Source organism: Patagioenas fasciata, chromosome Z (genome assembly GCF_037038585.1).
Source record: "Patagioenas fasciata isolate bPatFas1 chromosome Z, bPatFas1.hap1, whole genome shotgun sequence".
NCBI classification, from domain to species: domain Eukaryota; kingdom Metazoa; phylum Chordata; class Aves; order Columbiformes; family Columbidae; genus Patagioenas; species Patagioenas fasciata.
This window is the reverse complement of record NC_092560.1, coordinates 71,330,153-71,474,331: the sequence shown is the minus strand read 5'-3', so window position 1 is coordinate 71,474,331 and position 144,179 is coordinate 71,330,153. Positions and strand designations below refer to the sequence as shown.

The window sequence follows — 144,179 nt, the reverse complement described above, 5'->3', positions numbered from 1 at the left end:
ATCGTCCAGGCGACAACATGACCCTCCATTATCACAGAAACAAATTCTATAAACAACAACGAGGCATTTCAGAACCCCTGTCTTTTACGATCTCAAATATAAATCTGTCTTCGCAGTGAATCATTGCTTTCAAAGCTTTGATATACTTTAACAGTGCGCATGAAAGAGGAACCGTAACTCTTCACAAATGCATTATATTTTAAACTTACCATTTTCCATAAAGCCTACTGCTTTCCCCCAAGAAGAATACCATAAAATAATAGCTTGGTACATTTATGAAGGCCAAGACTGCCATAAACACTGTAGTACTTCTTAACCTGCCCTTCTAATTGTGTCACATTGTATTGCTTTTTGTCTGGTCAAAAAAGAACGCTGCTCGGTGACTGACAACACAGCAAGTATCAGAATTACATCAAAATGTGTATCTAGTGTTTCCTACCCTTGACTTAGAGAGTCATGCCTCACTGCAGCCCCTGCAGAATTCATTGTGCCTCAGCACAGGCCAGCGCTGGGCTGCTGCGTGCTTCTCGTGCACTGACAAACGTTTCACCAGCAGGGGCACACTCTGCTCCCCCACCTGCCTGGTTCCCCACAGATGTTTCTTTAACCTGCTCTGAGGTAGCTCAGGCCATGTCTTCAGCAGTGTGCCTGGGCAACCTACTCCAATGCTCAACTGATTCGTAAAATTAAATACTTTTAAGTTTAGCCTCTTCTGTTTCATCCTTATTCCGTCATATGCACTTTGCTCTGTAGCTGGAAAAAAGCTACAAAAAGCATATGGGGCTTTACTTTTGGCAAAGACTCAAAAACCAATTAGGAGCTGTTGCCTTGGTTCTGGGCTGAATTTCACACCCCAGTGTGAAGAGATGCTCACAACCTTTCCCAGTTCAAACTGTAAGCACGAAAAATGGGCTCAGTCCCCAGCACAGAAGTGACTGCCACCTCCTGTAGAGAACGACGATGACTGCGGTGGGCTCGTGTGCAGATGCTTGCAGCCTCAAGCCAAGCTGCAGCACCATGTAGAGGCAAGGCTGGCTCTTCCATCTGAGTGAGCATGCTTTCCAGAACATTTATCAGATTAACGTGGCCACCAACTCTCTTTCCCCCTCAGTGAATCTCTGCGTATTGCATCCCACAGCTGAGGGCTACACGGATGACCAAGCCTGGAAAAGTAACTGCAGCCTAGAGAACACAGAAGACATCCATGCCAAAAGCACAGCTAAACAACTACACAAAGTCTAAATATACTGGTTTTGTAAGTGGCATATGAAATATCCCCATTAGATTAGAATTTAACAGGAAAAAAGAAAAGCATGCTTCGAATATTAAATTGCAAACATCCATTTTGTTGCTCTAATTGCTTTCAATTTTCTTCCCTCTGGAGTTCAAATATTTGGAACAACAAGAACATACATTTGCTTTCATCAAAGTCCTGTTTCAATAATGCTTACAGGAAGCATCAATTACAGGCATTTGGATTTAATAATATTTTGATGAAACAATTATCTAACTGCTACAGACTGTTTCACCAGCCATTTAAAGTGGGTCAGAGTGCAACACCAGCTCACAGTAATAAAGCTGCCAGCATCTTCTAAAGTCACTTCATTAAAGGGTTAATATTGTTTCACAAGTGGAAAACGACAGACTTGTCTTACAAAAACATCACACTCTCAAAGACATAGTTTGGTTTTTTTTTGATACACTCCTTGGGATCATTTCCACAAATTAGTTACACAGGAGGGAAGCAAGCATTTAAAACAAACAAACAAACAAACACAAACACCAACCAACCAAACTCCAAAGGTTTTAATGGGTTTGAATATTCACCTTTTTGCAGCACCATAATTATTCTCTTGAGTACAGCTGAGTCGGAGACCGCACTCCAATATCTCCTGCACCTTGGGAATGCTACAGTCTACTGTAATGGTGAAATGTTTCTAGGTTTCAAATTTGAACTGTACTCGGACAGTAAAAGGCCTAACAGGGATGCAATGTGGTTTAGAAACAGGATGAAACGCATCCTCAATTAGCTCAAGTTTCTGGAATCGATATACACAAAATTCAGAGGCATGTTATAAAACTCTTAAAAAAATGTTTGCATGACCTTTGTAGGGCTGGGACCAATTCGACTGTGTGTGTGTGTGTGTTCACGTACAGAAAACCACAGCATCTGCCAAATACAATTACTGTATGTTACTGTTAACAGCCTTACACTCGGACCAGGTATCTACTGTGCTAGGTACTATGCAAACAAAAAGCAAACAGATTCTCAGCCAAATATTCTTCTAGTTAATTCTAACAATTAATTACAAAAGAGTTGCTTGGGAATGAAGAAAGGGGACTGGTGCCAAAATTGCTGTCTCCAAGTCAACAAGAATGTGATACATATGCATGTACATGATACCTCAACACTATGCGCTTCCGTTAATCCGCAAAGGAGAGTTTGAAGTGGAAGGGAAACAGGTACACTGCAATCTTTAATTGTTTCTGATCCATACAGTGCTGGAATGAACTCTGTTGTACTAGCTGAGAATTTGTTTTTACAGCTAACCTAGACAAACTAACCAAATGTTATGGTAGACATTTTTATTTGAAAGGGAATCAGAGAAAGGAGATTGTTGGTCATTTTGACAAGCATTAATTTCTTCTTCCTTCTCTTTCTCCATGAAACACAAAACAGGATATAATTAAGCAAGGCAATATGTTCGGGGACAGATGAATAGACAGAAGGAAGCTGAAACTACAGAAAGCAGAAGATTCAGAGTGAATTAAATAAAGGAAGCCTCTAGCAATTGCTGTGTGTTTAATGGAAAGACCAGGAGGTTATCTTGCAGACGTCTGCTGCTGAAACTCATTTTTTTGAGAACTAATAAAAACCTGAGAAGCACGAGATTCTTATAATGTGTTCAGAGAAGACAAGAAGCATCATCCATGATAGTATTAGGGGAGCTCCCTGTTGGTACATTTTAATGTTAATGGCTAAAGAATCAATATGGCCATCCTCCTAGTCATTGTGCTGAGAACATCTGTCCCCACAGGGAACAAAAAGAGGAATATCTGTAAGACAAGGAGTTCCTGAAATGTCAAGATCACTCTGTCTCTAACAGCATACGGCGCAATGGTACTAGAATTCCCCTTACTTTGGAAAATTGTTCAAATGATGCAGTCCAGAAACTTGGTTGTCCTCACTATTGCTTTGTACTTGCAAAATGATGATTATTATTATTATAACTTGGAAGAGACACAGTGAGTGTATAGCTTCTGCACAAGGCAACCAGAACATTTTTTACCAAGCAAGTGCACACTCACTCTTGCTCACAAACTGGCCAGCACATTGGTCTAAGCATACACTTGTAGTTTTCTAACTTCCTGAACAAGGCCTTATTGCTCATTATCTACAGCAGTGCTGAAGGACTCATGCTGTATTAAAGAAACCAAACAACGGAAAAGTTTATCAGATACTGAGACTGCTTTACGGAGTGCTCTACTTACACAGCAAACCTGACTTCTGTTGGTGCCTTATCACACTGCAGAAAAGCTGAGTTACTTCCCTTCTTCGTTTATTTTAAATGGTCTTCGAAATTTGTTTGGTGCCATCAAGTGGTGATATACGCTAGTGCTGCTTTCACATGCCTTGTATTCTCAAGGGAAAAAATACAGCAACCCTGAGAGCAAACAGAAGCACCAAGGTGCTGTGCTTGGCACAGGGGCGTTCACTGCTTTGGGGACAGTCACAAATGAAGAAGGTGGTGAAGGAAAATGTGCTGGATTACAGAAGAGCAAGCACTGCAGAAGTAATACACTATCACGAGGAGCTCTGCTGTACAGAGGGAAAGCTAGCTGAGCAGACCTGTTCTAATTCTTTGCTTAGACAATCAGAAGCTCCCACTTTGCATTCTGTGGCTTTCTTAAGGGTGGATACAACACGTGTCACTGCCAGAGGCTATCCTTCTGCAATACAGAATTATTTGTTTTTCCCCATCTGTGAAACACAAAGAAGAGCCCCCTTCCTTCCTCCAACGTTGTCTGAACTAATGAGAAAGTATTTTGTAATGATCTACATATCCAGTACACAGAACCTTATGATCTCCTGGGCTCCAGATTTCCTCAAGACTTCCTAAATTTCACCTGCAATTTGTTTTGCTAATGTTGCATTACAATACATAAAAAGATGTTCTTAAATAAAACCTCTTGTACTCTAATGTTCTTTGCTGTTCTTATGTTTTACGGATACTTATACTGTCTTCTGCCATATTGCAACAAAGTGGAGAAATTAACAACACAAAGACATTGAGTAATCTCCATTCTTTCATTATTTCTAATACAGATCATGTAGATGTGTTAGTCTGCTTTCCTCAGAGCTAAAACCAAAAAGGTTTCATATGCTGCTAGTCCTCTTGCAGGATGTAGTCCAGGAAAGGAATGAACCTACCTGGTAGTAATCACTGTAATAAATTCCTGACACTTATACTTCAGATCTTTTTCACTTATTTTAGAACTATAAAGTAATAGAGGTTTGCATGTTCGTTTGCTTTAATCAGGAGGGGAGAGTGCCACATTTCTTCTCATCCACTTAAAATTCTAAAAATCTGAAGCAAAATGTAAGGAGAATTAAAATGAGTAAATATCATGAGAAATGTCTCTGCGAGCCAGGAAGAAGCTCTCACAAAGGAATGAATCCAAAGCCACTGCACGTTTTACACAAGTCATACATGGCTGTGAAGCTCCTTGGCAATGCCATGTTTTTTTTTCTTTCCTGGCACATATTTAAGCTGCAGTGCATAATGATCAAATGGATTCCAGGCTGGCTTAGCTTAGGAACTGGAAAGCTAAGGAAACGTCACCCAAGTCTCCCTTTGTTTGTCATTTCAAGCCACAGGACTTGGGAAAAATCCTCTGCATTTTAAATGGACCCAGAGGCATTGCTCATGTGTCAGCATGAAAGGCAACAGGCGTGAAAAAAAAAATCTCTTGTTCGAAATTTCCTTTTAAACATGAATAAGACTTTATTTTCGCATCTCTTCTTTGCCTGCATCTTAGCCTACACCCTTCTTTGTAGGCATCCTTTTAAAAATTTCATTTATAAACATACCAGTCCCATAGGAAATACCTCATGCATTCACTACCTATAACCAAGCAAAAACACAGGGAACACATTCCTTTTTTGTTGAAATCAAAAACTCAACTAGGATACATAATATAAGAAATCAGTTATCAAAAGCAGTAACAGTACAGGTTTAAAAAATCAGACAAGTCAACTACAACAGAGGATATTCTAATGCAGAGTCACAATTGTGCTCTTATACAAGAAGATAAGCAGTTTACAGACTCCCTGAAGAAAGCCCACATTCAGACTTTCTTCTGTTTTAGTTTTTATTGACTCTGCCTGATCTCTGTTTTTAAACTAATTCAGCTCTTGATTGTTTTGGCCATAAAATGAATTCTTCTAAATGAAGCTCATTCCACCTCAACATGAACGCGTATTTCTTGCACAGTGTATTTTGTTCAGGGGTTGCACAGCACCCTAACACCATGGATGAACGGCAGCCTCAGAAACAGACCTGAACGATCAGGTTACACCAGTGTCGTTTAACCCCAGCCAGCAACTAAGCTCCCTGCAGCCACTCGCTCGCTCCCCCCGCACTGGGATGGGGCAGAGAATCAGAAGAGTAAAAGTGAGAAACTCATGGGTTGAGATTAAGACAGTTTAACAGGTAAAGCAAAAGCTGCATATGCAAGCAAAGCAAAACAAGGAATTAATTCACTGCTTCCCACAGGCAATGAATGTTCAGCCATCTCCAGGACAGCAGAGCTCTATCATGTATCATGCTGACTTGTGAAGAAAACCATCATAAAGTCCTTTCCTTCTTCTTCCCCCAGGTTTATAGACTGAACATGACATTACACGGTATGGAATAACCCTTTGGCCAGTCTGGGTCAGCTCTCCTGGCTGTGCCTCCTCCAGCTTCTTATGCTCCTGCAGCCTTCTGGCTGAAAAGTCTCTGACTTGGCATAAACATTGCTCAGCAACAAGCAAAGATCAGTTTATCGTCAAAAGTTCTTCTCATAGGAAAAACAAACCACAGCACTGTACCAGCTACTAGGAAGAAAAATAACTATCCTAAACAAAACCAGGAGAACCAGCTAACCTTGAACCGCTCTGGAATCAGAAAGGAGAAATCCTTCAGACAACTCGATCAGCTTCAGTATCCCACAGGTTTCCCTTGAATTCCTTGAACCTTTATACTAATTAGTTCATAACCAGACTGAAAGAATAAAGCTCAGGCTCAAACAAGATACTACTTCTCAAGACTTCCTCTGCCTCTAGGAAAAATCTTCCAGCTATTAAACATGTTTGCAAAAAGCTCCTCTAGCCACAGAGTTTCAAAACACACCAGAACTATGTACTCCCTGGCAGGACACCACTGAAGTTCACTTCTCAAAACAACATGAGTCAGGTTTTCTTCTGTATCAGCTTAATTGAAGGTGCCTGTATGCCTTAACCTGACATAATAGGACATCAGTCACAGGTTTTGTCCAGGGAGAAACTAAAGGTCTTAACATTTAAAATACCAGTATCAACATGGTTCCTTGTTCTAAGCATAATATTTTAAAAGGCCAGTTTAACGTGAAGGTTGCCAGCTAGCTCACTAAAGCTAAAACTGGCCATCAGGGGATCCCCCAGTGTGACTGGTAAAGAACACTGTCATGCTATAAATATTGCTACTGAGAAAAGGTGGTGGTACCTGGTTTAGGTTCATGAAGAAAACAAAACTGGGTCATTTTATCGACATTCAGAAGCTTTATTTCAAATGCAAACTATGAAACAAGCAACCCTTTTTTTCAGCTTTACTTCTTTATGGTCAAGACAGAATGATCAGCATGGAAGATTAATTTCACTTCTTGTTGCTAGAAATACCTCTCCAACGAAAGACAACAAATAAACAGACACTTTAATATAGTACTGCTCTTTCTTCTGCTCCCAGGCGATAGTGTCTTGTTACCCATCAGCCTCCACCTTTCCCACTCCTTTTGGAAAAGACAGGGAGGAAAATCAGGTTTTCTTCTCATACACACGAAGAATCCATACTATACTGACCACAAAGAAAAGATAACAAGAAAAAGAAAAAGCCTTGTCATAATAACAACCATAATAAAAAGCCCAACTTTTCCCTAAACTATTGACTATAAATGACACAGCTCCTAGAATTTCCCTCACTTAAAAATACTTCTGGGCTTTTACAGTTGAAATGCCTGGTTTTGAATATAAATGCCATTAATAATCTAGTGACTGAATAGCGAGTTCCATAGGCTGAGGAAAACATGGAGAATGATGGGGTGAGCTGTTACTATAGTGATTGTGATAAGATACTCCCTAGTGCCTTTCCTTGTCCCCATGTAACCACAACGAAGTCTAATTTTAAAACAACTCTCACATTAATCATATATTTTCCTGGTATCCTGGCATACAAAAACATACAGAGAGAAGTTAAGAACTGTACAACACACTACATTTCTTGCTTCAGAGAGATTTTTGAATCTCAGCAATTTCCAAGTGTGTCAGGCTAAAATTTGCTCTATTAAAGCTCAGTGAAGGATCAATTCTGCTGGAATCTTTACTCTCATCTCTGAAAGCCAATTAACACAAAAGTGTTAATACAGCATATAGCATGCAGCATATGTAAGTAAAGTATTGTTTGGATTATCACCATTTTACTAGCCAGGCTATGCCTATCATTATTTCAACTAATTCTCCAGCTGCCTGAAAGCTGGTACACAAGTTATCAATGAGAATTATTTTGCAAAACAAAATGTTTGTGAAAACTCATTGGTAATTCACAATTACTAAAATCACCTTTGTACCTGGTTCACTTTGCAGAGTGAGAGAGATTCTCTGCTTAAGACTGCCAGAAAGTCAGTTTCTACCAGAAATCTAGTTCCTGATAGCTGCACAATGGAAGTAAGTTTAAAACCTTCTGGGTGCCAATCAGTACTTATGTCATGGGCTTTCTTAAACCAGGGTTATCTGTAATATTTTAGGATTTTAGGGAATAAATTGCTTCTAAGCTAGTTAGGTGTCTCATTTTTTTAAGATAAATAAATAAATAAATAACTTCAGCTGCTTCAAAAAAACTCCACGTCTTAGACATCATAAATGCCAAAATCAAAATTAAACTTTTGTTATTCTGTCTTTACTTCAATTTTTGCATTCACTTGTAGTGATGCCACAGCGAAGCCTGGGTTCCAGTCACCATTAACCAAGCTGGACAGAGCCAGACATAGCACCAAGGGCTTTTCAAGCTGACAAGACAGCGACTTCAAGGTTTATAATAGTTCATTCAGTGCCAGAGGGAAATGAATCAGAGCTAAGACCAACATTCACGCGTTTCTGCCTTCTAGTGCTAAGCTTAAACTATGACAGTACACCCCTTTCATATTATATTAACCAGGAACACTATGGGTATGCATAAAAACTGCTGTCAACGAAAGACAACAATGACTTCTTATTTTACGAAGAGGAAAAAAACATAGCCTGTAACTAGATATTGCTATTACAGTATTTGCAAACAGCAGCTTTTTAATGGTACCCAATATACAGCCTAAATTTAAGATGAGACAAAATCAACATAATTTTGTCAGAGACCTACTTCACTGACAGCTGGAGTCCACATTGTAATGATGTTGCATCTTCCACTTACTCTGCTCAAATTTCTTACGCTTCACAAAATATCTCCCAGAAATACATCACACACTAGCTCCAAACTACCGTAATATTGTACACATTGACACAAGCCTTGACACTTTTCAGTTTTATCACAGTTGAACTTGCACAGATTACAAGTGATGTATTCCTCTGGTTTGAATATCAAAGGCCGCAATACATATGCATATAGGACAAACCATTTACTCTGCAAAGTTATTCAGTTTCACACCACATGCAACCTAAGCAAAAATAAAGTGCTGGCAAGAGACTGCTGCAGGCATACAAATACTGAATGGATCTTAGTAGCCAACTTAAGCAAGAGAAGAGCCAAACCTTACATTTGCTGCCAAACACTTCAAAAACTGGATATGCGCAGTTCAGTTTTCACCTTTTCAAATTTGCTGCCACAGTCTCACAGTTCAAGTTAACCTAATTTTGACCTACCATCTGTGCCCTTTTCATTCTTAACTGCTAGAGATCGATTGTCCAATTTCCTTGCGTATTTTTGTCCTTCTGTATCACATGAGCAAAGGAGAGGCACAGCTACATGACAAGCTGTCAAGGATATAGAGGGGACAAAACACCTGATGCTCACCTGTAGTTTCAGCCACAGCTGCTGTCAAAAAAGTAAACCACAGGTGCATAGCCAGGTCTTGCTACCAGGCAGTCCACCATGAATCCATCTACATTTCATGTCATGTCTCAAGGAGCTTATTCATTTTTTTTTGTTGTTGTCCTTCCAACCAAGTTTTTTCCTGAGAAAAATATTTTAGCAATGAAAACCAATAATCCTCAAGTCCTCCATGATACACTTGTATAAAAACTGTTCCCTAATCACAGTAAGCTACTCAAACACAATACTTCAGAGGCAAACTCCTAGTCAGTGTACCTCTTCTTAGATAGAAGCCCCATCCCAGCCTAGCAGCCAATGATATTCCCTTACCTATTTCTTAAAATCCTAGTGCGTCCTGTGTCCCTGAAGGAGAATGTCCTCAGGCTTTTCAGCTGCTTCCCTGTCTCCCCTTTGCTACATCAGTTTGAAAGCCAGAGGGGCTCTGTTAAGTGTGGCATTCTTCATTTCAGGGATAACGCTGTGGAACCTCTCAGCAGTCGTTTCCATCTTCACCACCCTGACAGATTTTGTGGGATATTGGGCCACACATCCTTATCCAACTTCTTTCAAGCCCAGTGGGAAAGAAGTGTCCTTTATTCCACTGCATATGATGTCAAGCACAAGGACCAGTAAGCAAATTAAATATAAACATCGCAAAACTGACTCAAACATTTTGTCAGGCATTTTGAAATTTGTGGGCTCATACCAGCTTTTGTTTTATTCTTATTATTTTCAGAAAAATACTGTACCACCAGATCTGTTATTTAGAGAGACAGTAGGTACCTCACTTTAAGTACCGCATATCCTGTAGGACAAATGTTCCTTTGTGGAGGTAGGTATAAACTGCACAATAAAATGAGGTTGTGCTACTCAAAACAGGCAGAGTACTTAAAAATGCAAAGGGATATTTTGTAGTTCCTTCCCTTTTGCGACAGGAACACAGCCAAGACTGCTAGTTATAAACATAAGCCACTACTGGCTCTGGTTCTGCTGATGAGCATCAGTGCATGCTGCATTCCCAGGGTGTCCTGCCGTGTTCACCTTGTTGCAGTGGCCTACTCAGATCTTCTATCTGGGCTCCACACTGACACCTACAAGCATCCAGCTCTCTAAGGCAGTCGCAGTATAGAAGGCTTATACACAGGAGAAGACGGCAGGGGGAAACACTACAACTATGTGCAATTATGTACCTGATGTGTTTCTGCCGGACTTCTTCAATTTTATTTTATTCCTCCAAAGGATCACGACTTTGAAAACAACACAACAGTGTCTTACATAAGATGAAATCGCTGCTTGATGATTTAACCTGGCAAAGGGAAATTCTGCGCAAAGGGGTGATCACTGCAGGACTCCAGTGAAAAACAGAAAAAGAAACCCCTTTGCAGAGAAAGCGGGGTGTACCGCTCCTGCTGCAAATGCTCCTCTGCCACACTCTTACAGTAGCTACTACACCTTGTCCATCCGCAGCTCCAAGCACCAGCAGCAGGTCTGGTTTGCCAGAGCTTTGGTACAGGCAGCGTAAGCAAGCGAGGGGGCATGTTGTCCATTTACTCCCCGCTGCCTCCTGCCCCGCGCCCTCTATTTTGCTTGTGGCTGGATTCAGCCCTGCCTTGCTCACTCCCTAATGGAACTACGTGGAAAAGTGGCTGATTAGACTGAAGAATGGAGTATTTTTCTGCTTTGTTAAATGAAAGCAGTAGAGAAAGAGGAGAGATCAGAATTAAATAAACGACAATTTAAAGAGGATGATCATACGTTGACTTTAGAGATTAAAGCCAGCTTTACATCCACAACAATTCTTCGAAATAGATATTACTCATAAAGGTGCAAATCTGCTTGCAAAGCCAGTTTATCAAAATCCATGTGCTTTCAGCTTCCCAAGCTCCATGTGGAGGGGGAAAAAAAAAAAAATAAAAATCCCTGTTTATTTTTCAGCAAGAAGGAATGTTTACTGTGTCTACATTTACAGCTGAGAAAACAGGAGCTTCTGCCAGCTGCTCCCTTGTATATCCCTTTCCAATTTTAACAGCAAACCCAAGAAAGCACTCTTTGTTAGCTGTTTCAATGCTGCCTGAACTAGACCCTGGGTCAAATCCTCACCTGGTCCCAAAAGACAACACATGGTTCCCCCAGCTATGGGGGACTTGGTTCAATCTGCTGAGAACCTGGCACACCACACATGCTCATGGATCATTCATTAGACTGAAGCTGTGAGGCAAGGACAACTCCAGCACCTTTCAAGGATGTGCGGCCCAATATCCCACAAGATCTGTCAGGGTGGTGAAGATGGAAATGACTGCTGAGAGTTGCCACAGCGTTATCCCTGAAATGATGAATGCCACACTTAACAGAGCCCCTCTGGCTTTCAAACTGATGTAGCAAAGGGGAGACAGGGAAGCAGCTGAAAAGCCTGAGGACATTCTCCTTCAGGGACACAGGACGCACTAGGATTTTAAGAAATAGGTAAGGGAATATCATCGGCTGCTTGGCTGGGATGGGGCTTCTATCTAAGCTTCCCCTGCCCCATCCTGTGCTATGCCCCATGTCACCACCTTACAAAAACAAAAACAAACAAAAAAACAAACCAAAAAAAAGAAAAAAAAAAGAAAAAAGAGAAGATATTATTCTGTCTAGAAACCAAAGATTTACCAAGTAAAGGACAGAAACAGAGGTAACAGGGAATCTGCCAGGAGGAACAGTCACAGGTAGCTGAGCAGAGTGAATGGAGTGCTTGGTACAGAGAAGTGCTGAAAATGCAACTGGCCTCATTCCAGAAGACAGTATAAATTTGCTATCTGGAGCATGCAGCTTTAAAAATAGATCACTATTAGAAGTAGCATTAAAACAACCAAAAAAACCCCACCCATAAAAGTAGGGAGAGAGTAATAACCTCAGAATTCATCTCGTGAGAATGTTAACCTATGACCTTTGCTCATTAGTACTTATATTCAATTATAGCAAAGCATTGTTTTGTGGGTCTGTTTGCAATACAAGCTTCTTCTCCCCTTAGGGAGTAGAACACTTTTCACAGGCACGAATATATATGCAGAAATAAGCAGCCATACCAGTTAAGTAAGTGTACCTGCTTATTTTATTTTTTTTCTGTACTCTAATTAGTTTTTGGACATTTCTGAAGAAGATGGAAGTGTTTAGAAGAAACGAATCACTGGAATCAAGCAATGTAAGCTGGCTTTTCAAATCTCTTTATAAACGGGGTTAAAAAGAAATCTATAGCCTGATGGATATAATCAGATAATTTTCTAAATATCTCAATAACTGATTGTTGACTAAACCTTTTCAGTCCTACAAAAGCATAAACATCAATTTCTGTAAATAAAAGCAGCCAGCTATTTGAAAATTAACATTCCTAATCATTTACAAGCTAAAGAAAGATGTATGCTAAAGTAAGGCTCTCTCCTCCCTGTCAGTTATTATGATTTTGTTACAACCATTTTGTCTGTAATAGGGTATAACAGAAGGAAAGAAGATCAGATCTATACTGTGATGCATTATTTCATTCCTTATAATGGGCACCTTAATGTTTTTTTCCTTTTCCATAGGCTTTCACATTCTGGAACCTGCATCACATCTGCTACCTGTTACTACATACTGTGCAGCAACTTGCATCAAAACCACAGATATTCTCAGGGCACAACAGAACAGATACTTTACTGGCTCATATTACTAAGCTGAAAGCATTCAGTGTTATCACCAAAGCCCAGAACAACGATACGGTGTAGGCCCTTTTTACATGCTTGATCAGACTGTGTTCTTCTCACATGCCCCGCGGAACACAGCAAGCTTTTACACAACGATTTCTTTAAAATTAACATCATGTGGATTTCTCATTGTATACTATAAAATCAATGGAAATGATCACTGAAAATGCACTTAAGCCTTGTATTTCATGTGCTGGTTGAAATATCACTGGAAAAAATATTCTAGTGCCCTTCTCCTTCTCTTCATCATTCTACACTATAAAACCAGTACACGACTTGCCATCAGTTCAAGCATACTGACCATCTTCTTGACAAAGGTGGTGCAGAACAGGAATCCTCATGCAGGGGAGAATGTCAAAGACATGCTTTGGTTCCAGCTCTTTTAAGCATTACTTTTAGTTATAAATAAGACAGTTTAAACAGAAAAACATGAGTAAATCCAGGTGACTGAAGCAGCTTTACAACATATGCCTTCAACCCAAGACATATTTTCAACATAACAGCTGTGGCAGACTATGTATGCCCTGTATCACAACACTAAAGATCCAACACTACTTTCTGCATGTCTTTCTAGCTCCTAACTTCAATTTTTCCAGAATAAAACGGACAAAGTCAAAACCACATCCAAGCTCTAAATACTCATCCTTTTATTAAAAATCCATCTTCAATAAAATACTTGTCCCCACCTTATCAGAAGCTCACCCACAGCTGCACAGTCCCTCTAAGACATGAACACCCTGATTCACCCAGTAGACAATTATCACTAACAACAAAAAATCAAAACCATAACTGACCTCATGAATTGCCTTTACTCTCTCCATTACTACTGATTCCAGTAAAATACTCACAAATACTGACATTCCTAAGTAATTTTCTTCTAGATCTGGAAGCCTTTTGACTTTGTACTTATTCCTCTGTCTTCTGATCTTTAAACTGTTCAGCATTCTGAGCACACACAGTAGCACAAACCCCTACATTTCCCAAAGTATAGGACAAACGCTCTGCCATTTTTAGCCTATTTTGTTATTCTAGACATGATGTGTGAAGACAAGTTAAAATGGCCTAACATTTCCCTTTGAATGGTTATCCCCACTTTTGCTTACACCACAATCCAGTGCTACTCAGCAGTGTGACTTACTAAGTTAAAGTCAACAAAAAATCAACAGAATATTTTTAAAACAAAGTGCTTGCAAAAAAAAAAAAAAACCCACACAAACAAAAAAACACACAAAAAACCCCAAACAAACAAAAAAACCAAACCAAACAAAAAAAAAACACCACACCCACCCAAACCTGAATTCAATAATTTGCATTAAATATCTTTTTTTCCCTCAAACCCCATGTATTTTATAGCTAATTTTACCAGCAGGTTATAACATACTAGAGAAAGTTACTAGCTAAGCAACTGAAATCAGAATTTTTAACGACTGTTGCCCCTTGTATAACTGCAATCATAACACATTGTTTATTCTCCTATGTTACGTCTAGTTCAGCTCAATAATGAGTAATTGTGACTGAAAACAGCAGGAATGCATGCTTACCTCTTCTACATGAAAGAGGAATAAAAACCGGCACCTACAGATACTAAAATCTGGACATCCTGACAATCTGTTAATTCCACCAAATTAACTGTGATTCTGTGATTCCTGTAGCTGTTAAGTTTTAAATGCAAAGCATGTTCTGATAAACGCTTTCCATATTGTGTCTAATATAATTAATGTTTACATATTCATTAAAATATGTTTATTTGCAGAAAAGCAATACTTTCATTCAGTGTTCTTTCTCAAGAGAGTTGTCCACATCAATGAAGAATAGCACTCTGGTAAACAGTTATCTCTTTTTTTTTAAAGCTAATCAAATATAGAAATTAAGCCTATAAAGAAATACCTGTTAACCTTCTAAGTACCTATACAAAATCGTCTCCCTGCTCAGTAAAAAAAATGGTTCCAAATTAAGAACAAACATTCCAAAGAAAATTAAAATAGTTTAAAGGCTTCCTAGAAAACAGTAAGGCTTTCTACAGAAAGATAATAAAATCATAAACATAAAACGTGGTTAAAGTATTTTATTTGAAATAAGGTTTCTTGCTTGCTGATTTAAGCTGTGATCAAATTAAACAATTCAAATAATTCTAACAAACCTATCTGTAATAAGACAGTTCTGATCTACCACATGTTGAGATTATTCCTTAACAATGTATCGTAGAATCATTCATCACTAATTTTTCTGCTGTATTTGTTTTTATTCAAGAAGGAATAAATACTTGCATCATTAAAAAATGGTTTAGGTTGATGGATATGGTAACCACAAAGTTAGCAGTTCCCGAAGAATGGATCATGACACCTCTGGTTATGGTTGTAAGTCTAATAAAAATTCAAGTTTTTATCCTAGAAGTTGCCATCTTCAACAGTACTTAAAGGGAAAAGATCACTGTACTGCTTAACACTGCTAAGGAAAACTGCAATAGAAGGAACCCAACAGAAACAACTTCATATGCTTTTTTCTTCTGTTTACATAGGTTTGGAGCCATTGTGTCACTCTGGCTACCATTAGTGCCCACAGCTGTAATGGCACCTGAAATTCCTTTCCAACGAAGTTGGATGGGGCTAATTCTCAAGCCTGTCTTTACAATTATTAGTCATCAAAGCTAGCAAACAAATAAATCCTGCATGTGTTTGTATTTTAAATTCTGAAGCTTATAAAAGGCTTTACTGTGTCCTGGTCATTTGTACTTGTATTTGTATGAATGGTTCACTCTTTACACTTTTGACTGCAATTTAACCTCTGTCTAGACTTTCAGTATTCTAAAACAAAATGTAAGATCTGCCTCCACACAGGCCTTTGGCTGGTGCAGGAATTTATGAAACAACCTTTAGAATGCAACTGGATATAACAAAATCGACCTTTAAGGTGAATATGAGTCAAAGTCTGAGACAAAACTGCCATTTCTCCCTCAATGTATAAGAAGTATTACATTCAAGACTCGGTTCTAAACACTTACTGTTCACATTGTACTTGAGTCCATTTCCAACACTATCTACTAGATATTTTAGAATCCTTCGAGCTGTTGGCAAGATGCTGCTTGAAAGATACGAAAATTCTGCTAACACTCTTTTCTTGCAGGTATAGTAATGAAAGCCTTTCTCCCAATGCTAAATGAAAAATGTATCTACATGGGGTGTGGACTGACTCAGTTCTTTCCATTTCTGAATGTGACCTGCTTTATCTTTCCATCTGCTCCAGAAATACTGTGGGGGTGCCCCCTAAAGTTGATACAGGATTCTGCTTGTAGAAGAATTTTTCTTTTTCCCTTGTTTTCAATAGAAAAATCTAAACACTTAACTCTTTAGTGTTGTCAACATGAAACGAGGAAAGATTATTGTTAAAGGAAAGTCTTCCAACTTTTTCTGCTTTTCTAAGCAGTGCCTAGAAAATTCTCGTCCAGTTTCTGCCAAGCTTAAAGGAAAGCGTATACAAACGGACAGACGGACTATGAAAAGCAGGTAACTAAAAAGACCTGTGGTACAGGAAGAGATGTTTCTGAATGCTTTTCAGTGTTAGATCTTTATTGATGGCTCTCGTCAGTTTTACAGCACAGTTACACTGACTGAGCATGCCTACTTGAATGAGAGGTGGTTACAGGATTAGGGGCTTGCTGCAGTTTGCCTCTGAGTTCTGAAATGTAGATGGTAGTTATCTTCTCCAAAGATTCCTACAGTTCAGAGACTGACAAACCATGGACAATGACACCAGAGAAGCTGTGAAAGATGACTGGGAGAGTAAGCGTATGAGCCCCTCTGTGCAGAAATGAGTGAATGCTGGAGCCAGAAGACTGGTGTGATCTCCAAGACCAGAATGCTTATATCTGACAGCACCAGCCTGGACAGTGACCAACAGCATCACACACTGCCCACCATAAAGCAACGGCATTAAACACAGGTATTTCTGTCATTCACCTGCAAATTGCTGGAACATTCTAATGTGGTAAAACTGTCTGGTGTTTCCCTTCCTTATGTCTCCCAGCCTGCCAAAGAGCAGCCCAGATCTTTTGCAAATGAAGTTATTTTGGATTTCTCAGCTGAGGCAGGTGTCCAAACTGGTAAAACATACCATTGTGGCTATAAAGTTTATTTTTCTCTCACATGCTTCCATTCCTTCTCAGTATCATTTCAAAACATAACTGCTGCATAACTTGAATAACAGGCAGACATTTCTGACTCATTTATTTTTGTACCTCTTTTCACTTTTTTTTTAACCCACATATTTCTCTAGAGGGAGCAAAAGACAAGACCTGATGAATTGTCTAAGTGTATGTCAGCTACAGCCTTAGGACAATGGAAACATCTCTAAGCAAGAATAAAATATGCTGAAAGACTGTGTCTACATCTCTTCTCCTTTTTCTATTTGTCCTGGAGCAGGCTAATGGCATTCATTACAGCCAGTAGATTTATATACAGAAACAGAGTATCATACTAGTGGGAATGAATGCCATGCAAAGTTTATTTCAGGAGTAAAAAAAATTGTTTTGGTCCATTGTGATAATTTATCATGAGCAATATTTTAGAGGCACTGATGTTTCCAAAGGCTAAACTGCTTGATCGACATGAAAGTATCAAAAACTGCAACTTCTACACCCACAGAACAGACACACAGATATAGACATGCAGATATAGATAGCATGGGTGAAACTCATTTTGCATGTGATGTCAGACTAATTACTGATACGCTGGAATTACAAGGAATAAGCACAATTTCATATATATAGGGCTGCTACAGTCTCAAAATGACTTAATGGCTGAAATCAGGCCTCAAAACTATAACTTGTTACCATGAAAGATATGACAGCATATCTAAAAATAATTTTTTATAGTTTGCTCTTGTCCCATTTTGTGATTATAATCAAGTATTGACTCCAGATAATAAATTCTGAAATCTGCAGAAATAACTCCACTTCTAAGAAGCAATTATCAATGAAGGAAAGGCAATGAAAAAATCTAGGAAGATTGTGCAAGAATTTGGAGAGCACATGCACACACAAACATTTACTTTTTACAGACAATGTGTATAGTTTTTTCTACACAATGTGTCATGGGTTTCACGTAATTAAAAATCCTCCTCAGGAATTTCAACATAAAACTTCCACAATAGCTTTCGAACACGTTTTTGTTGGCATAAAACCTACATACAGAATCAGCAGAATTACCTCACCACAAAACATCTCTCTATTATGCTAATGTTTCTATCCCATGAAAACCACCCTGACGTGAGAAATAGTGACATCTCAGCGAGACAGGATAAAGTAAGGCGAACTGCAGGCCTTTGATCTGGCTGAAAGTGCTCTGCATTCTGATGAGAAATTCTGCTGGCATCCTAGGAGATGAAAGGAGTTTTTTAAAGTCTGACAGTTAACAGAGTGGGGGAGGTATTCAGAAGGAAACAAAAAGAGGAGCTCCGAAAGCAGATGACGTCATGCCTCAAAATGGCCTTTACCATCTTACTGACACGTTCCACAATGTAGCATAGCAGCTTCCACACAGCTATTCTTGAGAGCTCAAGATCCTCTGTGGAGACAGTATGGCTGGAAATACACTGCTTTAAAGGGATAGAAAGATGAAACAAACCTAAATATAATACATATATTGTATTTTGGGACCCTAAGTGCATTATGGCAATGTTCCAGAATATTACCTTATGAAACTACGTTCTGCTTGACATGTTACACGTCTCCAGTCTACAAAGTTTACAATTACAAGTTCTGGTACTCTCATCTTAAGAAAAACCCCACACAGCGAGCATGAGAATGCCATTCACTTCCCTCTGATTCTTCCCACAGGCACAGTTTGCCCTTTTGTACCAGGAACCTTCCAACCTTTTAAGGGCCTTGAAACTGACTGCCCTTCACCACAGGTTGCCAGAGGCACTCAACAATGGGGAGAGATATCAAAATCTCCTCCTTATACTATACAAGCAGTTAAGGGGAAAAACACAGGGCTCTGAGAACATTCTGTTTATTTATGTTAAGGTAAATGCACATATAGCCAACTTACCAGGCCATGTACATGCCAGTTGTTCACAATGGATTTGCATGCCTTAGAAGAAAAAAAGCTTTTCACTGATACTGCCTTTTCTTTCTTAGAAGCTTAGTCTCCTTACATAAAGTACAAAAATTGTGCTTTGAACTGTTTCTCATTAAGTCAGAAAAAAAGATTTCTTGTCAAAGCTTCTCATTTCTTAACTCTCCCTCTCTACCGCCTCCTTTATGTCTCATGGTGTGGCCATCTTTGCAGGACTTTTTCTATGTTGAACATCCTCCCAGCTGCAAAGAGATATCTTTGTAAAATGTCCTTCATTTGAGCTCCAGCCTAAGTGCAAAACATAATGAACAATAAAAGGGGCTTTGTGGATACCAACCTCATCTCCTGTTTCCTGAAATTAGCACACTTATTTTCATTTGAAAGTGAAGCTGATGTTATAATTGGGATTTTTACATTTTCACATGAATTACAGACCTCACAGCACTGTTTCACTACCTGCATACTAATGCATTTTGAGAGTAGTTTCATGGATCATTCTCGAAAACTCATGCTAACATCACCAAAAGACAAAGCATTTTACAACACCAAAACAAAGCAGCATTACAAGGAAACACACACATGAAAAATTCCAACCAAAGCGTGCCTGACAAGCAATGTGACACAGCAGTACCCCTCTATTCTCCCCACACAGACTACTAAAGGCTGTATTAATTCCAAATGATACTTGATATATGTATAACTACACTCTCACCAGCTCAACAGCCCCAGGAGAATTATTTCTTAGAGAAACAGGAAATAACTGTTATTACTTTTGAACAGCAAATCTCTCATTTAGAATGTGTTTTTAAGGATAAAAATCTTGTATTTTAAACTGATATACTAACCAGGCATAGCTGGAGGGTGGTGAGGATAGTTATATGTTAGATATTCCCATTCTATTCTCTCCTTCTTGCTATGGAACATTTTCTGTGTTGCTAATTTTTTGTCACTCTCTCTGAACCTCTTGTTTTCAAGAAGAAAGAACCTATAAGATACATTACATATGAATATCTCACTCTGAGTATCTGGATTTTATCTGTACAATTTTGAGACTTAGTAATTAAACTACCACACTTTCCTCCTGGTGTCAGGGCATTCAAAGGCTTCTTGGCACCCCTCACCCTATGGGGCTTGACTCCATCAGACAGAACTTAAGTCTGTGGCACAACGTACATTACAATCTTCAAGACTGCTAGCAAAAGGTACTAATAGCACATCTGTAAAACAAAAACAAAGGCTTGTCTTACACTCGCTTTATTTTCTCCTGTTTTCATCGCACCTGATGCAAGATGGAAAACTTACTCCAGATCACAGATTCCAACAGGACCAACAAAATATTGACCAGAAGGAACCAAAGCTCTACTAACCTCCTCTCTGTGACAGAGCCTTCTTGCTCCTTCTGTTTTTTTATTACAGGATATTGCTAGTATTAGCCAGCTAGGTTTCTCTTCTTTCCGTCTTTAAGCTCAGAAGTTCAGACACTGCCCCAGTACTACCAGACAATCAGAGATCTGAAGTCTAACGCAGTCATACACTTAGAACTATGCATATACTTAAAGCAGCCACCCAATAAACTTCTTCATCAAACTAACAATCATTACTATTTACAAATAACAACCTGACATCATTTGTAAAGATAGTCTCTCATGCACTTTGACAGGATGAGTTATCTTCTCCATCAGGAAACCTAGCTCTCAAACTACATGTGTAATCACCTGTAAGAGCACTGATTTATTTTAGTGATCAGCAAGAATTACTACTCTCTTAGTGTTGATATTGAGATGTATTGACCTGGAGCAAGCAAGCATTCAACATGATGCCAGCAGAAGATATACCAAATACATTTCACTCAACACAAAAATAGTTGCAGAAAACCCTAACAACCCATGTATAAGGTGAACTACTCAGCTTATCTGGAGAGCATGAAGTACTAATGGAATAAAAACCAAAACTATACTTTGTTTAGCCTTGCTGACTTGATCATTACCATAGCATTCCTATTCTTATTTGTGTTCATTTTAAGGAATCAAGATTCCTTGAATCTCACACTTACACATGCAAATATGCATATAGCCAATTTAGTTAAATTATGACTTAGAGAGAAAAAAAGTGTCTAGAAGGAAAAAGTGTAAACAAACACAATTCCTTATTACTTCAGCATCTCTACTGTAAATCATAGCTGGAGGTTTTATTAGTTGTTCAGTGGCCCAGACTAACATGCTTGACAGGGGTCCATGACAGAGGTCTAGAAGGAGGTTAGACATCACAAAGGAGAAGTTACCAAGAGGGCCCTTAGCTGTGAGTTGTAAGACAAGTAGATGAACTTATTTTGCAGAAGAGAAATCAAAGCCAGTAAGCTGGAAAACATTAGAGTCTTAAAAGGGCAAGATTTCATAGTATTTACTTATATGTCTCAAAGTTCATGCTGGGGGGAAAAGATGCTTACTTGTAAAGGTAATATTCGGCTTGATCCACTTCCTCTCGTGAAGAAATGTTGTCAACAAACTGATTGAAAAATAAGAAATAAAAGCTTCAGAGGAAGCACTCACAACACATACTAGAAGAAAATGCCACTTCGATAAACAAAATGCATTTGTTTGGCATATTTAGGTATCTGAGGGTACAGGAGGTCTTAAAGTCTTTGCCTGCTCTTGCTCAGGCTTCTTCTAGAGTGCTAAAAGTAAAATATTTTTAAACTGAGACAACTCCCCTTTAGCCTCTAAGACACATTATGCACCTTGAAAAAAATGGAGACTATCTCAGCATTATGTCCATATAGCTCAGCATGCTGCTCCTCTCTAATTTTTTGCTCTTAATTGCATCTTTTGAGAATACATCCTGTTCCTTACTTTTTTTCCCCCCAATTTTGATTGAATCTTGACACACCTTGCTTCTCTTTCTAAAAGGTATCCTTTTTCCTAACATTTTCCTGTTGTGCCTATTCATACTATAACTTCTGAAGGACAGTGGCAACAACATTTCATATTTCCTGTAGGTTTTCCTAACACAAGCATAGATGCTGGAACACTCCAGAGTCTTCCCAAAATAATACCTTTAGCTTAGAATATATAAACAAGCACATTCCCTAGGTCAGAACTTCTCTTTATCCCAAGCATAGGCTAAAAATAATAGCTTCAGCTGACTGATACTTGCTCTCCAGTTTATTAACTCTCCTTGCATACTGTATGCACGTAGGTCTCATCTTTTGCATGTGGCAATAGCACGTCTCTGTGCTTTATTTACATTCTAGAAAATAAGAATCTGATGTGAGCTCCAGGTATTGGAAAGCGGGGCTGCCTGCCAATCTGAAAATGCCACTTCTCCTGGGAAGAGGTCAGCTCAAAGCAGGAACATGAAGGGAAAAAACAAAGCTGATTAAATAATAAAAGACACAGGAACACTCATTTCCCCCATGGACACTCCCTCAGAAGCAATGATCAAGTATGCTCAATCTGTATAAATGCTTGATCTTGTACCTGTACAAAATATTCTGTCATTCCTAACTGGTGGTGTTACTGACGTACCAGGGTGGTGACTCAGCTTCTAGATAATTTTGAAGGTTGAAATTAGTCAGGTTTTTTTTGTTGTTGTTTCTTTTAAACAAGTGACATATTTATTCTCCTTATTCAGTACAAACACTCCCTTACGCAGGGAACTTAAAAGCACATCTCACATGTCTGCCTTCACTCCCCCTCCTCACATTAACCCTTTCAGAGGATAAAACTGGTTGCTAATTCCAGTAAAAGTAATTGTTTCACTTATCCCATGCCAGCATTTGTCCTGCCTCAGTCTGCTGAGGCAAGGGAATAAACAACAGCGGCAAAATTTATCCACCGCCGCCTCACTCTGCAGGGATGCTGGGAGCGCAGGGAGGTGCAGGCCGGCAGGCAGGTGCTGATTCACTGCCTTCCCTCAGCGTGGGTTCTGATAAACTGCCCGAGGGGAGGTTAAAAATCGCACTAAGATGGAAACCACATGAAGGCAGAGAACTTATATTGGAGAAATACAGACCTCAGTAATGGAATATGGACTGATTTTACTGAGGAAAGAAAAATTTACTTCTGTTTTGGAGACCCTACTGTTCAAGTGTTAACTAATAAGTACAAAGTAACAATAAAACAGCTTTACACAGCAATTTAACAGTATAGCAAGAGATTTACGATCCCAGAAGTCCCAGCAGAGGTGGTATCATTTTTCTCCTCTCAGCTCACTTAATTTCATAAACATTCCACTGTAATTTCCAACACTTTACGACAGGGATTTATTTCCTTACCCGGGCTATTGTCAAAGAGCTGACGGGCAGCTTTCTTTCATAGGTTCTGTCCATTAAGTGGGCTAGGTCAGCTGAGGAAACAGGAAAAGAATACGTTTAATCAACTGGCATTACAAGAAAATCTGCAGAGCCATCATATAACCTAGAACAGAACCTCTGTCCATGAAATCAAATTCTAGTTCCTTGTCAACATCTCATTTTGAAGTTGTATGAAAACAATACTTTTAATTATTATTAAATACTTTAACAGAAAACAATACATGGAAAGGTTCTCAACATTATGACTTTAACTTATCAGAAGAAAAGGTGGAAGAAGCAAACGACCCTATGACATGCTGGATGAAATTAGTGTAAATAAATAAAATTCATACCTGCTTTCAAGCTTAGCATTTGCTGGACAGTGCTTTTGGCATGGGTTTGTCCTTTATTTTATGGTAAAACAATGAGACACGGAAACATTCAGTCACAAACAGCAATCCAAAGAAATCCTGTTAAACAAACTGGGCACTATGCCAGTACCTTATTAACTTTATACAACTGCTGGAGCAAAATGCTATAACAACAGTAACTTGACTGTAAAGGAACTTCAAGCTTCTGACTGTTGAACAGGTAGCCAACCATTGCATCTAATTAATTTAATTGGAAGTTAAATGAATTTAATTTGGAGTTTCAGTTTTGTACTGTTCCTGGAAAATAATGACTCAGAAGAGTAAGCTGGTTACTGTACGCTTACTGTAGGCTGTTTTGATTCTTAGCTGACACATGAACTGGTGATATTTAGATACTTCAATCATGCCCTTTCTTTCTTTCTACTCTCTCACATATTCCAAGACCAGGAATCCAACATTTGCACTATTAGCACCTTGCTTCATCCTTTGCACCCCAAGACTCCAACTGTTACTAAACCAGTCTATCCTTTGACACCTCTCATCCTTCAAGAGCTGATGGGTTGGCTCATTTTACAATTCACTTTCCAGAAGGCTCATCCAACCTCCACACCTGGCAATAAAATGTGAGGTGAGAACAACTTGCAGCACCACATCAGAACTGGATAAGCCTGCCACTCTGTCAAAGACGTAAGGGGCAGGGAGCAGCTCTGCACCAGAAACACACTATGTCTCTGAGCGATGCAGTCCATGTATGTTCTGTCCAAAAAATAAGTGATATCACTCATCATTTTAAAAACACACAGGTACTGCCAGTGAACAGTGCAGGGTGTACAGTTCTAACAGTACGAATGGCACTCAGTGCTACTCTGACCTTACAGGCACTCTCTCCAATTACAACACATGTGCAAAGAATTTTGCTACAGTAAAATGACAGACCCTTGATTTGGAATAAAATGGTTGACTCTCAGTCTGGACAACACTGCAGTCTGCCACACACCAGTATTTTGTGTTTACATAACACTTTCCTTCCTGAGGCACTTCAGGGCATTCTTCAAAACACCAGAAGAGCATCTCTGACATATATTTATCTCTGGCTGAGGGAAGGCAAGCATTTTGTGACCATGAAAGCAAAGAAAAATCTGGGGGAATGTTACTGAGGCAAGTACCAGCTCCTGCAAAATACAGCACAGGATGTTGAGCTGATGTGGGCCACCAAGGCCATGCTATACCAGATAACCACTAAAACAGTGGACCAACTTTTAAAATGGTAAATTTATGTAGGAATATCCTTGCAAGAAGTGTCTGTGTTTGACTTCATATTACCCATCTCTCTAGGACTCACAAAGACCATGATGGAGCACATCGGTAAAGACTCTGAGGGTCTTACCAGTACTGCTCCAAGTTAGAGAGAACGGATGCTACGCCCAAGTCACCTCGTCAGGAGCTAAGAATTAACTTGCCTAAACAAACTAAGCCAAGTCTCATCCAACATAAATCATCTGCATTTCAAGATAGCTGGAAAAAATGTATTCACATCTGCTCTGTTTGATGATGTAGCAACGTGGACATGAGAGAGACAACTGCATCAGTTTAGAGTTCAATTATCTATTCTAAAGCTATTTTTGTTATGTATCACCTTCTGAAAAGGTGATGCCTAAGACCATTTTGGGCAACACTAAACCCCTGAGCTTGGTGTTTCTTTTGTCCAGGTGCTCATTTCAGGAAACAGTACTCAAGTAGAATATAAACCAAATTAATGCAATGCCATGAGTACAAGATCCCAAGACTGTCAGCCATTTATACACAGGTCTCCACTGGAAGAGTTCACACACTGAATTTTACTGATTGACCTTTTATGCTGTCTACAAAGATGGAAGCTCTGCATCAGAACTTCAGCACGGAAAGCAACATAAAGCACTTATCTATCAGCCCCAGGGTAAGACTCACAATAAAATGAAAACTGATTAAACCTTAAATAATAGGAGACAAATCAAGTTCATGGAAAATTAAGCTTTGTTTCCCAATACATTGCCATTTCTGCTGTAGTTCCCAGATGTGAATAATTTTCAATGAGTAATTCTTTCCTGGCTTGTTTTCTCTTACTAGCAGCTAAACTCAGACTTTTTTTTCCTCATAGTCAGGATTTGAAATAATTCAGCTACCTTTTCTAAACTGTGTTTGCTCCATAAGTTGCTATTCAACAATCAAGACTAAAGCTTCTTCTTAGATATAAACATCTGGACAGAAGTACTAGAATGCTGAGAATGTGAACGTTGGAGTCTCCTAGCACTGTTGGAAGTAAAACCTGAGTACGAACATTGCTGTATAAACAAAATAAACGTTTTAATCGCCAAAGCAGAATTCTATGTATAACAGACAGATCCTGTAAGTGCTTTTACATTACTTATCTGATAGCCATTACCAAAGAGAACACCAGTTCTGAGTTGAGTCTGAGATGAGGTCACTTAACTGAAGGACATGACTTCACACTTGTCTCTAGAATACTGGTATCTGAGATTCCATCTTCACTTTTACTTTCATTTGTTCATAGAAACTTGGTGTCTTGCTGCCTGCAATAGGGTGATTCAGGACAATGACTGCGAAAATACTGGCCCTCACCTTCCAAGTTGGTGGTTGTAACATCAAATGCCAGTTTGGTGGCCTATGAAATCAAGAGTTTCAGTCTGATTTGCAGTGTGGACCTATCCACAGCATGTAGCCATACCAACAAGTGGTACATTTGACCACCAGGTAAAGTCACTACCCTCTTATTCTTAGAAGTGGTCCATCCAGGACAGGGTTGAAATCCAGTGATGGGGCAGCAACAGGAAGGTGGATACAACTGTGACACAAAGTTTACCTGTCCTAGAAGTGATGGGCAGAGCTAACCCTTCAACTCACAGGCTAACATTTCGCTTTCTACATAAAGAAAGTCTTGATTTACTTTAAAGACCCAATTAAAATAAAAAGGAAAGCTGAGGCAAGTACTTTGCCTTAGAAATGTATATGTTTCACATTTCTCAGTATACCGACATCCCTAGCAGCTTCTAGAAAGAACTACAGCTTTGTACCTAAGAAGGCTTTGAATAGAAATTATTCAAATGTGTAAATGCAGCACTGCCACCTGGTGTTGCAGATGAGCCATTTTGGGTACCGTGAGTTTTTCTAAAAACAAACCTATTCCCTATCTCATTTGGATTCTGCCATCCCCTGGGATTCTGGTAATTGTCATTCTTCTTGTCAAGATGTTTACTGTCACTTAATTTTAACTTTGTTAGTGACAAACCAATGTCAACATTGGAAAATCTAAGTCCAGACATGCCTCCCGTTTCCTTGATATCTCATTTTTAATAAGTGGAATCCAAGTTATTTCTAGACAGGTTACCCTCCAGCAAACACTTTGTAAATTCCAAATTAATGAATTTTCATTTCTTACTTTTTTGGACAAATATGCTCTGTACACAAAATACAGTGTTGCTCTTGCCCACACCTTTGTCATCACCGAAGTTTGCTAAATTCATTCACGTTTGGCATGCTAATCCGAGACTATACAGAGGAGAATAAAGCATGTCGTACACAGACACCATAAACAAGATGGGATGGCACCATGACATTGCAGCAGAGAAACAGAACTGATTTCAGTTCTTTTTTCTCGCAACATCGGTTTGCAGAGTAAGAGTTCCGAAACAGTGTTTTAGATACACCAAAAAAAAAGCATCTCCTCAACACAAGAATTTAACTCTAGCTACAATTACCACAAGTTACTACATAGACCATTGTATGTGCAACTACACAAATGACAGCCACAGAGCAGGAGTCTGCAGGGCTGTCTCTTCCTTGAAAATGCTAAAACTGCTGACAGAGTGTTAGCTTGTTTTCTCTTTTCTGTGAACACAAAAAGAAAATGCAAAGTAGTTCCTTGAAAAGCATAAGACAGACATCTGCTCTGGATCAAGACCTTCGGCAGAGCAGCAGCAAGAGCTGTGTCTGCCAAAGTGTGACAAGAGGTCTTGCCACGTCTGGGGAAAGACAAGCATGGACTGCAGCAGCACTTGCACAACATTTTCTTCTGCACTGGATTTCTACTGCCTATGATGTTTGTCAGAGTAAGAACCCCTTTTTCTCTGGAGGTGACTGGTTTAAATGCATCCCAGAGCAGTAGTTTGTGGCTCCTGCCCAAAAAACACTGCATGAGCAACCCTATTCACAGTGAAGGGTCCCAATGTGTTAACAGTCTCTGCCGGATTCAAGCCACAGCCATAAGCACCCACCGGTTGTCTCCAGACTGTGTACAGTAAAACAAGCTGGCAGTACCAACCTAGCTGTTTATAAATAAGTAACAGAAATAAATTAGTGCATGAAAAAACATTACTACAATCATTTTGTCTGTCATCCTGTCTGACAAAAGCCCTTTAATTTCACGTGCTAACCATTCTTTCAGCCTCATAATCTGCGCTACAGTTAACAAATACAGTTCAGGGGCCCAGGAACAAAAAAAGGAAGATAAAGATTATGCAAGAAGTGGCCTGCAAAACAGTTTCACTCATGGTCCAAAATAATGTGTATGTATCTTTAGCACGGAAAAAGCGTTTTGCATTATGCTTTTCTTTTAACATAGTTGCCAAAAATATAATGGCACGTCATTTCAAGTGTAATCTAGCCAAAGTACTTAGCTATGAAATTTGTATGAGAGATCTCAGTACCATATGCAGATAGAGGTTTATGTACAACTTCTCCAAAATAAAATGTTTAGTTTCATTTTTTCCAAAAGACAAATCTAACATTTCAACAAGCAATTTAATTTTCTTTCAAGAAATGTAACTTATCCTCCTGCAAAACACAGAGGAAAATGTTCTTGCAAAAAAATTTTTTTACAACAGGAGTGCCCTCTAATACTTCTACAATAGGTCTTCTTTTGTACTGCATTACAATTAAAGCAACATCAATGAACAGGACACTTGAAGACAGTCTTAACTGTCAGACACAAAACTATGACATTCATAAAAGCTTTGGATTTTGTGAAAAAAATATCAGCTTGTAGAAATCAAATATTAATCAAATAAGTAAATTCTGGCTTGTTTCTGCATTAGACCTTTGTGTATTTATGACAGATTTCTAACATGTTGGCCAGATTTTGACACAGAACCTCAGAAGTATTTTACTCCACACATTTTCTTATTTTGAAGAATTTATAGATGATGAGTCAGTCTACAATGAGTTAGGACTGCAATTAAGTAGACAAGGTGGAGTAAAAGAAACTTTTCTCACCCAGGCTATGCTCGTCTTTTTGTCTTTTCTCCCATTTTGAGCTGTCCACATAGGCTGCAGAAAGAAGAGATCTTCTACCTAAGGAAGAAAGAAATCACTACATAAGCCAGGTTGTTTAAACATTTCTAAAGAAGTCTACTAATACTCCATTAGATATCACCTTTTTCTGTCACATTTACTGAGTGGGATGCACTGAACTGCCTTTACAACACAGCTATCAGCAGCAGCTACTGTAACAGTTCAGATTCCTTGTAGGTGGATGAATTGTAACCTTCTCATTTTTAAAACAGAAAAGTTTTCCCCTAGAAGTTTTTTTTCAGGATGAAACAAATCTTCCTCAAGCCAAACTCTGTGTTTAGGAAAAGCATAAATTTGTAATGGTTGAAAAAAACTCAAACAGCAATAAAGGACAGCTTTTTTGTGCACAGAGACCTTTTTTCATTCAATGCTAGCAATTATTTAAATGTAGACATAAAAGAATCAAGATAAAAGATGAATACACACAAAAAAAGGCCTTTTTGTTCTTGTTGGATGGTTGTGTTTCCAACCTATAAAGATCTGTCTTACTGGAAATAAAAGGTAGATGGTCATCAGTAAATACTCCATGTTTGATCATCTCTTCTTTGTTGCCTGTCCAGTGAACTGCAGAGTTCACTCAAATGGTTTTGAAAGTCTTTTTAAATACTCTTTATACCAGCTTTGAAATCTGCTCAAGACACTATTCTAGCTTTTGAAACAAAATGGAAAATGCGTTGTTTGGAAGAGCAAACCATGTTTGTGCATCATTGACAGATGATGAGGCCTTGAGGATGCATGAGGAACATCTGGATAAAATTTATTGAAGGAAAACACATGCAGAAGGTTGCAGAAATTAATGTTAAGAAACATCAAATATTTTTAAAAATAAACTTTACTATGCTACACAGAATCTTAGCAACTACCTTAAAGCCCTTATCTGAAAATCTACCTGCTACCACAAAAATGTTGTTATTCTTGGACATGAAATAATTTCTCTGCTTATCATCCTTTTGACATACAAGTATACAAATATATCCAGCTCTGAACACCTTTGCAAATTTTTGCCAAAAAGACCTGATACACCAAATTCCACAGTCAGAATGCAAGAATATGTACAACACTTCACCAAACAGCAAAGTCAGAAAGAGAGGTATTTTTGTTTTGTTGGTGGGATTGTTCCAAAGCCATCTTTCATCATGTTGATAAAAGGTGCGCACAAAAGATCTGGGGCTTTTTATAGGATAAACTTCCGTATGCTGTTTTGCAGCTAAAGTTGCCACTAAGAAGTGTGAGGCTCTAAAGAACTATTTTCTAAAGCAGCAGCAACTGTCTGCACAAAGGTGCTTTGCTCAGGTGAGCTGTAAGCCAGGTTTGAGCTCTTCACTGTGATTCCCTGTGAGCAGCTCCAGTGCCAGAAGGACAGAGACACGGGCACCTGGAAGCGGCACGGAGACATTTCTACTCGGGGAAGCTGAAAAGGCACAATAAAGTGGCCCATCATCACCACGTTTTCAGTAAACATTAGCGAGTTCTGCTCTTCTCGAAGATCAGGATTTTTGGAAAAGGGGCTTTTCAAAAACATCAGCCTTGAATGCACCGCTGTCACCTGCGCTGCCCGGCTTTGCCAGCGCTGCCGTGGGTCTGGCGGCCGCCATGCAACCCCATGTGACTTCCCGCGACCCCGAAACGCAGCTAGCAAGCTATGAAATTAGTAAGCTGGAATATCTATTTTAAAAAAATAAAATTAAGACTATTCTCCCGCACGGCACGGTATAGACAGCCCGTTCTCAGAGCCGCCTCGCATTTTATGAGTATCTACCAAAGCGAAGGGAAAGCCCCCGCGCCGCACCCCGGCCATGCGCACGCTCCCCGCGCCGCCGCCACGGCCCGGCCCCCGCCCCCCCGCCGCAGCGAGCCCCGCTGTCGCCTGCCAAGGGACCACCGACCTGCCGCAGCGCTGAGGGCCCTCCCGCTCCAGAGCACGCCTCGCCGGAGCACGGGGGCGGCCATGGCACCGAGGCAGAAAGCGAGGGCCGGCGCGGGGGGAGAGGCCGGGCCTGCGAGCGCCCCGCCCCCGGCAGGCCCGGGCGCAAGATGGCGGCGGTGCTCGTTGGCGGCTCCCAGCGGGTGGTGCGGGAGGCGGTGCGGCGCTCGGCTGTTCGCCCGCCCGCCCCGGGCTGCTGGGGCTGCGCGCCTGCAGGTACCGCGGGCTGTGAGGCGGGGGGGATGCCAGGCCGGGGCTCTGGGCTGCCCGCCGGCTGGGGAACCCTCCGGAGATCTACAATTCCCGGCGGCCGCTGCCGGTCTTATGCCTGACGGGAGTTGTGGTTCGGAGTGCGCCGAGGGAGCTTGGGACCGGGCCCGCGTGTGCTGCGGCGGGCAGGCCGGGCTGGCGCGGGAGAGCTGTCCCGGGGAAGGGCTGGCAGCAGCATTACGCCATTTATCCCGTGCTTGCCGGCGGCTGGATATGAGCCACTAGAAAACAAACATACTTCATAAATGCATATTTATTCTGGCAGAGTGACAACGTCATCCAGGCCGTGGGGGGTTTGTCCGTTTAGGGCTCCGTCAAACACCTCAGAGATGTGAAGATCCCCCCTACATGGTGCTCTGCCCGCTGCTCTTCTGTGGCCTGTCTGAGGGGGCTGGGGTGAAGCAGGCGGGTTGTTGAAGTTCTCTGGGATGGCCTGCACTAATTGTATGCGCTAGTAATCATATCAGTTTCCCTCCTTAGTCCTCTAAGGCTCTCGTATTTGGTTTTGCACTGGTTTGCTTCTATAGCACTGTGAGATCATGTAGGAAACAATTATTTTGCAAATATAATAGACTCAGGCAGGATCTCTCAGCAAAGCAATTTTTTTTTAATAACGATATTGCAACACCGGGTGTTCTACCTAAAGGTGGGCACACATAATAGGGAAAAAAGCCCCTGCTTATATCCCCCCAAATCTCAACCACAATTTAGCTCCCCTGTTCACCATTGGTTGGGTACTTCAGGGTTTACAGACTACCCTATCACCTGCCTCAGTTTACTTACAATACCTTCCCCCTGAATTAACTTGTAAATACAGGTATCAGTATGTATACAGATATCAGTATATATTCTGGGAAGAGATTGTGTTTTACATTAAGGATTCATAGTCTGATGTCTCTCGGTCCTTCTCCCCTGCTGGGGCCAGGTCCTCAGTTACGTAAAAACAGCAGTTCTTTGTTAAGCATTCCTTACAGTTCAACTTTAAGGAGGTGGTAGAATTGAGCTAATTGAGTTCAAGGAGGCTAAAATTCTGCTTCCCCAAGCTCTCTGCTGACACTGCCTGTGACCACGGGATGTCCCTGCAGTGTGGGGAGCCAGCATGATTCCCACATCAGCTCCAGAGAGACCCAGGACTGGGTTGGTCTTTCAGTGTTAGACCAGCCGAGAAGGTCTGTGGGAAGTAAATGGCTGGGAAATCCAGGCAAATGTCATGCTGAGTGACACGTTTGTTTACCTGTTGGAACCGTTTCCATTAAATTTAATAATCAAAAGTGCTGTTTAATGGATTTTTTTCTTCGGATTTTATGAAGTGTGTGATTACCGTGCTTCACTTGTATAGGAAACAAGTGGCTGGTTACATTTTGCTATGGAAATGCAAACTAATGTAAACTAATACAGGGACTCTCTGTTACAAAATCATGGATTGCAAATAAAAATCTACTGGAGACCTGGTTTTGTGACAGCAAAAACTTCACGAATAGCACCTCCATGATGCTTTTGTTAAAGAAGGTTACAACACAGTACAGCTGACATCAGCACACAAAGTTAATTTTGAGATTCTAAACTCAATGACTGTCATAACTCTGATGTCTGTTCTGTACCAGAACTTTGCCAGGTCTCCTGAGTGTTACTACAATGCAAATAATAAACTTTATGTTTTTTTCCTTTTGTCTTCCTACTGCATTTGGAGCTTCCAGAACAATGTATTCTACAGTAGTGGGGACAGCACGTGTGAAGAAAGGAAGCTGTGCCACGGTGAATTGTGGTGAACAAAAAGATGACAAGACAAATCCTTATAAAAGCATGAAAGCGGGGAAAGATTTTATTCTTGTGCAGAATCCTCTTGTACCTTGGCTATGTGAAGAGGAATGGTGCCTCTATTTTTTTATTTGGACATCAAATAAATATATACTTTTTCATCCTTGTACACATTAACACTGGAAGACTGTGACAAGAGTGCTTGAGTTTTGTTGTTAGTGACATGAGCAACTGCAATTATTGCAGTCTTTTTTTAGTGTCATGCTGCTGGTTGTCTGGCATCACACAGTAATTAACAGCAGTAGTTCATAAATGTGAAGTTCAGTAGTATTAAAACAGACAGTGTGATGTAAGACTCAACCTTCCTCTTCCTTTTTCTGGTAGGGAAGCGGTATCTGCTAACAGAAGATGATATAAAGTTGCAAGAATTTCAGCAGATGAAAGTCACAATTATAAAAGAAGTCCACGGCAATAAAGGTATTAGTATTTATTTCATAATCACCATTCTCAATTTTAGCATGAGTCCTAGGAAACAACATGGTCAAGTCATTATAATATGACACAAAATTGACCCCATTTAGAGGAACAACTTAAGTCTTCCTCTTGCAAATGTTTTGCAGCTAAAATTATCAGAAGATCTGAGACTTTGTAGAATGAAACAATATTAATTATGCTGTGTTAGAAAATGTGGAGAAGCTTTCAAGTATTCAAGGTGTTTACGTAAGACCTGGGATATTTGTGTCCTTCCTTTTCCAGCTTTGTCAGATAGTCTAATATGAGATACTCTTCTGGTCTACTGATCTTCCTTCAAATATGACAGCAGCAGAGAGAGTTAATACAAGGTCTGATAGCTGTTTAACTGTCCAGAGAAGGACTATGCCAATAATTCTCTTTTAACCTTCTCTGCAAATTGAGTTATCTTATTCTTTTAGCTTTTTCTCCTTTTACCTAATGTAAGTTCAGAGTTATGCATGCAGTTCCAGATGATGTATGTATACTTAGAATATGAAAAACGAGTTTAGCTTTTCCAAACTAATGGAGGAGCATTTTTTTTTCCAATGGGGATTTTGTCATGCTGTTTAAAATGTATGCAAATTCCTTTATTTAAGTAACATAAGTATTAGGTAAAACTCAGTTTCCTGCATGTTTTTGATCATATACAGGTGTTCCACTGATAGGAATTTACAATTGTTCCGAAGGATGTAGTTAATTTAAATTTTTTTTGTTTGGCAAGGAAGAGACAAGTAATCCAATTTAGTTTTATATAAACCAGTTTTCTGGGACAGAGAGGGAGGTAAAGTCAATGTGACAGTTTTTCTATATTAAATAAAAGTAAAATTTAAATCAGGCAAGTCATAATGTTATTATATTTTGCTGTAATTATGATGTACTCATATTGGGGATCATTCATCCTGTATGTGAGATACATTGACTTTTTTGCCAGGGGTCAGTCACTCTTGCTAAAACAGGTGTGTAGAAGCCAGACATTTGGCTTTACATGTCACAGCTGACCTTGTTTTATAGAAAATAGTAGCCTCTGAGATCTGATCAAAACAATGTGCTAAGCACCTATTTCTGTGTATGTGTGCATCATTTCTGTACTCAATGTTTACTGTAATACTTGAAAGATAAAAAGAATTAATTAAGGCTAGTAATAAACTTGTTTTAGAAATGGAAAAAGCAGTAATAACTATTGTTATACAGACTATATAATAGCTATTATTTATTATAGTTACAGTGCAACTATTAGCTATAATAGTTACACTATTAACTACAACAGTTAAACAATTGCCTTCAGTAGTTATAATAAGTTATTATGTGTTCTTTACAAATAAAATGGGTTTTAAATTTCTGTGCACCTTTGAGCACATCACAAACCTATGTATGTGTGCTTATATGTACATATGAGCATTCTTCTGACTTCACAGAATTCAGCCTTGCATGTTAGTCCTTAGTAAGGACTTGTATTTGCATGTAGCAACAGATATGCATCCAAAATGCCTTTTTCTTGATGAAAAAAACAATTTTTCTGCTTCATTGAATCTCTGTGTTTCTAGGCACCAAGTGTGCAACACAGGTAACGGAATTGTGTACAGACTGCTGCTGTAATGTGTTTTGTTTTCAGATCCGTATTTTAAAAGTATTAAGGAAAAATTAAAGAAAAATGGAATTATTCTCAGAAATGAATTAAAAAAATTACTGCATTTATGTCAGACTTCATCAGATGTGGAACTAGCCAGAAGAGTTATTTACAGGTATTTTTAACAATCCAGGTAACACTATTTTCTGTATTTACTTTTTTTGCTTCTATTAGATCGTGCCAGGTTATGCCTGTAGTTGAGAGCTTGCTCTAATTCAGTGGCTGTATGCATAGTTAATCCCTTAAACTAAGGCTGTATTTTAATTTACCTTGGTTCTTCCAACCCTTTAGAGACTCTCAGATCAAGCTGTGGGAGCAAAGTGGTGTTGTACTGCATGCAGAATGAATGGTGAGCCACATAGACACATAATCTCTCAGCTGAGGGGTAGTGGTGTGTTCAGTGACTTCTTCCAGGCAAGACCTGCCTGGTTGTAAGCCAGTCTGGACCAGCAGTGGCAGGTCAGGAGGTTTCATGAATGAAAGCCTTCCCAGCAATTACAGTGTGGAAGCTATAAAGAAGCAAGTGAAACATTTTGGTATTTTTTTTCTATTTATTTTTCAGCATAGGAAAGGAAAAATTGAGGTATCTTAGCAGGTATCGCTGCTAAAGCAGACTGCTGCAACTTGTGCTATTGTTCTGTGAATAGAAGGTAAAGTAGCTGGGAATTTTCGTGGCAGAGACCCATTCTATTACTAATCCTATGCAGTTTACTTTATTGGAAATAGAAAACATTAAATATTGCTAGTTAATTTATTAGTTCAATCAAAACAGTATTTTTTCCTTAAAATTAATCTCCTGTTATCTAAATGTCTTTGACTGGTGCAGATAGGAAGTGTGCCTCTGCCATTGCACATATACATCTTGTTGCCTATTTAAAGCTGTTTTCCCTTGACAAATTCCATGCTTTGTGTGATTAACTTTTCTTAATCTTTTCGATAGGTACCATGAACAGAATGGAATCACAACCTTACAAAATTTTAAATTTGGACCCCTCTTTATGAGGCTATGTTATGACCTGGACCTTGAAAGACCTGCAGTAGAACTTATCAAAGATAAGGTGATACCTCTATATATTTTGAAAATTGTTATTTTTATTAGTTCAATAGGAATAATTGGTATATTATGCATGAGCCGTGTGTGAACTCATAGACATGAAGTATATGTGTTGCAGTAGCAAGAATGTCTGTAATGTTAATGTAAGAATTCAGATTAATGTGGTTTTATTTAAAAATAGCAAAACTGTAATTAAAATAAAAATAGATGCCAGTTTGACTGATACATTTGTTATTGTACTTCTCTGTATTTGCATCATTTGAATAAAAAGTATTGATTAAAAGCTAATTCCTCAAATTAATGCAGCTGATGTGTTTTCCTGCATCTGGTGTTGCTATGCTTTCAGCTCTCTGGTGGTGGTACTTTATCCCAGAGATATTGTTAATCAGCTACAGGCTGTATTTCTGCTGAGATTTTGGAGTTGCCCTTAGTCAATGACTTCCACTTGCATGAACTTAGAGGTTGCAATCTGTTATTAAAAAATATGATAGTGGGAATCTCTGGGAAATTTGTGTTTATTTTTAGTGAGCTTTTGACCATATTGATTCACCAGTATTGTAGAGGTTACTTGAGAAAGGGAGAGTTGGGGTACCCAGAGAGTGAAATGTTGCTTACTGCCCTAACTTTCTCAACACTTGCTTTGTATGTTTCTTCTCCAGAATTTGCGTGGCTTTTTCTCAGAAAGTACATCGTTCCATATTCTGATGACTATGTTGTTTAAAAAGGGCCATTATGAAAGTAAGTACTGTGTTTGCTAAGGCAATTGCATTTTGAGGAGAGTGCTTCTTACTCTGTGTGTGTGTATAACTCTACATGTTTCTAATGAATGTTGTGGATTGATTATGGTTTTAGAGAGCCAAACATCATGTAAATTGATGTAGATGTGAATGAGCTGGACCGTAAAAGTTGAAGGCTCTATCTGTTTCGTAGTTCCTATGGAATTCTTACCATCCTCAGTTGCATAGAATTGTGGTTATACGGGGGGACTCGTTTCATGAAGTCTTAACTTCTCTTTGGTTTGTAATTTCCCATAGCTTTTTGGTTTTCTCTATTCAAAGCTTGTCTTACATGTTTTTTGGAACAATAAGTTCTTCAACAACTTTTTGGCAATTCTGTGTTGGTGTCAGAGCAGGGAATAGTACCCTTTTTCCTTTGATAACAGAAGCAGACCATAGTCTTTGTTTGGTGTGTCTTATTAGTGTGCCTACACAGAGTGGCTACTGCAATAATTACATCAAATGCTTCAAATCAGTTGTCCCTTTGTAAGGATAAGGGGGAATCACCTGACCTGACTGAAAAGGCTTTCCATGATAAAATCTTAAATGAAGTGTGGAGTAAGCTTTTCAAACAAATTCCTTTGTCTGAAATTTGTTGAACAGACAGTGCTGGGTCTCTTGATGCGTGGCAAATCTAAGTCCAGCAATTGTCCTAGGAGTTAAGACTGAGCCACTGTAAAAATAACCTGATCAGAGTTTGAATGCGGTGTTGTGCTGTAGTGGAACGTGTATGTTATTGAGAAACTGTTTGATAGTTTGCCTCAAATGATGGAAGGTTTAATAATGTGTACAAAAACTTGCTTTCTGGGCAAGAATGAGAGTGGCTTTGTCAAGTATCCAGAGTTTATTTACGTTCAGCTGACCCCAAATTAAACCTTTTAAAATGTATAATTAAAAGCAAACAACAACAACAACCTATTTCAGTTTTGCATTTTTATTTACTGAGCTCATACTATGTTGAAATCTTTTTTTCAATTACTAAATATACAGCCTTAAAGTTGTGAAGTGAGTAACACTACTGTATTTTTGACAGGTGCTTTGGAAGTTCTGATAGAAATGAAAAAACAAGATATACCTTTCAACAAAGAAACCTATCTACTTGCATTTGCAATATGCTACAAACTGGTAAGTACTTTCAATTCACAAGATAAAAATGTACTTGAGATACCTTCTCTATGTCTTCCCTTTTTTTTTTATTTTAAAATTTCCCTGTGTTCCCAGTCATGATTTGTTATTGAGTGCAGATATTTTAGACATATTTAAGTCCTATATTTCTTCATTGTGTGTGACAGGGTGCACATACATAGCTTCCCATACAAACTAATGTCACAAGGCAAATCTCAAAATATTATGTGGATATAAGCACTAAGGAACAAATTGGAAAGAGCCTTTGATTAGCTGGTAGTGTTCTTTCTTTGTGATCCATGCATCTCTTGAGACTATACTTTGTATTTGAGTCTCAGTATGGGTTTTATAGTCTGGCTTCCCTAAGACAGAGCATATATGATACATTCTGTTTGTCAGACAACTTCCATACATTTCTCCCCTCCCTCTCCAAGTAACTTTGAATGATTTCTGTAGTTGCACCCAAATTTAGTAAGGATTAGAGTTCTCAAAGGTAATTTGTTCCTACATTCCTGATGAAAATGGGCAGCTGAGTGTGGAAAAGAAACCTGAATGAATGCCTTCAGTGAGAGACAGGCTGCCCCTTGAGCTTAACTGTATTTTTAGCTCAGAGAAAAAGAGCATTAACGCAGTAAGAAACTAGGCTACTTAGATTCTACAAGTGTGATCTTCCGCTCCAGGTTTGAAGCAGTTGTGCAATTTGGAATATTAACATGGGCTCATCCCAAACTCAGTAGGAGTCCATTCTTCAATTTCCCCATGTTTTCAGGAAGAAAGACACTAGCTGAGGAAAAATTATACCACTAGACTAAACTTCCTCAGATTTCTCAGTTAAGTATATAGTGAAATTGAGTACCTGTGTGATGAAAATGAGGCCTAAAATGGTAGCTCTGCTGTAATTTATGTGGTGCTTCTGAAATTCTCAGTTCTAATGAATCAGGGCTGCCTTCTGGTCAGGGGGAATAGAAAGCCCTGTGACTTTGGTGTTTGAACAGAGGGGCAGTAGACAGGGCTGAGAAAGAGCTATGGAGTTGTCTGCTGTTAAAAACAGCTGGAGTTGGATGGTTACAGTCAATTTAGGGATGTTGCCAGTTCTGTGTAGAAGGCACCTTTTCTAGACAGTTATGAATGTACGAAGACTCTGACACTGTGCTACAACCCAAGTTTATAAGCTGGTGTTTGCTACTAAAATCCACTGAGGCAATATTTACCACTTCAGGGTTGCTCTTTGGTCCATACTGCCTGTATTCACAGAAACCCACTGTGTTTCTCTGAGCACTCCCTTTGGTGTAGCTTCTTCCCTAAAATCTCTGCATGGTTCTTTCCATGGCCTACTGTCAAAGGGCATGTGCAACAGGAGGAGGTTCCTGAGGCTTTTGTTTTCTACCGCTTCTGCCCCTACCTATATTTTCGATAAAGAATCTGACCTGTCATTACTTTTTTAGTGAATTGATAAAAAGAAAGGGGTAGTTATTCTAAACTGCCACCCAGTTGTTTTAACAACCACAATGAATTTGTTGGGGTTTCTTCATTAAAATAAAATATTATCAATAAAGCAGCAAGCTGTAGTAACCCTTTATGCGCAAAAGAGGATTAGATGGAACTCTTCCAAAAGATTAATCTGTTGATTCAGCTTTCAGTGGTAGGAGGAAAAAACATGAAACTCAAAAGTGGTTTTGCTTATCATGCAACATAAAAAAAATCAGAAAAAACCTTGAAGGAAAATACCTTCAGGATGCACTACTTGAATACTGGAAATAATGATGTTGGTATCATTAAGACCAGTGCTGGATTTTTGTCACATTAATTTTTGGTTTCTTTTGAATAACCATGACAGAGATCAGTATGAAAAAATGTACAAGGCTTAAAGCTCTGATTATTGCTAATGGATAAACAAAGGAATTAATGTTTAATCTTTGTACTCTAAAACACATCTGGGATGTTTTAAATCATTGCAAGGCACTGCTTTCTCTAAGGTAACAGATGGTCCTTCTTTTAGTGTGGGAAATGGTTATATGCCTTTTGATGACAACAAAACATATATGCAATAATAATCAACCTTGTGATGGTCAGAATGTTTCTGGAGAAAAGGAGGCTGAGGGGAGACCTTATCACTATTTACAACTACCCAAAAGGAGGTTGTAGGATGGAGGGTGTTGGTCTCTTCTCCCCAGTAGTAAGTGATAGGATGAGAAGAAACAGCCTCAAGTTGCACCAGGGGATTGGATGTTAGGAACAATTTCTTCAGAAAAAGGGTTGTCCGGCATTGGAACAGGCTGCCCAGGGAAGTGGTGTAGTTGCCGTTCCTGGAGGTATTTCAAAAACATGTAGATGTGTCACTTAGGGAGGTTTTTTGGTGATGGACTTGGCAGTGTTACATTTATGGTTGGCCTTGATGACCTTATAGGTCTTTTCCAACTACAATGATTCTATGTTTCTAAGGTTCTCTTTTGTTTGGGTTCCAGTCAACTCTACTCATGATTTCCAGTGTGAAGAGCATTGTTTTTGAGGGTTGTTGGTTTGTGAGATAAAACACAGGTAAACTCATTGCCATTTGGTGTAGACTCCTATTGAAAATAGTCTCAGCGATAATGCAGTTTCTGTGTTGGAAAACAGGCAAATATGTAAGCTGCTTTGGAAACACCTTGCAATATTTAATACATAACAGAGTCTAAAAATTGCAGAATGCTCAAATTCACACATACGCAGATTTCTTTAGTGTAATGGTGCTGAGTAGTTCAATGTTTAGAAAATACTGATTTTCATTAACTACCTGATGTAGGTTTCAGAATAAAGTAGGACAAAAAGTCAGCTTTCTTGATGAGTCAGGAATGATTGGAAAGTAGAAAGGAAAGCATCTGTTAGTTTTACAATACTGCCAGGCTTTCAGCTCTCGTAGAAGCCAAAACAGTTAGGAAAATATGTAGTTGATAAAATAACAGAAGTTATTTTTATCTGCTTCTTAAGTCTGTAGCTTTGATTATTGTATTTTGATGTTGTGTTTCCCAAGAAGTGCTGCACAGAATCTGCTTGGTTGGTTTCAGGTATGGATTGCCTTGGGGATCTTACAGTATGATGACTTCCGAATGCCTTCTAAAAGTAATTGCAATTGCCTACAGTCCTTTCAGATCACAAGAATAACAAGTGTGACTTAGATTTGAAATTTCTGTGCAGGACAACCTGGACTCTTGCAAAATCTCTGCAAAACTGCTTGAAGAAGCACAGCTAAAAGGTGACACATTACCACTGCGAGCATTATGCTTTGCCATAGCATCTGCTCTGAAGCAGGTACAGTACCTTTTGTTTTGATTTGTGCCTGTATCGTGATAGTTTTACTATAGTAAGATAGTCAGTGGAAGGAAGCTAACATAGAGGAAGCATAACTGATCTATGTGGTAACTTTAAGTACTAGAACTTTTAGGCCCCTAAAAGAGTAGGATTATAGACAATTCCCACACAAAATGAATGTGGAAATTCTGAAATTTAAACTTATGTCTTGATTCTAATGCACAGGGATTTTGTGCTAGTGACAGTCACATAAAGAATATTCTTAGAAAGAGAGTTGGGCCAGCGGGTTAGTCGTACCCATGGACTCAGTCCTGCGGATACTGCTGTTTCACAATTGTTTTCGTTAAATAGTAATTTAACATATAAGCCAAATCAGCTCTTTAAAATAGTTTATTTAGGGAGGCAAACTCAAAGGCTATGATGTGTATTGCCCTACTGCCTTGGATATGGCCTTTCTCCACAACGAGTTTCAAGGGGAGGTTTTTCAATACCTCATGGGCCTAAGCAGTGATATGAAGAGGCTGTGAGGCAGTACAGGGTGAAAGACTGAGCAGGAGGATAACGGTTAGGAAATTCTAAAGTCCAGTATTTCCTCTGTTGTTAATTTGTGTATACAGCTTGAGGAAATTCTGAATCTTTTGTATTTCATATCTAAACAGAAGTCAGAGGCACTGTAAGAGCTAGCAATTAGATATTATTAATGGATTTTAATAAATTAAGTAGAATTGTTAAAATGTTCTTATGCACTCTGTGGTCTTTTTGCACTGTCTCTGTGAACAGGGACACTGAACAATAGCATCGTTCAAGTTAGTTCATTCATGTGCATGATGGCATGACAGGGCTTCTCACTGGCATTGAGGTTAAAAAACCAAAATTTCTGTCTCTGAAATACCATGAAACATCCGTGATGCTGTTGCTTTAAGTAAAAATCAGTTAAAATTCTTCTTTTACAAACAGAATAATGTTCCATGTTACATTTAACTATTCCTTAAGCTGTATGATCTTTGACAGTACATCTTGCTGTGAGTAAAATGTTTCCTGATCACATGTAACAGTGGTTGGTCTAGTAAATGTCAGTGTAACATTTACTGTCTATACAGATCAGTTGATGGCATAAATACAGTACTGTAAATGTGAATCTACAAAAGGTTGAAAAGTGCTGGGCATTATAAATACCTACATTAATATATGCTGCACTTCATTTAAGTATTCTGACGAGTGCCAAATGTAGGATGTGTGTAGATCTTTTATCTTTCAGGTGCTCTCATGCTCAGTGTTGGTTATGTGCTTCCTCTCCCTGCTGATCCAAGGCAGGGAGGACTGTCTGATATGATTAGGAGTCAGAAGACATGGGAACTCCCCATAGTGTGAGGTGTTCCTTTCACAGATTGGAAGTTGTTTGGAGTCCGTGGGTCTTGGTGAAGGGTTTCTAGATGCTGGTTTGTGATTCATTGAAAAGTTGTCAAAGACTGTTTTTTTCTTGAACTTTTATTGTGAAAGTGCATCACACGTGTTTAGCCATTTTTTAAAATTATTTCTAATTCCTTCCTAGAATGATTTAGCCCAAGCCAAATTTTATTGTTCCCAGATAATGAAAACAGAGAACAAACTGTACAATAATCTTAAAGTAAGTATGCTTGCTTTATGTTGAAGTCTTGCAGAGAAGTATGCTATACTGGACAAACAACTCCAATATACAAAGTAACAGAAGGCGAACTTACTTAGTACCACAGGCATGTATCAGTACTGTTGCTGAGGTTGTTTTTGAGCCAATAGACAATTTCTGTCAGTTGGATGACTTACATTCTGAATTGTTAAACACCCTCCACCCTTTTTTAAAAATTGCTTCTTACTGTAGATAAGAATTGGAAGTAGACCAGTTCTACCTCTGTGGGTATAGACCTGTGAACCATTCTTAATTATGACATAGTGACTTTTTGCTTTTTGCTACATGAGATTTGAAACAACAGGGCTCCAAGTAAATGCCTGCCTTAACTATGCTCGGCACACTTCAGGCCTCCTTCACCCCGATTAACCTTAAGCACATATGTACATACAACAATTTTTTTCTGTAGTTGCTTGGTCTACAACCTGAAAGAAAATCTTCTTCATGTGCCCTGTAAGTGACCTTTCTAAGCTATGGAAAAACTGCTTTGTTCAAGAACAGCTAATACAGCTGCATCAGAGGAGCTCTGCCTCCAGGCTCACCTTCCTTTCCAGGTGCCAGCTGTGGGGAAAAAAAAAATTAAACAAAAACCCCACAACTCTGTGGAGAGTGATCATTCCCTCTGCTTTCTTCATGAATAATTGATTTTTTGTCAGCACAGCGTGTAGAATTTTGTCTTGCTTTACTTCATGTCTTCCTCAAATACTTTTTTTTAAAATTTGCATTCTCATGATGAGTGCTGTTTGTGTGGTGTTGTTTTATTTTATTTTTAAGGTTCTTGTCCAGCTCAGATCTGGTTCACTAGAAGAAGTAATAAAGACATTAGAGGCAGCAGTGGAAGTAGATACTCCTCCCTTTGTGAAAAAGATTGAATTTTCTGAGCAGGTGGTAAGTCCACAGGAATGAGAGGTGGTCCACAGTGTTTGAGTGATGATGATGGTGGTTCAGCTACAGAACTTCACCCTGCTGAAGTTGTTTGGGTTCTGATACATTCAGATGCCAAAGCAGCTGGCTGGCTTTCTGTGCTGTTGTCAGGGCACGTAGTTGTCCGCTTCCCTTTTTTTATTGTGGATCTTGCTCTCAGTTAAATTTAATCTGAATGTCGATGAAGCATTCCCTAGTGGCATTAAGTAGTTTAATCCCTTTCCTTCTATGTTATTTTAATTTGGTGAAAAAGTGAGAATAAACATTGGGCCACAGTGATATTGTTAGCTTGGTCGTACTTGCGAAGACTTGTGATGCTATGCAGGGAGGTGTGATATGGGAAACGGTAACTTTTGCTATTTTACTATAAAAATAGCTTTTATAGTATTGATCACTAAAAAGGCTTCCATCAAAGTGCATATATGCGCCTGTCAGCTTGGCAGCATTGCTGCTGCTTTCCCTGAAACGTTTTATTGTATTTATTTTGAACATCTCTGTAGAATAAGGTATTTTAGATACTTATGCTTTCACTCCTGCCTATTAAACAAAATGCATAACAGATATGCAAAATAAATACTAGGTACAAGGGGGACATACCTTTCAAAACATAACTGCTATGTTGAAAATGGATTTTTTTTTTAAGCAGCATTTCGTTTTGTAAATTCATTGGAATAAAAGTTGCATGTGTCAATGTTGCAGTTTGGTTTTGTTTGGCAAATGGGTAACAGACACTAATAAGAGTAAGCATTAGTCCTAACCCATTCCTTCCACAAAATGTTATTGATCAATAACAATTTTGAAGAGATTTACTTATACTTGAGCTCATATTATGTATAGCATACAGAACTTCTCAGTGTTTGATAGTCTGTCTTTTATTGATTTATACTGTACTGTACCTTTAGTGTGATACATAATAATGATTAGAATTGTGCTGATCTGGAAAGTAGATTCCAGGAAGCAATTATGTTTCCTGGGTTTACATAGAAAATAATTGTGTTAGTCTGTACTACAGCTGAAAATAGGCCTGTACAACTTCGAGGACGTTTTAAATATAATAAACTCTCTGTAATAGGTATCCAGTGCATTTCTGCCGTTGTCTGGTGATGTATAATGTGTGCTGCTTAAAATACTGTTCTTATGACTCATTGCATTAGCCGCATATCTTAAGTTGTGTACTTCTTTTTTCTTTGAGTGACTGCTTGTCTTCTGGTGATTTTATGAGGCCTTCACTTGCTGAACTGTAACAGTCTGTCATTTTCCTCTCCCTAGCTGGCTACAATCAGGGAGAAGATGGAAGAAAACCCCGACCTTTCTGCCAAATTAGGAGATGTTTGTATGAAACTACAAGCTTCAGGACGGATAACCATGTGCACGCTGGAAGACATGCTTTTCCAGATTCCTAGTTCAAAGAAGGCCTCTGCAAAGCTTTTAAATCACAAGCAATTGGGATATCATGCTGCTAAACCACTTCAGTCAAATCTGTTAGTGGAATAGTTCAATATTTGATGGCAAACTGAACTGCTGCCAGCATCTCTTAGAAGCCAGGTTCGAATAAAATGTCTTCTCCCCTCCTCTACAATGAGCAATTGTCTTAAGTTGTTTGTGTGAAACTACATTTGAAATACAGATCATGCAACTTCCATGTTTCAATTTTGATGCTAAAAACAAGCCATGACAGTGGGTATTTTTGTGTTGTTCAGTGATGGAGTAATAGAACAGTTTGAAGTTTTCCCTCAGGCACTTAAATTTTCCTGTGCTAGATGTCCTGATGGAAGTAGAACAAAGTAGAATGTGTATCTGACTTGACTTCTGTGGTTCATGAGAAGAAAATCCACTCTTCATCAGATTATGTTCTGACTGAAAGAACAGATACAGTCCAAAAAATAGATAAAGGAGTGTGGACTTGCTTTAACTGTTTTATTCAAATTCTTTACATCTCAAGAGAATAAGAGGAAGGCAGGCATCTTTGGTTCCCTTTAATATCTGTCTCTTCAGAATCAATATATTGGTATGTTTTTTCATATCAAATGACATCATGGAAACAGTATGGGAGGTTGCATGGTAACCAATTGGTTGTTTTCTTGCTTGAAGGAGTTTCGTGAACAAAAGTCAGAGTCCCAGAGTGAGTGGCCCCACATATTATTTCCTTCAAGTTTCCTGATATTAACCCTCCCAGGATAAGCAGACATTTATACAAATTTGAAACTAGGTCCTGGATGGTTTCATAGAGCAAATACAATAACTTTTTTAGACTAGAGTTACATATCATCTGCATAATTCACTCATACATAGAGCAAGTGATCACAAGAACAGTGCAAAGAAGCTTCATGTTGACCCAGCTTTAATAACTCCAGGCCAAATGTGCTTGGTTTGTGTAGTAAAAAGGTGTTTGTAACTATGAGTTCTGCCTATCCAAAAATCTCCTCTCATTCACCATCTGGAAGGGAAGGAATTGGAAACAGTTGTACCTTGGCTGGCACTCAGGTACTTTTGGTTTATTTAGGCGTATGAGTGATGGGCCTGTTGATACAGAACTTAGCAGTCCTGTGAGCACAAGAAAAGATGGAGCCCAGCTTGATATTCTCTGAGTTGCATTACCTTATCTCTCACCTCTCTTGTATTTTTACTTTGTCTCTCCCCCTCTCAAACAAATCTCAGAACTCAAAGAATTCTTTCTGGGGATGGATCTATGCATGCTATATGAAACTTTGTTGAAGCCATTGTGTTACTCTGAAGAAATGAGCCCATCCAAGCAGAAACACATCTTCAGCCATCAAAGCAAGCATGGCTAGAGCAGGTCAGGGGTTTTCTTCTGAGGCTCTAACACTGTAACTCATTTCTGTCACCAGTGTGTCTTATTAATATTAAAATGCACAAAACTGTTGTGCAGTGAATGGAATTTCATGCAAGTGTAAGTGAAAAATAATTTTAATTTTGTATCACATTTTTGTGAAAAGTGTGCACACTTTATATGAGTGGTTGCATAGACTAAACTGCTACATGCGTTAGTCTAAAAACACAGGTAATTACTTGTTCTTTAATATGGTGTGGAATGTTATTCCACACATAATTCTGGAGTACACATTTTTAACTATTTTCCCTCAGTTGTAAATTCATTTTAATTCTTACTATACAAAATGGACCCTTGAGTAATCTTTTATCCACAAATAAATTTGGTAAATGATTTCTAAAGCCTGCTTGCAGTGTGGCAAGGATTAGTTTCATAAACCTTAAGGGAGTAAACTACTCTTCAGTTGCTACTATCAGGACAACTCTTTGATGTCAAACTAGGGTTTTACAGACAATAGAAGATAGTTTGACCTAATTCGCCCGTTACATAGCAAATACATGAAGTCAATTCTGTTTAATTTCCTTATTTGGCACTGTCAAACTTTTAATTGCAAGAAGTTGGTTCATCCTAGGGCTGAGATGCACATGTTTGTTTGATCTAATCTGGCTTGTTTAGGTTCCTGACTGAGGCCATATCCTACCTGCAACTGAAGTAATGATAACATGTATTACAATTCACTGCCAATAGACCTGATGTTTTCCATGCTTTGTTCTTGTGGCTACTTTTCTTGAGGCTGATTTACTTAAGTGAACTATTAAGTTGATAATTTGTTTTAAAGAAACATCATTTCTTTATCTTGAGGGAGAAGGGGGATGCACTTAAATAACTAACAACATCTCAGTAGAAAAAGAAAGCAGGGACCCAAGAAGGATTAAAGGGTAGGTTCAAAGAAACACAGAAAAAAATTGGTCAGTTGAACACTAGCATATTGAAGATTGCTCTGGAAGTGTCGTGGAAGACTGGCCAAACATTTTCCCATAGGAAAAAGGGTAGGAGAAAAGAGCAACTTCTAATATTTACAAACAAAGTCTTATTTGCTTCATACAAGTTGCACAGAGGCTTTTTAATCAGGAAAGCTTGGATTTGAATGCATCTTTATAAATTTACATTTTCGTGCATCGAGGTCCTGAACACTCTTTTTTGTGCAGCAGAATCTTTAGTCATGTGCTTAGTTTGATGTATTTAGGTGTCATTTGCTTCTGGTTTCCCAGCACCCAAGATCAGGAAAACACACCTGTCTAAAGTCAAGCAAATACTTACAGGATTTGCTGCGTCGGAGTGGCTGGAATGTCAAGGGCTGAGTTACTAGAGAGCACCTCTTGCAGACAGCCTCAGAGAGCACATTGTGCATTATGTTATTGCAGCTGGTGGAGTGAGTAATTCTACTTCACTCATATGAAGTTTTAGCCAAGGATGAACCTTGAAATTAAGGAGAAGCCAACAGTCTGAAATTCAATTAATAGGTTTTTGGTTTTGTTTGAACAATCTGGAAACAAGGCATTTGCATTTCAGAGAGAATTGCTGGATTTTTTTCTAGGATTCACTGAAAGATTTGGGTACTGTTATGTGGAAGGCTGTTTATCATATTCATATTCAAATACTCTTCCTGCAATAAAATTAAATGTGAGTTTTGTGGATGTCCTTGCGCTCCAGCAGCTTTTTGGAACAGTAATTGAGGAGACAGTAGGTGGCGTTTCTTGATCGTACTTTCCTACCAATGTGATTTCCAGGGATAAGTTGTACCTGTAGTATCAGTTAAGTAAAGGCATGGCAGAATTAGTGGTTTGTGCTATGTTCAATGCACGCCATCTTAAAATGGGAAATCCAGGCATTAGTCAGCAGCCTCAAATGGTTGGTGGTTAGCATAGACTGCAACCTAGAGATTTACAGCATTTCATACATAACTTACTGCATTTGTTGAAACAAGTCATCCTTGCCAATGATCACAACACAGTTTTTACAGTATTCTGTAGAAATACTAATCAATGACCTAGGAGGCAGGCTGGTGACATTCTAGTACACCATGTTACTTCTGGTACAATAATTACAATTATAAAGGCTTACTTTGCAATACCTACTCTATATTTAAGAGATAATTGGGTACCTTTTCCAACTTGATTTGTAAAACCATTCTTATATTCGCATGGGATCTGGATTGTGCAGTCTTCAGATGGCTGATATTCTTCTGCTACAGGTGCTTCTGCTTTTCTCCATGAGTTAATACCTCTTCTTTTTCATACTCCTTTCCATGAAGCATCTTGAGTCTTGGTAAGGAAGGATCACTTCCTTTGTGCTTCTCCTGTGTTGATTTTCTGCTTCAAAAAGATAAAAATGAAGGTGAAAGGCTTAGTCATTGCAGGGGAGCTCAGGGATGCTTCCAGGCCTCAAGACAAGTTTTGGCATATTTAGTGAACCTTTTACCTAAGTTTAAGCAACTTTTGAAATGAAGACTTGTTAGAGCTTTGCAGCACGATAGAAAGTAGGGAGACCTAAATGTTTTGTTGTTTTGTTTTGTTTTGTGTTTTCCTCAGGTTTGTTTCAGGTTGCATCCTTCTAAGAAAAAAATTATTACAAAATAAGCAGAGACTTGTTTGTTTGTTTGTTTTAAAGCTGTATCTGTTGTGATTGCTCACACACCCTGGTGGTGCCACATGCTACTTAGCAAGTGTATCAGAAGTAGATGTTGCTCATACACCCCCTTCCTCCTCTACTTCTTTTCTCCTGGTGCTTATGAACAGTGTTTTGAACTCAGCGAATGTCTGATTTTCTACCACACTTCCTGGCTACTTTTAAGGTCACCTTATTTTCCTCTGATTGATAAATTCAGGCATGAGAGGGACTAGAAAGACTTAAAACTAGTACTGGTCCCATGGTTTGTAATGTGAAATATAGTGCAATTTCCATATCTACCTTTACTTGTGTTATTGAAGATAGTTGGCTGGAGACCTTCAGGAGCTCTTGGTGTGTCTTTGCTCTGTGCAGTTGTCTGGACCTCCTAATAACTCAGCAGCACGTGCAGTGAAAAACGAGGTATTCCGACTTCACCTACCCAAGCACAGATGCTGGTTTTTGCAAGTACTGATGCTCTAAGTAACTACAAACCCATATGTATACTGTCAGGTAAGGTGAGCTCCCAAGTCCCCGTGCTATGCAGCAACTCAAAATAAGTGCAGGAGCACTCGTACCAGAGGGAAGTTAAGGACCATCTGCACAAATCAGACATGAGTACAGAGCCATCTCAGCCTGAACCTGGTGTCTGCATGAAGAGTAAAGCAGTGTGATAGTTACAGGAGAATCCTTCCTCTGGAGGGTGAAGGTACCAATCTGACAACCAATCTAGAAGTTGTGGAGGTGCTGCCTAGGCTTGTTGATCTTTTGGACTCTTACACCTTGCTGATCTTCCATGTGGGCAGCAGCAATGCTACTGGGAGTAACCTGAAGTGCATTAATGGTGGCTACAGGGCACTGGGGATGAGAGTGAAGGACAAGGGGTGCCAGGTGGTGTCTCCTCAATCATGCCACTGAGAGAGGGAAAGGCCTGTGCAGAGGTAGGCTCAGCCAGGGTGTCGTGGCTTGGCTGTATGGCTGGTGTCACATGCAGGGCTTTGGCTTCTGTGACCACAGTCATGGTGAGGGTTACTGAGCTGGCATGGGGCTGGGATGGGGTATGCTTGACTAGGTGTGACACGGGTATCTTTGCAAACAGGCTTCCTAACCTAGACTAGAGGCTTTTTACATGAGGTATGCTGGTGAGGGTTACCATAATCTGAAGGAAACTGAGAAGGCAGAGCAGATGCATCTGGGAGACAGCATTATCGGGAAGGCTCTCACACTTCCACTGTAAAAGCAGTACAACTTTAGACCCATCTCAAATTCCTCTACGCAAATCCATGTAGCATGAGAAACAAGCAGGAGCTGCCTTTATGCACAGCTGCAGAGCTAAGACCTCATTAGCATCATGGCTCTCGTGACTGGAGTGCTGCAATGGAGGGATGCAGGAAAGATGGAGCGCGTGGGAAGGGCAGTGATGGAGCTCTGTTTAAAGGTGCCATGTGCATGGAGCTTTGCCTTGGGATAGGTGATGAGCCAGTAGCAAGCTTGTGGGTAAGGATGGGAGGACAGACCACCAGAGGATATGCTACACTGGGTATCTGCCGCATCCCATCTGATAAAGAGGAGCAGGTGAAGCATTCTTTAGGCAGCTGGAGAAAGTCTTAGTCACAGACCCTAGTACTCACCAGTGACTTTAATCACCCTGCTGGAAGGGCAGTGTGGCTGGGCACAACTGATCCAGGGGATTTCCAGAGCATATTTTTTGATATCATGGTATTTATAAGATAATTTTTTGATGCATGGGATTGATGAACTGGTGAAGGAAGGTGTTCTGCTGGACCTGCAACTTGCAAGCAAGCAACAAATGGTGGATAGCATAAAGGGCAAGGGCAACCTTTGCAACAGTAACAGTGAGACTTGTGGAGTTTAACATCCTGAGGGAAGTAAGATACATCCGGAAGAGCAGGTGTTGGCTTGTTCAGGGACCTGATTGCAGAATCCTCTAGGAAACTTTACTGGATGGAAAGAGACCTGGAAGACTTGGTTGATCTTTGAGAACAACCTTCTCAGAGCACAGGAGTGATCCATCTCAATGTGCAGAAAGTCAAACAAGCTAGCAAAAGGCTAGCATGGATGAGCTCCTGGCTGAGCTCAAACAAAAAAACATGCACACAGAAGGCGGAAACAGGGATAGGCTACCAGGGGGGAGTGCGAAGATGTTGCCCGCGCTTGTAGAAATGGAGTCAGGAAAGACAAATCTTAGCTGAAACTGAAACTTGCAAGAGAGTTGAAGGATGTACACTGGCAGCAAAAGGAAGGTTAAGGAGAATGTGGGCCTACTGATCAGTGAGGCAGGGGAATTAGTGATGAGTGACAGGGAAAAGACTGAAATACTCTGCCTTTTTGCCACCAAGCTGGTCAGGAGAAGAAAGGCTGAGAGAAATGGGTTTGCTCAGATTTAAGAAGAGAAGGCTCAGGGAAAATCTTATTCCTGTGTACAGCAAACTGATCAGATGACATAGAAAAGGTGGAGCTAGACAATTCTCAGAGATGTATGATGATAGGACAGGGGTTAATGGACACAAGTTGAAATACAGGGCATTTTGATGAGATATTAGGATAAAAAAAAAAAAAATTGTGAGGGTGCTAAAAGCCTGGAACAGGTTGCCCAGAGAGGATGTAAAATCTCTATTCTTGGAGGTCTACAACTCAATTGGACAGTCCCCAAGCAATGTGACCTGATCAGATCTGCCCTGAGTTGAGATTTGGACTAGATGACCTTTGGAGGTTCCTTCCAGGCTAAATAGTTCTGTTGTACATCCAGGTGAGCTACTGACTAACCTGCCTTACATTCCCCCACTGTACTGTAAGAAACAAATGGACATGAAGATCTCAAACTCTGAGCATGCCACCACATAGCTGTCTTAGTAGTCAGCTTCTCACATTAGTATGGACAAGGCTCTTTTTTTAGTTTCTTCTGCACTGAGGACAGTGATCACCCATCTGGGGGCTTGCCTGGTCCCCACACTTGACGTGTCAGGTTTATGAGTTACAACAAAAGTTCTGGACTCACCTGTCCCCTCTGCTGCCCCTTTGCTATCCAGAGCATAGCAGTATGCATTTCCAAATTTTATGACAATCATGTGCTGTACAAATAGGCAAGATGATAGCTAGTCTGGCTAATTCTACCCTTTGTTCTAGAAATGACACAATTGAGCTAGACATGGTATAACAAGAGCAAGGTGGCCTCAGAAACCCCATCAGCAATGACTGGCAGACTTCCTGAACAGGTGTGAATTGTTTTTTACCAGTTCTTTACAGGACCAGTGTTATGTGGTCAAACATTACTCTCTTTTGGTGGTAAACATCGCTAACATCAAATGTCCAAAATTCTTGGGGGGGTGCCGATTTGAAATTAGTTCGAGAAGGCTGTCAGATACTTTATGGTAGAACTGCAGCACATTTTATTAATTTTCCCCAGCTTGTCTGGTTCATGTTGTAAAATGGAAGATTGAAAAGGATAAGATCAACATGTGTTGCTACCTAGGTTTTTCTAGACAGGGCTGGTGTCCTCAGCCTCCGAGACAAATATTCAATTGCTAGATTCTCCATTTGAACCCAGAATTATTGCTACTTCTCTGGTTTCTTTGAACATGACATAGCTCCTGGTGTTTTGACTTGAGATGCTGGTACAAAGTTTTCACAGACAGCTCATATGTGTAGTCTTTTAATCTCATATACTACCAGCATTTGTCTTCTGAAACTTCATAATTTGCCAGAATAAAATAAAATACACATCTCAAATGAACTTTGTTTTACCATATCAGTAAGAACAGGCTATTGGAGCAATGGTCTTAATGTTTCTTACTGTCTTTGGAGTAATTTAAGAGGACATCTTCTTTTCACATACAATATCAAAGTGGATGATGGTGTGGACTGACACCATGCTACCAGCAGTCCTGACTTTCTTAGCAAATAATCAGAGCTCTATGTGCAAGTCATGCCCACTGCGTGCTGTGGGAACAGGGCAGAAGGAAAAAAGTATGCTCACTTCTGTAAAATGCAAAGCTCCGACTTAGCTGCTTGGGTTGATGGTTGGGTTGATGGTATCTTTGGACAGGCAACATGACTGTTTGTCTGAAATAGCTGGGGCTCGTTGTTCCTGGAGGCCAAAAGGGATGCGTGCTTGCAGCAACCTGCCCCGGCATTCACTCTGGCACCTACTCCAAAAAAGAAATTGTCTTCTTAGTTCACATTAAAGATGTTTTTTTCAAGACTTTGTAGTCAAGGTAGTTTGTGACATGTGCTTTTTATGTCCAATTTTCTAAGTCCTGAGCTACTCCTTGTTGTCACTTTCTGCATAGTTAAGGGAAGCTTGTGGGATCTCAGACCCATTGATTTTTGTGAGTTGCTTGTAGAGAGACTGGGACCTCTGCCATATCCAGCAGAAATTAAAACATCAAAATAAAACAGAAAATCAGCCACCTCCAATCTTGCCTGTGCTAGGTAATTCTGCCTAACTACCATGCAAGAAACTACCACGCAATAAACTACCACATCTACTTTAAGGAACATAGCTTGTAGCAGAAGTCTTGGAAGCACCAATGTTGATGGGAAATTTTAGAAAAGAATAATGGAAAAGGTAAATTAACAGTAACATTTGGAACAGCTGAGAGTGCAGCGTGAATTCCCAGGTAGCAGCTCCCTGGTAATTACTCCATCTGTAACTACTTACAAGTGCTGTAGCACTTCTTTCAGCTTTATGGCAGTAAATGGATATTGCTCTATATGGCAGGATTTTAATTATGACTTTTTTTGTTGCTGGTTTAACCTTTATAAAGAGTAGTCCTGCACTCCTTTCAGGCACCATGTGCTGCAGAACTGGAGCTAGAGAGTCCAGCATAACTTGTTAGAACAGGAAAGAGAATTGGCTCACAACTTCAGGTAATTAAAAAAATTGTGTGTGGTTAAACCTTAGCAAAATAGTTTGAGAAACTTCTCATTCTTCTTCTCTATAATATCATCACTTGGCGAGGTGTAAAGGGAACGGAGGAAAAAAAAAGAGAAATAGAAGGCAGAGACACTGTTGAGAACTTCTTCTTTATGTTTCAAGCTTTATCAGTTCTCACATCAGAATGACAGAAAAAGAGAACTGTGATGGAGAAAGGATGATACATCTTAATACAAAATTGCCCTAGTGGTTAAGTACTTTCAGGGGAAATTCAGACCACAGGATCTGCTCTGCTGCGCTTTTACTACCCTTCGGAAGGATTTTAAATTTGTAAGCACTGTCAAATGAAAGCTTTGAAAAATGCCTCACAAAATTCTAAAAAAAAATTTATGCTTGATTTTAGAAAAGAACACGTGGTGCCTCTTGCCCTAATGCAGCTCTCTATGGTCAGCCACACAGATGGAAACATCAGCATGACAAATTTTAGGCCTGAAAGTTTACACATTATGCACCTTTGCATGAGCAGAGCTGGTCAGGCTGCAAGGCTTTTCTCCCTCGAGTTGCCAAGCACCTTTCTCTGTTTTGAGTATCCAGACAAAGCAGTTTGCTGCCTTAAAGAATGTAATGCAAAAAGTGTGGTGCCTTATCATGTTTGCATTACCAAAACCAGTTTTGGATTTTTCGTTTGTTTTACATTTATTCGTAACCATGTTGATTTTTTTTTTCCTTGCAGACCAGTCACAGCACTGCAGAATAACTTACACTGGAAAAGGTTTCTGGTGAGCATATTGTTCCACTTTCCATTATATATCAGCAGAAAATAGCACTGAAACATTACATTGGAGAAAATAAATTCAAATCCTTGCCTGTGCAATTGTAGCCATATGGATGAAGCTGGCTTTTCTTCCTATGAAACCAAGCTTGCTCTTTAACTTTTCATTCATTTTAAGAGCCATATGCTTTCAGTTAATTGTCTTGCTTCACACCTGATTAGTTAGCACTTGTTCCTCCCTACTCCTAAAATGACTGTGCTCCAATCTCTGTAGAATGTTTTAAGTACCTGCTGAGAACCTCTCTGAATCAGGCCCTGTACTAGTAACTAGCTTTTATTGTTTTTTTCCTAAGCAGGGGTGCCTAAAAATATCCTCTGACCTCCAGAGAGTGGAGCAGAGAAGTATTCTTCCATTGACAGATGATTTTAAATATCTCACTGCTGTAGCACTATTTAATCTACCCACAGTCTATTTTTTACCTATTGGCTAAATATAATCAGTCACCCTCTACTGCAGGAGAATCTTCCCTAGCAATTAGTATTCAATTCGAAGTCCCATTTATTTCACTAACATTCTCTTTGTATTTATGCTGTTCTTTTACATTTGTTTCTCTTAGGGTCAGAGTGGATGTACAACTTCCTGAACCAAGTCAGGACTTTCCATGTCAGTTATTTAATGAACTACCTATATAATTAGTCACTTCTGTCTCCTGTAAGTCACAGGGATGGAGATGGTAGTGATGTTTTTCCCAACAATATTTGTCGAAAGAACTCTTGCCAAATCTTGATGACATACCGAGAAATGTCCTGGTCACAGAAGGAGTTTGCATACTGCCAAAATAGCAGCAATAAGCAGCAAGATCCCAGTGTGGCTCTGATTATTCCTGTGTGAGATGTGTGTTGTATACAAGACTTATAAGCAATATAGGACTTGCTGTGCTATCTCTTCTCCTTCAGATTTGGATGTTCAACGAGTAAGCTGTGTTCTTCCCAAAGTGAACTTCAGAAGTCGGATGTTTTCTGTAGCCCCAGGATGTCACATCAGCGTATGTTTTTTTTCCCTTGTGCTCACATATAAAGCCAGGTGTGACTTTTCCCCCCCACACATTGTGTTCTGCTTGGTCTTGTTCCTTCCCTACCATTTAACGAGAGGTGTAACATTGTACTCAATTTGCCAGTGAGAATACCATGCATGTTATAACATTTTGCTGGCATAAATGCTTGGTCTTCTTTTGTTAGCTGCAGGGAATAATTTACGCATGTGGTTTTTGTCTTATAAATATTCAAGGTCAGTCTTATAAATAGTGACTCAGCCCATTAGTGTGTGTTTTGAGCAAGACTGCTCATTTAATTAGTCTGGACATTTATGTCTGGAGGCTGCAAGTTAGAGTCATACTGTGCTGGTCTTCTGTTTGGTTTCTTAATATTTCTCTCTTTAAACTTGCATGTTCAGAAAGGAGACGTATGAAAACAGAGTGATGGGGAAGAGAAAGTGAGAACTGTTTCTCCATGTCAGAAGAAAACTACATCACTAGTTGTTTACTTCATTAGAGCTGTTTACCTATCCTGGATGCAGTCACAATTCCTGATGTGAGTTAGGGCAAATCAGAGACATGAGTAAGGGCAGTAACAAATCAGCTGTTTCAGAGGTATACTGAGAGTGTTTCCCAGCCGTTTGAACACCCATTATATCCTACTAAATAGCCCAGTATGCTCCTGATCAATAGATTCTTAAAAAACACACAGAAACAGATAGAAAATTACAACTTCTCCTTGGTGCCATCTCAAGGCATATCAAGGTTAAGAGGGTCATGAGGGGCAGTCAACATGGCTTCACCAAGGGGAAGTCGTGCTTGACCAACCTCATAGCCTTTTATGAGGAAATAACAAGATGGATGGATGATGGCAGAGCGGTGGATGTAGTCTACCTTGACTTGAGTAATGCATTTGACACAGTCTCCCACAGCATCCTTACTGCTAAACTGAGGAAGTGCAGTCTGGATGATCGGGTAGTGAGGTGGACTGTGAACTGGCTGAAGAAAAGAAGCCAGAGAGTCATGGTCAATGGTGCGGAGTCCGGCTGGAGGCCACTATCTAGTGGAGTGCCTCAAGGGTCAGTACTGGGGCCAATATTATTCAATATATTCACCAATGACTTGGATGAGGGAACAGAGTGTACTATCAGCAAGTTTGCTGATGACACCAAGCTGGGAGGAGTGGCTGACACACCAGAAGGCTGTGCTGCCATCCAGAGACGTGGACAGGCTGGAGAGTTGGCCCAGGAAAAATTTAATGAAATATAACAAGGGCAAGTGTAGAGTCCTGCATCTGGGCAGGAACAACCCCAGGTTCCAGTATAAGCTGGGGAATGACCTGTTAGAAAGCAGTGTAGGGGAAAGGGACCTGGGGGTCCTGGTGGACAGCAGGATGACCATGAGCCAGCACTGTGCCCTTGTGGCCAGGAAGGCCAATGGCATCCTGGGGTGGATTAGAAGGGGGGTGGTTACTAGGTCGAGACAAGTTCTCCTCCCCCTCTACTCTGCTCAGGTGAGACCACACCTGGAATATTGTGTCCAGTTCTGGGTCCCTCAGTTCAAGAAGGACAGGGAACTGCTGGAGAGAGTCCAGCGCAGGGCAACAAAGATGATCCAGGGAGTGGAGCATCTCCCTTATGAGGAAAAGCTGAGGGAGCTGGGTCTCTTTAGCTTGGAGAAGAGGAGACTGACGGGTGACCTTATTAATGTTTGCAAATATATAAAGGGTGAGTGTCACGAGGATGGAGCCAAGCTCAGTGACAACCAGTGGTAGGACAAGGCATAATGCGTTCAAACTGGAACACAAGAGGGTCCACTTAAATATGAGAAGAAACTTCTCAGTGAGGGTGACAGACACTGGACCAGGCTGCCCAGGGAGGTTGTGGAGTCTCCTTCTCTGCAGACATTCAAAACCCGCCTGGACACCTTCCTGTGTAACCTCATCTGGGTGTTCCTGCTCCAGCAGGGGGCTTGGACTGGATGATCTTTCCAGGTCCCTTTCAATCCTTAACATTCTGTGATTCTGTGATAATGCTGAATAATTAAATTAGTTCCACTACGCAATGCAATAACTTAGAAAATTTCCTGCGAATGGCATGAGGCACTGCTGTCTCTCTGATTTTGAGCACAAGTAGAGAAATATTCTCTGTATGCTGCAGTGATTATAACCGATAACTCATCTGAGAACTAAACTCTGTTCCTTGGGACCACATGAGATAATTTAGCCAACCTGATTCCTGAATTGCTTGCCAGGGAGACTGAGGGCCCAAGAAGTAACATTTATGTGATGGGATTATTCCACCTATTTTAGAGACAAATATATAGTTATAGCCAAATTTTTGATATTTTACTCAGTTTTGGAATGATTGTCTCTGGAAATTTAGGGACTGATTTTCAGATGCTGCTTCACATGGATTTTCCGTGCTGTCTGGCAGCTCAGAAGATCTGCTACATTGTACAGTGTCCCAGAAATGAGGCACCCTGGACTGGATGCCTTTCATAAAAGCAGAGTTCACAGTTTTGGCTGGTAACTGTACAGTATCTCAGTGACTTTCAGCTCTGAAATGAATTAATAATTCCTGGCAGTCACATGCCCACTGTAAGTGCTCTTAACTGATCTGTTTTACTTCCAAAACTCTTCCTTGTACCCACAACAGAGGTGCAGGAGGATGATGGGAAGTGAAGTGTTCTTGTAATTTTCCTACATGCCTTGCAAAGCCAAAGATCCTGAAATCTTGACAGTTTTTAAATTCTAGCACAATTAAACTGTAAACTTCATAAAACACAAGGTGTTTGAATGTTTTCATAAAACATAGCTTGTATTACAGCATCCCAATAGGTTTCACTCAGATATGTGAAGCTCCTGGGCTTCTGTAGGAACTTAAGAAAATACAGAAGCCAGACATCCATGTGTATAAATTGTTGTGTGTCACCTTATTTCAGCTCAGCTCTGATTACTTCTGCTGTTAGAGGATTTTCCAATGGGTGTCAACACCAAACACCAAATCTGTAGACTTTGTAAATGTGGTTGAAAGGGCAGCTCAGAGAATTATGTTGTTTAAACAATAAGCAGAAACATAATGAGTGAGAATGCTTCCTGTTTCCCTAACGGACTTTAAGGGAAAAAAATGAAGGTACAAAACTGAGTACATCAGACATTTTTTGAAAGTGATTTTTTGGGTAATAGAGACAAACTGAGTCCAGAAGTATAGAAAAAAACACAGTAAACTTGCAAATTATTGCGAAAAGCTGATTTTTGCCTTGTCTAATTTAATTTATTTTCTTCTTTATGTAACTGAATGAAACCCCCCTTTTTTGTATGATTTATGCCTTATCATTGGCAAGGCTATTGCAGTTTGCCCTGACCTGCAAGGAAGCCAATTCCCTTGTATTGATCTTAATCTAGTTTTGTCTTTCTCTAGTGGGCCAGTATTACCACCGAGCATGCACCTCATGCTTTGCCAGGCAAGACAAGAGGCAGAAACCCCCACCTTTGTCACAGACAAATCTTACTTTGTGCATCTCACTGCTGCTGCTGTTGCCTGTACCTGCAGCCATTCTGTGTTTTTGCTTGTTCCTTTATACTTATGGAATAAACTGAGATTCTGAATTCACCATTTCTGCTGCAATACAGTATCAAAGGTGTCTTGCTTAATCTGGACCCATGTATGTCATGTTTGTGAAGCCAGAGTAAGAGTAAAATTATTTTTACTAATGGATTCAAATGTTTGAAAACTTAGTAAGGCCAAAGGGCATTCTGAGAAAAGAAAATGTTCTGCTTGCATGCTCTATTGAAAGCCAGCAGTTGCTTTGTGCACTAATAATGATAAACGTGATACTGCTTTTCTGGCACAGAACAGCTTTTTGTGTGTGTGTGTAAACTATAAATTGTAATGGGATATAAAATTTCAGCAGCATGGACAGAAACTGACAAATACACAGAACAGTATTTTGCTGTTTCATGGAATCAGATAGTTGCACATGCACTCTGAAACACGGCTAGATGAAAGAACATGAGACTGACTCACAATATTACAAAGCGTTTGCAGGCCTGGTAATACAGATGTCATCATGCTGAATCAGGAACAGCAGAAGGCAAATGAAAGCAAGATAATGTCGGAACTGTGCAAGCGCTGCAAAAAGAGCTGTTTCTCAAAATCCTGTGTGTCAAATATAGAACAATGAGTTCAAGCAGACTCTATGAACGTATGAGAAACCTTCCACAACTGAGGATATAGACAGCCAGTGCTGTTATGCTGACCATTCTACAAAACAAAATTTATTAATATACTGCAGAAAAAAACATATTGCTAGATGTTTCACCTCAGCAAGTTACTTAAAATTTACTGAGGTCATTGTGTATGACACGTAAGTAAGATAAATTTCTTACATACTGTGGATGTAATAAAGCATATAGTTGTGCTGCTTTGGCTGAATATGAGTTAATTTTCTTCATGCAGTTAGAAACCTTTATGTTTCATAGCTAGCACGGTCATTATTTGGACTTAGTTTGAGAAAAAGAGATAACACCCTGACATGGAGTTAATATTTTTATTTGCTCTCCTCTGAGAGCCAAGGAGGTTCTGAGCACTGCCCACAGGTGTGAGGCAGCGAGGAAGGGGAGCATGGATGGGGCAGAGCTTGACTGACATCCAGACTGATCAATGAGAGTATTCCATCCCATTAGCATCACACTTCATTTTTTAGGAGAATGAGGTTCTTCTGGTCTCTCTCTCTGGTTCTTGTATCTTTCTCTTCTCTCTTGGAGACCTGTTTGGGGGAGTTCTGTTTGGAACTTTCATTAGTTTGGCCTTAGGCCACCCTGCCATTTTGCAGAGGCCTCTGGGCCTTTCTACCTTTTTCCTCTTTTCTCTCCCCAGGATCAGCTGTTTGGGATCAGGTGCTGCTTCCTGGGACTGGCTGCTCGGGTTGGATGGAGTCATGAGGACTTGCATTAAGGATCTTCTATTTTATATTCTATTTTTTTATATATATTTACTAGTAGTGTGTTAGTATTTTGTTATTTTATTAAACTGTGTTTATCTCAGTCCAAGATTCTCCCTTCCCTTTTGATTCTCTCCCCTACTTGGGGGCTGAGGAGGGGGTAAGCGAGCAGCTGTCATGGTTTTATTACTAGCTTGGGTTAAGCCATGACAATAGTCAATGTTTTTGATGTATTAGGAGGACAGCTGCAAGTTTGTCATTGACCCCATCAGCACTGTTTACCTAAGTCCAGCTGCTTACCGTATTTTAAGTATTTCCAACATAGTTCTATTTTGTGTTCAACATCTGTAAGACAAAATTTCTTTCATGGATGCTTCGCAAGTAAATATGAAATTAATTTATATTGCATACCTGTTGAATTCTGTACTGCACTTGCTGCTATTCCTACACAGAACAGGCATCTACTGGCTACAGTGAACTTTCATGTAATTAAAAGATGCTCTGCTTCAACTCCACCACTGTGACCTTAGTTTCAGCTATCAGAAAAGATAACATTGAGGAAAACACGTTATTGTGTAAAAGGTTTTGTTCACAGAATTAAAATTTGTCTTGCTATGATACTGATACAATGACAAGATGCCCTAATTTTCAGTCTGAGATGCTAACTGTCAGGAACTTCACAAACTATAATTCTATCAAAGTGATTGCATCTTTGGAATGTTTTAAAGGAGTAATGGAAATACAGACTAATGCTAAAACTATTTATGTATGGTTTTAAAGAAGCCCTGAAGATCACAGTGACCTTCATCCATCCACCTCTACACATAAAAGAACAATCAGAAGAACCTTGTGGTTAAATACATTTTCTACTCTGGACCCACGCTACACACATTACCAAATTGCTGAATAAAAAACAAATATTCCGTCGTACTTACTAAGCACAATGGGCTTTTCTATTCTGAATACGTGTTACACCGTTTTGCATTGGTACCCCAACTTGGATATCCATGAGTCTCAGTAACCACAAATCTGGTATTAACTGAACAATCCTATAATTAGAAAAACTCCTGAAAGTTTAATTTCCCTAAATGAAAAATCAGAAAGTCAGAGTTACCCTTCCTTGCACCTTGCTTCTGCAGCAGGACCGAAAACAGACCTTCATATATCACTGTAGCTAGGAAAGTTCCATCACTGAAGGAATGACACTCCTTACACTCTCTCTAAGATCTTACATTATGGTATGAAAACATTATTTTTCCAATATGTTTAAGATGCTTAACCACGAGGAGTGGTGGTATGTGGAATATGGAGCTTGTCCTAGGCTGATGTCCAGTACCCTAGGTGGGCTATGCCTTTTTTGTTTACAGTGGTGACTAGAGATGCTTGAGACTCCACCACAAAAAGCTTAACCATTCTAACCACTTTCTATTGATATTTTGGAAATAAAGTTTTCGAAACTTGTCCTCTTAAAATTTTTACTCTGGAGTATGTGATTGGAGGGAAGGTGGTTTCCTTGAAAATGAGGAACTATGCATAATAAATAGTCATTCTTTTCCAATTAAGAGGCAAATACACACCAAGACACGTTGACTGACTGTTTCTACTTGTTTCCACAACAGCAAATATTGAAGTTTATCATTATACCATGAAGAAACCTTTATGTGTTCCTGAATATGTTCCCAAATTTTGCCTTTTCTCGTTTTTTTTTCTGGCTTCCAGGCATGCTGTTATCTGTTTATCTGCTACAACATTCAGTAAAGATCATTATGAATTATTTCAGCTTTTTTAGTAGCTAGTCAATAACTTACTTTTGTTACATTTGCTCCAGGTCTGGGGTTGTTGTTGGCATTAGAGTGGATGATTTTCTGATCAATTTAGTTCACAGAAGCTTAGAAATGTGGGTTGGAAGGGCCACTGGTGGTCATTTGGTCCAGTTTCCTACTAGAAGTAAGACTATTTCTCAGACCAAGACACATCAGCCATGCCTTTTTCTAGCCAGCTCTTGAAGACTTCCCTGGACTAGAGATACCTCTCTGGGCAACCTGTTCCTGGTTGTGCTAGTTTTTGCTAGCAAAAACATGCTTTGTAATGGCCCTGATGTACAACTTGAACCTCCCAAGCCAAAATTTCTGATCACTGCCTTTGTTATATCATGTAGCTCTACCAAGAACTGGTCTGTCATCTTCGTAGCTACCCTCAAAATAGAGATAGGTAGCTGTTAGATGACCCCTTAGCCTTTGCTTCCCTAGGTTAAGTAAATCCTCCAGCCTTTTTCCACAGTATGTATTCTGCAGGCCCCTGACTGCATTGTAACCCTCCACTACACCCTTTCCAGTTTGTCCACATCCTTGTTGAGGGGAGATGAATGAAACTGGAGGCAATATTCCAGAGCCAGTCTCACCAGCACATAACAGTGTGTGATAATATAGTTCCTTGACCTGCTGGCTATAGACCTGCTAAAGTAGCCCAGCACTGATGTGCAGCAAGAGTGCTCTTAGCCAGTCCATTCCCAGCCGTACCAGTGCATGGGCTTCTTCCACTTTTCTTTGTTGAAACTCGTGAGCTATGTGTTGGCCCAGTCCTTACATTTATCAAGATCTCTCTGTGCTGAGACTCTGCAGTTCATTGTGTCAGCTACTTACCTTGGTTAGTGACACATTTCAATTGTGATGCTCTAAATGTTATCTGCATCTAGAGATACTCTCCTCAGAAGCTCCCACATCTCCATCACTAATGATTTAAACCTGCTCCTACTTTTGTGGTATATAATCCCTCACAGCTAATGTTAATTCGCCCTCTTGTTCTTCAAAGATTTTGTCAGTGCTGGAGAAAGAAAACAAGCCCATTCCTGTTGAGTGAAATGGAAACTGGATGTAGACTACATGCAAAGAAGAATAGACACCTATAATTTACAGGAAAAAAATGCCTTTAATAATGTGGGTTGGATTTTTCTATAGTAAACTTAGGCACTTACTAACTCATTTATTATTAATGAGCTTTTCCAATATACATTAATGTCATTTCCTTTACAAGTTGTACACTCTGGATCTCCTTATTTTTCCTATACGGGAGAACAATAGCAGGAAGGAGAAATATGTGTGTATTATTTAAACTGAGGAAGGGACAAGTGCAAAATTAAGTGACTGCTAGTTTAATAGCACAAAATGTTTACACAAATTCAAATGGGAACCACTACAACATATGCTAAGAAGATATTTGCAAGAATTGATGTCATGCAAGGATAATGATACATGATACATTCTAGTACTTTTACTGCAAGGTACAAGGAAGCAACTACAACATCCTGAGAAAGAATGCAATGGAGATTTGTTAGAGCCTGTCAGGTTTCTATGAGGTCACATGGATGTTGGAGTCAGACAAACCACTCTGAGATCTGATGAAGCAGAGATTTGGGGCAATTTTTTTACTTGGTCCCCCTAACATTGCACAGCTATTGTCAGTTTTCATAGATCTCCGAGGCTTTCCTTCATTATAGGAATGTTTTAAGAGAAAAAAAAAAAATTAACCACAGTATTCTACATGTTTTGTAATAATGACAATGATAATGATAATGATAATGATGATAATAATAATAATAATATGTTGGGTATTCAAACATCTATTTGAAACATTCATTTGTATAATTTCAAAACATTTTAACAGTGGCTTGCAAGCTGTCATTTTCTGATTAGACTTACTGTGGGGATTTTCCAAAGTGTACATAAGTGTCATCACTTCTGTCTTTGCTTTTAAATGACAGGACTGATTTTTCAGCTAGGTTCGAGTGACTCACCACACATAACCTTAGCTGACAGGTTGGAAATATCTTCTAGCTAAATGCTCTTCAGCAGAAAACTAAATTTTTTATGAAATTTTTCCCTGAAGATTTTCTGGCTTCCATGAAGAAGAATAAACTTTTATTGTTGGCCAAATGATGGAATTCCTTGAAATCAGTTAAGGTTTTCTTGGTAGCTAAGGTGTATTGTATTTCAGATTAAATTAAATGCTTGTTTTCTTAATGGTGTCTTTGCAAAGTGTTGTCTGTGAGCAATGAGGTCCCTTCCAATCTCAGTTACTCTATGATTCTCCGATTCCATAAATATTGCATCCTCTGCAGCTACTGACGTTATTAATACAACAAATGTATTTTCCTCTGTCAGTCAACCAAATTGTGATTTCCATGGCAACAATGGCAATTCCTCTTTCTCAATTTTTCCTACTTGCTAGATTAATTACTGTATTTTTAGAAGACCTGACTGAAGGTGAAGGAATTCCTGATTACTACAGGATTATCTTCCCACCCACCATGCTGTAGTATTCAGTTATTCTGTCAGATGGGGATTCGTCAGATGGGGATTTTGGAGGACAACATTGTGCAAATTGTCTCCGTAGTGACTGTCGATGTCAGTAAAAAATGTGGAGAGAAATTTCATCTTCTGCATATTGCTTAATGCATGAAAGTATTTAGGGAAAAGGAAAATACTCTTATCTGTTTTACCCAAGTCTGATTAGCAACCTCTCACATGAGAACAATTCAACTTCAAATGAGTTATTACTGGTTTACACCATAAGAAGGCAATTAAGTTCACCATAAGAAAACAATCAAGCTACATTCCTGGATTTAAAACCACTAATAAGAGCCAACAAATAGTTAAACGTTTAATGTGCCTGCGGAGAGCAGAAATTAGGCTTCAGATATCTATTGGAATCCTTTATTCCACTGCGCTTTGTGTTGGTCTTTAACAGGTTTAGAAAGATAGATACCCAGTTTCAGCAGTGTTTGCTCTGCTGTAAAATGAAGGCTTCACTAGCTGCTATTGACCTTAATAGTTTCCAGATTGCATCCCATGTAGTTACAAAAAGGGAAACATCAGCTATATTTACAATGTCACGAAAGACAACATTTTTTTCCTCAAGCTTTCATCTTGTTTGCTCCCTTAAAAACACTAAAAATGAATAGAAAAGAATTTCCTGGGGAAAACTCTGAAACACTTAGATAAAATAGAAGGAAATGACAGTGAAAGAGAATGACAGGCCTGTGTGTCATAGAAGGGGGTGGGAGACTTCAAATTATGAAGCAGAGGGTAAGAAGCAAACTGTTTCTTCATAGTCAGTAGCTAAAAAGTCATGACATTATTAATCATTTGTATAGGACCAGAAATGTGCATGGCTCTGTACTGTGAAAGATAAACAAATAGATAGATCTGTCATGGGTTTACATTTAAAGGAAGGGGAAAAGTCAAAGGAACACAGTCGTGCATATGTAACCATCACAGTTTTCAAGCTTTAGAGACAATTTTATAGGATCAGGAGTGGCTGTAGTTGAGAAACACTTTCTGAGTAACTTCTGTCAGAAAAAAGTTCTTTCAAATTGACTTATTTCTCCCTTGAAAAGCTGTATTGCTTCCAATGAAAACATCTTCAGTCAAAAAGGAGTTTACTTCAGAAAAGATTTAGATTGCATTCTGGAACCTATTCTGAAAAAAAAAATAATGTGTATATATATGTATATGTATATATACACACCTATATACATATGTATAATTCAATACCATTAGATGATTTTATATAAGTTGTGCTTGTAAATGTTTGTTGGCACCTGCTAGCATGTGTTTCTTGCCATCACTAGCTCATTTGCCTAGTATGGGACTTAGATTTGGTTTACACTGAAATGCTTTGGAGAGAAGAAGCCGTTATATATGCTACTTACCTTTATCCAGGTAAGTTGTCTGCTCACTAGGAAGCCACGCACCTTGCATAGCCAGAAGAGAAAGAGATGTTAGGGTCTTTGTTTTCTGTGATGAAGATTCACAAGAACAGGAAGAGTGGAGTTTGAGGCTGAGACCGTTGCTGCCCTCCATTTGCTAAAACAGGATCCTACAAAAGCTTGAGCTTGGAAAGTGTTTTTCTGAGGCAATGTGTCACAAAAAAGACACGTTAGCCTGAAGAAAGTGTGTCATATCAGTACTGAGCAGATCTCATTCATTTTTAGAATGGAAATAAAATATTTCCACTATTGCATTATTAAAAATATGAAAATATGATGATGGAACCATCCATGAAGCAAAAAAAAAAAAAAAGGCAAAAACATGTAATTGTGTAATAATTTCAGAAAATTCAGAAACTCAAAAAACTTGGAACAAAGATTCCTACAGTTTCCTATTCGGCAGACATTCATTTTGCTACAAATTAATAATAAAACAAACATCACACTGCCAGTCAAACTAAGCTGAATTTCAGCTAGTTTTAGGATCAGTCAAGCACCATGCTTATGCCACTTTCCCGTTCATTAATTAAGTCAACTCCCCTATTTGATTCCTAAACTAGACAAACTAAGGATATGCCACCCTCACAAGAATCAGTGTTCATGAGTCACATCTATCAACCACTGCTGCTACGAGCAAATCTGGCAGAAAAATCACATTGTCATACCTTCTGTTTTGTATATCATCTGCTGGAGTTATTTTTCAGAACAATACAGAAAGCCTATTACATACTGCTTCAAGCATGTCAATATATAATTATATTACACTAACCAACCATTTTCTTTTTCATGAGTATCTTGAAAGGACTTAGAAAATTACTATTTATATTTTAGACATAAAAGTTGACCCTCAAGGATATGAAAACAAATTAATTTTAAAGTAGAATCAGAATCATAGAATCATTTCAATTGGAAGAGACCCTCAGGATCATCGAGTCCAACCATAACCTAACCTAACTCTAGCAATAAACCATGTCCCTAAGAACCTAATCTGAATGTCTTTTAAACACCTCCAGGGACGGTGACTCCACCACTTCCCTGGGCAGCCTGTTCCAATGCCTGACAACCCCTTCAGTGAAGATTTTTCTCCTAATATCGAATCTGAACCTCCCCTGGTGCAACTTGAGGCCATTTCCTCTTTTCCTATCACTTGTTACTTGGGAGAAGAGACCCACACCCTCCACACTACAACCCCCTTTCAGGTAGTTGTAGACAGCGATAAGGTCTCCCCTCAGCCTCATTTTCTCCAGGCTGAACAGCCCCAGATCCCTCAGCTGCTCCTCATCAGACTTGTGCTCCAGACCCCTCACCAGCTTTGTTGCCCTTCTATTCAAGTAGATTCAGTAAAGGTCATTTTTGTATATTGTTTTCAAGAAATATTTTTTTATTTATCTTAATTCAAATTCAAAGGGATTTAAATCAAATAAAATCCAGGCTACCTAAGGACATGACAATCTACAGCTGTAAGAACACTCCACTTTACATAATTCAGATTTATCTTTTCAATTCTGATCATGTTGTCAACCTGCCAACTGAATTCCTGCATATTCTAACTTGTTTTCTTTTAACAAATACAACACTTCTAGCCTGGAAGATGCTGGGATCTCTCAGGGCTCATAATTTTGCCAGATTAGTGAACTCAAACCTCAGCATAGCTGTCTGGTAGACTCTCATATGACCTCACTGAAAAAATAATTAAATACCCTTTTGCTTGGCAATGAAAGACAGAGTCAAAACTGCTAATCAAGCCATAGACCAGCAAATTGCTGTAGAAAGCCTGGACTGTACCATTCAAAAAACTTTCTCTGGGACATTTTGCAAACACAGACAATGGTTTCAGTTGAGATCATAGAGTTGCAGATCTGTGAGTATGAAGTGAACCTACCAAAAATGCAGTCAAAAGAAGCCAGGGACAGCCAAGGAAGGCCCAGCAGTATGGCCCTGGAAAAAATCCAGAAAGGGAGAGAAAGTTCTAATTTTGAACAGAATGCTGGCTTAAAACAGATTCGGTTTTCTGAATAAAGAAACTGCCTCCTGTTATTTGTCCCTACAGTATTCAAGGAGACAGAATTCTGTGTACTTTTTTTGTAAATAGAGAGCAATATACACCCCAAATTCTCCAGATTTAACTTGTTTTACATCAACTGTTTTGGCTGAGAGCAGATTTATATACCTGGGGTACTTGAGATGTGGCTCATTGCTACTATTTTTCTAAAATCCATTGCCTTTGTTACCTCTATTCCTCTGCTTCTTTTGCACAGAAACAAGTATAAAAGGTATCAATCTTTGGCAGAAAAAAAATCTTTGTTTCAGTTGGAAACTAAAATAAAGAATAAAACTCTATGTCTTTCCTCCTGCTACTCCAAGCCTCTCCTTCCGCTTCAGATAAGGAGCTAAAGAGAGCCTTATACAAACACATGGCTTGTACTGGTGCCGTGGTGTTCCTAGATGGGATAGAGAGTTCTTCTAACACACCATCCCCCAGGAAGAAAATTGTGCATTAGCTCAAGTGACCAGAATAATGAAACCTACTGCAGGCTGATGTAGCCTATTTTTTTTAATATGATTGTGAGTTTCCATGAGGATAGAAAGGAGAGGAAGAATGTGATCTCATATAACCAGATAGCTCTCAGATGATGAAGCCCTTTCTAAAAAGGCTAGCATTCTTGATAGTAGGATGAATGTAATCAAACTCTGTGGTGGCACCTTGGATTCCAATTTAGATTACCACTTCCAATAGCCTATTTTATTTACTAAGGATTTCCAGATCACACGTTTGCACCTGAATATGGGGTAGGAGCTGTAATAGCAATTCTCTGTTGCAAGAACTGCCTTTCTGTTTTTCCAGGATTTGCCATGGATAATGATGGATTTTTTGCTGCTGGCTAGCAAAATGAAGCTGAAGTACAGCCTTGGGTCAAGACCCGTATCTTTACAGGGTCAAATTGTTCTTTATCTAGCTCAGCATCTTTGACTGCCTGCACCACTGCTCAGGCAGAAGAAGAAGGAAGTTTGCATGTCAGGAAGATTGCTTCCTATTGCAGCATGAATAACCCAACTGGTAGCAAGTTGGCTGTGTGCCATTCAAAATTGAACAGCCAAGTCAAACTGGGTCAGATTTGCATTTTACCAGCGCAATGCTGTCCAGTCAGACACCGGCAGAAGAGCTTTTTCAGATCAGAGTCTGCTCAGCCATGGGAGGAGGAAGAGAGAGAGCAAAGGAAATTTGGCTGTCAGAAACCTTGTTTTGTCTTCTATTGTAGATAGCCAACTGGCAGCTGGTCAGGCATTCAAAGTTGAAAGGTCTAGTGACACCTGTTTTACGCACATCCCCTTCTTAGCTGCTGCGCTGAAAGTGTTAAGCATCAGCCAGAAACCTCAACTAACAGATAAAGCTGTTTTCTCTTTCAGTTGTGTGGTGGGCTACTTTGGCCTGCACGTTCTGTGTGTTTGCCTTGCCAATGGGCACAGAGCTCAGGCTGATATTCTCATCACTGGTGGATAAGGCAACCACTGTTCTTGCTGTCAGGCCAAATCTGCTACCCATTAAAAACAGGGAACAAATCTGGAATGCTGTTCGCACATGCTGAACTGGCTCCATAAAGTCCTCTTTACTCTCCTGTGTGCTACAATTGGTTTGTGGTAAAGTGAAAGTTCTGAAAGTCAGTTCAGCTTTCCTGTGTGCCATGGTTTTAAAATTTACCCTTTTGAAAACAACATCCCTGAGATTATTAAAGACAAGAGAATTAAAACTTTCATTTAAAGGTGGAAAGTGCAATCGCATCCACCATAAATACAAAGCTACTTCTTGCACAGTGAACCTTGGCATGTGCTTCAGCTTCACAGTTAGGGCAGCATGCAGTTTTGCTCTACATTTTCATTTGGCTTTACAGTCTGACTTACATAACCTCCTGCTGTTTCCCAGCTGAAGAGAGGATGCGCCAGTTGCTTCTGCCTAGAGGAAAGAATAAAAAAACAAGCAAAAGAAAGAAAGAGTGGAAGGGGAAAAAAGACTGCTAGAAAAGACATGGCACAGACTGATAGCACTTGAGGTTAGTGATGGTTGTCCTCCTCTTACAAAGGAGAACTCCATGATAACAAAATATATACCTAAAGAGTACATTGTCCAGGTTGTAAAGTCAAACACCCGAAGGTTGGCAGAAAACAGAGAAAAGAAGCTGTGAGAAGGGGGGTTCTGCCCAGGCAAGGAATGGATCCAAGCACTTCCATCATTGTGTGTGGTGGGTTGACCCTGGCTGCATGCCAGGTGCCCACCAAGCCGCTCTATCACTCCCCTTTCTCAACTGGACAGGGGCAGAAAAATACAGTGAAAGGGTTGTGAGTCAAGATAAGGGCAGGGAGATCACTCAGCAGTTACAGTCATGGGCAGAACAGACTTGATGGGGAAATTAATGTAACGTATTGCCAATCAAATTGGAGCAGGGTAATAAGAAATAAAACCACATCTTGAAACATCTCCCACCCACCTCTTCCTTCTTCCTGGGCTCGACTGCACTCTTGGTTTCTCTACCTCTTCCCTGCCAAACAGGTGGACAGGGAATGGGGGTTGCAGCCAGTTCATCGCGTATTGTCTCTGCTGCTCCTTCTTCCTCACACTCTTTCTCTGCCCCAGTGTGGAATGACTCCCACAGGAGACAGTTCTCCACAAACTTCTCCAATATGAGTACTTCCCATGAGCCATAGTTCTTCGCAAGCTGCTCTGGTGTGGGTCCTTTCATGGGGTGCAACCATTCAGGGACAGACTGCTCCAGCCTGGGCCTCCCACAGGCTCACAAGTTCTGACAGAAAACTTGCTCCAGCTCAAAGGCCCAGAGATCCTGCCGGGAGCTGCTCCAGCACAGGCTTCCCACAGGGTCACAGTGTTCTTTCGGCACATCCACCTGCTCCAGTGTGGGGTCCTCCATGGGCTGCAGGTGGGTATCTGCTCCACCATGGACCTCCAAGGGCTGCATGGGGACAGCTGGCCTCACCACAGGCTGCAGGGGAATCACTGCTCCATCTCCTTCATTGACTTTGGTGTCTGCAAAGTTGTTTCTCTCACATATTCCCATTCCTCTCCTCTGTCTGCTTTTGTGCAGCAACATTTTCCCCTTCCTACCTATGTTATCACAGAGGTGCTACCAGCATCGCTCATGTGCTTGATCTGGCCAGTGGTGGGTCCACCTTGGCTGACATTGGCTCTATTGGACACAGGAGAAACTTCTAGCAGCTTCTCACAGAAGCCACCTCTGTAGCCCTGCTGCTGCCAAAACTTTGCCATACAAACCAAGTACACTATGGCAACAGTGTGACTGCCTCAGCTTATCCAGTGGGAAAGATTTGTCACTGGGAGCAGCAAGGTGGAGAGAGGTGGTCAAGGGGTCTGAAGGGAAGAAGTCCTGTTTCTCCAGTGCTTGGAGGTAAAACTGATATTTTGATAGGTAACTTTGCTTTAAAGGTGCTGGAAATCTGTAAAGAAAAATGAGAAGACAAGCATAAGAACTGATGGTCCTTGTCAAAGTGGTTACTGAAGGTGCTTTGAGAAGGGCTTGTACCTTGCCATAGTGAAGGACCTCAGAAAATGGAGGTAGGGCTAAGTGCAGGGAGAAGCTAGAAGAAGTGAAAGACACAACAGCATCTCAGATATGACTGCATTTTTCTCCCTGATGAGCTGTAAGGTTGGTTTTCAATAGAGCTGGATGTTCCCTGGAGTATTTGTGCTCTCACAGATCACAGAATCACAGAATGGCTGGTGTTAGAAGGGACCTCTGGAGATCATCTAGTCCAACACACCTGCTAAAGCAGGTTGACCTAGAGCAGATCACACAGGATCGTGTCCAGGCAGGTTTTGAATGTTTCCAGAGAAGGAGACTCCACAACCTCGCTGGGCAGCTGTTCCAGTGCTCTGGTATCCTCAAAGTAAAAAAGTTTCTCCTCATGTTTAGATGGAACCTCCTGTGTTACAGTCTGTGCCCATTGCCCCTCAACCTATCATCGGGCACCACTGAAAGGAGCCTGGTCCCATCCTCTTGACACCCACCCTGGAGATATTTATAAGCATTGCTAAGTTCCCCTCTCAACCTTCTCTTCTCCAGGCTGAACAGACCCAGCTCTCTCAGTCTCTCCTCATAAGAAAGATTCTCCAGACCCCTAACCATCTTTGTAGCTCCCCAAAAGACTCCCTCCCTTGTCCTTCTTAAACTGGAAAGCCCAGAACTGGATGCAGTACTGCAGATGTGGCCTCACCAGGGCAGAGTAGAGGGGGAGGAGAACCTCTCTCGAGTTGCTGGTCACACTCTCCCTAATGCACCCCAGGATACCATTGGGCTTCTTGGCCACAAGGGCACGTTGATGAATCACGGTCAACCTGTTGTTGACCAGAACTCCCAGGTTCTTCCCTGCAGTGCTGCTTTCCAGCAGGTCCACCCCCAACCTGTACTTGTGCCAGTGGTTATTCCTCCCCAGGTGTAGGACCCTACACTTGCCCTTGTTGAATTTCATCAGGTTCTTCTCTGCCCAGTCCTCCAGCCTGTCCAGGTCTCGCTGAATGGCAGCACAGCCTTCTGGTGTGTCAACCCTTCCTCCCAGCTTGATATCATCAGCAAACTTGCTGAGGGTGCACTCAGTCTCTTCATTCAGGTCATTGATGAACAGATTGAATAAGACTGGACCCACTACTGATCCCTGGTGAACCCCAGTAACTACAGGCTTCGAACCAGACTCTGCACTGTTGATCACAACCCTGTGAGCTCTGCCATCCATCCAGTTAATGATCCATCTCACCGTGCACTCATCCAACCCTCACTTCCTGAACTTGCCTACGAAGATGTTGTGAGAGTGTCAAAAGCCTTGCTTAAGTCAAGATAGACAACATCCACTATTCTGCCCTCATCTACCCAGCCAGCCATACCATAATATTATAGAAGGCTGTCATGTTGGTCAAACGTGATTCCAACTCAGCGAATCCATGTTGACTACTCCTGATAACCTTCTTTTCCTCCACATGCCTGGAGATGACGTCCAGAATGAGTTGTTCCATCACCTTTCAAGGGATGGAGGTAAGGCTGACCGGTCTATAGTTGCCCAGGTCTTCCTTCTTGCCCTTTTTGAAGACTAGAGTGACATTTGCTTTCTTCCAGTCCTCAGGCACCTCTCCTGTTCTCCATGAGCTTTCAAAAATGATGGAGTGTGGCTTACAGTAACATCTGCCAGCTCTGTCAGCACTCATGGATGCATTCCATCTGGGCCCACGGATTTGTGGAGGTCCAGTTTGCCCAAATGATCTCTCATCTGATCTTCCTTGACCAAGATCAAGTCTTCCTTTCTCCAGACTTTCTCTCCTGTCTTTAGAGTCTGGGATTCCTGAGGGCCAGTCTTAGCAATAAAGATGGAAGCAAAGAAGGCATTGAATAACTGCCATCTCTGTATCTTCCATCACCAGGGCACCCTGCTCATTCAGCAGTGGACCTACATTTTCCTCAAATTTCCTCTTGCTGCTGATATACTTGAACAAGTTCTTTTTGTTGTCTTTGACATCCCTGATCAGATTTAACTCCAAGTGGAGCTTGGCGTTCCTCACCACTTCTCTGTGTACACTAACAGCCTCCATTTTGAGAGGAACTCTTTACTCATCCATGCTGGCCTCCTACTCCCTTCACTTGATTTCTTGCCCATAGGGATGCATTGGTCTTGAGCTTGGAGGAAGTGACATTTGAATACTAACCAGATCTCTTGGACCCCCCCTACCTTCTAGAGCTCTAGCCCATGGGGTTCTTCCAAGCAGGACCTTGAGGAGGCCATAGTTCACACTGCTGAAATCCATGGTTGTAATTCTACTTATTGCCCTGCTTCCTCCATGCAGGATCCTGAACTCCACCATCCCATGGTCACTGCATCTGAGGCTGCCCCTAAAATGTGCTGCTACTGAAAGGCACATTTCTTGAAACAATTCCTACCAATTCACAAAGCACGTCAAAATGAGACCCTCCCTCTTACATCCACCCAGACTGAATGTTATGGGAGAAAGTATAAGTGGTTATTCGTGGTAACAGTGATGCACAGATGTAGTGTAGACCCTTTTTGTACACCTTTTGCATCCCTTTCTCCCATCAGTAGGAGGCTGACTCCAGTGCTCCAACTTCACTGTAGGTCACTGGGCAACCCTGACAGCTGTGATGTGGCCACTTCAGCCCTGGGAGCCACTGGGTCCATTTAGATGTTGTCACCCTCTAACATTGTGGGGAAAAGCCTCATGTCTCTTCTCTAAGACTGATTGCAGTGGCTTGAACCCCACAAGACCAAGCTGGAAAGCTTTTGCTTAGTAACCAGTTTGCAAAATGCACCAGCTGGGAAGTACCAGCTGAGCAGACACCTTGATTGGAGAGGTCAGCGCTGCAGGGAGAGGGAGGTGTGGTTGCCCTGACAATCTTGCCTCCAGGCATACTCCTGCATAACTGATTCAGAAAGCAGCGGGCAGACGGTAATGTGAATGTATAAAAACAAAACAAACCAAAATAAACCAAAACAAAAGCCTGCAGAGTAAGGCTTGAAAAGCTACATATTTAGTGAAATGCTTTTGGAGAGATTTCAAGCTTGGATAATGTAGGATAGCTTTCTATTTGCTAGGCAATTATGCTTTGTTTTCATGTTAGCATCATATAAAATCTCTAAAATGTAAGAAATTCTAGGGATGTTTAATACACAAGTTGGAAGGTGTTTAATATTGTTAACAATACTCTTTTTTAAAATTAACCTAGATCTCCAAAATGATTATGCTGTCTTTTCCTACTGCCTTAACTTTTTTTTTTTTTGTATGACTCAGTGATTCTGTTTGTGATTTTAAGGTAAGAAGTTGAAAACAAACAAACAAACAAAAAAAACCCAAAAACCAAAAAACAACAACAACAAAAACAGCAACAAAATGACAACACTGTAACTGCTTGATCTGCAGAAAAGAGAAGGTACCAGATTATTTTTAGCAAAGCGATCTTCGTGCCTTTACAAATATACATTTATGTGACGTAAGCAAGTCCAGGTTCACCAACTGTGCTGCCTTCATGAAGCTGTTGTTTTGTGTAGATGTGAATGGGATGAGACCACCCTTCATATCCTGGCTGGCAGGATTTTATGGTTGCTGTCAATCCAAAGGGATTTTTTTTATATGTGTCTTTGAGAGAACTTTTATATACAAATAGCTCCATTATGTCTATATGGGCATATAGATGAAGAAAAATTGACTGTTGATTCATGATGTATAAAGATAAAAGGAAGACTAACAATCTTTGTCCACTATGAGTGAATCTGCATGTTCCCACTGCCTGCTATTACTCACATGTTCAGTTCATAATCTGAAAAAGTTGAAACTCTGAAACACTGAAATATTTATTTTAAAATGAATCTAAAATTGTTTAAACTTGCATGTTGCTTAGAAGTGAGGATCAATGTGTCACACTCACAGTACTGGCTCTTGCAAATTATACTAAGTGTGCATTGATCTGTCACTATGCTTGCTTGCCTATGACACTGGGGTATTCTTTTTTCTTTCAAGAATTTCATAAGAAAAGGATTGGAATGGCTTTGCACCAGTGATCTCAGAACAGATCACCCTGAACACTTAAGATCCTCTGTAAGCGGATCAATGGTCTATGCACTGGAATCCCAGATCAGAGAAAGCAAAATTGAAAAACAGGAAACATTTTTTTTAATAAAACAAAAAAGCAGAAGTATAAGAAAAAATAATATGATAGTCTGTCACCATATGTCAAAATTGTACTCAAGTAATCATTTCCACTTACTCTCTTCAGTATGCATTATAAGGTCTGCATGAAATTTGGCTCTACATGGAAGCCTAAAAATGCCAAACTAAAGCCATGGAAAAATAAATCTGTAACATGATCACGAGTGTCTGAGGAAGCAGGTGAAACCATCTGCAAGATTGTTAAAGTCCCACAATGAGGCTGTTGGAGCAATGGAAATGAAAAAGCCCTTCATCATCCAACAGAGTATGAGTAGCGGGATGGGTTCATGAAGTGCAGAGGTTGGATCGGCTAATACAATTCAGTTAGAAGGACCGCTGACCTCACTGCTGAAACCAGGCATGTGAGTGGATGTCCTCATCAGGCGTTCACTAGTAATGTGGGTACAGCTATTTCAAATGTATTTGTCCAACAGCTGGATGTTACAGAGAAAGGGTGGAATCAGCAGCATGAACATGGCTCATCCCCTTGACTGAAATCAGGCAAGTTTGCTTAACCTGGGGGCGATATAATTAAAACAGACCAACTGCACTGAAGTGAGTGATGTTTGCAGAATACACTCTCATACGGCATTCTGCTGGTTGACTGTGGGTCAGTTGCCCCTTGTAGAACGGTGGTAACAAGCTCGTGTGAGCTACTTGTTACTGTGATCAACCCCGGATATTTTGGCAGGAAATTCTTCAGGGTAGCATTAGTTTTGCTGGTGTCTAGTTTCAACTGGTTGCTCATGTGAAGTCTGCCTTATAGAATCCTTGCAGAACTTGCAATGTAGTTAATCCCAGTTTAATAAAATCTCTCATTACTGGATAGCTTTTCAATTATTTTTTCCCCCCTTAAGTAAGATTACATTTCTTTCTAAGCTCCATGTGCATGTGCATTTGTCATACTCATAGCATCCTGGGACATCCTGCTCTTGGTGCTGCTCCCATAGACTTCCAAGATAAACTGTAACAGGCACAATCCTGCGGCTAGCTGGAGAACTGATTCTCTCTCCTGGCAAAATGCTTTATACACTGATTTTAAAAAATAATCTTGGCCTGTGAAATAAACAAAAAAGTGTGAAGAGTTAGTGTTTCTAGAAAAGTCCTATAACTTCTAGTAGAAAATTACGAGGTTTGTGAAGAATTAACCAGCTTGCAGAATTCCCTGGCAAGATATCACTCTGTAGTGACAGATATTTTTCAGGGTTTATATCTGTCACTTATCTTGCTAAACTGTATTTCTTTTACAGACATTTCTGTGACACCTTGTCTGTCATCTTTATACTGTTCTGATCTTTATTGACTTTATAATAGCTCTCTGTAAGGTAGAAACACATTTCTTGTTTTCATTCAACTGCATCATTCTTATTTTACTGTGCCCTGTCTTTTAGCAGGCTAATCAGTGTCTCAATCATAATTTATTCTTTAAATATTTTCCATGCAGAACTGTGGGGGTACTTAAGCGCTGAAAAAGCATAGTATAAACAGACAATCCCAGCTCCAAAAACACCAGCCAGCATTCTCCACTGAGGTAAATAGACAGAGGTCTGTTGAACAAAATGTGCTCACACCACAAGAGATTTTTCAATCCAGGAAGCAAGTCACTGAAAGGCAATGGTGTCTGGCTCCATCCAGATAGAATCATTTATATGATTGGACTGAATATACAGTGTTTTTTTAGACAGGGTAAACAGAATGATAGGACACCAGAAGGCTTATTCACAAAGTGGCTGTTCTCTGTTCAGCTCCACTTTGATTGCAGGATGATCAATAGGGAAATTTATGCCGTATGATCCAACACACCATCGTATCATATCTGGGAACAGCACTGCAGTGTTCCTTATTTAGTGTTACATAATTTACAAGTGCTGAAATGACTGACACCCTACATGTGTTTTTACAGCAGATCTTTGCATCATGAACGAGTTGGCAAACACTTCTAGCTGTATCACACTACACAACCATAGAGTGTATTAGAGGGAGAATGGCAAAAGGTTGTTTATGCAGCCTTGTTACTTAAACTAGGATTTTAATCTGCTGAAGGTCTAACACATTGCAACTTGACAATGACTTGCTTTTCTCAGAGGTGTCCCATATCATTTGTATCTATGTTGGATTGTTTTTTCTTTTAATGATTCACTGTTTTTTTGTTGTATCATCCATATTAATTTGGCTGTCTCCACAAAAATGCTTTATATATACCGGGCCTTTCACCGTTTCACTGCAGTCACAGAAAAGCCCCCCTGGAAACATCTGTGAGGCTCTCTTTCTCTTCTACTTAATTTCTGCTTGTTTGAAGACATAAGTGAGCACAGTTCAGTTTTCAACAAAAATGAAAAGGAAAATTGTGAAAAGGACCAAACATATGATTTTCTAAATTACATATTTGTGGCTGGGAAGGGGGAAACTTTGAAATTCACTGATATTGAGTCACATGGGAATGAACTGGGTCACTCCCCAACATATCCGCCCCCTCCCCAAGTAGAAATAGCTTATGATCTTCACAGTCATTGTTACCTGCAATCAAAAAAGAAGGGGAAAAAACAAAACAAAACAAAACAGGAAAGCAAAAAGACTTAGTTCTGTTTCATTTAACCTCTTGCATATGTTTCTAGGTTTTGTATAACCCTTCTTGCACTTTCTACGGTATATACCTCTGAGAATTAGAAACTGAATATCTCTATTTACTTCATTACTTGAAATTTTTATAGCAAACGTTCCAGTTGCTTTCTCTCTGTGGTCATAAACAGCTCAAAATGTTCTCCATGAAGTCTGATGATGCCAATTCCATCAGGAGCTCATTAAAACAAACAAACAAAAAAATCCAAGATTTTCTCATCACTTAAAATTGATGCTTTCCATTAGAAAAAGAAACTCTGAGCCTCTGAGTTCAGAGTCTTCTGCTTATTCCTTAAGTCATAAAGGTATTCCTACTTTCTTAACTTCAATCTTGTAACATGTCTGGTTGTTTATTCCTCTCTTTTTACCTGATGCAGATCTTTGAAACACCTTTATGATGAGGATTACATGCTTCTTTTTTAGGTTGTCTGAGGCTAAATTAACAAATTCCATAATCATTCCAGAGCATTCTGTAAGTCCTCCCTGTGGTCTGTAACAGTAGAGTCTTCTCTCTCTACTTCAGAGAGAAGCCCTTGTCTTCTTGTTACTCCTTCATCATTGCTTTAGGCTTCACTGTACAAACATCACTCTCCAGCGGTGCTGAGTGAAGTATGACTGCATCAGACTAACCCTATCCATTTACTACATAAAATAGCTAGGGTGCTAAGAACTCCAGATCCATTTCAATACAAAGTACAACAGCTTCTCCAGTACATGTTTATTTGCTTAAATTAATACAATACATCATACATGCTTTTACTATTGAGATAGAAAGCCAGAAACCAAACATTCACAGATAGTTGGTCCATTTTTTTGAGTCTGGGCTTTAAATAAGAACCCAGTGTTCTATGTGAAATAAGTATACAGCACATTATGCGCGAAATCTGTTAGGAGTACAAAATGTTAGGTCTGTTACATCTTGTTCAGCTAAGCAGACATGACTTATTTTCAAATCTGTTAATAATTATTAAAAACTTAGTGGAATAATAAATATAGTACTTATATTACTTCTTAACTGTACACTCATAATAGCAGAGCCCAGCAGCACCATATGAAGAGAGAAACTGGAAAACAGCTAGTAGACCAACACAGATCTGTAAAAAGGCAGGTACAGTAGCATTACTTGGTCTTTCCAGTAATTTGTTTTATGGGACACAGCACAGTATAAACTTCTGTTATAATGTTATCACAGTGTTTCATCCGTTGAGTTGCCGAACACCAAGCACCTTGCCTTTGTCTTCAGACTGGAGGCTGCCAGGCAGCCAGAACTTGGGTTCACAAGGACATGGCTGAGTTCTGGTGGCCAGACTCCAATCAGCTTGTTCCAATGCTACTTACAACGTCATTTTCTCAGTAAGTATGTTGTATTTCTTTACCCTCAGATTTTACTAACCTGACTTTTGACTTTTCGTCCACCTACTCTGCTCTGTACAGTATCTTGCTGAATTCTCCGTACTGCCCTTAAAAGGAGAAAAACCCCTGATTTAGCAAACCACATACCTTCACTTGCTCAGACCAACCTATCAATTGGCCAATTTACCTTTCCTCAGCAGGGTTTCTTGTTTGTATGAGTTTGGGAAGCATTTTAGTTGTATGAGTTTGTGGCAACTCTTAATTTGCTCTGATGGTCTCCAAAAGGATGAATTTAGGCTTCATATAGTAACACAGGGAAATTGTATGGATGTGATTTAATGTAGAGGTGGTGGAGACTGGGATTTAATTTCATGTGTTACCACAGGCTGTAAACCCAAACAGCAGAGTTAGATAAATACATTTTTCTCCACAATATAGCAAGAAGGTAGAGAGTCTTAGATTAAGGAGGAGGGGAAAATGGTCTCCCCCAAGGCCCAGGACACAGGCAATGTCTCTACAGGACTTCTGGGTCCCTATTCAAAGCAAAACAAGGAAGCTAATCCCTAGAAAATAAGGAATGGGAAATAACTTCATTATGCGAGCAAATTTCTTTAAAGCATTTTCAAAGCTATTAAAAAGCAAAGGCTGTTACTGTCTGTTCCCAAAACGGTGCCAATGTAAATAGCTTGAAAATAACTTATGTTTGAAAAGCAAGGTGCTTCACAATGAAGGCTGTTATTTCACTTTTAATTTGTCCCTTGAGGACTCTTTGTAGCAAGTCTCTTAGACCCAGCTGCACTATGTTCTGCAGTATGGAGGATTATCATCTCCTGATCTCTTTGACTGCGTCACTTGACACTGTCTCCTTATCACAGTAATAGTCTTGTTTGCAATTCCTCTGATTGGTGACTTACAGTTTTAAAGCAGTTCTTTACTACTTTAACACGAATTACCCTTGGGTGCTTGTGAATTAGCTTAGTGTGACTATGGGACTGGGCACAGTCTCAAGGTCTCATTATAATGGAATATTCTCTGCTTTCTAGGAAGAATGCAAGAAAAGGGATTCACACTACGAATTATTCCCAAATAGCATTGCCATTCTGGGCACCTCTACTCCTTTCCACCTGCGTGTATGTGGTTGGCTTTTGCTCCAATGAGAAGTGGGGATGTAGAAGTGGATAACTTGGATGCAGTGAAGGTGTGATTGAAAGTGGGTTAAATATTCAGATGAACCAGGCCTGTTTGCAGTGATTTCCTTTCCTGAGGACATGTCTGGCACTTTCCCTTTCATATGCCTAGAGTGCAGTTGATATGTAATAATTCATCTCTTTCATGATAAGGATTGTCGGGCTATCTCATAATACTCTCCAAGACAAGAGGGTTTTGCAATGGAAGGGCTGTATGCCTTTCTGCTTTACCCACCACAGAAATGAAGAGACTTGCTAAGTTCAACTAATCTACATGATCACCATCACAGAAATTGCAACCAGGTTCCTGATTCCTTGCTTATTCCTGTGATCATAGGAACTAATATGGCTGCAGAGGTGGAGGGGAGTGATTTTGAATAGTGCATAACTGGAAACTACACCACCTTGAGAGAGATGTTTCTAAGAGTCAGTGGCTCCAAGGTCTTGGCTGTCCATGTTCTCAAATAGGAGGTTTTAACTGTCAGAGACAACATATTGACAAGAAAGTAACCAGAGGATTTGTTACTCTTTCTAAGAGACAATCTCCTAGACCACGCTGAATTTCTACCTGACCATTTCCCCTCTAGAAAGACTGCAGTCATATACATCACTCTGAAAATGTTCTGATTCTTCTGCTTGTCCACAATGTCTTCCTTGAAAGAAAAATGCCTGCTTTTTCAAGAGTAGTTATATTGCAGCAGAAGCAAGGAAGTTGAACGTATATGATAAAAGTTAATTACTGACAAAAAATAAAACATGGCTATGTACCTCTGAAATACACCTTATTTTTAAAGAAATCATTAATTCTAGGCCTAAAGTGACCTACATTCCACTTCAATTTAATATCCCCTTTTTATTTAAAAATAAGTATATACATCAGCTGTAGAGTTAATTACATTTAGAAGTCACCTGTACATTACAGATTCTTTTATCAACAGCTTTTTCTGCTCTTTATTCAGAATCTTTATTATGTCATGTTTGAGCCCTGAAAAATGAAACCACCTTCTGCAACCTCAGTTTTATATGATAAATATGATAAAACCCATTTTTATATGATGAATAAGGCTGCTGCACTGTGAACGTTGATTAACTGGTAGGTGTGAGAATCATTAATTCTGTAAGGTGAGTGGTTTCTTATAATGGCAGAGAGCTGCAACTACTTGGTTCTAGCCTTTGCAAGCCATAAGTATATGACTACACTTAATTATAACTTGCTATATATATATTGAGCATAATAGCAAGGTATTTCAAATCAAGAACTTGGAAGGTAAGTGAAGAAGATGGTAATATTTGGAAATGATGTACCATATATAGGGTTTTTAACCTTTTCAATTGTGTTGTCGGAATGACATAGGACTAATTAAACGACTTATTAAATCCTTATCCCCTTATAAGCAACGATATGGTGTGGGGCTGTTAGTTCTGAGAGTGACAGCACTTTCACGCACACCGTGTTTAATAGTACTCTTGTTTATACTGTGAAATACTTAGTATTTTCAGATTTTTTTTGAGATGCATGGTTAGAAGTGTTCATATATATTTAGCCAGATAATAAATCAAATGCTAAATTATGTTTTTTGATAATTGAACAATTGTGTATAAGTCTTTGCCACCCCAATAAAGCAAAATAAACTTCTACACCCACTCCATAGTCTGCTTATACATCAAACGGATAAGTATAAAAATGTTATTGCTCAGTATCTGTTGCATTTCTTGGTGACCTTGGACTGCTTCGTTCTTTTCATGTACATGGTCTACCTTAAGTTACTTTTGTTAATTTGGCTTGTTTGTTGCTAAAGAATGCTACAAACTTCCAGGCTTTGGTAAATCACAGTTCATGTTAAAAGTTATCCCCATTTTCCAGCTTTTAAAAAATGTTCATTTTAAATGCCTATAAGCATTGTTTGTTTTTCCATTTTTCTTTCCAGCAATTCTTTCAAACTCTTGTTCCTGTGCTTGAAATACAAGTAATCAGAGAGAGAGTGGCCAACTCTAGCCTTTTCAAAGGATCTAAAGCTGAGGTGTTCTTTGTTGTTTGCAAACTCTCTCTCTCCTTGGCTCTCCTGTCTGTCTGAATTTCCTATTCTCTTCTCCAGTCCTCCCTCATTTAGCACTTCTTCCTTTTCATTGCAGTAGGACTCTCTCAAGTCCTTCATCATGCACACAGGTTTGCCAGACAGATCTTGAGCCATGTACAGCTTGTTGTCATGGTGGTACATGCCAGGGCTGTAGCGCTCTGCCTCGTAGCAGTTGTCTTCCTCTTCCTCTGGGCATGAGCTTCCCTTGGCACTCTCGCCATCTGAATGAAACGAGATTCCTTTCCCTTGTCTTTTCTGGGAAAGATCAAAAGGCTCTTCCTGTTCCAAGTTTCTCAAGACATTTGTCTGGGACGCAGCAATTCTTCCTCTTCCAAAACCTTGTAGTGATTTGAGGTGGGGGGAGAAAAGGAACAGTTTACATATGGGAAATATTACTACGTGATATATGGTCAAAAAACAAAATGTGAGGCAGCTTTCTATCTAGTATTTTACATTTATCTTCCACCCAGCTATCTACAAGCACTTTTCTGTTTGCATTTCTCCTTTGAGATGCTGTTAAAAGAAGTACTATTGTATACACAGCACAGCCAGGTCAGGATACACAAAACACGGTGCTGTACATGCCAGACACTTGATGAGAGAGCTAGAAATAAAGGTGAAGTGACCTGGCCTCTTGTAAACTATTTTTGCCACCAAACCTACCCACTTCTCCCTTCCTATTTTTTTTTACATAGACAATTTGTTCTAAAGTGTAACAGCCCCAAATCAAAGTCTTTGGTTTTTTACTTCTTTTTTTGTTTGTTTTCCAGAACGGTGGAAGACGTGTTAATGTGTTTGTTCTGTGGACACTCTGGTTCAAAGTTACTACCATAAAAATGAAAATATGATCATATCTCAGCAGTCTATGAACTTCACTCTCCTTAATTTTTCCTCTGTCATCCACTGAGAAGCCACTCATGCCACTGAAAACGTAGATAGTGCTTCAGCTTAAGGATATCATTACAAAGAAATGAAGATTTTGAGTGGTGCGGTGTAAGTCTGAGTGTAGTCCTGGATCTGGTTTGTCTTTGTATTTGTCACAGCGTCTCCTCCCTGTTTGTCTTGCTGGAAAAACCCAGAAGTTACCCAGGAGACATGTGTGGACTCAGATGTGCTCTGAGCATCCGGATGCACAGAAGGCTCAGACTCTGCAGGCACAGTCTCTCTTAATTAAAAGAAAGGTGACAGTACTGGGGTATGGATTTCACCGAGTAGCAAAAATCTATCTAAGTCAGTATTTTACTTGCTTTGGTTCGGTTTAGGGTTGTTGGGTTTTTTTGGTTTTTTTTTCCTCTCAGTAACTGAACACATTTTCTGCAGAATTTATACAGTCTCACTAGATATGGATGCTACTTTGAAACAGCCTGTGTTTGTTAAAATGGTTGATGAGCAGGTGGCAGCCCTTACAAATTGTCTTGTGTCTGATAAGCCTCAAGGGCTGAAGAATCTCTCAACACTGAAAAGCTCTTAGGCTGCCTTCAATTACAAGTAATCATGTACTAGCATGGTGCTGTAGGAGATTTACAGAAGAAAAAACCCATTTATTAATATTTTCAAATTTTATGGTGAATGTCATTACAGTATATGTTTTACACACATGCTAGGCTGCTCTGAAGTCCAAATTTGAGGAACACCAAGAAATCTTACCCATGAAAGTGTTATTTATCCAGAAATTCTTAACAAACCAAATATCTTGGATACTCAAACTCTCAAAACAATCCTCCCTAATTACCCCACTTCTTTAGATGGCATTGGCATGTGTGCATAGAAGAGGCTGACTTTAGACAGTGCGTGTAGTAGATGGAAGATAGGAAGTGCTTTGCAGGATAGCCTGAGTAGTCAAAAATACATATAAGGAGGGAACATCTTCGCCTGTCCACATGTTTCTCTGTAAACAAGGTCTTGAGCCTATGACCTTTGTCTGAAATCAGCTATGTCAATATGGTACAGAGTAACTGTATCTTGAGCAGAAAGGCTCCTGGCCATAGAGCCATTCAGCTTTCCATTTCCATTCCAGACATATCCATTAACCAGTGAGCAAGACCTGAGAAATCTACGTGTTTTGCTTCTATCAGCTTTGAATGGATTTATGTTCTACCCTCACGTTATGAACCATTGGCATGCACCTCAAACATGAGAAAAAAATACAAACTCCTAACCAGAGGTTCCTGAGAAAAAATGTCTGCTTGTCCATGGCTGCTAGGTTGTGGCCTGTCAGCATCTGGGAATCAAGCCCCCTGAAACTGTAATATTTATTGAAAAATAATGTAGCTACACCCTCAGTCAGGAAGATAATGTCATACAATTATTCCTCTGGCCAACTACATGTGCCACAGCCTCACTAAGGCTTAGTCTCCTCCTGCTTCCTCTTCTTTGTGTCTCAGGGGTACCCAGAGGCTGGAAGAAGCTTTGCAGTGTTGTGGATCTTGTTATTGTTCCATCTCCCACAGTGATGGAGACAGGGAGCCATGGGCTGCATACAAAAATAACGGGTATAACTTGATAAATCCTCTACTCTCACACTACTGACTGTATTCTCCCTAACACCTGACAACAACAACTTGGTGTGCTAAAATTATTTCCTGTGTACTCATAAATACTGTCTCATTCTGTCTCCATCTACTACTGCATCTCAGTCTGTAGCCCTGAGTCACCAGATATCTGGTCTGAAAGGTCTCTGAGGCAAATGGGGATCTCTGTCTCGCAGCACTAGAGTAATACAGATAGTTAATAACAACATCCCAGGCTTATAGGATACAATTTCTTCCAATAGCATTGGATTTATGGTACAAGACTGTATATCTGTGGTATAAAGCTCGCTCGGGTTTACTGATGAGCACATTCAAGCTTCTCAGAGTATGACTTTGCTGAAAAAATATTACCTTGAGAATGAAATCCTCTTTCCATGACTCCATGTTTGACTTTCATGTGCCTTGTTAGGTTCCCCTTCAAGGTGAATTTGCTGGGACAGTAGAGACACTTGAAAGGCTTACTGTCCGAGTGCAAGTGCATGTGTCCCATTAAATTGTGCATTCTATTAAATTCTTTTCCACACAGCTGTCAAAAACAATAAAAATGAAAATTATTAGTTTAGGTACTTCCAAGGACAATAGTTTAGAGGGAAACAGAACTTACTCTTCTCAACTCAAGCCCTGCCAGTTTATGACTGCAATCTGTTTTTCAAAGACATAGGTAAAAATTCTACAGACAGGAATATGTGGTTGAATTTGGTCTACCAAGGGCCTTCTGCACTGCTGCGTTTTTTTTTTACATTTAGTGACTAGGACAGACATACAGTCAAGGATTCTCAAAAATCAGGGAATGTTGTTGTAAGGAGGGGAGAGGCTTAAGTGAGTAACATGGAAGGCTCGAAGTATGACTTTCTGCCCTGGTGAACCCTTTCATTTGTAGTTTATAAATCTAATCTTTAATCAAGAACAATGAGAGGCAGAGATGGAGATACAAAATAAAACCAATGAAGGTTTCTGTGAAACAGACAAGCAGAATACTACCTCCCCTTAAGTGCAAATGAAATTGCTGCACATTTTCCTTAAAGCTAGGAAAAGCAATTCCTTTTTTTTCTGTGTTTATTACTCCCCCATTTTTCTCTGATCCTTTTATCTTTTGGTTTACTGACTTCTGTGTTTCAGTGTCTCTGGTGAGTAAGCTGGAATTTAAACAGTCATGGAGCCACAGGAATGACTCAGCTTTCCCTGAAGCTGTTCCTGCCAGCTCCAGCCATTGATCATGCTGTTTTCCCTTTGATGAAACAATAAGGGTTTTTTTTCATTGCTGTTGTTTATCTAGATGAGTCCTTTTGTAGTCTGGTCTCTTATAAATCAAACGTATTCTCAAGACATGAGAGTTTGACATCACTATTACAAGTTTCTGGTCTTACTTGTCTACTAGTCTTTCCTTATCAGAATTTACAATTTTATTCACATTCAAGTGACCTTTTCCACTCTCTGCAAACTTCTGTGTTTGCTTTCTACTTAATCACTTTTTTGTTTGTTTGTTTTTGTTTCATTTGAAATGCTTTTAGACAAATACTTCTACTATCAGAATTTTTTTTTTTTTTAATTGTTATTAGTATATGAGTCAGAATTACCGTTACCGAGTAACCAAAACTTATATCAAGCAGTGTACTCATCTAGGAGAAAATTATTAAAAAACAGTTACTGAGTATCCACCGAATTTTTGGTCTAATCTGACTTCTGATTTTTTTTTTTTTTTAAGTTTTAGTAACACAGAAGGTCTGCGACAGTACTTTTTGATTCGTATTCACAAAGCCATCACTCAGACTATCTGCATGATATGTAGGTAGTGGAAAATAAATGTAATTCATGAATATAAAAATTTTCAGCTGTATTGTTCTTAAATAAGAACTGGAACTGAGTCAATGATGCAAAAAGAAAAAATCTGAAAATATTAACTTGCTTTTAAAATCGTGTTTACTTCAGCTGCATTAGTTCTCTTCTGTGATTTTCTCTGCAATTTTGCTAAAAGGAGCATTCTAGTAAATAAATTTATCAGTAAAGTGTTGACTGAGAAAGTGGAAAGAAAAAAAAATAGACACTGAAAATGAGTTATTCGTTTGTAAAAGTAAGATGTTCCATCCACATAGGAAAGAGGAGTCTCTCCTTTGCATTCAAAGAAAGCTAATATGCTAGGTGACTTATATTTCATTAAATGATTACACCGAAAAAACACTCGGAAAGTGCTGGGAGGAAACAAAGAGAAGCAGCACTGATGAGCACAGAAAATTTGCTGGGAAGAACAGCAGCAGGAACAATCTATGATGTGCCGATATTCCTCTGGCTACAAGAATGCCGATAACAATATCTCTCTAATATCTTTTGTTAGAAGGTTTCTGGTTATCTGCTTGTATTGTGGCTGACCTGTGCTCTTACTGGTTTTTGCTTTCTGATGGCTACGTCTTTGCTTCTCTGTCTAAACTGATGATCAAGGAAAGTCAGGTTGAACAGGTGAATGACTAGATTACTTCATGCAAATCTATATCTTCATAAGCTATTGAATATTACAACACATCTAGTAGGAACATCTATGGTTTTTTGTCAAGGCAATATTTATTTATCTTTCTTCATAATAAAAAGACAGGAGACTTCATAAAGGATAGCACCTTATAGCATAACAGATTCATGTCTCTGAATAAAGGGGGTAGGTTTTCCATTTCCCAGAATAATGCACAGTCTTATGGATGTGTAATGTGTTCCTGTCCTGAAATCTCTGGGGACATGAGGAAATGGTACCAGAGTGGAGAGGTGTGGCAGGAAAACAAAAGAAATGCAGATATGAAAATTGTTTTTCAGAACGATGGCTCTGTGGCATGGTCTCTGGATAACCTATCCTTTTCAAAAGACACAAGATGACTTCCAGATGAATGTCCATGATCCAGAAGGCTAAGGGAGCAAGTTTTGGGCTCACATGCTGGAAGACACGAATTCAGAACTATCTGGAGTTTAGGGTTAGTACTCAAACAACAGTCTGAATCTTCAGACCAAATTAGGAAGGTGTGCAAGATTTTCCTGCTGTGTGACAGGGCAGGGGTGTGAGCAGAGTGTGAAAGATGACCCTGAGCCAGTTGCCTGGGAGGGAACTCCAGCAGAAGTCACCACAGAGCACCCTAACACTCAGGGAGATGCAAAGTTCATGCAAGAGATCTTGGGATAGCAACAACGGTACGGCTCACTTGTGGACCTTTCCTTAGGCTGTCTACTTTAGACAAAATAAAATTCAAGCCCTGCAGAGAAAGACTTCAGATACAAGTCTGCTGAACATGCATCATTGTGCTGGCTGGTGAACTGGACTTCAGTAGAGTTTACTAGAAAATCTCAATTAGTTCAATGCTAGATTTTGTCTTCCTAAGCCGCCACATGAATTGTCTCCCTTCTAGATTTGTCTGTGTGTTCTGTTTCTTCCCAAAGTGAGAGGTAACTCATGTTTTCTTTGGTTTTGACTTCTGTTGTGAACCCATGATTTCAGATGGGAGAAAAAATGGAGTTCAAAACACATACTGCAAAGTGTATTTTACGTTCTTTGTTGGAGGTCTGAGACATTACTGACTGCAGCACTAAAAGCAGCTAAATTTCATAGAAGATTTCTCTGTGAATCAGAATTAGCACTATCGTACCAGCTGGTGCAACTCTTTCAGAACTCTTCAGTGTATTTTTATGGGGTTTTTTTTAAACAGAAATAGACAGGGCAGCACAGGCTCAGGCCTTTAAAAGTTAAAGAGAAATTCACTCTTCAGTGAAAAATGAAACACAGACCCAGGCTGCAGCTGGATAAGGAAACAGAAGGGACAACTATTTGCTGCTCCCTCACTTCAGATAGTCTGTGCTTAGTTGTGATTAGACACATAGGAAAGCCTCATGTTTTCTTTTGCTGTGAGAAAAAGGTAAAAAAACCATTTCATGTGGTGAAATATAAAGGCTACCGCTGTGCTCTCTTTTGCTTGCATTCTTCTTTTATTTTTTTTTTCTTCATAAGAAGGGTGTTCCTTTCCTCAAAGAGAGAGGGAGAGGGAGAAAGACTGTAAACTGTCCAAAAGGACCGTGAGAAAACAGGAAGCTTTGAAAAGTACAAGAGAAAGCAAGATGAAATCTATTTGCAGGCGGTTCCCCGGGGGACATGTGAGCCATTGTTAAGCAGCCTGTTCATACAGCTATATCCTTCCTTCTGCTGAGGAGGAGCTTGGTGCCAAAAGGCTGCTATCTGGTCATTGCCTTAACCCTCTGAATGCCAGCCAGAAATACTTGCTCGAGTCTTTGAAGGGCTCAGCCAGAGGAGCAAGGGATGTTCCTAACACCGAAGAGCAATTCTTTATTCTCCCGTTTCTTATTGTTACAGGTCTCCACTTTGTTCAGGGGCATTGGTGTTGATTCATACACCTTCAGGCACAGAGAAACCAGTTCACTATGCTTGCTTGTTTCTTTCTTCCTAGGAACACCGGTGGGGACAGAGAATTTAAAAAAAAAAAAAAAAAAAAAGTAAGAAAAACAGGTGTTCCTGTAGAGTTTTTGTTACTGGTTGGAGAACATACCGGTGGTACACCAGTTCCTGGCTCACATTATTGCCTTCTCAAAGTTTTAACAGTTCATCATCATCAATCCCTAACCTGAACATAAACTTCCAGCCAAGTGACACATATCTCAAAAACAGTGTGGGTTCAAACACTCCATCCAGTACAGCTGATAAAACAACTGAGTTTCTTTTCTGAAATTTGAGGGATCAGAGAAGGATGCTGACCAAACGGGAACAAGAAGACAGGTTTTCAGTTGTTCTCAAAGTATGACTGTCTCCAGCAGACTTGACATGGAACTACATAAGTATTTCAGTGACAAAAGCTATTTTATCAGCATAGAATAACATAAGTTCTAGTATACAAAACAACATTTTAATAGGACATAAATTTAAAAGAAACAAAGTGCTGAAGTTGAAAGGCTTTGCTGTTATTTTTTCAAAGTTAAATTCTCCAAAGTTATCGAAGTAAAATGAGGAAGGACGAAAGATTCATTTTTACATTTTCATATTAGAATTATCACTGAATGCCATATTTTCCTGTGACATTTTTCAAGTGAAAATAATTCCATTTAGGATTTTTCATCCAGCTCTGCTTCGCAGTGGAACACTCCTTTTAAGAAGATACTTAATTCTGTAAAGATGTTGGATGAAAGAGTTCTAGAAATTGCTTCCAGATCAATCTTCAGTTACTTAGGCATAAACTAGGAGTATGGTTCACTCTATATTTATAGCCCTCTTAAAGCAGATCAAAGTGGGAATAAAACCTACAACCTCTGACTTTACGAGGTATGACTACACTGATGAAACAGATAGGCAGCAAAACAAACAGATGTAGTGTCCAATACTGAGTAAGAATATAAACATGAATAATTCATGAAGAATATATTAGAGATGAGCACTGTCAAGAAAGCCAAAGCCTCAAAAGTTTATGGGGAGTGGAGAGAAGAGAGAATGGAAAGGGAATGTCATCCTCCAATGTGCTGGAGGGAGGCAGTAAACTAGAATTCCCACAGGATTCTAAAAAGGCCAGATGGTCTCAGAGGCTGTTTTGTTAGGATACTGATGTCCTGCTCTGCATTTCAGTCTGGTAATTACATTTGGCCCATTCAAATATCTTCTGCAGTTGTAGTTTCCTGTGGCTTTCTTTGAGTCCTTCCTTGAACTGTTACATAGCATCACTGTATGAAATCATAGCTGCTGCTTTGCCATGGTTCTCAGTGGGGTACATGACTTGATGTTTTTAGTCAGTGTTTCAAGCTGTTAAACACTTAGACTTCTGTTTGGATGGCTGTACTAAGCAAATGTCAGGTATGTGTATTGTACTCAAACTGCAATGGTATCCAAATGCTCACAAACGGAAAAAATATTTTGAGGTGAAATTTACCAACATTGAAGGGGAAGAAGTAAACCACAGATATTTACCTCCATTATTTTGTGCTGCCTAAGCAGAACCTGGACCACAAAATGAAACCAGACTACTTTATGCTAGTATAAATGCAGCTGTAGTATGTGTTAGGAAGTCTTGTTTTTCTAGTTCTGTCATATTGCAAGATGATGACTTCACAGAAATATCCAGTGGGTAAACATCTCTGCCACCAAATGCACTTACCTTGCACTTAAAGGGTTTGACATCAGAGTGAACAATCATGTGGGCCTTGAGAGTCTGCTTTTGTACAAAACTCTTGAAGCACAAATGGCACTGATAGGCTCTGATATTGGTGTGGATCAGGACATGTCGCTTCATGTTGGCCAGCAGAGTAAATTCCCGGCCACAAATTCCACATTTGTGCTCTTTCACACCCTGCAAGAAAATTTTAAAAAATCAGAAAATTCTATAGATGGAAATTTTCCTAGATCATTTCATTTTCAGTATCGAAATCTATGAATTATTTATTCTGCATTAGCAAAGCGGGCAATAAATTATTCCACTTCTAACATCATTTGCTCAAGTAATAGATACCTAAGTATTTTTCTCCTAGCAAATTCTTGTAAGAGTCTGAGAAGCAAAGAAGGAAAAGAATGTGTAAGCTTACTGAAATAATTAGATTTGTTTCCATCAGTATGATGTTTACAAATCAATGAGACATAATAGCAGAGCTTCTCTGTCCTGCTTTGCTGCTTATGTAAAGTATTGGCCAAATGTGTACACTTATTGACCAAGAACAAAAGCTAACATATAAGAGACTAAAGTAGTGTTTGCCTGTGGTAACTGAACAGTCATTGGCTTCTAAAAAAAGGCATAGCTACAGAAAATGATCTGAAATAACCAAGCAGTAGTCAAGCCGTGTCACCAAGTAAGGATGTACATATTACATTCAAAGACTAAAAACTGTTTACTCTTAGTGGGACTTGCACTGACCCTAACGGAGCAACATCATTTTATCTCATGTTTACAGAGCATTTCTAGCACCTTTTATGCCATCCAGCCAATATACTACTACATAATTCAATATCTTGGGTCACAGCCATGTGGCCTACCTAACAGCTCCTCAAAAAGTCATTTGGATGCTATGAAAATAATTGAATTTACCACTAAACACTCTAAGAGTTTCAGTATAACTTGCTGAAGATAATGGGAATTTCCTAGTGAAGTGCCAAGAGCTATTACTCCTCCTACAGACCACCATTACACAGAAGACTTGAAACAATATCTACTTTTTAACAGTCAGAAGTATTCACAGCTGATTTCAAAGGAAAAACTGAGAAGACCAACAGCAACTCAAAGTGTCTGCCTATCTGATGTGAAGCTGCATTTGGGCAGCTAAGTGCTGTTAGATATGTTCGCAGCTGAATCCACCTGCAGCTGTGGACAAAGAAGCAGAAGCACTCTGAAGGCCCAGGGGCATTGCACTTCCTGTAACAAAAAAACTACCAAGTCTTAAATTAGTAGAGTTTTTGCACGGTAAATCCAAAGCCCAGGGAATCTCCAGAAAGAGCAGAAATCATAATCTTGTAATAGAGAAGAAAAAGCAAATGTGGAAGTGAAGATTGTTGATTTTTATAAGAAAATGTGTCTAAAATACCAAAATGCTGTGACTTTCTGTATTTTTAATGTTTTTTGTATAAAAGCCAAAACTCAAGTGTTAAAGGAAAAAATATGCAAAAATTGGAAGCAAATATTTATAAAAATGTGTGGGGTTTTGTAAAGGCAGATAAACTAGTTTTAGACATTCTTGAATGGAGTAGTTACATTTTTTCTATTTTTGAAAGTGGTCTTTGTGGATGTGTTCCAAAGCCCTCTCCTAGCCTACAATGACTCTGCTGTCATTGCTGTCAGCAGTGGCAAGACTGCCACTTGATATGAATTGGCTGGGGTAAAGGTCCTGCTTGTCCAATTTTATTAACTGGAATTCTGAATAACTTAGGCATGAAGGGAAATTTTTATTATGTTTTTTTTTTGGTTGGTTGGTTGGGTTTTTTCACCTAAATGTCACATCATAATGATTCTTGAAAATCAGATGAGTAATATATATTTTCTTTTGCTGCATATGTACAACCTATCACAAATCCACCTACTTCCCAGTTGAGGGAGAAAAAACATACATCTGTTTTTCAGTAGAAAATTTCTGTTAAAATTTTGGGGCTGTTACACAGCTCTACAAAATTATGTTATGCTACAGAAGGTCACCCTGAAAATAAAACCCAGAAATGGAGAGATGTAAATACAGTTTTGGGAAGCAATACAGGTGGTTTAATTGTACTCCTGTTTTTGTATGTATTTTCTTAAGCCTGACTAAGATACCTAGCTTCTACTATTGCCAGTGCTGCTGGGGTTTTTACTCTGCATAAAACTCTCCAGATGGCAAAGGGCCAGCATGAGGGTCTGTAGACTAATTACCTTCTTTCCAAGGAGATACATTGGTGTATCTTTCGTGGCCTGCAATTCCCACACTACCTTCTGATGCAAGGTGAGAGCGCAACCCGTGCTGGCTTACCTTGTGAGTTAGGGAGTGTTGTTTGAGATGGTGGGGCTGCACAAACTCCATGCCACATTCGGTGCAGATGTACGGGCGGATGTCTTTGTGCTTCATCATGTGGTTTTGCAACTGGCTCGGGTACTGGAAGGTCTTATCACATTCGGTGCAATTGTACTGTATAGGGCCACGGTGGGTTGTTAAGTGCCTCTTCAGCTGGGCCAGGGTTGGGAAGTCCAGACCACACTCCACACAGATGTTTTCTCGGCCACTCTCATGCTTAGATTCATGTGCCTTCAGCTCACTGGGGTAGGCAAAACCTCTGCCGCAGATCCTGCAGTTGTAAGGCTTGATGTCACTGTGTTGCATCATGTGCCTCTTAAGGTGACTGGTTTGAGTGAAAGCTTTGTGGCACACCTGGCACTTATGTGGCCGGGTGCCCTGGTGTGTCAACATATGTGTGTGCAAGTGGCTCAGCTGCTTGAAAAGCTTGCCACATCGGGTGCAAGCATGTGGCTTAATGCCGCTGTGCCCCAAGATATGGGTGACCAAATTGTACTTGGATGTATAGGACTTCTCACACATGGGACATTGCCAGCGTTTCTGTTCACCACCCACATCAACATAGTAGCTGTCATCTATCTGAAGGTTGACATCTACTCTCTCCACTTTCTGTTTATTTTCACCACTTTCTCTTACTTCAGCCCTCCTGAAGGGTGGGTCTGGAGGTCTTTTCGTTTGAATGGGGTTCCTAAAATGAAAGTTGGGTGGCACAATAAAAGGAAACATTAAGCCAGGGTGGACTTTAGGGTAGTAAGAGTAAGGAGCCTGCATGAATGCTGGGCTACTTGGCCATGCTGTGTTAGGTTTCACTGGTTCTTGCTTAATGGGCTTGGCTCCAAAGTGCTCCAAACTTCTGTAGAACTGGAAACCAAAGTTGCAGAGGTCAATCATCTGGGAACTGTACTTGGGTTGTGCTGGCTGTTGGAACATCAAGGGGAGACCGGAAGAGCCTATGTCACTCTGATCTTCAGATCTGTCTGGTGGTGATGATGAACCCTCAAGAGCAATAGAAGGAGGCATTTTTGTTGGCATGCTCTTGCGTTTCCGAGACCCTCCTTCCAAGGACCCCTGGAAAGTTTCCATGTCTCCAAAAGGAGGAGGGCCATAGCGGAAATGTGAGAGGTGTGGTCTGAATTCTTCACCAAATTGAGTTGTTCTGTGTGGCTTCATAACAGGGCTTAGCGGCTGTAGGCAGTGGGAGAAGGGAGAGGCTCGGGTGCTGTCCGTGTTAAAACTTGTTTCTTCATTCTTCATCATGTTTCTTTTTTTCTTTGTTGCTCAAATTCCTTAAAACAAACAAAATCCCAAATCTCTTTATTTCTTCCTGTTCTCCTGGGTTTAACATTTTATTGCCTATATTATTGGTTTGGAAGTTATGTTTTTTAACTAAATGCAACTAAGGACATCTTTGGGCCATATATGAGAGAGGCATTATGAAGCAGAATTAAATTGGTTCACAGAGAAGAAAGAAGCTTTGGTCTTCCTGTGGTAGAATTGGTGGTTTAAATCAAGTCTGACCCATACAACACCTTTGCAACAACACAAACACACTGTGCCACGAAACACTACTTCACGGATGAATCTGTACGGCAACGTTTCTGTTTAATTTAATTCAGTCAGGCTGTTTGTGGGCAAAATCCTGTCCTTGCCTGTGCATGCGCAGGCTCTAGAAATTGGCGGTGCATCTAAAGGATATGGCAATACAAACAATAATGTGCACATTTATTATGGTTGTGACATGAAAATTCAAAGCCAAAAAATGTTAAATGTCTTTTCATCATTAACATGTGTGACTGTGAGAGAAAACAATGGCCAAGTGATCTAAGGACACTGTGTACCATCAGGTTTTGCGCCGGGTTTCCTGGCTTCTCTCACTTTGTATTGTAATAAGAAGGCGGAGATTAATTTATTTTCTTTGTTTTTATCCCAGAGATATTTACCTGGCAGATTTGGGGGAGGAAAGACCTTTGACAACTCTCCAAATCACATTCAGTTTTACAGACTGCATCTGTGTTTTTTTTCGTTTTTATTCTAAACGGGGGGATAAAACCCTCACTGTAAAACTGGAGCCTTTCTAGTGGTACAGTATGACAAGGCTGATCATACAGGGAACTTCTGAATTTGGGGTTCATCTAAAGTGTTTGTTGTGAATTTTGATTCAAATTATGCTGCTACCTTTTGCCTTGGCTCTCTAAGGATGCACTTATCTGACCGTGTGTGTTGGTTTGTGTACATGCATGTATCCAACCAGGCAGAAGTTGGGTTGGAAAACTAGCCATATTTTCCCTCTGTCACCTGCAATATGTTGAAGCTATTTATAACACCATTCTTGGAAATGCTAGGTGGAGAGCATGAAGGTGGTTAGAGCACTAAAGACACTCCTGTTTCTTTTTCTCAGGAAGTTCTGTGCTGGATAAACCTGCTTCTAAAGATAGATAAAGACACATCTCTGCGACCTAGTTAGTCTGTGGACAAGAAAAAGCATCTTAAAAACCTGCTTGCAAACAGTTTACTTCCTTCTAACTGGGCAGATTGTGGAATTATCTTTGAGATACTGCGTGAAGCCAAAGGCTCAGTGACCAAACTTTAAGATGGAAAATTTAGACAAAGGAATCAATCAATGCCTAAAGGAGGAGTAGTAATTGAAGTAAAAATTTTAGGATCTCTGATATGACGGTTCAAAAACCACCTGTGATAGTGGAAAAGCCTAAAAAAATCACTTGAAATGGGGACAAATATTGAATAACGAAGCCAGGATATGACTTTCAGTACCTAGCTCTCTGATGGTAATAGCGTACACATATATACACACTAAACTTAGATATTATATTTCTGTGTGTGTGTATGTATATATATGGGATATATATGAGTGTGTTCAATCAGAGTGGATTATTCAGGAGTATTCATTCTGCTGTGTTTCTTTGTCAGCCTAGCTCCCTAGGCAAAATAAGGAACAGTTAGACTTTTAAGACTCTTTGGGTAAAAAAGCTTGACTTATTAAAAAGGGAGAAGGGGAAGAGAATCCTCTGACTAACAAAAAATACTCTGCTTCTTTCCAAAAGGGAAAATGTTGTGGTTTTTTTCAAAATTCTTTTTAAGCAAAGCTAAACTCATACAATTTGAACATAAAATGTGCCTGTAGACCAAAATCTTGCATTCAAAGTACAGGCCTGTCCCTCAAATATCTTTCATCTTGTGCATCTGATTATTTCCCAGCAATAGGCATACAAAATGCTTTGGAAAACCCACAGCAATTGAGAACCCAGCTATGTTATTTACTGCTTTTGTTAGATTATTGAAATGCTGCCAAAACTACTCAGACTTCACAGTGCAATGTGTCTAATTGCTTTCTTGTCTCTTGGCTGCTGGTTACTCTCTTCTTCAACAGCCTGTTTTACACAAAATTTCAGTTTTTCTGGAATATTGATTTATGGCAGAGGCTATAGGACTGCTTGAAATTACTAGAAAGAAATAATTTCCTTGCTGTACATACCTTTGGCTGCTTTCACTGAAGGCATGGGTTTATTCCACTGCTCACGGCTACACACATCACGGGACTAAGCCTACAAGTGAAAGTGTTTAAACAGTCAGTGACCAGCACAGATAGGTGCTATATAAGCCAACAAAAGAGCACCTAAAAGAGGAGGGAAAGTACAGATCTGCCATTGAAATATGGATCACCTTGCTGCTTTCCCCCCCACCCCTCTTCAATCTGCCAAACCCCATGATGTAGAAATTGAGGAAAGATTAGGTGTAGCCTCTCTTCTCATCTTCTGTTTGAATGGAGGCATGATCTTCATCTTGACCAGAACTTAATTCCACAAAAATGGAAGTCCTGAGAAAACTGCAGAAGAGACTGCAGAATGGCAACCGTGCAAGAAACCATTAAGGAGCAGTCCCTTCTCTTTAGACAAGTTCAGTAGATGACTTTAAAGTTTTTAACAGCACAGATTCCCAGTAATTTTGTTCTATCTGACTCTGGAGTAGCTGATCTCATTTTAATACTGAACAATAAATAAGAGGGGGGGAACCGAAGAATTTTTGCTTTAAATATCTCTTACAGACCTTTTGTATTTCTTATATAAGCATTCTAAAACTTCTTTCTTTCTTCAGCACTTCATTATTTAAAATGTAATGCTGTGTAGCACAGCAGCACATATTCTAAACATTGATGTTAGGCTAAACGGTGAGACACTTTAAAAATTCTAGCTTTTGTCAGTAGTGTTTTGGTTTCTCGGTTTTGATATCTTCATCTGGAAAGCTCACTCAGATAGAGGTTTCTGTGCTGTATTGGCACTTATACATTAAAAAAAACCCTCTAAATCTAGCACTCCAGAGACTATTAAAACAAAAGTTAATTTAGCTTATTTTAGAACAGACAAGCATCCTCACAGTTTCTTTCTTTATATAAATAAGTATATTTGAAGACACAATATTTTGAAACCTAGTACCACAAATAAGCTCTCTCCCTGCCCTTTCATAGAAGAAAGGCTACACTGAGTTCAGATAGTTGTTGAGGTATTCCCAAAATAGAATATCTATGCAGCAGCTAGTAACATTGTTAATTTTAACAAAAGAGGAAGAGATTTTAACACAACATGAATCATCATTTACTTTCTCATTTCCACACACCATATTTCTACAGACAAAGGATTTTTAAAAGGACATAAATCATGCTATTCACTCTAAAACATACACATTGTTGCAGTCTCCAATTAATATTCTGTACTGAAGTCAACAGCATATTTTCTTATGAATTTAGTAGAACCAAGATTCTTCTGCCTCTATGAAAGGCCAATAATAGGCCTAGCAATAAAAACATGAAGTTATGAACTTTGTCAAACTTAAACACTGAATACTACTGCTCTGATTTTGCCCTCAGGCAATACAATGGTAAAACCAGAGATGAGACCAAGATCAGAAAAAGTGCTATGTACCCTCTGACAAAGGGAAATGGGCTACTTTATTAGGAGGTTTGCACTTGTTTCAGAAGAAGATGAAACAGAGGAAAGTGTAAGAAGTCTGAAAGTGGCTGGATAGACTGAACAGCGTCTCTCAGCTAGAAGAGAAATTCCATGTTAAACTGAACGTGAATGACTGTAGAAACTGTGCCTTGTAAGAATGTGTTCCTGCTCTTCTTTTGAGACCTGAAATATTGGAATCTATAAGGAAAGAATGAAATCTGACAGCTGTTTCTGTGTTGGATGCGGTGAGGATCAGTGACAAATGACACCATATTACATTTCTTTAGCTGAAGTTGAGCAATTGGAGAACTTCAGGCTTATTGAACAGCCAGCTGGGTTTTTTTTTCAGTCACTGACTTTTGCATACTGTTACTGTAGATGTAGTTATGGTTGTCTTAATAGGTTTAACGGGATCGCCTTCATTCAGTTCACACTTCCGTATTGTTTTGATTTTAAATGTGTTCAGGCACACAGCTGTTGAACAAAGCAACAAATTCTTTACTTAGTATTCAATGATTTGTTACTTATGCAAAACTCACGTTGGTCTCAGGGTCTGACCAAAGGGGCTTTGCTACCATGAACTCATTTCAACGATGAAGCAGTGCTACCTACCAAACCTACAGTCCATTTGCTTATTTGCCAAACTTTGAAAATGCCAGAAATACACATAGAAATACGGATGTGTCTATTACTGGTAACCAAGTATTTTCAATTAGTACACATCTGATTTCTCCTTATGATTTTCCCTGCTACTTTCCTTCAATGGCAGCATGAGCCCTACATAAGACCCTTTTTTCCTTCTCTTCCACTTCTTTTAATGTAGCCTTTCCAGCTGCCTCCAGTGTGTGAGTGAAGTCCTACAATAATGTCATTTCCAATTTCCTTTTCTATTGGGAATTTCATGATTTTGGAAAGCTGAAAAATAATAATGTGGATGTTTTTGACCTGCAATTTTCAAGTGCATCTTGTCTGTTTTCCTGGTTTTGTAGTCTGTCTTGAGTAAAAAGTTGGACAAGATCATAGTAATATTCCATATCTGTGAAATACATGTACCTGATTGTCAGCTGTACAGCCAGATCTTTGTTTGCAGGTGCTGCCTTGGGAATGACAAGAAGTTCTAAATATGCTCAAAGAGTTATTTCAATACCAGGTTCACTAGGTATTGGCTTAAACTGCCGTTGTTAGTCAATAATGGGTTATTTGTAGAAGGTGTTTTTGTTTTTCAAATTGACACATTTTATTTACTGTAGGGCTGAGTGACTATAGCCTTTAGAGGAGAGCAGAAGGTAGAAGATCACATTCAAACCCATACTGTAACTTCCCTAAAATCAGTGTCAACTCTACTGTCTTATTCTTTAGAGAAGTCCATGCAAGCTGTATTTTCCATTCATGTTCTCCAGGCATAAATATCCACATTTCAAGCACACAAATTTGAAAAATTTACTTCATTAACATACACATGAGTATTGGTTAATATACTCAAACTGATTATATAAACTGAGCACATGTTATATATAAACTAAGGATATGTTAAGAGACCAAATTAGCCTTGAAGTCTTTATATTACATTATTTGAGGGTATCTTAAATGGTGATTTACATTTTCAATGAAGAGTTCACTTTTTCTGTCGCTGTGTGGAGCCTAGAGAAGAGAGAAATTTGGACTACCTGGCAAAAATAAACGAATTTAGGGAAAGTATCCAAAATCCATGAGTGCAGACACTGATTATGGAGAGACAAATGTTGAGGAACCCTTAAAAAGAAACAGACCTGAGGTGGGAATAATAGCCATTGTGGAGTTTAGTCAAATCTTTTCCAATACCACTTCTACAAACATATGTTTTCTCTCTCTCACATGCACATAGGCCTCGTGTCAAATGAAGTCCATGATTTAATCATGAGCTTAATTGTCTTCTGATATAATTCTTTTTATGAGAGAGATGCCTACTTAAATGGAGAGCATTATTAAGATAAATATATCGCCATAAATATTTCTCTTCCCCTTTTGGATTACCATCATTAACAGAATTGTAATGGGAAACAGGTAAACAATTGTTCGCTAAAATGATCTGGAATGACTGAAAAAGAGAAGTGAACCAGATCAGGTTTTATTCTTCCTACATTACTATGATAATGTTGAGGAGCTTGATGTCTTTTCACTTCTCCCTGGGAAATTACCTTCATCTGCTGGTATCAGGCTTCAGGATAAAACTTCTTCTTTCCATCAACTGTTTTTTTCTTCTTTTTTTTTTTTTCTCAGCAAGTGCTTGGTAAATGAAAACTGATAACATGGCTAACTCTTCCTAGGGCATAATTAGAGCTCACTAAGGTTTATGAAAAGACACCAAATAAACTCTGGAACTAATCCTTCACAATTTTCCTTGTTATTTGTTATCTGTTCTGTTGTCCACTGAGATATAACCCGATCTATACCATGACCAAAAGTGATAGTTTTGACAAATGTGTTGTATGCAAATGGAAAAATATAACTCATATCCTAAGACAATATGTTAACAGATGGTAACCTTTGTAGACAAACTTGTACAATTACACACCTAAGAAAGTTAATTGAGTAAAAAATCTGACATAATCGAGCAGCTTAACATGACGCAGTAAAGAGATGCAACAAGCACTGAACTTTCAAATATATCTTATATACTAAATAACATTTTTTTTTCACTGACTCTGTTTTGGCATGTCTTCCTTGTTTAATATTTGAAATGTGATCATTTTGGAGATTCCATCTGCTCTAAGAGCTTCCTATGCAGGGTAGCTGTGTCTGGGAGATGACACCAGGACAAAGAAATTGGTCTTCTCCCAGAAAATTGTGCAAGACAAATACCCTCCCTGTATTCTTTGTTATTCCTAAATTATAATGGTTTAGCTCACACAATTTTTGTTTTATTGTGGCTGGAAAATACAGAAGCATAGGCAACATGCCCACTTGCCTGTACTGCTTATAGAGTGGCTTTTGTAGCCATCTTGGATGCATGTGTAGCTTGTTTTTCTATTCAGTTTCCAGGAAGCAAGACACTATGATTACTTTTACGCTAGTATAGTTACTTGGGTATTTCTTGTAATAGTGAAAATGCTCAAAATATCAAAATGAATGCACATTCACCTTTTCATAACTTACAGATCATATTTGTTCTGATAATTATTGAAAATATTAAACTAGATTCTGATATTTCCTCCATTGAAAATCTGGAGAAGACCCACCCCTACCCTGCCAAAGCCAGGTCACTGTTGGTGGCATCACATGTGCTTATAGAATTGTTTATGACATAATTTGAAAAACAGTGGTGATATTGTTTAGATTTTTTTTTTTTTAATTAAAAATTGTCTGCTGCTGTGGTGAGATAGCTGTAGATACTTTTCCTCCCTCCAGAATGAGTGCTGCATTCTCAGTTTAGCAGCATGGTTTGCTATCTCTCTCACTGCTTTTATGTGTGCTCTGTGCTTAGTTTGGCAAAACCCTTGCTATCATTTACATTACTTTTCTATTGTCTAACAAGAGATTTGGGTGGAGGTCGCAGAGCAGTATGGCTGGGTTAACCACTGAACATCTGCAATAGGGCCTTATTGGTAATGCCCCTAGCAGGATTTTAGCCACACAGACCATGTCCAGTCATTTCAATGTACATACAAAGTGCCGTTTGAGTACAGTTTAGGCTTGCTGCTATTTTGGGTCCTCTTTTCCACACCTTTCTTTCTCCATTTTTTCTTTTCTTTCTTTTTTTCTTCCTCTTTGTGATTTTTCTTAGTTCTGCTCTTACATTCCCTTCCATCTTCACTTCTCTATTCCATTGTGGTTCACTCCCTCTCTGCTTCTCGATTCTTTCTGCTAAAATGGTCATAGATAACCTGACTAACAAAGTGGATGTTAAGTCCACAGTCTCTGAAGTTATAGGTGTTTGCACAAAGTTACCCCAAACCACAGCTACACATGGTGGGAGCCTGAAAGGCAGAGCAAGTTATCTGGTCTTAGCGTGTAAGGGGACAAAGATTGTATCTCCTCAGCTGAGCACCTCCACCTGCCTGATCCTCTGATGCAAACAGGGAATTCAAGGCTGCTTTGGGATGGAGAGGAAGGGGAGAGGGAGCAGGCACTGGCTGTCACATCTCCGGCTCTGCATCCATAGCGCAGCCCTGCCTCATCTCTGCCCACATCAGGGTGGGCTCTCACCCAGTCTCTTGCCTCTCTTTTTTTCACCAGCAGAAACCTGGTAAGTGTAGCCTGAAAAGGAGCTGCTGTGGAGCTGCAGGAGGATGCAAAAAGAGACATATCAGCTCAGGCTAGTAGTGTAGCTAATCCAAGACAATGTTTTTTGAAGAATATAAAAAACAAAAGGAGTATGATGATGGTTTTCCAGAATCAGGCCACCAGCTGGCTGTGGCTCAGAGATTTTCCCATGTTGTATTCTGATTTTTTAATTCTTCTATGAAGGCTAGATTTGGATAAAAGTTACTTAATATAAAAATCCAAAGACAGGTGTTTCTTGTGGGCTGAGGGCTGTACAGAAATTGGTAGCTGTGTCCTGGAGAAGTGAGGTATTTCTGATTTCTCTGATGGAGAGTCTTGTAGCTCCTGAGATTCAGAGAGGAGTCAGGGCATTGAGGGCTGCACGGTGCGGTAGAGATGCTCACTTACACTCTTCTCAATCCACTTCCACCCTGAAACATTTCTGTGGTTTGTCTTTAAAGTACCCTGAAATCCGTGTGTACTGTAGGTTATTTCAAGCATGGCCCACTTTCCATCTCCCCACCACTCCCTGAATTGCCAAACCCATACTGCTTCTATTTCTCCCATCTTCAGAAACTGATCTGTTGCCCTTGTAAAGCTGGATCATTTTTGCTGATAACCCTTGAACTGTATAGTTTTTATTGGTTAGAGTACATTGTACAATGCCTCCCTTTTATTCACCAAACAAGAAAGCTAAATATATACATACTCTGAACAGAGGTTTGGAGGATACACATAGGTGGACTATTGCCTCAAGCAGGCTAACCAGCACTCTGCTCTTGAAGGCACTTGTGTTCATGTGAAGAAGAAATTATCTTAGGTACCCCAGACTAGTTTTGTCTGTTTTGAAAATAAAACAAACACACGAGGCTGAGTACTGAGAGCTGCTGTCAAGGAAATGAGTATAGGTTTGAGTTTAGGCTGAGGTCGTACCTTGGCAAATTGCACTCACCCATTAGGGATCCTCAGACTCTTCTTCTGGAGTTTTGGTACCACAGGAAAGGTATTACAAAACAGGATTAACTGAAAGGAACCTGACACACTAGCTGAGCCATAAATGCCATCACTCAGGAGGGTGAAGTACCTTTAACTTGTGACTTTTCAATAAACTTGCAGTAGCAACACCTGTAGGTGGCCCAGAACTACCTCTCGAGAGGATGGAGTCTGCAGCAGACTACTGAGTCTGACTTACTTCTGCCTCCTGCACCTTGGCACTTAATTTTTGTGCATAATAGTCCGGATTACTCACACACGTCCAAATCTCTCAGGGGGAAGGAGGAAAATTAGTCAAAATCTCCCACCTCATAAGGTTATATTTTGCACTGAATTTTATGTAATTGATATATATTCAGTTTCACATGAGTATTTTTACAGGACTGGATCCCTGCATTTGGGCATAGATATACTGAGTTTCCAGACCCTGTCCTGCTAAAACCAGATTATCCAGGATGGTGACATCAGGAGCACACGCATAGCAGAGTTTTGAATGTGTAAAGTTTAGCTGGTGCCAGCAGACGGGGTGGAAATGCAATTTGATCCTGCCCTCACTAGTTGTTGGAATTAACAATGGGTTGGCCAGCTCAGATAATTACTTAATTAAACAATGGCAGTGATTCATCCTAAGTAACTGCCCTAATTCTCTCCCTGGCATCATCCACATTGCCCTGAAATCATTATGTAAAATCAGAGGTGCAGCTGAGAACAAGAATTGGTATTTGACTGTTATGAGGTGATGCCAGTAAGACAAATTTCTTCATTTTCTTAATTGGATAAGGAGGACATGTCAGAGGCTGGAACTTGGATCTGTCCCTGTCTCTATAAAGTATGTGGAGTCACTTTATTCACTGTTTATAGAAGTCCTATCATTCCATTCCTGTTTCCTGTCTGCTTCCATATCTGCTGCTGCAAATTAAAATGGTGCATTTTTGGCACCACAGGGATCCTATGTATTAAATAAGTTTTTTCCCTGGAAAATTATCAAATAACAGTAAGGCAGTTTTAGGGGTCTTTTTGTTTGTTTGTTTTTTCTCACCATACAGATATTATCAGGATCAGAGTGAACTGAAGAACAAATAACTAACATGAATATAAGAAAGGATCTGTAAGTAAAATAGTAATATTGAATAGAGTGTGGAGTTCTTGGAGGAACACTTTGGATGGAATCTTTCCACTAAAAAGCAAAATGATTAAACAGTATAGAGTGCAGACAGAGAGGTTTTGAGATGTAGAGAGCAGTATTACTTATAAAAAAAATAAGGGAGCTGTGCAAAACACCCAAAATTAGTATGGTCACAAAAGCATACCCTTCCATAACCTTGATGCTGTCCTGCTTGTGCTGTTGTTTTGAAAGCAAACCTTTCACTAGCATTCATGACCTTTAAAAAGGAAATAGATTAAGCTTTCCTTCCTACTGTAGTCCCAGTGTCATTATCACCTCTATGGAGACCAGGGAGATGGTCTGGTCTCCTCCCACCTCTTCATTATCTTAAGGGGTAGCTGAGGGCCACTTTCAGCTTTGGTTCTTCAAGTAGCCCACTGGCAACCTCCCACACCATTAGCAGTTAATGTGTGGGAAAGCAATTGCACCTTCTGAATGTTGCATGTGTAAAACAACAGATCAAAAAGAAACTACTAGGTAAAATGTGTGCGTATAGTTAGAGAAGGGCAGAGGATTGTATGAGAGAGTTTTCATACAAAATCTACAAAACAGATTGTTTTGTAGTGAAAGCCTAGCTTTATTAAAACTTGGGGGTTGTCCTGGTTTTGTGTACAGGGATGAGCTAAGAGAAACCGTGACAGGGGTGTATTATTATTTTTCAGCAAGGCCACCACTTTTTGTATTTATTTTGTGTTCAGTTCTTTGTGTCACACTATTCAAAACTTCTAGTAAAACTGAAGGTCACTACAGTGGCAGGTATTGTGTGTTCCAGTAAGACATGGTATATTCTACAAGAACTGAAAGAAGTGTTTCCTACAGAAATTGACAGAATTAGGAAAAATATATCTGCTACTGAACACTTCTCGTGGTGTCCAGTTCATTAAAAGTAATTACCAGATGATGCTTTCCTAGTCATTTAGAAAAGATTAATAAATTCGATTTCAGCTGAAATTTGAGCAGAATTGTTGATGGAAAACCTGCTTGGCTGAAAAGACTAATTAATCCCTATTAACCTCTCTTACTTTCTTGCAATCAAGCTGGCTCAATAGTGACTTAGACATTTCCCTCTGAACAAAGTTCAATAGAAAACATGGCAAAGGAATGAGAGATGTCAGTGCTGTTCCTAGGACACCACTGTGTTTATCCTGTTGATACCCAAATAGAAAAGACTAAGAATCATGGGCAATGAGACAGAGTTAAAAATGGGTCTTTAGGCAAGTTACTGGGACTCTGGAGGAAACTACTTTTGATATGTATGCACTGTGAATAGGAAGCTCTGCTTTCTAGCCTTCCAGAGCATAAAGTCTGTATTATAGCACAGAAACCATGTTGAACTAAAATACGTTCTTATTGTTCAGAAAAATTGCCTCCTTCACATACATCCCAGAATTGCATTCAAATGGGAGTTGATTTTTTAAAACCAACCTATATTGTTTAAAGAGAAATATATTTAGTTCTTCAGTTGCAGCATAAAATGGTATTTCTGACTGATCATACAAAGTGCTTGTGAGGAAGTAATTTAAGATTACTTCCTCTCTAGCTTTATCCTTCTCCTGAGATGCCAAATTTTAATCTTCTTCTTGACTGTACAGCAAAATGCAAACGATTTTTCTGTCTGATCTCCAAAATGCATCCTGCATATTTCTTTTAATTGTTTTTTAACTCCTGGAAATTTTTAAAAATCAGAAATATCTTATTGACACAACTAAACGGAATCTGAAATGTAAAACAAATTTTATATTGCTTCTGTCACTTCGACCACTTGGAAAACAAATCTCTGTGTAAATCAGCTAACAGGGAGAAATTCTTGGGGTTAATTATTCTAAACTGAAACAGATTTAAAATGCCAGTTTTACTGAATTCAATAAACTAACATATGGAGTGAGAATGGCAGCTCAGACTTAGCCAAATGTCATCAGCAGATACTGGAATAGAGGCTAGAGCTACAAACAAATAAGAAATTATTTTTTGCCAAAAAAAAAAAAAAAGAGAGATAAAAGGAACTCAACATAGTTGGAAATCTGTACTAATTTTTACTAATTCTTCACTGTTAGTGATGCCAAACACTTGTTTTGGATACTAAGTTCAGATATTCATCATAAGAAAAAGAAAACCAGAAAAGCATCAAACCACTGTGACCCTACCCCATGTCTAAGAATGGCTAACCAACAATATAAAATAAGGTTTGTAAAAATCATCTTACATGTTAATGTAACTTTTCCTCTGAATCCACACCCACCCTCCCCCCAAAAAAGAAGAAAAAACACAACCAAAAAAACCACCACACATTCTGTTCAGAACATTTTCCCTGGAAATCTGAATTATTGTGTTTTGAGAGGAATGGTGGCAGGTGAGACTGTGTTGTGGGCAAAGGGACAGTACTCAGAGGATAAATAATCATGTGAATTCTGTTCTGATTTGCTGTCCTGACCAGGTTTAGTGCCTTCCACTGGATGCCTGTCTGTGCATTTTTGCTGTGTCTCGTAGTGAATGATCTAGTGAACACCCTCACTGCAATCATTAGAGGCAATCTCAAGGCCTGACCATTTGCCTACAAAATACAGCGACAGCTGTTCAACTGCATTTCTTTACCCACAGCTTAAGCTTAGGGGTGTTCCAGTTTTTGTGTGACAGGAAAGAAGACATTAATGTATTTGGGGTCAAAAGGCAGAAGGGAGAGGAGATACGGAAGAGGGGTCGCTCAGCACCATTTCTTTGATGCATGTGGCTGCTTCATAGCATCTAGACAAAAGGCTACCTGCAGATATATAAAAAGGTTCTGAAAACCTTGGTGACTCCATATTGTGAGTGCAACATTATGCAGAAAACCTGTATGATATAACAGTCATGCTAGTATAATTCTTTGCTGTGGTGCTGCGGGGGTGGGGAGCAGGAAACAAAAAACAACCAAACAAAAAAACACCATAATCAACAAACCAAACCAACCAACCAACCGAAAAAAAAAACCCAAGACCCCCACACCACATTATTTTCCTTCACCTTTATAAGTAGATGGGTTTAGTTTCTAGTAAACCTGCGAGCATATAATTGTCAGGTGGCTCTTCCAGGAGTCCCTCTGCAGTTTTCTGTAATTCCTATCACAGGGCAACAATTTTGAACAAATACAGGATGCTCTTCATGGCTTCAGAAACCTGCATCAAGGAGCTAACCCAGAGTGGGCTGATACCAATCAGATGGTTCAAACAAATCCTGCTGTTCCTTAGATACTGACAGATGTTCTAAAAACTGGTCATCTCTTTCTCTTTCACATCCTGATATTGCATTCATATGCTAAATACTTTAAAGCAGACAGGTAGAAAAATACACTGCTACCGAGAAGTACTGTATGAAAGACAACCCCTTTTCTTGTTTACCTGAAACTGAAACACTACTTGCTTTTGAAAGCACCTTAGTGAGAAGACTAAACCTGAAATACTGACTATATTCCAATGTGAACTTTCTGAATATCTTTAGAGTTGGTAAATTTGAGTTTGGTTTATATCTAGTGTATTGGATGTTAGTGAGAGCACATACTTGTTTTAATTTACCAAGACTTCAGTAGCAGATCAAGCACAAATCTGTCCACAAAATGAAAGGAGGAGTCTTATGTTAGACTCTACAAAAAGAGTCAAACAGTTACATTGCAACCCTAACCAGGGAAGACTAAAGCATAAGCGGCTTTTGCTCCATCATGAACAGCAACAAACCAGTGAAAAGGAAGACTTCAAGTCATCTTGTCCCTCCCAGTCAACACACTTGTGGCTTATCAGAGGGCCTGGGGTAACAACATCCTGCTCCCTGAGGAGGGGCTGAGCTGTGAGCTCCCATCCCAGAGCCACCACACTTGCTCCTCTACCTTGGAACACCACTCTGCAGAATTCTTTCTATGCAGAAAAATTGGATGGTTTCTACTCTTCATCAGGCCTCCAGACAGAGGACTGAGTGGGTAATGCCTGCTTGCTGTGCATTAGTATTCCTTGTAGTACAGCATCATCTAAGAACAACAGCTGAAAACATATGACCCTTTTCATAGCTTTGCTTTCAATTTCAAATCAGTTGTACTTTTCTTGAATCCATTAGATAAAAAGTATGTTATCAATGTATGAAACTCAGTTTACCTTGCAGCTTTTTGTAATTAAATGAACCTCCAGATTAGATGAACATTTGTATTTTTCAGTGTTCTCTGAATTTTAGTACTGCTAATGAGCCTAAACATCTGGAAAGTTGGATGTTTCCAAGCTTACTTTTTATGAATATTGGCAAGGAGAAAATAGGTTTTCAGGAAACACATTCTTCACCTAAGTATTTTAACTCACATTGATTCATGCACACCCACAAAGCAGAAGGAAAATGTGACAGTATTTTAGCTTTCGTAGTAGAAGAGAGAGACAAAAGAAAGCAAGAATAATATTTTTTGCATCTTTCATTCAAATAATTAGTGATATGTCTTTCTAACATTCAAAGCAGGAAATAAGGAGTGAAAGAAAAAAAAAAATCAAATGTTTGCCAAATTTCTTCCCATAACCTTCGAAGCATGAAAATATTTTAATGCATGATTACTTAGCTTAGTTACTTCCAATGTCATTAGAAGTCTTTACAATACATTGAGCATTGTAGATTTAGAGGAAAATGCTGTGGTTTGCTTATTGAGATTAGAGTAACACTAGTATAAAACTATTTATTTTAGAAAAGCAAATCATGAAAACATTAAGTTTGGAAGGAACTAAAACAAAGATTAAATAATATTGTTCACTGGATCATTAGTATTTTAGGAGCCAGGCAAGAAGGAATAGTCCCTGCCAGATAGATGTAAAGAAAAATCAGCCATCCAGCATGCAGTTCAGTATGTGCTTTAAATAGCCAGTAAGTACTAACTTAGGCCTCTTTGTTGGATGAAAATCTGAATATCATCCATAAAATTCCACTGCACTTTTACAGCCATGGAGAGCTACAGTCGCAGTTTCAGAATATCAGCTTGTCGGCAGGAAGAGGGTAACCCTAAGTCATCTCTTTTCCAGACTTGTTTATTTCTTTCTAAAGGTTTCATATTACTTGTCTCTCTACAATTCTTTCTTCCGCAAGCTTCCTTTTTAGTGGCCTTCTGGAATGGTGAACTAGACTGGGGAAAACTACTGCATTAAAGAAGGAAAGGCTCATTTGGTTTTAACAAGGGGTCTATTTTTAAAAATAGGTTGGGCTATAAAATTAGTCCATCAAACAAATGAATAATTTTACAACCATCTGCAGCAGTGTGCACAGCACTTGCAAGGTCTGTTTGAAGGCGCCGTTTGTTTCACTGCATTAGTTACTCCTGTGAAACATATATTAGTGCTCAGAAGCTATAGATCATTTCTTACCAACTAGTAAGAGGATACTTTTCCCTACACACCTTTGCCCGGCTTCTGTCCTTAAACCATGGCGACACAAGAGCCCTCTTACCTTATGCAGCATTTACTGCTTTAGATTCTCTGGATGGCATTGTGCTGAGATATTTGTCTGAGTGGAGTGTCCTTTCAGATACATGTCTTTCTGCATCATTGAGGCTTTGGAAACAATGCAAGTGCTATCTGGGATAATCAGTACTCTTCTGCCTCTGTATGTGTGTCTTGTCTTGGGTTGCTACCGTGATTCATCCTACTGTTCTTCTCCCACTCTAAATACAGCATGTCTATCTGGAATTACCAGAAATGGTACCTAAAAGACATGCCAATATGTTCATTTGTGAGATGCACATCATGCCACTTAGTCCACCAGAATCTGCTCTGCAGCCAGATAGGCCTAAGGCAAGGCTCTTATCGAAGTGTTTGATTGAAAGAATGAGTAAACAATAAAAAAGCCCCTTAAAGTGCAAGTATTCAAATTATCTCCTTGGCAAAAATCTGTGTTAAAGGTACCAAAAATGTTGCTGGACATGTAAATCAGTGCTACTACTCTGTATCCAAACTCACGTTCTCAACAATTCTCACCTTTAAAGAAGACTGTCCTAAATACTAAAAGAGAATTTATATTTACAGAAAAACTTCTATCAATTTCTATGCTTTTTGAATCAGACTTGTCAACGTGGCTTTCCATGGGCTAAAACTCATTTCTGTAACATCTTTGTCATAATTAGTGTAGTTATATTTTTCAGAACAAAGGCAAAAATCTGCCTGTGTTTTGTTTCATTGTAATTGAGAACAAATCAAATCAAAATAACGGTTTTAAATAATTGTCTAGGAAAAGACATACACTAAGTGACCTTTTACTTATGTATGCTTTAAACATAAATATGGCTTTTAGCAATAGCAGCAATAAGACTTTAAGCAAAATATACAGTCTCTTATTATTCTTAGTTTATTGCTTCAATATTATATTTTTTAATATAATGTTGAGGTGAATAACTTAAAACTCATTTCACAAACATTTAGGTTGTGCCATAAGCTGGTAGTAGATCTGTACTCAATCTGACCTCATACTGTATTCTTCTCTGCTTGTAAATATCTCAGCAATGTGGGATAATACATACATCAGCCAAATATCTCCTTTTTCCTGACACCTCAAGAAAAATATTAGTTGTGTTACAAATTACTATTATACTAAGTCATGTTACAGTTATCCTAGCAATCCAGTGTACAGTGTGAAAACAAATAAACTCCAAATGATTGCAAAGATGTATTATTTGAAAGAAATATAAACGTGATAGGTGATATTTAACAACTACGTTCAAAATTCAAGGTCTATTTTTTACTGTGAAATTATTAAACATTCTTTTAAAATGTTCTGTCTGTATACTCATGATTGGGAAATAGATTTAAGAATAGCATGTACTGCTTTTGTCCACCTACTATGAATTTGAACGCATATATTCTTCTTTATGTACTTCAGACAATCTCTCGGAGAAAGGATTTGTCATATGTGTGGTCCAGATCAATAATACATAAATGTTCTGTATCTTCAGAAACAAAATCTGTACCCAAAGGCTGCAACTGGCCCTTACCTACATGGTAAACAGGATTTCTGAACTAACCAGATCAAAACTTGTAGATTATTGCAACCAGACTAACACTCTACAGTTTGAGCAAAATACCACTAGAAATGCAGAGCTTACATATTTACCGTGTTTAGAAGACTTCTCTACATCTAGCTTGAAATAAAAAGTGGTTTTCCATATGTTTGATAAGTAGTTGTCAAAATAGTATTTCAAATAATCTATTTAATTTGAATCAGTATTTAGTCACATAAAACATAAATCCAGGTATCCTGAGCAAAACATGTGGCATGTGGTTTTCATGGCAACATCTGGCATCTACTTGCCATTAGCAGAGAATCCTTTGTAGGTTAAGCATAACCAAATAAACCTAATAATTGGTACAAAACTAGATTGACCTGCAACATTAAGTTACAGAACTTTGAGAAAGAATTAATTTCCACCGCCTTTGGCAGAATCAATCTGCCGCTCCTAAAGTGAAGTAAATCTACAACTTACCCAGAAATCGGGCTGAACTTGGGGTAAATCACTCCTTCCTATGGGGTGCAGAAATGCACCAGAGAGAGGGGGAAGAAAATCCTTTCCACCAGTTGGTTTGCGGAGGGGTGGGAGCAGAGGGCTGTCCCCGGGAGGAAGCGCAGCCCAGGTGCCCAGTGGGAGCAGAGCAGGAGCGGGAGAGCTGGAGCTGCCTGCCAGCCCTGCACGATGCCCTCCCGCCTTCTGGAGCTGCTCGGAATGGGTTCTGGGCATCCTGCACACAACCCTGCACTTCACAGAGCTGCAGCCTGAAGAAATACTGGATCAGAAAATGACCAAGATCTCCTGCACAGAAATGGACACCTGTCCTACTTCTTTCCCCCACCTCTGCAATCTTCTTTTATACGCGCATGGGAGGGGATTTTTCTCTTCCAATATTTGAAACATACTCTTGCATTCTGTCACTCATTTTACATGCCGCTTCTGATCATTCAGATGCATTTATGCCAAACATGAAGATTATTATTGATAGCTACAACAATGCAAACAACAAATAAACATTCGAGTCCATCCTATTACTAATATTGTTGATTGGCCTCGGTGTGGTTATATACTAAGCAACATGAACTTCTTTTTCTTTTTTTCCAAGTGAGAGCCTGAAACTGTCTTACCATATCTTAAATACAGTTTGAAAGACAAAAAAAAAAGAAAAAAAAAGCCGTAGTAATTCTTCTCCCACTATATCACAGGCTGGTGGGTTGATGCAGACTTCAGTAGTGGCAGATGATACATGAAATACATCAATTTGCATATTACACAGCTTCTCTCTTTATTTCAACAATGGCCCGGTGAATCTTGCTGAAACATTCAGGTTAAAGTTAGTGCAGCCTGTAACAAGATTCTGGCAGCAGAAGCTGTATATGCAAAATATACAGCAGATCATGTTATGAATATTATCAGCCTCACTGGAAAACATTTTCTTGTCTGCATTGGTTAAAACGTATGCTGTTATCACTAGTATCTAAAAACCAGACTACACGTAACTATAATGTAAATATGCTGCTTGTCAATGCATATGGTTATTATCTTTTTATCAGTTAAATGTGTATCTGATTAATGCCTTTTCTTAATACAAAAGCATAGGTATTGCATTTCTAAAGAGTTAACCATAAAAGCATTCTTACTTAACTTACCAGTTGTTGAGGCTGGAAGGAGTCTTGCCCTAAGCTTTCTACCTGCTCTCATGTTCGTAATCTCTGTCCCTCTCTCCCTCTCTCTCCCTCCCCCCGTACAGAGATTGCAGTAAACTTAGAAAACTAGCAGGGACAGTGTTTCAAACTACTTAAGAAAGAGAACAGGAACAATCATTTCGTTCTCTTTTTTTTTCAGATGAGTACAGTACCTTCAGAAAGAAGGAAGGAAGGGAGGGGAGAGGAAGTCAACAACCCTTTGCTTTCCTGCAAAAAAATAAGGAAACAGCAGATAGCAATCTCGTTTTCTCTCAAACAAAATGTTTGGAAAAATAAATATAACCAAACAAAAAGGAATTCCTCAAGTATTATATCTACATTATTGGCTTCATAAAACCTACTTTACAGCTTGCTATGTGCAACTACATTAAAACAAATGGGTTTCTGAAGTAGTGAGTGGAAATAAGACACCCATGTCTTGTGCAGAACAATTAGCCATAAGCTTGCACAGATAATGCAGAATTCTACTCTAGAAAATGAGCAGTCGTAGATGGATATATGCATTTTTTTTCAGTGATAAGGCACAAAAAATCCTGAAATCCCTCTTTATTATGATCCCAGGAAATCAGCACATTGGGTATTTTACAGAATACCATGAAATAAAAAGAGGAATGGAAGGGGGCAGAAAAATGGTAGGGCTTGTAGCTTGATATTAGAGTTACAATAATAAGTAATTTATCTCTAAGACCTGCATTATAGAAGGCATTCTGATTTATCCAAACAAAACCACTGTGCTATGTTCTAGGATGGATTTTATACTTTATTTTGTTTCTTTCTTTTCCCATTAAACATATTTTGACAATCAGATACTGGCCAGTTGGCCGGAGTTACAGTTGGGATAAGTTTAGTCCATTGTGCTCCACTGTGTTTTCCTTTGCTTGTATGTTTTCCCCTAACTTTATCTATCGTCTGAAGTCCACTTATAATCATTATATGCCCTTTTTTTTACCACTAACTTTTTGCACTCTAACATTCTTGTTGGTAAACACCTTCACACTGTTGCTGGGGTTGCATTTTGAGCGAACCTTTTAATGTGGTACCAAAGACAGTGCTGCTCATCGATGAGCAATTCAGGGTTGAGTTCTGTGAAAGTCATAAAACAAAAAGCTATGTCAAATTGTCCTCTCCTACAAACTGTGCATTCAGATTTTTCCCTGGGAGCAACAACTAGATGAATGTTGCTCAAATAAATTGAGTTATTGCTGTAAATCCGCTGCTAACGGGAGGACAGGTTGGTATGTTATTCCATGAAGATTATTTTCTTCTGTTGTACAACAATGAGAATTGATAAGGTGCAAGCCAACATACAGAGTCACTCTTTGGCACCTGTGTTCCTTCATGCAGCTCCTGGTGTTATTTCCATAAGACTTCTCATAATGATTTGGCCAGAGAAGCTTTTATTTTAATATTCAGCAACTGAAAGCTTTGGTTAAGGACATCAGCAGCTGACAGAGCAGTGCAGGTGCTATGAGTGATCTCTGGCTTTACAACATCACCAGTGTTTCCAGGAACTGGTGAATGTTTAACTGGGGGTGAATTTTAAAAGCAAAAGAATGCAATGCACTTAAGGCATATACTGTAAATGAAGTCCTTGATACTTCCTTGGAAATAGAGGCCTTAGTCAAACAGATCTCTAGTGCACACCATGCACAAGGTAAGTAGAGAGACATTGGAAGCTACCAAATTAAGGGATTGTCCTGTGTAGTCAGTCTAGTAGATAAAATATTGATTTTGTTTTGTAATTGTTTTTCCAGTGTCACTGCAAGATGATAGCAGTTTCCAGACTTTTAAAGTTTGCTTTATTTATCTATTTGTCAGGTATGCCAGGTTAATGAGACCCTGAAGACTGTCACTAGGTATTATTTTGTTTCTTTCCATTGGGAACACATTGCAGAAGTCTAGTTGAAAACTTCTACTGACCAAATTAGAATTATTCTTACAGAAGTTGCTGAGAATATGAGATGTGTAGTCCTCTATGAAGGACTCCATTTTCAGACACAACCGGTACTTCTTCAAATAACAGTTTCATTTTCTTGAGGATTGCAAAGCTAAAAAGCTGACCAAAAACATCCATGTGGCATCTTCACCAGACTGTTAAAGTGCTATTCTGATTGAAGGAGACTGTGAGAGACTCCTGCTTCAGCAAGGAGATCAGGAGATGTGAGGTCTTTGCTAATCCCACCTCAGGTCCCATTGTGAGCAGCCTTTCCACCAGCCAAATGCTCAAGACTTAGTCATGTGCTGATTTGACTGAAACTGAGTTAATTTTCTTCATGCAGTTAGAATTTTTCTCCGTTGTAGCTAGCATGGTCTTTTGTTTAGATTTACTATAAGAATAATGAGATAACACTGCATCTTTCCTGAGATAGAGTTGATATTTTCTTCCAATATCTTTCCAGTGTTTGAGATTTGGTATGAAAAGAATGTAAGAACTCACTGATATCTTGGCTGTTGTCACAGAAACCAAAGATTTCTCCATCTGTCCAGACGAAGGTGCAAATTGGTAGGAGGTGAACACAGACAGGACAGCACCTGGGCTGACACCCAGGATGATCAATGAACTATTCCCTACCATTAGCATCATGCTCAATACATAATTGGAGTCAGCTTTTTCAGCTCCTTAGTTTCATGAGATTAGATCTTCTGGTTTGTTACTTTGGTTAGTTCAATTCAGAAGTCCCATTCCATTGGGAGTCTGCTGTTATTAATCGTTCAGCCTTTTGCTGTTCTGCCATTTTGCAGTCACTCTTTGGGCCTTTCTGCCTTTTGCCTTTTTTCTCTCTTATGGGGATCAGTGGACCAGGGTGCTCAGGGGGAAAGTGGGCAAGTGGCTATCATGGTCTTCAGTTGCTACCTGGGATCAAACCACAACAACTTAGCTGCTCCATCCAAAGCCAGGTGCGCAGCCACTGTAGTACTTTACTTGCTCTTCTGCCCATTCCTCCCAGCTGCTACCAGGAAACCATCATAACCTGAGGAGGAACAGGCACTGAAACTGACATTTTCATGCCAGAAAATACATTGCAAGGTCCTTGACTATGGAATTTCTGCCTGTGAAGAATAAAAGTGTGGCCAAAATCATTGGCACCTAGACTCATGCAAACCATGTCACAACAGATGATACTATTTATGATATTGACCCAAGCTTATACGGACAAGTTTATCTGTTTTTCAGAATATCTTTCTGCAAGAATTTGTAGCCTTTTTTTTTCTTTTTTTTTTTTTTTTTTTTTTTACCATTTCTCATGGTTCTGTTACCAAAATAAAACCACCAATGCAAATTCATAAATGCACAATGTTTGCCTCAGCGCAGATGTTAACAACTACAAGTGTAAGTGCTTCCTGGGTCTAGTACATAGTTTCTTGTAGGGAAGATGAGTGGCCAGGAGAAAAACATTCTTGTGGTCATGGTCAGGATAAGGACTGAGGACCAAGAAGATTCCCCTAGTACCAGTCTGTACAACTAGATTAGATCTTCAGCCAGACTGACATCTATGATGTCAAGGAGGTGATTTCTTTCTTTCTTTTTTTTTTTTTAACTCCAGTAGGTAATAAACTGTATTTCACAGGCTGTGTCCAATGACAGCAGGGATGCTTTTCTATATATTCAAAATAAGAATTAAATAAGCAAGTTCAGCATGCTAAGAATAATTTGAACCTCTATCCATCACAAATAGGAGAAAACAGAGGTAACTGTAGTACCAATAGTATCCCACTTCATGCTGAGAAAATGAGACCACTGGCAAAAAAATAATGAGACATTTACTAGTTTCTTGATTGCTTTAGTACAACAACCATATACCTCTGAACTGTCTGTAGGAAAAAAAAAAAAAAGAAAAAAAATTAATATCTTCCTTCCTGTCTACACTATACCTGCGACATGTTAACTGAGTAAAAATAATACACTTCTCGCTTAAAGGCAAAATACTGAAGGACGCCTAATTGTTTTCCATAAGTCATTCTCTGCTGTGCTTTCCTGTCTTCTGCATGAAATGTTTACCATAGACTGTTCAGGAATGAGCTGGCAGAATGCTAACGGGACCAGAGACATGTGGAGCTGAATCTGAAGGACTCCCCCTCCATGCTGCAGCAGGAGAAGAATGTGGCTCTAGTTACCAATATTTGGTTGTGTATTGCAATTTATTGTACTGCTACACTTTCAGCCTGCATACATTGCTACACAATAACATATTTCCTTTTTTTTTTTTTTTTTAATTACTGCAGTCGTACTATCTGTATTTCATTTAGTTTCTTGGATTAGAAAATATTAGAATATTAGAAAATATTCTGAAAGTTTTACACTACTACCTGTCTTTCATGACCACAGAATGATCAGAGTATTCTCAAAATTATGTGTTTGTACAGCTAGATTTACCACTTCATCATCTAAATATTTTTCATTTTTGAGTCTGGTGATAACTGACACTTTAATTAATTATTTGTATTCGCAGACTATAACCTTTGGACCAATCACATTTGTAAATCGTTTTGGGGAGAGAAAAGGCAAAATTTATATTAGAAATTAGTGAAAGAGAGGAGCTTTCCTGGCAATAAACACCTTATTATAATTTAAAGTGGACTTCATAACTCATCCCGGGCCAAACTCATTTCTGGTAAATGACATTGGCCGCAGTCATTTAAAGACAGGCTTTTCCTGTACTCTGTATACAATCATCACAACTACCCTTATTAAAACAATACCATCAAAAGCTATTTTAAAATAAGATGGTATGATTAAGAGGATGTGTTTTCATCTTTTAACATACATAAAGCTATGTGAGCAGGATTGTGAGATCTATTCAGGTCAGAGGTGAACAAGAACTTGGCGTTGGTCACTATGTTTGAATTTGGTGCCATGTCTGAAGATCTGTAACACATGGCAAGTTGCCAAAGTATCCATCAAGTTTCTTTGGTGTTTCTCAAAGCTGGCTATTTAACAGCAATAATGGCTGCAGCATTACCTCTGCTTAGACTGGGAAATTAATCCTTTGTTTTTCCTTGGTGATCTTTCTTGATTAAGAGAGTTTGTGTACTCTCATGTCCTCTAAGTGTACTGTAGCACCTAAAATTAGTTAATACATTTACAGGCTTAGGCTGGACATCTTATGTTGTAAAATGTGTTGCTCTTCAGAAACTATCAGAAGACAACATACTTGTGTATTCTTCCTTGTGCAGTGATGCTTCTTACTTTGTTAGTTCTGATAATATGACCGTATTTATTCTGAAAGCCTGACAGTATATTTCAAGATTAATTCAAAATCAATATGAATTTATCTAATTTCTGTAAATAGCCTGAAACTGCAGTCATTTTCATTTTAGCTTTTTTTACCTACCCTTGATAGTGTAGACTCTATCTTAAGTAAAGAGTGGCAATGATTTTTGATATATGCTTTTGTCCTTTAGTTTATGACATTTTTCTGAAGTATTCAGTGATTTTGCTACTATTGAAGTGCTGTGGGCATTTAAAAAAGGCCCTTTCTGGGAGCAAAATAAAGATAGTGAAAACTCACCACCATTGCTACCGAGTAGTATACCTCTGATTTATGGCTGCTAGGCTGCAGAGCCAGGAAAACTCTTGGAAAATCACTGCTGCATACCTGTGTGAGTTTTTCTAAGCTCTCTGCACTTTAGAGAAAGAAATAAACAATCCTACTTGTGTTGATGTTGGAGTTCGAAGGTATTTGTTTCTGTATTTTGGGGTTGGATTTTCTTGTATTTTGGGGTTTGTTTTGTGCCTTGACACTTGGGAAACAGTAGGTAGAGCAAACACTGTATTACCACAGTCCTTGCTCATTCAGTGCTGTCAGACTTCCCTGCAACTGGAGATACTTGTGTCAGGTCGTACACACATAAAAGCATACAGCCAGTAGTCAGACAATGCAAACTTGTAGACTGTATGTGGCAGAGCGTATGGATTGACAAATGAACCTGCAGGAATTCAAAGTAATTATCAATAAATACAAAGTGAGTGTTAAGATATCTCGCCAAGAATAATTAAGAGAAAAGCAGAGCTCTTAAGTCTGTTAGATTTCCTCTGTTCTTTAAAAAGTTTAAAATAGTTTTGTTTTCAGTCCTTGTTGTTTTTTTTTCTTTCTTTTTTCTTTTTTTCTCTTTCATTTTTAACAAAACACTTTTGTTGAGACTTCTATTGTTTTGTAGAAAAGTATTTGGTTATAACTTAAAGCACAGGAAAAACCCCCATTTACAGGAAAAAACTCAGACTACACTAGAAGTCTTGCCACTGGGATTTCTTCAGCTGTACATTTCCCTTTTGCTCATCAGGGTTGCCCACTTCAGTTCATACACAAAAATGTACCCTGATACAACAGTGCTAGTGGTGATTCTGTTAATGCATAATGCCAGAATAACCCTTCTAAGATGTGTTTACTCAGTAGACAGTGTTGCGCGGTTCCTGAATATTTCTGGAGAAGGGCTGAGGTTTGTGTGCATGTGTAGTGAGTGATAACAGGGCTATTTTGTGGGGGAATTTTAATTATTCTGTAAAGTCAGTTGAGATTTCTGATTGGCAACACTTGTTCCGAGGCAACAATTGGGAAAAAAAAAAGGGGGGGGGGGGGAATGGAAGAACAAAATGGGGCAGAACTGAAGAGTACAGTTACAGAACAGTTATTGTGAGTGGGCTGTTAGACTTGCATGATTGTTTGTTGAATTTTCTGCAGGTTTTTTTGTCTCCTGTCAACCACATAGACTTGAATTACTGGACATTTTCTCCTGCTGCTTGAGATAGAGCATTAGAAATGGACTGTGTCTTGCAACACTGTTCGCAGTGACCATCTGCATACTATTTGCTGCCTTCTGCTGTTTCCTTCCAAGAAGAAACCTTGTTGCCATTAGGTCCAATTACTTCATGTTGTTCCAAGTCTTCTAATTTCATTGGGCTGGTTCTTTCTCTCTTGTTAATGTGTGTCACAACTGGTCCCTTTTCACAAGGACAGATTAGACCACTAAAGCATCATTAGTGCTGATGTAGGGTTTCCTCCTCACTGGACTGCCCCTTTGAGAGGCTTTCTCAACACTGCGAACTCAGGGTAAAACACCATAAGATCTAGACAACAATGTCTGATCATAGTTCTCTTTTCTGCGGTCAGCGGAATTTTTTGGTAAGACTGAAGTTTCAGATTAAGAGAAAATCAAAGTCTCTGGCTGCAGCTCTGCAGTCTCCACTGTCGGACGCACGAGTTGCTCCTCAGGCCCAGGCCCAGGCACACTTTGTGTTGTGTTTCTGTTTAGGAGCAAGACTCAACACAACAGTAAAGGGAATCCAAACACATGCCCTGGGCAGATACTGCAGCAAGCTCAAGAAGGTGCCATCTTGGGGAAAGCTACCTGGAAGCTGAACCATCATTCTACATACGCCGTTGTCCTTTTCAGTTTGTCGCAAGGTGTCTGAGAATGAGTAGGTTAAATAAGCTGGGATAAGAGAAAAGAAACCCAAACAAGCTCCTGAGTCATCTCTCAACATGGAGATGCCATCAGACACGCCTGTTTTTCTCTTCTCAGATGTGCTGTTTGTCTTTCTCCTACTTTTCTGAAACCACCTACATTGCAAAGGTTGTTAGCTTGCATAATGCGGCAGCCTACGTTCATCAGGCAGTGAGCGTGAAAAGAGGAGGAGAGATTGTGCATTCTCTGCTTGGCAGTCATCCCATCCATAGAGGTCATATCCGCACAGTACGTGCCTAAGTGCTTTCAAATCAGGTGGCTAACAAATAGCAATAACATAAGGAACAGGCTTATTCCCTGCTCTCTTTCTTAATAACTTCAATGCCACAGTTCGGGCTGTGGGAGTGAATCAGCACTCTCAGACAATACTGTAGACAATTGTCAATGGGGTGAAACTGGTAGTGACATAATTCTTGTGCTCAACTGCAATATTACTTTTGTTAATTTTCCACATGTAAAGTTACAATTTAGGTAAAGATTTTCACAATGCATGGCAAGATTGGTTCCAGCCTGCCCTATACAGCTCTGAAGACAATCTTAATCTCCTACATCAAGGTGAATCCCATGAAGCTAACAAAAATATTTTGGATTTACTGAGTATTTTTTGATTTATTATGCTACTCAAGCATTGCAAAAACCATTACCAATTGTTTTTCTCATAATCATTGCTTTTCTCCACATTTCAAGACAGTAAAATTACAGCTATTAGGAGCCTATTTTGTACTGCAGAAATACCTTATTAAAAAAATCCAGATTTCTTTGGCTCCTGAATTAATTGTTTTTTAATGGAAAATTGTTAGATCATTTACGAAATTGTTCCTGTTTATTATTTTTTTCTTTAAGTCTTAGAGGAACAAAAGTTTAAACTTAAATTGTTAAAATATAAAGTGCTAAAACTTCGGAGTTTTGATACAGGCTTCATTTCCCAAATAATGTACATTTCCAACCAACAGCTTGACTTTTGATTTTGTGTGCAAGAAGAATGTATATTTGGGTTTATGACTCACCTCTGCTGAGCCAGTCTGGATGTCTATTTTTCATGGTGACTGAGCTCACTGAAAATCTCTCTGCTATTCTGTCTTCCAGTTCTGTGCGCTCTAGAAATTACACAGAGCAAAACACCTGGCCTTTCCCACTGCTAGCCTACTCAGAGATCATGTAGAAAAAGCTTGACATATTTACTGAAACTGCTGTTTTTCATACAAAGTCTACTTTCAGGATGAAACCAAATCAGAGACTGAATGCCTGGATCTGTCTATGTCTTGATTTTCCTCATTCTAAGTAAACAGGAAAAATTTGGAATCATGCTGGAAAAAACATGGAGCCTTACATGTCCCACATGTGGGAGACAGAAGGTCCCAGGAGGGGAGTGAGACACACAAATAGAAGGCATGATTGTTCCATGGGGGTCTGATTCTAGTTCAGAACCTAGGAAATAGATTCTCCGGGAGTGAAAATTGTCACATAGCAATTAAAACCAGCAAGGAATATACCCTCAATTTGAGTGAAGGAGAACAAGACCAAAATTGATTTTCCACAATACCATCTGAATATCTGCAAGATCAATGTAGCTAAAGAAAAAAATCAGAATTTGATCTTTAAATCACATACGAATCAAGTAATTCTGCAACTGTGGGTGAGAGCTAAGATCAGGTAAGATTTTGCAGTGGAAAGAGGGACTGTGTTTGTAAGAGCACACGATTTGAATCTTCTTCCACAGGATGACATTTTCAGGAGTGTACACTGAATGTGATTCAGCACAGGATTAAATGAGAAAAAAACACTCAAAGAAGGTGTTTTTCTTTCCAGCGACTGGAATCAGTGACAAGCCCTGTGCCACAGTGAGCTGGGTGGCTGGGGACAAACAGTCACAGCCTGTGACGGACAGCTGCCCGAACCATGCTGATTCCTTGCAACCATATCACACACTGGATGCACCGTTCCTTTAGCACACATGGCCATGGGTAGAAAGCAGCCCATACTCAGACACCATGGCAATGCCACTGTGTCTGTGCAAATGAGGGTTCCTGCTCCCTAGAGAGGGACAGACAGACACTTAGATAGCATATTCAGTTAACTGGTTTTGCATTGGTGGACCTAGAATTTGAACCTTTAATTTCAGCAGTGTTTCTTCAAATCTATATAGTTTTCATTATTTCTCATGTTTGCTCTGTGTTTTCCTTCATTCATTTCAGAAAAACTAATCAGATTTACCATTCTTATAAATCACGCCTGGTATAATTTGATAGATTTCACACCATCCAAAGTAAAAATTGTCTTTTCATAACACATTCATCTGAAGACTATTTCAATAACCTTCATGTTTTTTAAACCTTTATTTTACTGGTTTGGGGACCAGTAAAATTTGGACTAGAACTACCTATTGGTTACTTACAATATTTTTATTGTGGCTAGCAAATAGCACTCTCCTAAAATTACTTTAATGTACTAATAAAAAAACAGCTCACAGACTACGAAGACATTTTTGTTTTCATTCCCCTGTGGCTGCCTGTAACATGGATTCCCTTTTCATTTTCTTTGCCAACAGCTGTCACTAAGCCAGATACACGGAGAAATCAATCATACAAAGCTACTCTGTGTGTTAGCACTAATAATTTGCTCCTGTAACCCACTGAGTAAACAGCCCTCAGTCTCTGGTGTGTGTCATCATTTTCACAGGCTTCTTAAAATGTAACAGAACTGAAGGATAAGATTTGAAGCATTTTGTAGACACAAGAAGGATCACATCGTATTAGAGAATTAAGCAGGAGATAAGTACTTCATTAAAATATCACCTGTTGTTGGAAAAGCCTAAAAATCCTGGTTTTCTAGGCTTTTTATTGTGTTTTCTGTGCCTTTATTGTAACAGTCCTAGCTTATGGGTCCCTGTGCTCCTTCCTTGGAAAATGGAGGAAGCCCAACCATGGCTGTTCAAGCGGATGGGGTCTATCCAGGTGAGCGGCAAGTGGAACATGTGGGTGCAAACACTCAGCAGTGGAGGTGGCCCCCACCCTCTGGTTCATCCCTGTGCATGGTAGGGGCTGGTCCATCAGGAGCAGAAACGCCAAAGGTGTTCTCGTTCATGCACCAGCTGGGAGCTCATGGCACTTGAGCTCAGGAAAGTGGAGCTGTGGCTTGTGCACCTGTGTGTTCTCAGTATTCTGGGACATTTTGGCTTGTAACAGTGGGAGATGATGCAGAAGAGGGGAACCTGGATGCCTGAGCTCCTGACAGAGTTAATAGAGAGAGAAACAGAGCTGTTTAGAAGACTAGTCAGACCACATATGTTGGATGCCTAAAATTAGACAGTGTGAATACATCTCTTGGATGCTAAGCTCTAATTGTCTTATGAAAAATCCTGGGGGTTGATCACAGTTTGGAGGAGAAACTTGGCCCCCAAAGAAGCCCACTTTTCTCATGGCAGTCTGTTTTGGGTGTCACTTCCCCCTTGATCTCGCCCTAAAATGCCTCCATGCCCTGGGACCTCCTGGAATATGAGGAAGAGCATGATAGAACCTGCTGTACAGACACGTGTCCTTTGTTGCCTGCTCCCCAGTGCTGCCAGATGTTCCTCCAGCTGGGCTGCAGAGGGGCACGAACAAGCTAGTGGTGGAGGAGGGAGTAAAAAGCCAGAGCAGAGCTACATCACTTAAGGAAGGAAGGGTCCCACAGACAGTGTTGAGATGTAGAGACCCTGTGAGTAAAGGATCCCACCTGGTGTGATGATTCACCCTTTCCCAAAGTAAAGGAATATTCTCTGTTTGCTGGGTCACTTCGAAACAGCAGCGTTGTTGTGCAGCATGCATGTAAGGTGGGAGAATGGGGGCAGCAGCATCTTAAGCAGATTCTGCCACTAAAACTTCACATCAGCAAGCCACAGACTCATTAATCAATCACCTTCTGAAAGGTGGGTGGGAAAGCAAAGGGAAAAGTGATGTTTCAGCCCCTCATCCAAAGGCCCACCTTGCAGTCCTGCAGAGCTCTTAGATCAACAGCTCCTCTGTGCCTTCAGAGAGCTCCTGGGATAGCCAGAGACCCCCACTCTTTCTCTCCCTTAGGCAAGACTGAAGTGAACTGGTCTGTCTTTATCCATCCTGAGCTTTTTTCCTGGTTTTCTGTTAGGTGTCTTAGCACAGCCCATAGCAATGTATGGACTTTCCCTGTCTGCCTGCTCATATTTTCAGAGCTTGTTTTTCAGGGTCTTTGTTTTCAGACCCTCAGAATAAAGAAAGACTTCCTTCCTTACTATATGTATTTTTATACGTTATTTAATTTAATCCCTGTTTTGGATTCCTGCTGCCTTTCTGGGCTGTCTTGCAATCCAAAACAGGTTGAAATTCCACACCATATTTTGTATGATTTGTAGTTAAGAACATGGAGCATTGAGGAATCAACAGATATTCACCTTATCATCTGTAGTTTTGCCCAGCTGAAAGCTAAGCATGATAACTGGAAATCATAAAAGAAACAATCTGAGGATGGTAGAGTTCAGCTTTTGCAACATCTCTATGACACTATTAGCTTCAGGAGACACAATTATTATTTCAAGAAATTATATGGTTTCCTGAGAGGGTAGATTTCAGGTAAAGTATTCTAAAACCAGTTCCCACTAAATGGAGTGACCATTGCCTGATCTGTAAGACAGGAACAGCAGAGCCTGGAAACTGTTTTGAATCCTTCTCATTTCATGTCACTGAAATTACAGCTTCACTCAATCTATTTTGACGACTAGTTTCTTTTACAATAGCCATAAAATTGGAAGTTAACAGCAATAATTCAAACCAATTATTTTAATATCTTAATCCCTTTCTGTTATGCTTATTCTTAATTATGTTGATCAAATATATTAAAATATTATTTTATTCGTTATTGCAGAGCAGCAAGCACACTGTCAGCATTAAACCAATAATTAAGATGACTACGTTTTGAAAAGCATGGCGTTAAGTGAACACTGTCATATTCACGTATTGCAGTTTTTGCCTTTTACATTCTTGTTCTCCAAAGCAAAACAATTACATTTTGTCAAGATGTACTTGTGGGGCATTGAACATTCCGTAATGAATCAGTAAATTTTGTTAGTGTGTTTTAGATAAAACCCCAGATAAGCACGTTGCACAAAATAGCCCTAGTACTTGCAGTATCAGAGGTTTGAACTGTAATATGTTGAAGTAATTCTTCAATGGCAGTTTACCAAAGAAATATTTTCTCAGTTTTACAGCAAATTACAGCAAAAATGACACTGTAGTTCCCTAAGCATTACACAGTTCTTGCAAGGTGTTGAATTCCCCAATCCTGATTGAAAAGGAGAAATGAAGATGCTGAGCCACATGCTTGGTAGGCACCACTGCTACCCCAAACAGTGACCATGAACTGGACCTGTGCTCTCCTCATCCACCCTGAAGACAGAGTCAGTGTCACATTACTGTCTGTCCCCACACTAAATCCACTGTGCTGAGATGAGCCAGGAGACATAGATATCCACTGCTACTTGCTGTGCCCCAGTGTTAGAAACTCACCCACAAATACAGCCATGCTCAGGGTAGAAAAAGCCATATTTGCTCAGACTCTCAGCCGTGTGTTGCTTCTCTGGTGGGAGCAGGAAAAAGCATGAAAGCAACATAATTTTTTGGTATAGCAGTTAACAGACCTAAGTCTCAACAGCTGCTATTTGGTATGCTTTGACGTGCTTATTAAAGCCAAAGCACTTCTTAAGACAAGTTGATCTCTTCCCAGAGATCATTAAAAAAATAAAATTAAAAAAAAATATATTAAACATAAGGTATTTCATTAGAACTGGAGTATTTTTTTTAAAATTCCTTTTTATTGCTGTATGATCTTAACTGGTTCAGTCCTTTTGGGTCTCAGTTGATAGTGTTCTGACTTTTCTGAAATCCAGTCGGAGATAAACCTGATATATACAAGGAAAAACACAGGTTTCTGAAGAGCAAACTTTGTGAACAGCTATGCATTTTAACAGAAATGTCCATACTGCTAAATTTCTGTGATGACAAATCTTGTTTTCTTGCAGAATATTTAGGGGTTGAAGTATTTCACCAGTTATTCCAGTCAGGGTTGAGACTCAGTGTCTGTGCTAGCTAGCTAGCTAGCTAGATAGATAGCTAGCTAGCTAGATAGATAGATAGACAGACAGACAGACAGACAGGGAGACATAACCAAAGAAGTCACTCTGTACCAGAAATTCTTGAGAAGGGAAATGAAAAACAGCACACTCAATTTGAAACCACAGAAGAGAGAAATACCAGGACGAAAGAGGTAAATCGAAATTTAACCAGGACAATGTGGACTTAATCTCTTATTATTGCCCAAAGTGCTGATGATTTTTAGTCAAATTTATGAATCCAGGGTTTCTTATCACCATACATGATCATAAATCCCTGCTTCGAGGGGTAACGTATTACTACTAAGTTATAAGAAATAAGGTTTTGGATTAATTTGTTAACCATTTAAGAAAGAGTAGCTGTAGTGGTCAAGGAGTTTCAGAAGAAGCTCCAAACAAAAGTGGGGATACTTAAGTGTGGTGGTACATTTTCAAAGAAAGATTGAAAAGTATATATGTGACACCATATCTTTAGTATGAAATAGCACTAAAATTCTTTAAAACTCTTATGTCAGTGAAAATCCATTACACCTTCTATATGTCTTGAACTGCTTATTTATTTTTAGTTCTGATTCACACTTTCTAGAGCATCCAAGTTAAAATTAACTCTCCATATCACATGTATTCATCATTTCAAACCTGAAAGAAGATTCTTCAGACAGTCACTTGCTGTTGGTTCTGCAATTACCTGACAAGGCAGTGGTAAATTCAGGTTTCCTTTTCCTTCTTCGATTTGCTTGTACACTGAAGAATGGCTGCAATTAGGATCTAACTGTGGGAAGAAATTCTTTACACAGCTTTTCAATTAGGAAAAATGAGGTGATATTAAGAGAAGGAAATTTTAGGATGAATGTCAGGAAAACCTTCTTGACAGTAAGACATTTCCAATTGTGGAATAGTCTCCTAAAGGAAATGATGGAAACTCCAGTACTTTTAAAGGTGACTGGACAAAGCAGTGGAAAGTATAATGTAGGAAACAAGCAAGGCATACAGATAAAAGGGCATTAGGCATGAGTTAATGCTTATTTTCTACATCTGCATTTCATTGTATGGAACTGCACCAGCACAACGTTGCAAGCTGACATCAACTCAGGCTTACAATAATCCATAACAGCGTGACCTTGCAAGGCCTCCACAGCTGCCAGTGAACCATGGCACAGCTGGGGCCAGCAGGACATCCATCCACCAGGCCACTTTTAGCATCTCTTGTTTGGCATAAGGGAACACGTCTGTCTCTCAGAACCAGCAGAGCTGCATCTCCACAAAAGCACATATGTCCTTGCAGTCTCTTTCTGCCACTGTCAGAATGATGAAAATTTAATGTTATGATCCGGCTGTTCCTCATAAGAGTGTTATTTGGGCTTCCAGGAATCTATGCAATGTCAAGGACCCTTTCTTGGAGTCAGCTGTGGGGATTATAGGTGGTGAAAGTTAATTTCAAGAAATGTGTAAGTATACAACAGCTTAGTAAAAGTGATGAAACAACTGTTGTCTCTGTCTCGCAGTCTGACTCCCAAATGAACTTCCTGGTTTTCCTGAGAGTATTTCGGCTCAACAAGAAAAACACTGTGCCCCACTTCTCCAAATCTGGAATTGTTGTGGCACTGAAAATACAGGAGTGAGGTGCACAGACCCTGAGAACTCTGTGCAGAAACATTCCCCTCTAGGGAAAAAGACAGAGCTGGTATGATGCTGTGAGCATGTTGTGAGCCTTCCCACTTAGTTTCCAAACTCCCACTGAAAGCACAGAAATACAGGAGTCAGCCCAGCACTTCACAACAAGCCAGCATTTGCACTATATACTATGAAAATCACTGTTGCTCCTCTGTGAATTGTTAAATATTCATGGGATATTGGTGAGTGTGTGATTATTTTTTCTCTTGGATGTGCTCTGCAGTATGCCAGTGGTTATCTAAATATGACCCCTAGTGTTCAAGCTGGATGGCAATAATTTAAGAAAATGAAAGCCCTCACTATACCTTCCTTAAGAAGAGAGCCATCTTTTCTGGTTATCCCAATATGCTTCCCCATAAAATTAATACTAAATTATTCTTACTTGTGCAGTAAAAAATGTTGAAGACATACTGTTTTCAAAGCATAAAACAGTGAAGAATCACATGAGGATTTTAGAGATACTTATTACAGGCAGGAAATAATCTAATATTGAAAAAAATTTATTATGACATTTTTCCATCTGCAGAAAATAAAACATTAAGGAATAAAGGTGCTAATGGCAGAGCATCAGTGGAAGCAGTCATACACTGCTATGCATTGCATTATAAGGCTGTTACAATGGCTGGTACAAGAAACGGTGAGATAGCACTTAAAATTTTTGTTTAATTTCTGATGCTGCCACTGATTTTCTGGTATGTTTTTCAGTAGGTTATTTAATCTTTCTGCTCTTGCGTTTCCATCTTGACAAAATGCTTAGGCACATTTTTGTTTTCTTTAAGGTCTGCAAGATTTAACAATTTTCTGTGAAGTTGTGTGAAATTTTTGTTAAAAAGCAAAATAAAATTGACTTCCCGCACGCTATTTTTTACCAATGGGACAGGGAAGAGAGAAAATCTACCTATATTTGATTTGGTATAAACAATCAAAGGCACTGTGTGGGATCATAGGCTACAGAAGTGTGAACAGCCATTAGGTAACACTGCAAGTCACATCACATTAATGAAAGGGAAAGGCGCAGTGCTTTCGCATCCAGGCTGCAGATGTCTCACACCAGCTCTGCTTTGTGAAAGGATGGACACAGTTTTGGTCATGGTGCTTTCTTCCTGTTTTGATACTTGCTATATTGCCACATGTTTTTTAGTAGGACAAACAGTAAGTATATAGACAAAAGAGTGGTCACTGAAAGCTTAGAGAATCAACAGTGACAAACTGGCTTGAAATGCAGTTCTTTGCTGATTATTTTAAAGTATGTCAGTCTGTGGATACAAACAAATGATATATCACATCATGATGTGAAGCAGTATGTATGACATTTATTGTGTAAACACATAATACAGGGCCTCCTGCTTCCTGATTGTGCTTGTTAGCTCTGTGCACACAAGTATCTTGCAAACTCTACTACTCTGCATCTTGTTCTGATAAGGAATAGCTTCAATAGACTAATTTTTGCTCTCATCTGAATGCCTTAAGCATTAATGTGTATCTATGATATGCTCTGAAAGACATGTGGCTTATTTGCTTGAGTATTACTACCACCAGAAAAATCACTGTCACTTCAGCTCTGGCCTACAGATCTCTTTTACAGCACACTGCTTCTTACAGTCTTGTTATAGGTATGTATCTTTGTGCCTGTTCAAGTTTGATCTCCCAGGTGGAAAAGCATACATCTCCTGGAGGCAGAAATGGGGTATTATTTTTTAATTTCAGTGCCATGCTCCGCTCGTGATGCTCCTCAGCTTAAAAATGGAGGGATACCACTTTCCATTGCTCCCATCTTACTTGCCTGTGGCAGTGGGACAGGAGCCAGGTCCAGGCTATTACTTTGAAAAATAGACAGTAGATTTTGTAAAGGCTTTTTTGTTTATTCACCTTAAAATTATTATCTTTATCACTCGGGCCACAAGTGAGGAGGAATCACATGAGCAGGCACATGCCTTGCGTATGGGGGTGACCCAGTTTGTGCTTACAGTCACAGTGAGCATGGTGTTCAAGGCCAAAGTTTATTTTTCCAGTTAACTCAAACAGTGTCCTTTCTGTCTGAAGATAAAACTCACACCAGCTGTACATGGTGTACGAATCCTTTGCCTCCTCCGGGTGTGCAGCTCAAGGAACTCTGCCCACTGCAATTGTTCCCTGTGGCACAGAACCAAAGCAGGCACCCGCCACCAAGGACACCACTTGTGGTAACTTCCCCCACAAAGCAATATTCTGCTGCAGGATCAGAATGGAGGGGACTGCAAGGGACAAAATCTGCCTGGGTATTTCTCCTGACATGACAAAGTGCTAATACAGCCTGTGTGACTGTGAATAAAGAGATGAACAAGGGCCAAGGTATGGCTTTAAGGAATGGCATGGTCCCACAGACAACAGGGAGGGCATTGCCACCAATAAGACACTCAGGGTCCTCTGTGGAGAGCACCATGAAGTGAAGGAGCATCATCAGCACTGGTACCAGCTCCTGGGTCAAAATCTGCCCTTAAGAAGCCCTGGGATTCTGGCTAGGAATCAAGGCTTGGAGCAAGTGCTATTAGGGAAATGCAGTCAGCTGCAGAAACACAAAATTATTTGGTCAGGTACAGATCCTGGCAGTTTTCCATTGAAGGAAAACCTGCTGTGGGCTTCAAAGGGAGCAGGAAAAGGCCCCTCCTGTCTATCTCTTGCTTTGGACAAGGATGATGAAAAACACTCAAAGCAGCAGCAAAATTAACACATTTGGAGGATATCAGCAGAATCTGCAGTTCTGAGCACTAGCTCTGGGGCAGGCCAGCAGGCAGCCAGCAGGGGTTTTCTGCATGCCAAACATTCCCAAACATTGTGGAAAAATCTTCCCATCCTTTCTTTACCAAAGCTACTTGTTTTCCAAACAGTGATTGAGTGTTGGAAATGTGGTTCTGATTACTTGGGTGTGGGTAGCCTCATTTGTGCTGCTGCTCTGCAAGGTGAAAGGAAAGCTATTTTAATTCCAGAGGATAAAAATGGCAGCTTCATTTTTCACCTTCTCTCAGTCCAGAACTTTCATTGTCAATGAGTGTTAACACGCTGTGGGTGGATCTTGAACTGCTCTGTGGCATTCGGAAAGAGACAAGATCAGCTGTTTGTTTGTTTGTTTCCTGTTCGAGTGCTGGGGTCTTAACTTTTCCCATTTGCACCTGTGCTGCTCTTTCCCCATGTGCTGCTGATGTCTTATTTGTCAGCTCCTCTGCCCAAGCTTTGAGTTGTTTTGAGGTTCTTGTCTCCTCATGCTGCAGGCAGTATGGTCACAGTATCTGCACTGCTCTTAGCCTAATAATGTTCTAATGCCTGATAAAGACAATAGCTGCGTTTCCACATGAATTTAAGGCACGGTGAAAAATGTTACAGCAAAGACAGGTCGTGTGACACCCTATGGAAGCGCTGCAAAGCCATGCTCTCTATTGACCGATGACTGGAAGTGCTTACAGGATTTACCAAAAGTTTGTTTCCTCCATCATGTGTCCTGTGCAAATCTGGTTGCATAGTATCTTCATCATTTAGATGGGATGGGATGCTGTCTGTGGGCTGTCTGGACAATTTGCGGGCTCACAGCAACCTCCCTGCCTGTGCCAAGCACAGAATCGGGGGCAGGTTGCAGAGTAAAGAACGCGTTTTGGCAGCTAGCCCCAACCACAGCCCCCATCTTGAGATTTGTGCCTCATATGTGTGTTTTTGGAGACTCATGCTAGGCTCACAAGAAATAGCATGGAGGCAGAGCAGCCATTTTATTGTGACATTCTCCCCTCACTGAAAAGCAAAGATGATTGCTTCACACAGGCTGCTGCAAGTGCTTGAACTACCATGGGTATTTGAGCAAGAATAATGTAATAAAATCAGAAAGCCTATGTGTTACTGTACCCATGAAAGAACCAAGATAGGAGTATGCTTTTGACCCAATATAATATCCACTTTCACAAGAAAAAAACAGTGACCTTAAACACCAAAAAACAGAAGGAGCCAGTTCATACACTAATTTTTGAGAACTGGAGATAAAAGTCTGCTATAGACTAAACAGCTAATGTTTAGAGGCAGACAGGACACAATAATACATGTTTAAGATATATGTGAACTTCTTTTAAAAATAATTGGCTTGATTTATCTGTTTGTTTTCTTTCCTGCTGTAGTACTTTCGCACTCCTAGAATGCTGTAGTACAACTTCTACAATCTGCACTTTGACTCTGGAATTAGAAGACGGGAAAGATCATTTGGATGGATGAATTTGTTACTTCAAGTTTCATTGAAAGGTTCTGCTGATGTAAATTAAGCTGTGCTGACTTAAGCCAGAAGCATATTTGGCCCAGCAACATAGTATAACATCACAGATGGCGTATTATCTATGATTTGACAGTAGCTCGCAATTCCATTACCATGTGAACCACAGTTCGTTAAATAAGACATAAAACCTACATTTTTCTCAAGTTCCAGAAAAATGAACAGATGAAATCAGAAAATACTGGCTACAAAGCCAAAGTGGTTATGTTCAGCATTAAGAATAATAATAAAAAAGATTTGTCAGTCCCCTCAGGAGAACTTCTGTATGTCTTTTTGCTAGAGATTGATGGTGCAGATAAAACCTAATGTCACGGAGAGCAGGATTTCCTTGAGCGATACAAATGAGAAAGACATGGTGTTAGAGCAGTGTTGCATTAAGTCGAAAGGTCAAGTTCAGTGTAGTGTTTTCCATTAAACAAGACCAGAAGTTGTATTGTCCCAAGCCTGTACATTTCACAAACAATGTCAAACTTCATTGTCATGCATTACTCTGTGGCTCCTTATAACATACAGTCTGGCAACAGGCCAAATACAGATCTTAGGAGTCTGAAGACTTTGTGGTAAAGCTTCTGAGATAGCGTCAAATCAGGTTCAGAGCCCAGAGGGTACCTGGGTAGGTAAACGTGTCAGAAACTAATGTAACGTAACCTTGTAGAAGGACTCCTAAAGGCAAGGAAAGTAATTGGGAAAATGCAGGAAGGGAGCTCAGGTAGTTGTTAAAATTCCAAGGCAACCACATCTCCCAGCAAGTCACAAGACAAGATAAGCAGTGGTGACAGAAACCCTTCCTCTTCAGCTGGAGGAACAAGAGGTTACTGCAGTGTCTGGCTACTGCTCTCCCTGCCCCAGGTTCCAGCAGTGATTATGTTAACCATAATTATTATTAGGCAGGTCGCCACAAAGTTCCCCTTTCACCTGGCTGTTAAAGAATGTTTTGGTCAGTTAATCTCTGCTGAGAAATAGAGAGACAAGGTGAAATGCATGTAAATTAGTGCTTTCCATCTCAGATCAAAAAGATGAAGGGAAACAGGAAGTTAGAAAATCAAAGCTAGGTCAACTTTTTTTCCTTGCCAAAGAAGCAGTGATCAGAAGAAAAAAAAAAAAAAAGGAAAGAAGAAGAGGAAGAAGAAGAAGGAGAAGAAGAGGAGGACTGGGTTAGGGAGCAGTTATGCAATCTGGACATCCATAAATCCATGGGTCCGGATGGGATGCACCCGTGGGTGCTGAGGGAGCTGGCTGAGGTCATTGCTGGACCACTCTCCATCATCTTTGCCAAGTCTTGGGAAACGGGAGAGGTGCCTGAGGACTGGAGGAAAGCAAATGTTACTCCAGTCTTCAAAGAGGGCAAGAAGGAGGACCCGGGTAACTATAGACCGGTCAGCCTCACCTCCATCCTTGGGAAACTGATGGAATGACTTATCCTTGATGCCATCTCAAGTCATATTAGGGATAAGAGGCTCATTAGGGGCAGTCAACATGGCTTCACCAAAGGGAAGTCGTGCTTGACCAACCTCATTAACTTTTATGAGGCCATAACAAGACGGACAGATAATGGCAGAGCAGTGGATGCGGTCTACCTTGACTTGAGTAAGGCATTTGACACAGTCTCCCACAGCATTCTCACAGATAAATTGAGGGAGTGCGGTCTAGATGATCGGGTAGTGAGATGGACTGCGAACTGGCTGAAAGGAAAGAAGCCAGAGAGTCGTGGACAATGGGGCAGAGTCCAGTTGGAGGTCTGTATCTAGTGGAGTGCCTCGAGGGTCAGTACTGGGGCCAGTATTGTTCAATATATTCATCAATGATTTGGATGAGGGAATAGAGCGTACTATCAGCGAGTTTGCTGATGACACGAAGCTGGGAGGAGTGGCTGATACAGCAGAAGGCTGTGCTGCCATCCAGAGACCTGGACAGGCTGGAGAGATGGCCCGGGAAAAATCTAATTAAATATAACAAGGGAAAATGTGGAGTATTGCATCTGGGTAGGAACAATCCCAGGTTTCAGTATGAGTTGGGGAACGACCTATTAGAGAGCAGTGTAGGGGAAAGGGACCTGGGGGTCCTGGTGGACAGCAGGATGACCATGAGCCAGCACTGTGCCCTTGTGGCCAGGAAGGCCAATGGCATCCTGGGGTGTATTAGAAGGGGGGTGGTTACTAGGTCGAGGCAGGTTCTCCGTCCCCTCTACTCTGCCCTGGTGAGACCACACCTGGAATATTGTGTCCAGTTCCGGGCCCCTCAGTTCCAGAAGGACAGGGAACTGCTGGAGAGAGTCCAGCGCAGGGCAACAAAGATGATCGAGGCAGTGGAGCATCTCCGTTATAAGGAAAGGCTGAGAGAACTGGGTCTCTTTAGCTTGAAGAAGAGGAGACTGAGGGGCGACCTTATTAATGTTTGCAAATGTATAAAGGGTGAATGTCACAAGGATGGAGCCATGCTCTTCTCAGCGACAACTAGTGGTAGGGCAAGGCGTAATGGGTTCAAATTGGAACACAAGAGGTTCCACTTAAATATGAGAAGAAACTTCTTCACAGTGAGAGTGACAGAGCCTGGAACAGGCTGCCCAGGGTGGGTGTGGAGTCTCCTACTCTGGAGCCATTCAAGATCTGCCTGGACACCTTCCTGTGTAACCTCATCTGGGAGTTCCTGCTCCAGCAGGGGGATTGGACTGGATGATCTTTCGAGGTCCCTTCCAATCCCTGACATTCTGTGATTCTGTGAAGAAGAAAAAAAACATGTTATTTGCTGTGAGCACCTCGCATCACACATCCTTTTGTTAACTGAACCATGTCCACATCAGCCCATTTAAGTCAACATTTCTTCTGTATTTACTGCTATGAAATATTCCACGTTTTCTTTTTGTGTTTTCCTCTTCTTTTCTTTACTTCCCTTCAGTGCTGCCTGACCTTACTTTTATCCTTTGGGCATTTTCAGGCCCACATCAAGACTGATAGCTCTTTCCAAGTCTGTAAGCATCAGTGCTTGCTGAATGAAGCATCCCCTCATCTTTCAGCTCACATCTCCTGTAATCACAAAACGTGACAGGCATGAAATGGTCCACCAAAAAACCGAAGTGTGAACATTGTAAAAGCAGCCACATGAGGAAATATGCATCTGTACCTGGATATGTGTGTGCACATTTTATATCAATGGCAAATTACGAGATTGGAAGCTGATCATTTTGCTGTTGGTTATTGAAGCTATTTCATTGTTTCTTATTTCTCTGAGGAAAGCACTGTATGACAAGCTAAAGTCCTAGAGAACACTGATTCATTGTCAAAGGCATTTTTACGTGCTATAGCTACACTGTCCTTTTATTATTTAATTCTCCTGTTTTCTCCTTTTCAGTATTACTATTTTTTACAAGAATGACAAGAAAGGCCTAAGAGAAATGCTTTAATTATTTGCATCTATTATCAAACATTACCATTATGTTCCAGTGCTTATGCATAGCCATAGGATTTGCAGGTAAGAGGAAGGACTGTATTGATTTCAATGAATGCTGCATTGGGCCAAATCTGAAAGTCAATACTTTGGTAGATGAACTCTGTTTATGGTTCAATATTAAGGCAAACATGAGTTGTTTCTTTTAATAAGGGGGGCAGCAAACAAACAACAAACAAGCTAAATAACAAAACCTGCTGGTTTATTTTTCGTTCTTCTGGAGTGTGAGGTGAAGACAACAGCTGGTGGCACGGGCGAGGAGCACAGTGCAGGGATGAGTGCACACCTTCCCTTCCTCTCCCCACCCTACAGACACACATCTCTGACTTTTGCGTGGAATGTGCTTTAAAAATACCATTGGAGCAGCCAAGTAGGAAACCACAGGGCAAATCCTGCAACATTTTCTCAAGAATAATCAATCCCTGTTTTCCCTTTGCTTGCCTGGGAGTGCTGTCTAGAAAGACCTTCAGGAGGCAGCCTCTGAAAGCACCCTCATGATCCAGATGTTTTCTGATTCGTGATTCATTATTTTCTTGCTGTAGCATTTTGACAAGGTTTTTGTTTTGATTTGGCTAATACAAAACACTCCTAGTGACTGCGTGCAGAAAATGTGCTTAGTGGTTATGAAAATAAAAGTAAGAGCCAAGACATCCAGGTTCTGTTTCCAAGTCAGCCACTGACTCAACTTGAGTAATTCGTGTCACTCCTCACACTTCAATTTCTTCCTTAAAGCACAACATTACTTGCTTCGAGACTGTTGTTGTAATGCTTAATTTATTCATGTCTATGAAGACCTTGAAGTTCATGAAATGAAGAACATTATGTAAGTGCATTATTGACATTCTTCTTATTTATTATTCATCATAACTGAAGATGAAAGGAAAGCCAAATATGTTTCCCAAACACTACAATGTTAGAATTAAATTATGTCATTGGAAATAGCAAAGAAGTGTCTTTCCAAAATCATAATCTAAAGGTTAGCTATCTTCTTTTGACAGGAAGGAACGATTTTATTTAGAAAATCAGTGCCTGACTCATGCAGCCCTCCCGCATGTAGGTAAATTCGCTATGACTGGGTAGTTAACTAGACAAGAAAGAGGTTGCAGAATCAGACTCTTAATATTTCTACTTGTAATAATTGCCTGCAGTAGGGTTCGTATTTCAACCAGTTACATTAATTGAAATATCCTGAGATATATTACCTCTTTGAAGCATACATACAATTAATAAGACTTGAGAGGTCATACCACACAGCCAGTACAGCCTTTTAGCTTTGCTTCTGATGCTTCATTGCAGTAGGATTTCCACCTAAAGAGCAGTATGCTATATGTTTAATCTAAGCAGGCTACTTGTACTAGAACATCCTACTGATTTTCACATCTATCACCAATTGCCAACCACTCCTGTTTTGGGAATTTGACGAGAAGATGTCGCTAAAGTAATGGATGCCTGACATTAAATAATACAATGTTGAGACAGGAAATTATCCTGTAAAAATTAGGTAATATATTTACTATGAAAAGTTATTTGGATTTGGCAGAAGTAGAATAAGAATTTCACTAAAGTGATTATACTTCAGAGGACGGGATGAACGGATTTCTGGTGCTTTCTATATGTGTTCTCAGGCTGACCTTACACCTTTTTGAACTATGAGTTTTGCGGTTTCTCTCAGGGGGAAAAAAAAAAGACAGAAAAAATAAAACACAACAACAAAAACCCATTTTGAGGCATGGAAATGACCTTACAACCTTTGAGATTGTAAAGAAGGTATTTATTTATTTATTTATTTACGGTGCCTGACACAGGGGGAATCACTTCACCTGATACGTGTGTAAATTTCCAGTAGCTGTGTGCTTGGTTAAATGCAGTAAAGTGTTACGTATTCGTGAAAGTTTTATGAACGTCTATACATATTCACAACCTGTCCCCAAGAAGGCGGTTCTTATTACAATGAGTTCCGAGAGACCATTTCCACAGTCTCCACCCCTGGCTCCTCGTGGCTGCGGCTGCGCAGTGATTGTGAACCCGGGTCCTCTTTGTACATGGTCACCTTTGGTCCAGTGTGATGAGTAGGCTGGGACTCAGACTGCTGAGTTGGTTGAAACTGGTGTATCTCCTGTCCTGTGCCCAAGTTTCTGTTATCTAGTTCACCCAAGGATGCGCCAAGGATTATTATCTTTGCAAGGCATCAGCAAACTCCTGTTTCTCATACAATAAGTTACACAAAGCTAAGCAAGGCTATGTGGGTTAAAGGGTTAGCTCTCTGTTGGCTCTTTAAGTCTAGTGATGCAGGGTAAGGGTTAGTTCGCTAAGTGTCAAGTGTTAGTTCTCTAAGTGTTAATTTGTTAATTGTCAATTCCCTGTATCAACCTGGCTGATAAGATGGAGACATGACCTTGAGCTGGATGGAACAGCTGAGAACTCTTATACTGAGTCCTTAGCAGGAACATCTTTGCTGCCAACAAAGCTGGAAAAGGACATGCCACTTTGTTGGAGAAAGACTTTGAAACAGATATTCTATTATGTGAGGACCTTTTCTAGAGAAGTCACTTAAAGGTATTTTCCATCTGAATTCCCCTCCAGTATAGCTTCAAATGAAACCGGGTTTTTTGCACGTCTTCTCTGTTCTCTTTGTATTTAAGGAGAATCTCATATCCAGCTGCAACGCTAGCTTGAAGCTTTCATAATTTCATCTAGAGTTTCTGACTTTGGCTCTTCCATCACGAGTTGCACAAGACTCAATGCTATCCTTAGCCATAGCTTTTGAAATAATATGGTGACATGAATCTCAATGATTTTTTTTTTCAAGTTGTTTTAACTGTAAGAAGCAGAAAATAAGCTTGAAATGGGGACTGTAAGTACATGGACAAAGCTACCCATCTAGCTAAAGCATTTCAGCCATGTCACTCTGCTTAGCTCCTTCTTTTCTAATACATAAGATATAAATCGTCATGCTTCCTTTTCACAGGTCTTCTATGGCCTTTTTCTCTCTCCTATTCAGTACGACAAGATCAGCTCCCACACCTGATCACTCACAATGCTATCTTACAGTGCTCCCACACTGGATCGTTGCACAAGCCCTTTTCTGCTCGTCATAGTTTAACCCTGGCAGGCAACTGTGCCCCACGCAGCCACTCACTCACTCCTCACTGTGGGATGGGGGAGAGAATCGAAAGGGCAAAACTGAGAAAACTCATGGGCTGAGATAAAAACGGTTTAATAGGTAAAGCAAAATCAGCAAGCACAGGCAAAGCAAAACAAGGAATTCATTCACTCCTTCCCATGGGCAGGCAGGTGTTCAGCCATCTCCAGGACAGCAGGGCTCCATCACACGTAATGGTGACTTGGGAAGACAAACCTCACCATTCTTTCCTTCTTCTTCCCCTGGCTTTTGTTGCTGAGCATGATGTCATACGGTATGGAATATCCCTTTGGTCAGTTGGAGTCAGCTGTCCCAGCCATGTCCCCTCCCAGCTTCTTGTGCACTCCTAGCCCACCTGCTGATGGGATGGTATAAGAAAGAGAAGCCTTGGTGCTGTGTAAGCACTGCTTGGCAATGACTAAAACATTTCTGTGTAATCAACACTGTTTTTAGCACAAATCTGGAACGTAGTCCCATCCCAGTTACTATGAAGAAAATCAACTCTAGCCCAGACCAAACCAGCCGAGTGCTTTATGTTTTGTTGCTCCTTATGTTTTCTAGGTAGTCCCCTTGCTCTGCCTCACATCAGCTTCATGATCTGTCTTCTTCTCTGTGGTACCTGCACAAACTTCTGCTTTCTTAGAGCTAGGTTGCTAAGACTTTGTTTCATCAGATACCCTTGTAGTTTACAGTCTGACAATATTTATCCACTTCTTTTGTCTTACATTAAGCGACAAATTTTTTATAACACAGTCTCTCTGGCTACTGTTTGTACATCATGTAGCTGTAGGGTTTGGATCATCACTTTGTTTTTGGTTTCCTGAATAGGAACATTAGGCACCAGATCATTATCTACAGGCATGAGAACTGGATAGGTGTCACTGCTCTTATTTACTGAAGGAACATCACATGGTGAGGAGGTCAGGAAAATTAGTCCATAGGTACACTGTGAAATATAAAGGAGAAACAGACATGGGAATGGACACAAGAGGGAGGAAAAGGAGGAGGAGGACAGAAGGTAATGAAGGAATACTATGGGAGCAATGAAGAAATCTAACAGAGAAAAGGGGAAGAGGGGAGCTGAAAATGAAGTAAGAACAGCAGGGAGCCTGGGGAGAAGACAACAGGAAAAACTCCAGCCTCTACGACCTCTGAAAGCTGATTTCACTGATGTAACTGAATGCTGACAACTGTATTACAAAGTTGAGCTCACAGATGAGACCTCTTGTACTGCTTTCATTAAAATCAAGTTTTCTTCATGCAGTCAGAAGCTTTTCACCATGAAATTAAGTTAATCTTTTCTCCAAGTAGCTTTCCAGTGTTTGGGATTTGGTATGAAAAGAACATAGGAATTCATTGATACATTGGCTGTTGCCAAGGTGATGGAGGACTTTTCAACTGCCCAGGTGCAGGTGCATGTTAGTACCGGGGGGAGCAAATCCAGGACAGCAGACCAAAGCTGACCGGCAGGATTATTCCATATCATGAACATCATGCTTTACATATATGCAGGAACTTGCCAGGGAACTGGCATTTTTCCTCAATGACCACCATCCCATAGGCTTTCCACTCCTGTTCCTGCTCCTGACACCCACTCCAACCTCCGTGTTTTCACTGGAGCTGCCGTGCCGGCCATGCCCGCCCTCCAGTGTTCATTGTTGGGAGCACATGCTCCGGCTGCTGGGCATGGCTTTGTATCGCCCTTCCTTTGTTATTGTTCTATTAAATCTGTTTCTGTTTCAATCCACAAGTCCTACCTCCTTTTCCCTTCCTTCCCACGGGGGAAGGAAAGGCAAGAGAGAGAAGCTATTTACTCTTTTAGCCTCCATCCAGGGCTAAACAGTTAACAACCTCTCACAACCTTTTCTCACATCCTTGTAGAGAGTCAAAAAGCTATTTCCACCCACCCACGAGCACTGGTGATAATCAGCTCAGCCTGGATCTCAGAGTTGACAGTATACTTGCCCTTGGAGACGGCTGGTGCTTAAAGCCAGGCCCTCCCGTGTACCCCTCTGTGTCCATCTACACCCTCCATCTACTTCTTGGCACAGCACAGATAATTTTTAAGAGACTTTTTAGTTCAGATGTTTCCATTCTTTCTTTCCTGAATTTTCCTGTACAAATAACAGATTGCATTGCATCTGACATATTGGTTTGATCTACAAAAGGAAAAACAAACCAATAGTGCTACTTTTCTGTTCCTTCTGTCACGCCTCCCATACCTCTCTCTTTTGCCAGGTGTTTTTTCTTGGACTTTCTCCTAAAGATTTCTGTATAATTATTCATCTTGGCTTTCTATTGACTGTCTGTGTTTTATCACTTCTATAGTGCTTTAAAAACACACTGCTAATTCTTCCATTGTCTTTTGAAGCAGAGACATATTTTTACCATTTTACGTACAGGGAAAATAAAGGAGGGCGGTTATGAAGCTCACAGAAAGTAGTCTGCCTGCACCCAGACCACGAAACCACAGTATGGTCTCTTACTATTGCTGTAACCAGTGTTCTGTGTCAGCCTCTCACTCCTCTTCCTCTTCTGTGTATCACAGACATGAAGACTTCAGTGCCTATATATTGTGGTCATAACAACTTCCTCTGAGCCTGGAGTGCAGTGACCTTCATAGGTCAGGAGGCACTCTCTGAACCTCCTGTTGCCTGGCAATACAACGACAAAATCAACTGCAAGTACTGTGCCCTGGGGTATTGAATCATCTTTATTGCTTCTCTCTGCCTTTTTGCTAGAGTAGTGCAGTCTTGGAGGTATGAAAGCGTTGGGGCTTTTTCCTATTTTTCATTTTTTCACCAAATGGAAGCAGAGAGGATTTTCAACATATAGCGTGGGAGAGTAAAAGCTACTACTTCAGTCCACAATACTTGAATATAGAGCTAACTTCTTTAGAAGATTATTTGAAACACTAATACATAAGGCAGTATGTGTTTGCCGATCAAAAAATGTATCCTTTTTTTGCCAAACTGGGTTCCAAAATGCTGTTGTGAATTTTACAGAATTAACTTGTTGGCATTCCTCTAACCACAAAATCAAACAAAAATCTCCTATTAAAAAACAAACCAGAACAAAACCAAAACAA

The 144,179-nt window shown here is 39.7% G+C and overlaps 3 protein-coding genes across 5 annotated transcripts in view; 1 reads left to right on the top strand and 2 right to left on the bottom strand.

Annotated features, from left to right (window-relative positions):
* The window catches only part of MRPS27 (mitochondrial ribosomal protein S27), a 46,569-nt gene extending 15,414 nt beyond the window's left edge, over positions 1-31,155 (bottom strand). Inside the window, exons 1-4 of one of the 2 annotated variants that reach the window (XM_065860850.2) lie at positions 31,005-31,155; positions 29,041-29,118; positions 23,384-23,454; positions 21,557-21,615 (exon numbers count right to left, since the gene is read on the bottom strand). In XM_065860850.2, the coding sequence (XP_065716922.1) occupies positions 21,557-21,615; positions 23,384-23,454; positions 29,041-29,118; positions 31,005-31,068 (272 nt within the window). In that variant the 5' untranslated portion in view covers positions 31,069-31,155. Of the gene's footprint in view, positions 1-21,556; positions 21,616-23,383; positions 23,455-23,754; positions 23,777-29,040; positions 29,119-31,004 lie in introns of those variants that run through there. The other variant, XM_071802646.1, reaches the window with a different exon arrangement.
* PTCD2 (pentatricopeptide repeat domain 2) lies at positions 31,141-45,622 on the top strand. Its single transcript, XM_065860848.2, has 10 exons — positions 31,141-31,258; positions 33,455-33,547; positions 35,196-35,325; positions 36,151-36,268; positions 36,924-37,002; positions 38,074-38,165; positions 41,340-41,453; positions 43,006-43,080; positions 43,894-44,007; positions 45,313-45,622. The coding sequence occupies exons 1-10, from the start codon at positions 31,153-31,155 to the stop codon at positions 45,535-45,537; spliced, it is 1,146 nt and encodes a 381-aa protein (XP_065716920.1). The 5' UTR covers positions 31,141-31,152; the 3' UTR covers positions 45,538-45,622.
* A 34,348-nt stretch (positions 45,623-79,970) lies between these two features.
* Positions 79,971-115,044, bottom strand: ZNF366 (zinc finger protein 366). Of its 2 annotated transcripts, none has more exons than XM_065861568.2 (6): positions 114,908-115,044; positions 98,400-98,469; positions 94,865-96,192; positions 92,539-92,730; positions 86,768-86,942; positions 79,971-84,223 (listed from the first exon to the last, which is right to left on the bottom strand). In XM_065861568.2, exons 3-6 carry the CDS (start codon positions 96,161-96,163, stop codon positions 83,691-83,693), a joined length of 2,199 nt encoding a protein of 732 aa, XP_065717640.1. In that variant the 5' UTR covers positions 96,164-96,192; positions 98,400-98,469; positions 114,908-115,044; the 3' UTR covers positions 79,971-83,690. The 2 variants fall into 2 exon arrangements, with proteins under 2 accessions (XP_065717640.1, XP_065717641.1); XM_065861569.2 differs by lacking the exon at positions 114,908-115,044 and adding an exon at positions 113,736-113,998.
* Positions 115,045-144,179: the final 29,135 nt, after the last annotated feature.

What these genes read in the sequence shown, in the direction of transcription:
- PTCD2 (XM_065860848.2), top strand. Translation starts at nt 31,153, where the DNA reads ATGGCGGCGGTGCTCGTTGGCGGCTCCCAGCGGGTGGTGCGGGAGGCG. An exon ending in TAGAACTTATCAAAGATAAG is followed by an intron (nt 36,269 to 36,923) that starts GTGATACCTCTA and finishes TTTCTTCTCCAG; the next exon opens with AATTTGCGTGGCTTTTTCTC. An exon ending in TTGAATTTTCTGAGCAGGTG is followed by an intron (nt 44,008 to 45,312) that starts GTAAGTCCACAG and finishes TCCTCTCCCTAG; the next exon opens with CTGGCTACAATCAGGGAGAA.
- ZNF366 (XM_065861568.2), bottom strand. Translation starts at nt 96,163, where the DNA reads ATGATGAAGAATGAAGAAACAAGTTTTAACACGGACAGCACCCGAGCC. An exon ending in AACACTCCCTAACTCACAAG is followed by an intron (nt 92,731 to 94,864) that starts GTAAGCCAGCAC and finishes ATTTTCTTGCAG; the next exon opens with GGTGTGAAAGAGCACAAATG. An exon ending in AAGAGGATTTCATTCTCAAG is followed by an intron (nt 84,224 to 86,767) that starts GTAATATTTTTT and finishes AATCACTACAAG; the next exon opens with GTTTTGGAAGAGGAAGAATT.